General features: G+C 51.5%; 1 protein-coding gene across 4 annotated transcripts; it reads left to right on the top strand.

The window, feature by feature from the left end:
• The first annotated feature begins 2,488 nt into the window (after nucleotides 1-2,488).
• On the top strand, nucleotides 2,489-100,382 carry BICRA (BRD4 interacting chromatin remodeling complex associated protein). Of its 4 annotated transcripts, none has more exons than XM_055369854.1 (15): nucleotides 2,489-2,569; nucleotides 67,562-67,663; nucleotides 70,762-70,807; nucleotides 70,911-70,953; nucleotides 73,045-73,110; nucleotides 76,506-78,464; nucleotides 79,184-79,360; nucleotides 91,293-91,904; nucleotides 92,078-92,258; nucleotides 92,543-92,652; nucleotides 93,625-93,686; nucleotides 95,812-95,960; nucleotides 96,143-96,237; nucleotides 96,485-96,587; nucleotides 98,440-100,382. In XM_055369854.1, exons 3-15 carry the CDS (start codon nucleotides 70,767-70,769, stop codon nucleotides 99,525-99,527), a joined length of 4,686 nt encoding a protein of 1,561 aa, XP_055225829.1. In that variant the 5' UTR covers nucleotides 2,489-2,569; nucleotides 67,562-67,663; nucleotides 70,762-70,766; the 3' UTR covers nucleotides 99,528-100,382. The 4 variants fall into 4 exon arrangements, with proteins under 4 accessions (XP_055225829.1, XP_055225830.1, XP_055225832.1 ...); XM_055369855.2 differs by lacking the exon at nucleotides 2,489-2,569 and adding an exon at nucleotides 3,161-3,451; XM_055369857.2 differs by lacking the exons at nucleotides 2,489-2,569; nucleotides 79,184-79,360 and adding an exon at nucleotides 3,161-3,451.
• The last annotated feature ends 9,893 nt before the right edge of the window (nucleotides 100,383-110,275 follow it).

Here is a 110,275-nt window from a genome sequence, read left to right on the forward strand (position 1 = left end):
CCTGGGCCATGGAGGCTTTTCTTTTCTTTTATTGCATGATGCCTAGGTTTGGAGTACGAATGAGCCCGTCACCCAGATACTGAGCATAGTACCTGAAAGTTAGTTTTGTTTTGTCTTTTTTTTTTTTTTTTTTTGAGACAGAGTCTCACTCTGTCGCCAGGCTGGAGTGCAATGGCATGGTCTCGGCTCACTGCAACCTCTGTGTCCCGGGTTCAAGCGATTCTCCCACTTCAGCCTCCCAAGTAGCTGGGACTACAGGCATGTGCCACCATGCCTGGCTAAGTTTTGTATTTTTAGTAGAGACAGGGTTTCACTATGTTGGCGAGGCTGGTCTTGAACTCCTGATCTCGTGTTCCTCCTGCCTCGGCCTCCCAAAGGGCTGGGATTACAGGCATGAACCACCATGCCTGCCCCCGAAAGTTAGTTTTTCAACATTTGTCTCCCATCCTTACCTCCCCACTCTGGTAGTCCCCAGTGTTTATCCGTCCCATCTTCATGTCCATGCATACCCAATGTTTAGCTCCCACTTATAAGTGAGAAGATGAGGTATTTGGTTATCTGTTCCTGTGTCAATTTGCTTAGGATAATGACCTCCAGCTGCATCTGTGTTGCTGCAAAGGACATTATTTCATTATTTATTTATTTATTTATTTATTTTTGAGACAGAGTCTTGCTCTGTTGCCCAGCCTGGAGTGCAATGGCGCTATCTCGGCTCACTGCAACCTGCGCCTCCCAGGCTCAAGTAATTCCCCTGCCTCAGCCTCCCGAGTAGCTGGGACTACAGGTGCCCGCCACCATACCCAGATAATTTTTGTATTTTCAGTAGAGATGGGGTTTCCTTTTGCTGGCCAGGCTGGTCTCGAACTCCTGACCTCAAGTGATCCACCTGCCTCGGCCTCCCAAAGTGCTGGAATTACAGGTGTGAGCCACCGCACCAGGCTTCATTCTTTTTTATGACTGCATAGTATTCCATGGTGTACATTTATCACATTTTCTTTATCCAATCCACTGTTGATGGGCACCTGAGTTGATTCCATGTCTTTGCTATTGTAAATAGTGTTGCGGTGAACACCACTGTATTAAGTTATAGATCTATCATGCTTTTATGTTTGGGACATTGCATAAGGTATTCACTTGTGGAACTGATAACTTCCTTTTTACTTACTAATGATAACGGCCAGCATTTATATGGCACTTCCTCTCAGGTGCAGCTCTCCCTAGCTCATTCTTCCTCATGACCCTATGAAATGAGGCCTATTATTATCAGTATGTTAAAGATGAGGACACACAGAGGTGAGGTAATTTGTCCACTGTCACACAGCAAGAAAGTGGCAAAGGCAGGATATGAACCAGGGGCTGACTGGTTTCAGTCAGGGCCCTTACCCTCTGTGGTCTCTCACAGTTAATTTCTTCTTCTTCTTCTTTTTTTTTTTTTTTTGAGACAGGGTCTTGCTGTCTCCCAGACTGGAGTGCAGTGGCATGACTATGGGGAACTACAACCTCGACTTCCTGGACTCAAGCGATCCTCCTGCCTCAGCCTCCCAAGTAGCTGGGAATACAAGCACACACCACCATGCTGGGCTAATTTTTGTTTGGACAGGGTCTCGCTATGTTGCCCAGGCTGGATAAATTATTATTATTATTATTATTTTTGAGACAGAGTTTCCCTCTTGTCGCCCAGGCTGGAGTGCAATGGTGTGACCTCGGCTCACTGCAACCTCTGCCTTCTGGGTTCAAGCGATTCTCCTGCCTCAGCCTCTCAAGCAGCTGGGATTAGAGGCGTGCACCACCACACCCAGCTAAGTTTTGTATTATTAGTAGAGAAGGGGTTTCACCATGTTGGCCAGGCTGGTCTCGAACTCCTGACCTCAGGTGATCTACCCTCCTCGGCCTCCCAAAGTGTTGGGATTACAGGTGTGAGCCACCGCGCCTGGCCGATAAATTATATAAAAAAAATACGTTGAAGTAAATATTATGGGTAGTACCGCCAAGATACTAGAACACATGTTAAGGCTTAAAAAAACAGAGGCCGGGCACTTTGGGAGGCCGAGAATAGCTTGAACCCAGGGGACGGAGGTTGCGGTGAGCCTAGATCGTGCCACTGCACTCCAGCCTGGGCGAAAGAGCGAAACTCCGTCTCAAAACAAAACAAAATATAACACAACAACAAAATCACAATCTGTCTCGATTACTCATTTATTCAACCCGCATTCACCTGCCGTGTGCACGAGCTTTTCTAGGGCACTGGGGAGGCAGAAGGGACTAAAACAAAGTATAAATCTCCCTGTGCTGCAAGCCTCGGGAGGGCAGGGCCGGGGGCTCTGTGTCCCCACTGGGCCCCCAGCACTGCGCAGCGCACACAGTGGGCGCTCACCAAGCGCTCGCTAAGGGCAACGCGTGAATCCGTGTCCCGCCAGCAGGGCGTTTACGGCCTGGTGGGGCGGAAACGGACCCGACACCACCGCGGCGTCCTGGGGCTTCTGGGAATCCCATCAGCGCGGCCAGAGCGGCCGGGGACAGGCTCCGAGGCAGGCCCGGCGCCGCCGTGGCTCGACGGAGACCAGCTAGGGTGAGTGATCGAGCCACGCCTGGGGTCCCGGCCTGTCACCCCGAAGTCCCCGCCGCCTTCCACCCTGTCAGGCTCCAACTCCGGGCTCCGGCGCGGTCCCACCTCCGGGAGGAACTCCCCTCCATCCCCTCCATTTCCTTCATCCTCGACTCCCGCTATCTTTTCGAACCTGCGGCGCTCCCCCTGGACGCGTCCTCCCGCCGGACGACCGTCCTCCGCCTGGGGGGACGCGCCCAGGACGCACGGCGCCCCCTCCCCAGCCGGACCGGCGGTCTGGGAGCGCGGATCCCTTCAGCTCCCCCGCGCCCCAGCACCCGGATCACGGCTCGAGGCAGTCGACAAACTACACCCGAGCTCGAGCAGGCGCGCCCCTGAACCCCCGGGACTGGGGCTGGGGGCGGGGGCGGCGCCGGCGCGGAGGGCCCAGTCCCCGGACGTCCGCAGCCTCCCATTGGCTCCAGGGCCCGCCGCTCGGCCTGGCGGGGCCGGGGCTGGTCCGCCCGGACGCGGGGCGGGGATTCCTGAAGCCCCTCCTCCGGCGAGGGCGGAGGGAAGAGGAGGAGGAGGAGGAGGAAGAGGAGGGGGGGCGGAACACAAAACCTGAGAGGTTTTTTTTTTTTTTTCCGTTTGCATTTAATTAAAAAAAAAATTTTTTTTTTTTTGCATACCCGAGGGGCGCTCCCCGGAACGGGCGCGGGCCCGGGGCGCGCGGGCCTGGGCGCGGGGCGGCGGCAGGGGCCCGGCAGCGGCTGTCGAGCGGCCGCCATGCGATCAGGCAGTGCGCTGACCGGCCCGGCCGGCCGGCCCCTTCTGGGTCCTCCCTTTGCAGCCCGTGCGGGGCCGTCTCGGAGACCCCGCGCCGACGGCTGCTCAAACATCAGGGTGAGTTTCTCACAATGTAGCAATTTCTCTTTAAATCTCTTAACTCTCTCTACCTGCGAGTCGGGGCTGTGACAGGGCGCAAAAGCGAGGGGGGAGTGGGGGTTGGCGGCGAGGGTGTGTGTGGGGGGAGCCGGAGCCGGGGCCGAACCCACCCCCGCGACACTCACACACTCAGCCCCCCAGCCGGGGCGCAGCGCCCGCTGCCTCCTTTTTTTTTTTTTTTTTTTTTTTTCTGCTCGGCGCCCACCGCCACCGGCACCCCCAGCCCCGCGTCTCTTCCACCACCGCCGCCGCCCCGATCCTACGGGGACCCCCCCCAACCGGCTTCCCTGCCCAGACCCGGCGCCCAGTGCCTCCCCGGCCCTCCCGCCGGCTGCCGGGGATACAATGGAGCGGCGGAGAGAGGAGACCTAACGTTCCACGGGGGGAGGGGCGCGGAGACCCCTTCCCCGGCCCGGCCCCCTCCCCTCGCCCCGCTCCCCGCCTTTCGGGGAAGGCGAAGGCCACCGGGCAGCGGGCGGTGATCTCCCGGCCGGAGGCGGAGAGCCTGCATCTCCCCGCCTCGCTCGGCCCCTGCGCCCCCTCCCCAAATCCCTCCCGTGGGTGTCGCGGACAGTGGGGGGCCCTGGAAAGCTGGGGAGGGATGGATGGGGAAGGAGGCCACCGGGGCTCCCCCCTCCGCACCGCCCCTAAACAATGAAAGGAGTTGACTTGACCCCCAGCCCCCGGCAGTAGAGGGAGGTGACCCCCTCCCCCACCCCCGGCTGAGGCTCATCCCGGAGGGGGCCGTTACGGGGGTGGGGGGGTGAGCGCCTCCTGTCACTTCCCGAGGTTCGGGGCGGCCCCCCATCTCCTCCCCTTCGGCCTGGGAACGGGAGGCACCAGGCCCGGCCGGGGCACCGCGCTCGGGTGGTGACCTTTAGACAAAGGCAGCCCTTTCCCCGGGGTGAGCCCGGACGAGCTGGGCCCGCGGCCTCCCCGGGCCCCTGCGGAGGGCAGCCAGGCCGCGGGCACCCGGAGGGAGGGATGGAGGAGGAGGGAGGAGGGATGGAGCCATCTGGTTTTCCCATCCCCGGCTGCCCGTCGTCTGCTTCCCCGACTCCTGTCACGGGCGGCCGCGGGGAGACGAGGGACCAGGGGCTGCTTGGGCCTTGGTGCGCGGCCAGCCGGGAGGACCGGGCAAGGAGCCGCGGGAGGGCTAGGCTCGGGCTCGGGCGCCGGCGGTGATTGGGAGGCACTGCGGCTTCTTCCTCTCCGCGCCCCTTTGTTTTGCTTTGTGGTTCTGAGCAGCTGAACTTCCCGGGAGGTGGGGTCAGAGGCCGCGGTGTCAGCTCTCCCGGGGAGGCCCAGGTGACAGGTCCTAGCTCTCTGGTGTCCCCATCCTGGTGGGCTGCAGTCTGTGCCCAGGCCCATGTCCTGACCATCGTCCCCTTTTGTCACCCCCCCCCCACACACACACCTACCTACCCACCCCATAGTATAATACAGATCTAGGGGTGCCTTTCTCTTACACCTCTTTACGGAGGGCACTTGAAAGGGAAACTAGAAACATCCAAGGCATCAAGGCCTGAGATTCATGATAAGCTCTCTGTGCTTTTAACCTCTCCCAGCACCTGGGGTGGGTGTGGGGGGCTTTGTCAACTCTGACCTGCCCTGGGTCATGAGAAAACGGGGGGACAACTCAGGAAGCACCCCCTTCCCATGCACTGGTAGGACTTTTGGGACATGTTGACCTCCCTTGCCTTCCCTCATAGCTCCCCGCTCAAGATGGAAATATTAATAACAATATCAAACTAGGGAGCTTTATTCCGCTGCTGCTAAGTACATTACACGCTGGCCACAGCCCAAGGAGGAAATAGAGACGGGACAGACATTATTCCCGTTTTCCAGACAGGTTCATGGAGGCTCAGAGAGGTTAAGAAGCTTGCCTAGGGTCACACAGCCCTGGGTCACACAGCCCCAATTTGTAACCTCCTGGAGTTTTTCCAGCTTAGCTCAAAACTGTTAAGCTCTTCTTCTGTCCCACCCTTTGGCACTTTGTCCCCCTGACTTCAGTGGACCTGGTTCGGAAATGTAGATAATATTTAGAGGAAGCAGCCAGATTTTTTTTTTCCCTGGGAGCTGGTTTTGAGAAGGGGTAAGATGCACCTCGAAGTTGGGCTGAGGGCAGGATCATTTCACTTGTGGCTGGAATGGAGAATTGCCTGCAGGAACTGAGAACTGAAGGTGTGTGAGGAGTGGGGGAGGGGGAGCCCCAGGCCTGGCCAGTGATGGGCTCGGGGTACCTGGGAGCTGGCCCCACTGTCATCTTCTCCCTTCTCTACCTGAGCGGGGGACTTGGCCCCATTTGCTGCTACTCAGCCCTGAAGTAGAGAAGAGAGAAGCTGAACTGTTTGGGACTGTTGATGTCTGGTTGTTCCTATGCCCTGTGACCCGCTGTCGCTTTGCCACACCGTGGCCCTTTGATGCGGCTAGCGGAGAACTTTCTTGCCTGTTCTCCTTGGCATGATCCACTCTGTAACCTTAGGCAGGTCATTTAACTGCTGGTCCTGTTTTCTCATCTGCAAGTGGGGGTAATTATAGTTCCTTTAAGTGACCTGGAGGTGGGTAAAAGTATTATCCAAACGTGTCATTCATATTTATCATTCAGCAGGCCGGGTATGCAGTGTGGGCACAGGGGAGGAATGTCAACTGGTGACATTTACTTTTTTTTTTTTTTTTTTTGAGACAGAGTCTCGCTGTGTTGCCCAGGCTGGAGTGCAATGGCCTGATCTTGGTTCACTGCAACCTCTGCCTCCCAGGTTCAAGCGATTGTCCTGCCTCAGCGTCCCGAGTAGCTGGGATTACAGGCACCCACCACCACACCTGGCTAAATTTTGTATATTTAGTAAAGACGGGATTTCACCATGTTGGCCAGGCTGGTCTTGAGGTCCTGACCTCAGGTAATCTGACTGGCATTTAAATTTAAGGCCGGGTGCCATGGCTCACACCTGTAACCCCAACACTTGGGGAGACCGAGGCTGGAGGATTGCTTGAGCCCTGGATTTTAAGACCAGCCTAGGCAACACGGTGAGACCCTGTGTCTACAAAAAATGAAAAAATTAGTTGGGCATGGTGGCACTCGCCTGTGGTCCTAGCTACTTGGGGGTGCTGAGGTGGGAGGATTGCTTGAGCCTAGGAGTTTGAAGCTGGGGTGAGCCATGATTGTGCCACTGCTCTCAAGCCTGGGCAAGAGTGAGACCCTGTCTCAAAAAAAAAAAAATAAATAAATAAAATAAAAAATGTAAAGGTGAGTAGCAGAAGACCTTTGCCCCAGAAGAATTCCCTGTGGTCTGGGAAGGCCAACTGCAAACGAACAATTCCCCTTCAGTGACACCCACCCTCTGAGCGCTTTGGGGACTAGGCCCCTACCCCTTCAGCACTTTACCCATGCGGAATACATGCTTAGCTGTAGGGGCTGGGGGGCTGAGGGAGAGGGGCTGGGGGGCTGACGGAGAGGGGCTGGGCCCAGCTTACCCGGTATAGGAGGTAATACAGGTGATCTTGCCATTTTACAGATGGGGAAACTGAGGCCAGGGGAAGCATGTTCCACGGCCGAGCTGGGACTCCAAGCCAGACGGCAGAGACTAGTGGTGGGGATTCCGTATTTGTCAACAGAACTGGGGAGATGGTGCTTCATGGGGTCTGATCCCAGGAGCTTTAAGGGACCCCTTATCCCCGCAGCCACTGTCCCCTCCTTTAAGTGCAGTTATTTCCCTCGGTGAGATGACAGGCATAAGTAATAAGAATTCTCGGGGGAGGTGGGCAGGAGGAGAGGGGCTGTGGGGACACCCAGATCTCTCAAGATTGAGTGCTGGCTGAATGTAGGAACTGATCTTTTTGGGGGGCTGGTGGGAGAAGTCCGAGTGAGGCCCTAGAGGGTCTCCCGGCTGACTTCCTTCCCAGAGGCCTCTGGCCCTTCCCTAACCTTCCTTCAGGAGGTGGGGTGTGCCCCAGGCTGTGGAAGGGCCAGGGGATCAGCACCCAGAGGCCTATGAAGGGGGAGTTCCTGGGGGTGTATAGGGCTCCCCAGGTTCCCGTGGGCCACCTTGTAGCCCAGGTCTAGCCAGCAGCCCAGTTCCCCCGCCAGCTCTCAACCCCCACCCGCCAGGCTGCCTTGACTCCAGGTCTCAAGAATGCAGAAGGCTGCTGGTAGGGGAAGTTAATTGGAAACAGGAAAACATGGCATTCCTTTCCAGGCCGCCTGGGCTTGGAAGGCAGAGGGGCTGCCATTTCCCTCTCCCGCCCTGCAGGGGAGAGGGGTGGGGAGTATGGTTATCTTGCCCTGGTCATATTTGAGCTTTCTTCCCCCACCAGGCACCCTCACTTAGTAGAAACAAGAGCAGTCACCCATGCCGTGTCCACGATGACAACTGCTGCCTGCTCCCCCAGCAGAAGAATTGCTCCCTCCTTACTCACCCCTTCATATCCCTCTGGTTTTTTGTCCCCTGTCTTGTCTGAGCTAGCTCTCTGGTAGGATGCACCTTATACCACACTAGAGACGCATGGGGAGCGTTTGGTTGAGGGGTCCCCAGGGAGTGTCTCCTGGTTCCGTCCCTCGCATTCTCCTCCGCCTGGAGTACCACCAGTAGAGTTTTGTCCCAGTTGACTGAAGCTTTTGTGTCTCAGTGACACGCAAGTTTCCCCAGTGGAGAGGGAGAGTTTTCTAAGGCATTTCTAGTTTGGTGACAATTAGTTTTGTGTATGAGTGTATGTATTCATTGGGGGGAGGGGGAAAGGAGTGTTGGCAAAAGCAGAGAAGGCCTTTGTTTCTTTAATTGTTCCCAATTAAACTTCCTGAGGGCCTACTGTGTGACAGGGCCCTGGGGATCAGTTAAGACCTTGGGACACAGTCCAGGAGGAGGAGAGAGAACGGTTGGATTAGCCGCTGTGGGGTTTCATTCATTCTGTCTGGGTGGTCTGAGACATCATCTTTTTCTCTGTCTGCCTTTTGTTCCTTTTGTTCTAAGTGATACACACACGGGGCAAATTCAGAACACTGAAGATGATGTCTCTCCCTCTAACCTCTCCAGAATCCCTGGTCCCCTAGCTCTCTTCCCCAGCGACAGCACCTCCATTCTGATGTTCTGTGCATGTACTTTTATATATGGATGTTATGTGTTTAAAACTATTCAGGCCGGGCATGGTGGCTCACGCCTGTAATCCCAGCACTTTGGGAGGCTGAAGTGGGCAGATCACCTGCGGTCAGGAGTTCAAGACCAGCCTGGCCAACATGGTGAAACCCCATCTCTCCTAAAAATACAAAAATTAGCTGGGCATGGTGGTGCATGGCTGTAATCCCAGCTACTCAGGAGCCTGAGGCAGGGGAATTGCTTGAACGCAGGAGGCGGAAGTTGCGGTGAGCCGAGATTGCGGCAGCACTGCACTCCACTCCAGCCTGGGCGACACAGCGAGACTCTGTCTAAAACAAACAAGCAGACAAACAAAAAACTATTCCTCTTACACAGATGGTAGTCTGGTCTATCCATTGCTTTTTTTCCGCACTTCATCTCCCTGGGAGACCCTACCAATGTAGGTCTTTCTCTATCTTTTTCTTGGCTGCATGGTATTCCTCTGTGTGGGTGAATCCTCCTTTACTGTTATGGACGTGGAGGTGTTTCCAAACGTTTCTGTGTGAAGCGTGGGAAGGCATACGTCCGCACATGTTACAGGGAAATGAGTACGCCTGTGGGATGGACTCCTGGAAGTGGGATTGCTAGATCAAGGGCCAGTGATTTGTCTTTTGGTAGCTCTTATGGAGCACCTTTGATGTTGCACGTTGCATCTTTTTTTATTTTTCTGAGACCGAATCTTGCTGTGTCACCCAGGCTGGAGTGCAGTGGCGCCATCACTTTTCACTGCAGCATTATCCTTCCTGGGCTCAAGTGAGCCTCGCATCTCAGCCTCCCCGGTAGCTGGGACTACAGGTGCACGCCGCCACGCCCAGGGAGTTTTAATATTTTTGGTAAAGACGAGGTCTCACTGTGTTGCCCAGGCTGGTCTTGAATTCCTGTTCAAGCACTCCTCCCGCCTTGGCCTCCCAATGTGCTGGGATTACAGGCGTGAGCCACCGTGCCCGGCCCCTCATGCTGCACCTTGAACAAAGTTGTTCTCTTTCTCTCCTGTTCAATGTGATCCCACCTGTCGCCCAGGCAGCGTCTCCAGGCTGCACGTGTCTTTGCCTCGGGTGACCTCCTTGCGTCTGATGACCTCCTTGCCTCTTCCTCCTGCTTATGGCCTGCGTCATGTGCTTGCCACCTGGTGTGGAGGTCAGGAGCGTGGGCTCTGGGCCCTGCCTGTTGGTTCTAATCCCAGTTCTGCTATTTGCTGGCTGAATGGCTGTGGACAGGGGGCTTGCTTGGGGCCTTGGTTTTCCCCTCTATTAAGTGGGTTCATATCAGTACCTACTTGGTAAGGCTCTTGTGAGGGTCCCCAAACACCCATAAAGTGCCAAGGTAGCCTTGTCAGTCAGTGTCGGTGTCACCTGTCATTCTTAGGCAGTTTATTTCTCCTGGGGACTGTGACCCCCTTAATTGGCAGGCGTTGGATGGAATGCTGGCTTCTCTGCTTAATTGCAGTGTGACCCTGGGCAAGCAATTCCTTTGCATGGCCTCAGTTTCCTTGTCTATAAAATGGGCCCATGATGCCTCCCTTGTAGGGTCTGCTGTGAGGCTGAACGAAGCAATGTTCTGCCAAGCTGGGCAGGCAGTCGCTTTCAGGAACTAGCAAATGATGCTGCTGTTGTTTTCACTATGATTACTGTTCTCCTGCGGGACTCATGCTGACTCCTCCGCTCTGAAAGGTCCCCATTGTCTTCCTGAAAGGCACACGAGGAACAATGTTGGCATTCTAAACTGCATGGCAGCAGAGGGCACGCAGCAGGCTGCTCTGGCATGAGGCACACAGGGCTTCCCTGTACCGTGCCTCAGTTTCCCCAACTGGAAGAGTGGGCATGAGAGGAAACCCACCTCAGGCATGCTTAGTGTTCAGCACAGTGCCTGGGGTATAGCAAGTGCCCAAAAAATGTGAGTGGCTGTGATTGGAATAATTATTATTAAGTAGCAGAGTCTCCCATAGGATTAGATACCCAAGTCGCTATGGCCTTTCCCCCAAACCCTAGGCAATCAGTGTTGGCATTTTAAATGGAAGGCACAGGGCTGGCATTGGTGGCTCATGCCTGTAATCCCAGCACTTTGGGAGGCCAAGGCAGACGGATCACCTGAGGTCAGGAGTTCGAGACCAGCCTGGCCAACATGGTGAAGCCCTGTCTCTACTAAAAATACAAAAAAATTAGCCAGGCGTGGTGGCGCACGCTTGTAATCCCAGCTACTCAGGAGGCTGAGGCATGAGAATCGCTTGAAACTGGGAGGCGGAGGTTGCAGTGAGCTGAGATCGCACCGTTGCACTCCAGCCAGGGCGACAGAGCAAGACTCTGTCTCAAAAAAAAAAAAAGGAAGACAATGCCCAAATACCCACTGGGCCACAATTTCCTCTTCTGTAACAGAGCTTCCCCGCTTTGGGTGTTGTGAAGCTTCAATGAGTGAAGACTTGGGAAGCTTTTTAGGATAGGACCTGGCTCTCAGGAATGCTCAGTGAAGCTTCACTTTGATTCTTATTATTTTTTATTTTTATTAATTTTTTTTTTTTGAGACAAGAGTCTCTCTCTGCGCCCAGGCTGGAGTACAGTGGTGTGATCTCGGCTCACTGCAACCTCTACCTTGCGGGTTCAAGTGATTCTTATGTCTCAGCCTCCCGAGTAGCTATGGCTGCAGATGTGGGCCACGACACCCAGCTAATTTTGTATTTTTTGTAGAGCTGGTGTTTGGCCATGTTGGCCAGGCTAGTCTCGAACTCCTGGACTCAAGCAAGCCACCCGCCTCAGCTTCCCAAAGTGCTGGGATTACAAACATGAGCCACCATACCAGGCCTATTATTTTTAAATATTTTATTTTATTTTATAGAGACAAGGTCTTGCTATATTGCTCAGGCTGGTCTCCAACTTCTGGGCTAAACAGTCCTCTGACTTTGGCCTCCCAAAGTCCTGGGATTATAGGCATGAGCAACTGCACCTGGCCGTCTTTGCTTATTATTATTTTGTTTTCTTTTTTCTTTTTTTTTTTGCCATCTAGACTCGGCTTGGCAGATGTATTTATTGTTATTTTAACTTATATTTTTTATTTTTTTGAGACAGGCTCTCACTGTGTCACCCAGACTGGAGTGTAGTGGCGCCATATCAGCTCACTGCAACCTCCACCTCCCAGGCTCCAGCAATTCTCGTGCCTCAGTCTCCCGAGTAGCTGGAATTACAGGCGCCTGCCACCACACACAGCTAATTGTTGTATTTTTAGTAGAGAAGGGGTTTCACCATGTTGGCCAGGCTGGTCTCGAACTCCTGAACTCAGATGGTCTGCCCACCTAGGCCCCCCAAAGTGCTGGGATTACAAGCATGAGCCATGCACCCGGCCTTTTTAACTTTTTGTTAAGGAAATTTTAAAGCACTCACCGAGAGTTGAGAAAATAGCACAACCACCCCTGTGTAACCATCACCAGCTTCTGCAAAAATTTTCTGCTGATCTGATCTTTTTTTTTGGCCATTACCTACTGTGCACATATATTTTTTCTTTTTTGCCAAGGTATTTTAAAGCAAATTCCAGATATCATATCATTTCCATTGTATTATTATTGTTATTAATGGTGGTGTTATTTCTGGGATCCAGAATTTGTTTCAGCACCTCCAGAGTCTGTCCTGTTCTATGAAGAAAGTGGCATTAGGCCCATTTCATAGGTTGGGAAACTGAGGCAGCAGGGAGTGGGCTTTGATCAGGTTGTCCTTTTTCTGTGATCCCCTTTTTGGGACTGTGGTGAATTCCCTGTCTTGGCCACACCAAGCCTCAAACCCTGTGGGTTGTTTCTGATTACACAGGTTTGGGGGTCACACCTGGGTGCATGCAGTGTGGGGTACAGGTTCTGTTACTCTGTGCAGAAATCGTCCTCATAAAGGAAGAGTTGAAGTGGGGCTGGCAGCAGGGGATGGACCCCTAGGATGACCCTGGAGGTGACGGGCAACTGGGTCAGCTGTGTGGGTTAAAGTCCTGTTTCTGCTCCTTCTAACCCTGTGACTTGGTGGCAAGCTATTTCCCTCCTTTAGTCCAGGTTAGAGAACTGGAAGTACAGGAGAGATAATAAATACTTATTTGGATGACCTTATTGTTAAATAAGGTCTAGCATGGAAAAGATGTTTTGCAAGCGCCTGGCTCAGAGTAAACAGTCACTATTGTTAGTGTTGTTATTGCTTCTGTGTATACTCTTGAGGTTGGGGACAAAAATGCTGTTTCTAGGATTGCAGAGGAAGGGTTGATGCCCCTGGACCCCCCAGCCCGGCCCCGCTACCTTCATTCCCTTGCCATGCCCACCCTGTCCCTCTGCACTCTCCCTTTGAAGTGCTTGCCTGTTTAGGGGGCTGCCAACTTCAGCGTGGCCCCTCTCAGCCTCTTATGTCCTCTGTGTGCCAGCCTGGTAACCTTGGGAACGGAGTGAGCGGGAATATCTGTCTGAGGCTGTGAGACCCTTGCTAAAGACCCTTGGGGTCCTTGAGGGAGCGCCTGGTGGCCTCTGCTGCCTGGAGGCAGAGGATGGCCCAGTGTCCAGGGACATCTGCAGGTGAAGCTCCCCGGAGCCACCTTTCCAGAGGCTGGATGCCAACTCTTGTCCACTGTGTGAGGCTGGGCGGGCAGATGTCCACAGCGCCTGCCTCACAGGGTGGCTGTGACAGTTAGCTGGACTATAACCTCCATCACCTGGCATGCATAGTGTCTCATTGACCTCAGACACTTGGCACCCAGCCTGGGTGCGGGAGTTCTCCCTGGGAGAAGTCTGAGCTCACAGCTTAGCAAGCCCTTGCTATACTGGCGGAATTTCTCTCCCTAGAATGTGCGTGGTGATCTCCTACTTTTGTGTGTATACTTACCCTTTCATGGACAGTGTATATATATATATATATATATACACATTTTTTTTCCCAACCCCTTTTTTTTTCTTTTTTTTTTGTGTGTGTGTTTGAGATGGGGTCTTGCTGTTTCGCTCTGTCGCCTAGGCCGGAGTGCAGTGGCACTATCTCGGCTCATTGCAACCTCTGCCTCCCGGGTTCAAGACATTCTCCCTGCCTCAGCCTTCCGAGTAGCTGGGATTATAGGCGCCCGCCACCACGCCCGGTTAGTTTTTGTATTTTTAGTAGAGATGAGGTTTCACCATGTTGGCCAGGCTGGTCTCGAACTCCTGACCTCAGGTGATCTGCCTGCTTCGGCCTCCCGAAGTGCTGGGATTACAGGTATGAGCCACTGGTCCCAGCCTCTCCCAATTCTTTTTCATTGAAGTGTAATTCGTATACAGTAAAATCCGCAGAGGGGCCAGGCACGGTGGCTCACACCTGTAATCCCAGCACTTTTTGGGAGGGCGAGGTGGGAGGATCACTTGAGGCCGGGAGTCCGAGACCAGCCTAGGCAGCACAATAAGACCCTATCTCTCCAAAAAACAAATAAAGACCTTAGCCAGTTGTGGTGGCCCCTGCCTGGAGCTAATCTGGAGGCTGAGGTAGGAGAATTGCTTGAGTCCAGGAGGCTGAGGCTGCAGAGAGCCATTCATTAAAATGCACATAGCTTAAGCATGCCTTTCCATGAGTCCTAACCCCTATCAAGATACAGCACATTCTCATCACTGCCAGAAAGTTGCCCTTTGCCCCTTCCTGGTCAGTACCTGCTCCCAGAAGCAGTCACTGGCTTGCCTTGTCATTGTGGGTCAGCCTTGCCTCTTATAGAATTTCACAGAGGGGGAGTCCTGCCCTGTGGAGTCCGTTGGGTTGCGCATCTTCAGCTCAGCATGATCCTTTTGAGATGCAGGGATGTTGGTGTGTGTGTATCGGGGGTGTCTTCCTTTAAGAAATTCTTTCCCGTGAGTATTTATTCAAGCCTGGCTTTCTCATGAGGCTCCAAACTGCAGAAGATGAGAAGGGAGGGCTGTTTCCTGTGTTCTCAGCTCCTGGTGTGCAGTAGGTGCTCTGTAGATGCTTGTTGAATGAATGGATGGGTGGATGACAGGCATGTCCCAGGGATGGAGAAAGGGGAGCAGAGACCCTGTCTTTGGAGTTCCTGTGTGTTTCTCAAAAAGTGTCCCACTGGCCAGGGTGCAGTGGCTCACACCTCTAATCCCAGCACTTTGGGAGGTCAGGGCAGGTGGATCACCTGAGGTCGGGAGTTTGAGACCAGCTTGGGCAACATGGTGAAACCCCGTCTCTACAAAAAAATACAAAAAGTAGCCGAGCATGGTGGTGCATGCTTGTAGTCCCAGCAACTTGGGAGGCTGAGAGGTGGGAGGATCACTTGAGCCCAGAAGGTCGAGGCTCCAGTTAGCTGTGATCATACCACTGCACTTTAGCTTGGGCGACAGAGTGAGACTGTCTCAAAAAAAAAAAAAAAAAAAAAAAAACGAGAACAAAACCCACCTGCTTCCAAATGACCAGGGATGCTTGTGAAAAATGACCATCCCTGGGCTCCACGCAGACCAAACTCCTGGGAATCCGGATGAGTGGCATCCAGGAAACAGCATTTTCATCAAGCCCTGTCTCTGAGCAGTTCTTTTGCACAGGTAGCCCAGCCCTAAATCCTAGGCCTCTTCCGGCAGCAGCAGAGCTCCCCAGCAGGCCTGTCATCCTGTCAAGGCGGCCATGGGTCTTGGAGCCCCACTCGATCTCTGTCTACGGTCATTGCTTGTCCTGACCCTGGCTGCCTCCCTGGTGCCTCTGTGTGAGCCTGGAGTCCTGTACTCACTCCCTAAGTGCTGTTCAAAGAGGGAATGAATGGGAACCTGGGAGGTAGGTCAGGATTGTTGACCTCCCCACTGCTCAGCGGGGAAACCGAGGCTCCATGAGTTCTGGTGTTTCTCCTGCAGTTCACCTGGGAGTGGAAGCCAGACAGGATATTTCCTGGGCTAAGCAGCCATCAGTTGTAAGATGCGGCTTCCTTTTCAGAGACAAAAGTGTGAAAAATGCGCATCTTGGAGTTGATAAAACTCAGGAAAAGTCCTGTCTCACCCTGCAGTTTGCCCGCTGTCTCAAGGCTGTTTTGTGCAGGGTTGTCTTTTTCTGTTAAATTTCTGTCTCGTTAGCCAAAGGAACAAAATCCCCTGATGTCTGCCCAGTGCTTTGTACCTTCTCAAGCATGTCCCCTTCCATGGTCCTGCTTTTGTATTTAATTTTTTTTTTTTTTTTTTTTAAATTCGAGATGGAATTTTGCTCTGTCGCCCAGGCTGGAGTGCAATAGTGCGATCTTGGCTCACTGCAACCTCTACCTCCCAGGTTCAAGCAATTCTCCTGCCTTGGCTTCTCAAGTAGCTGGTGTTACAGGCGTGCACCACCACGCCCAGCTAATTTTTGTACTTTATTTATTTATTTTTTTGAGATGAAGTCTCACTCTGTTGCCTAAGCTGGAGTGCAGTGGTGCGATTTTGGCCCACTGCAACCTCTACTTCCCGGGTTCAAGCAGTTCTCCTGCCTCAGCCTCCCGAGTAGCTGGGACTACAGGTCTGCACCACCATGCCCAGCTAATTTTTGTATTTTTAGTAGAGACAGGTTTCACTATGTTGGCCAGGCTGGTCTCGAACTCCTCACCTCGTGATCTGCCCGCCATGGCCTCCCAAAGTGCTGGAATTACAGGTGTGAGCCACCACTCCCGGCCATACTTTTTTAGTAGAGATGGGGTTTCGCCGCCATGTTGGCCAGGCTAGTCTCGAACTCCTGACCTCAGGTGATCCTCTCGCCTTGGCCTCCCAGAGTGCTGGGATTACAGGCATGAGCCACCATGCCTGAGTGTAACTTGGTTTCTAACAAAAGTCTGCTTAAAAATATGTAGGAGTGGGCCGGGCGTGGTAGCTCACACCTGTAATCCCAGCACTTTGGGAGGCCAAGGCGAGAGGATCACCTGAGGTCAGGAGTTCGAGACCATCCTGGCTAATGCGATGAAACCCTGTCTCTACTAAAAATACAAAAAATTAGCTGGACATAGTGGCGGGCGCCTGTAGTCCAAGCTACTCGGGAGACTGAGGCAGGAGAATGGTGTGAACCCGGGAGGCGGAGCTTGCAGTGAGCCGAGATTGTGCCACTGCACTCCATCCTGGGTGACAGAGTGAGACTCCGTCTCAAAAAAAAAAAAAAAAAAAAAAATTTTTGGAGTGGGCCGGGTGCGGTGGCTCATGCCTGTAATCCTAGCACTTTGGGAGGCCAAGGTGGGTGGATCACGAGGTCAGGAGTTCAAGAACAGCCTGGGCAACATGGTCAAGCCCCATCTCTACTAAAAATACAAAAATTAGCTGGGCATGGTGGCAGGCACCTGTAATCCTAGCTACTCAGGAGGCTGAGGCAGAGAATTGTTTGAGCCCAGGAGGCGGAGGTTGCAATGAGCCGAGATAGTGCCACTGCACTCCAGCCTGGGTGACAGAATGAGAGGCCATCTCAAAAAAAAAAAAGTGTGTGTGTGTGTACTCTCATATATTAGACATTACATAATACATAATAGAAATATAAAACTATACATTATAATATATAAAAATATATACTCCTATTTATAAAATTCCCTTTTATTTTCATTCCCCTCCCCGTCAGCGACCTCCTGTGCTGGAGTGAATTGCTTGCTTTGTGTGATGGATTTTTGCTTTACAGAAGGGATACTGCTTCTGTTTCTCCTCCTGCTGCTTTTCCTCCCAGTGCTGTGTTTAGAGGGTTGCCTTGTTGGTTACCTGTCCCTCCCTGCTGCTCCTCCCTGCTGTGCGCTCCATGGGCTGCAGGTAGTACAGTTCACTTCAAATCCTCATGAGGGTCAGACCCCCAGGTGTTCACCATCTCCCTGTCACAGAGGCACAGAGGTAAAATGACTTCCCAAGGTCACACAGGGAGCTGCTGCCTGAGCTGGGATTTTTGTCCTCCTGGTTAATTCAGACTCACACTCAGGCTTCCTACTGCTTGGGCTGTGGCCCATGTTCTCACCTCCAGCACAAATAGCCGGTGCTGTGCCTTCAGGGACTGGGGAGGGCGATGAGGCAGGAACACACCCATTCCCCTGCAAAGCCAGATCAGTGTCTGAGGATTGTCAGCTGAGCCTGGGGAGGTCAGGCGGGGAGGCATCAGGGTAGGCTTCCTGGAGGAGGGAGCTTCTAGGGCAGGCTTTGGGGCTTGGGGGTAGGGTAAGAAAAACAGGGAATCTAGCATGATCCAAGGTCATTGCCCTGAGCAGCTGGGTGGAAGGAAGTGTTCTTTCTCTCTCTCTCTTTTTTTTTTTTTTTGAGACTGAGACCGAGTTTAGTTCTTGTTGCCCAGGCTGGAGTGCAGTGGCGCGATCTTGGCTCACCGCAACCTCTGCCTTCAGCGTTCAAGAGATTCTCGTGCCTCAGCTCCCCGAGGAGCTGGGATTACAGGCATGCACCACCGCGCCCGGCTAATTTTGTATTTTTAGTAGAGTCGGGGTTTCTCCATGTTGGCCAGGCTGGTCTTGAACTCCCGACCTCAGATGATCCGCCCACCTCTGCCTCCCAAAGTGCTGGGATTACAGGCGTGAGCCAACATGCCCGGCCGACTGTGACTCCCTAGTGCCCTCAGGTAAAACCCCTTCAGCTCCGTACAAAGTCTTTCTGATCTGGCCTGGCTTATCTCCTACCCTTTTCATCTTGCCTTTCACTCACCAAGCTGGTTCCCACCTCCCCACCTTGGCCTGCACTGTACTCTGCCCAGAGTCATCTTCCCCTGCTACAAGCATACCCCAGAGAGCAGGCAGGTTAGGTTCTAGACAGTGCAGTAAAGTGAGTATCACAATAGAGCGAGCCACACACGTTTTTTGATTCTCCAGTGGATACAAAAGTTATGTTTATACGATACTGCAATCTGTTAAGTGTGCAATAACATCATGTCTAAAAAAACCAGTGTACATACCTTAATTAAAAATTGCTTTATTGCTAAAATATGCTGATACTGACATGAAGTGAGCTTGTGACTGGGAAAATGATGCAGATAGACTCACTGGACAAAGGGTTGCCAGAAACCTTCAGTTCGTAAAAAAATGCTGTGTCTTTGAAGTGTAGTAACAAGTTATGCCTGTACCTCCCACCGCCACGCCCTGACTTTTTTTTTTTTCTTTGGGAGACAGGGTCTCATTCTGTCGCCCAGGCTGGAATGCAGTGGTGTGATCATACTCACTCCTGTCTTGACCTCCCAGGCTCAAGCGTTCCTCCAACCTCAGCTACCCGAGTAGTTGGGACCGCAGGCATGTGCCACCACACCTGGCTGATTTTTTAAGTTTTTGCAGAGATGAGGTTTCACTATGTTGCCCAGGCTGGCCTTGAACTCCCGGGCTCAAGTGGTCCTCCTGACTCAGCCTCCCACAGTGCTGGGATTACAGACATGAGCCACTGCACCTGGCTTTTTTTTTTTTTTTTTTGAGACAGTCTCACTCTGTTGCCCAGGGTGAAGTGCAGTGACGTGATCTCGGCTCACTGCAACCTCCACCTCCTGGGTTCCCCCGTCGCGCCCCGTCGGTGAGTGCTCCCAGCACCGCAGCTGTCGCCTCCCGACCCCCGCCCAAGCCTGCCCTGGTTCCTCATGCCTGACCCCGCTCCCTGCCACCCTGTCCCCAGTCTGTAACGGTCTCCAACTCTTTTGGGGCCACATCTCACAGGTCTCTGCTTAAATGCTCCCTCCTCGGGGAAGCCCTCTTTGACTCTCTCGTCCAATTTCCTTCACTTCACTGAGCTTATTTCCATGTTAGGTGACATCCCCAGGGTCTGACAAGGACTGAATAAACCCCTAACTGATACTGAATGATTGAGGGGCCAGGTGACCTTTACACAGCTCGTGAGGAGATTGGGTTGGGTTTGGATTGGGTTTTTGAGTTTCTGAGCTGAGTTGGAGGCTTAGGAGAGAAAAAGAAAGAAGGCGAGGGGAGGTTCTGGAAGAGCCTGGAGGAGGTGGTACTGGGTTGGGCTCAGAAGTGAAGTTTGCTCACAGTTTGCGAAGTGGAGAGGGTGTGAAGGCAGAGGTTGTGTGTACAATTGGGAAAGCGTTCAGGAGGCCAGCATGGATGGGCTGAGAGACACAGGAGGAGAGGGAGGCCGTGGGGCTGTGTGGGGGCCGGGGGCACGGGGAGCTGGTAGTTAGGGAGAGCTCTAGCAGCTGCCTTGCTCGACGTGGAGAGGCGCCTTTTGTTTCTTGGCCCCTGGGTCTTATGAGCAAATGGTGGTTCTTAATTTGGGGTAAGAGGGAGCTCCAGTCCTTTTAGGAATCTGCTCAGAGGCCGCAGACTTTTCCCCAGAGAAACACACACTTGACTCTGTATCCCAAAGTTTGGCAAAGGGTTTCAGGAGGGGAGGGGAGCCAGTTAAGAGCTGTTCACGGATCGCGATGGCAGTAACCATGATAATCACAGCCAGCACTTATCTTGGCTCGCCCCAGCTCGGTTCTGGTCTAGGCCACTTACAAGCATCAGCTCCTTCACTCACAGAAGGACTGGAGGAGGTAGGTGCAGGGAGCACCCCGATTTTACACGAGTAAACTGAGGCACAGAGCGATTAAGTGACTTGCCCAGAGCCCGACAGCTGCTAAGTGGCAGAGCCCCCACTCTCTTCCCTGGATGGTCTGCTTCCTGGATGGAGCGTGTTTCTGTTTTGTTTTGTTTTGGAGACAGAGTGAGACTCTGTCTCCCAGGCTGGAGTGCAATAGTGTGATCTTGGCTTGCTGCAGCCCCGACCTCTCGATCTCCCAGGCTCAAGCAATCTTCCTTCCTCAGCCGCCCGAGTAGCTGGGACTACAGCCGTGTGCCACCATGCCCCGCTAATTTTTTGGTTTTTTTTTTTTTTTTTTTTTAGAGACAGGGTCTTGCCATGTTGCCCAGGCTGGTCTTGAACTCCTGGGCTCAGGTGATCTGCCTGCCTTGGCCTCCCAAAGCAGTGAGATTACAGGCATGAACTACCACGTCCAGCTGCATCCTGGGTTTTTTTTTTTTTTTTTTTTTTTCCTGAGACAGAGTCTCGCTCGGTCACCCAGGCTGGAGTGCAATGGCGCGATCTCAGCTCACTGCAACGTCCACCCCCCGGGTTCAAGCAACTCTCCTGCCTTAGCCTCTGGAATAGCTGGGATTACAGGCGCCCACCACCACACCCAGCTAATTTTTGTATTTTTAGTAGAGATGGGGTTTCACCATGTCGGTCAGGCTCGTCTTGAACTCCTGTCCTCAAGTGATCCGCCCGTCTTGGCCTCCCAGAGTGCTGGCATTACAGGCGTGAGCCACCGTGCTTGGTCCACCCTGGGTTTTTATTCATCAAGCCTCGCTGCCCCCTTGGTACAGGGGCCAAGACCACAGCTGGGAAGCTCCTTTCCTCTTGCCCCGAGAGCCAACCTGGGTTGCTGCTGAGCCATTGCAGGCTGAGGCACAGCCTCTCTTTCTCCTTTTACCCTTCCTGATGTCTTCTTTAACATAATCATGGCCACCTCAGCTTCTTTCAGAGAGCAATATGTTCCTGAGCTAGAGAGCATGGGTGACCAGCTGGAGTCAGGATTTGGGGGATGTGGTGTAGGTCTAGAGCCAACTGTGGCACTGGAACAAGGCCCCTACCTTGTTCAGCCTCAGTTTCCCTAATCAGCTAGAGAGGCCTACTTCCTCCTTGGAGGTTAAATAGATGACATTCATAGGTCAACAGAAATGCTGCATTTATGGCAGTAACTGACCTTGTAGGTGTTTCAAAATTCAGGCTGTTTCAGACCAGAGTGCACACAGGATGATGTGGGACACCCCCAGCAAGGCAGGCAGCTCCCCGTCAGCACATATGCTAGCACTTCTGCAAAGATTTCTGCAGCAAATATATCTGCTGCTGTTGATACTAAGAGGGAGATCTAAGGACAGCCATTGCAGTTCCGTTTTGCCCCACAATGAGCCAGGAAAAAAGAAAAGGATGGCTTTAGAGATTTTTGGAGGTTGGAATTGCAGATTAGGGGGCCACAGAGCTAAAATGCCTACCGAGTAGGATGAGTGGGTTTTTTGTTTGTTTGTTTTGTTTTGTTTTGTTTTTTGAGACAGAGTCTTGCTCTGTTGCCCAGGCTGGAGTGCAGTGGCACGATCTCGGCTCACTGCAACCTCCACCTCCCGGGTTCAAGCGATTCTTCTGCCTCAGCCTCCCAAGTAGCTGGGATTACAGGCGCATGCCACTATGTCTGGCTAATTTCTGTATTTTTAGTAGAGACCGGATTTCTTCATGTTGGCCAGGCTGGTCTCGAACTCCTGACCTCGTGATCCACTCATGTCAGCTCCTCGAAGTGGTGGGATTACAGGTGTGAGCCACCGTGCACGGCCAGGGTGTGCGGTTTAATTGAGATGATATGTTGTGGAGTGACTGGCACATAACAAGGACTTTGTCATTGCTGGTTGCTATTACTATTGACTGTTGTTGCTATTATTATTACTAACCCCTCTTCGGTCTGTATGGGCTGGTGCAGACACATTGGGCTGTGATGCAGATCCACAGTTTTCTAGACTTGCACACCAGTTCCTGGGGGATCCTGTTACCACGTGAGTTCTGAGTCAGCTGGTGCAGACACTTTGCATTTCTAACTCCCAGGTGAGGCTGCTGTGGTCGGGGGCCTGCCCTCTGAGTAGTAAGGTGTCCAGTGGTTTTCCAGGCGTTTCTGAGTTACTTTCAAGGATTCTGCAAATGGAGGGGAGGCATTGGATGCCAGGGTCAAAACAAGATTCCTTAGCTCTTAGCTTTGGGGTTTGCCAATTTGCAGCCAGGTCTGTGTTAATCATTACATATGGAAAAAAGTCATATAACACGATGAAAGTCTTTGCACCATATCCTCTTCTTTCCTTTTCCAAAGGTGACCTCTGTGGGGAGTTTGGGGCTCATGGTCTCTCTCTGTTGTCCAGGCTGGAGTGCAGTGGCATGATCATAGTTCATTGCAGTCTCAACATCCTGGGTTCAGGTGATCCTTCCACCTCAGCCTCCTGAGTAGCTGGGGCTACAGGCACATGCCACCACACCCAGCTAATTTTTGTATTTTTTTTTGTAGACACAGGGTTTTGCCATGTTGCCCAGGCTGGTCTCAAACTCCTGGGCTCAAGTGATCCTCCTGCCTCGGCCTCCCAAAGTACTGGGATTACAGGTGTGAGCCACCACACCTGGCCTTAATCATTTTTAAATGTGCAGTTCAGTAGTGTTAAATGTACTTTTATTGTGTAACAGATCTCCAGAGCTTTTTCATCTTGCCCAACTGAAACTTTATTTATTTATTTTTTTGAGACGCAGTCTTGCTGTGTTGCCCAGGCTGGAGTGCAGTGGCACAATCTCAGCTCACTGCAAGCTCCGCTTCCCAGGTTCAAACCATTCTCCTGCCTCAGCCTCCCAAGTAGCTGAGACTACAGGTGCCCACCACCACGCCTGGCTAATTTTTTTTGTATTTTTAGTAGAGACGGGGTTTCACCGTGTTAGCCAGGATAGTCTCAATCTCCTGACCTCATGATCCACCCGCCTCGGCCTCCCAAAGTGCTGGGATTACAGGCGTGAGCCACCACACCCGGCGTCCAACTGAAACTTTATACGCATTCAACAACTCCCCCCATCCCCAGTCCCTAGTAGCCTCCATTCAACATTCTGTCTCTATGAATTTGACTTTAAGTGCCAAATTTAAGTGGCTCCTGTAGTATTTGTCATACTGTCACTGGCTTATTTCACTTATTGTATTGTCCTGAAGGCTTATTCGTGGTGTGGCGTGTGACAGGATTTCTCTCCTCTTTAAGGTTGAATAATATTCCGTTGCATGAATAGACCACATTTTGCCTATCCATTTATCTGTCGATGAACACATGAGTTGCTTACTCCTCTTGGCTATTGCGAATAATGCTGCTTTGAACATGAGTGTGCAAATATCTATTTTTTTTTTGTGGTTTTTTTTGAGACGGAGTCTCGCTCTGTCGCCCAGGCTGGAGTACAGTGGTGCGATCTCGACTCACTGCAACCCCTGCCTCGCAGGTTCAAGTGATTCCTCTGCCTCAGCTTCCTGAGTAGCTGGGATTACAGGCACCCACCACCACACCCAGCTAATTTTTGTTATTTTTAATAGAGATGGGGTTTCGCCATGTTGGCCAGCCTGGTTTCTAACTCCTGACCTCAGGTGATCCACCCGCTGTGGCCTCTTCTCAAAATGCTGGGATTACAGGCATGAGCCACGGCGCCCGGCCACCCATTTTAGCTATTTTTAAGTGTATAATTCGGTGGCATTAAGTACTTTAATATTGTGTAACTGTCACCATTATCCATTATCAGAACCTGTTCATCATTCCAAATAGAAACTCTGTACCTATTAAAGAGTAACTCTCTCTCCTCCCTTCCCTCAACACCTCCTAACCTCTATTCTACTCTCTATATATTGGCCAATTCTTTTTTTTTTTTTTGAGACGGAGTCTCGCTCTGTCACCCAGGCTGGAGTGCAGTGGCGCAATCTCGGCTCACTGCAAGCTCCACCTCCTGGGTTCATGCCATTCTCCTGCCTCAGCCTCCTGAGTAGCTGGGACTACAGGCGCCCGCCACCACGCCTGGCTAAATTTTTTTTTTTTTTTTTTTTTTTTAGTAGAGACGGGGTTTCACTTTGTTAGCCAGGATGTTCTCCATCTCCTGACCTCGTGATCCGCCCGCTTCGGCCTCCCGAAGTGCTGGGATTACAGGTGTGAGCCACTGCGCCCGGCCTATATTGGCCAACTGTAGGTACCTCATGTCAATGGAATCATCCAGTATTTGTCCTTTTGTGTTGATTTCACTTTACATGTCTTCATGGTTCATCCCTGTTGTAGCATGTATCAGAATTCTTTTCTTCTTTTGTGGCTAAGTCATCTTCCATTGGATGGATAGACCACATTTGGTTTACCTATTCTGCCATCGATGGACACTTGGGTCATGTCCCCTTTTTGCTATTGTGAACGATGCTGCTGTGAACATAGGCTCTAAGTATCTGTTTGATTTTTTGCCTTCAGTTTGTTAGGGTTTATATCTAGGAGTGGAATTGCTGGGTTGTATGGTAATGATCTGTTCTAACTTTTGGAGGAGCAGTGGCTACATCATTTCACATTTCCACCTGCAGTGCACGTGGTTCCAGTTTCTCCACATCCTTGCCAACACTTGTTGTAGTCTTTTATTTTTTTTCCCCACACGAAGTTTTCAAAATCTGGTGTGTATTTTACACTCACAGCACATCTCAGTTGGGACTCGACATATTTCAAGTGCTCAAATGTCACGTGAAGCCGCTCATAGTGGAAAGCACAAGTTTAGTTGATTTATGTTTTTGGGGTTTTTTTTGAGACAGAGTCTGACTCTTTTGCCCATTCTGGAGTGCAGTCATCAAGGCTTACTGTAACCTTGAACTCCTGGGTTCAAGCGATTCTTTCACTTCAGCCTCCTGATAGCTGGGACTACAGATGTGCACCACCCCATCTGGCTAATTTTTTATTTTATTTTATTTTTTTGAGACTGAGTCATACTCTGTCACCCAGGCCGGAGTGCAGTGGCACAATCTTGGCTCACTGCAACCTCCGCCTCCTGGGTTCAAGCAATGCTCCTGCCTCAGCCTTCTCAGTAGCTGGGATTACAGGCGCACGCCACCACACCCGGCTAATTTTTGTATTTTTAGTAAAGACAGGGTTTCACCATATTGGTTAGGCTGGTCTCGAACTCCTGACCTCAGGTGATCTGCCCTCCTCAGCCTTCCAAAGATCTGGGATTATAGGCATGAGCCACCACATCCAGCCTAATTTTAAAAATTTTTTGTAGAGGCAGGAACTCACTATGTTGCCCAGGTTGGTCTCAAATTCCTGGCCTCAAGTGATCTTTTTGCCTTGGCCTCCCAAAGTTCCGGGATTACAGATGTGAGCCACCGCACTCGGCCGATTTATGTTTATTATAATTATTGGTATGGCTGGAGGGCAGTGGTATGATCCCGGCTCATGGCAGCCTCTGCCTCTTGGGTTCAAGCAATTCTCCTGACTCAGCCTCCCAAGTAGCTGGGACTACAGGTGCACGCTACCACGCCTGGCTAATTTTTGTATGCTTAGTAGAGACGGGGTTTCGCCATATTGGCCAGGCTGGTCTCAAAGTCGTGACCTCAGGTGATCCACCCGCTTCACCCTCCCAAAGTGCTGGGATTAGAGGCATGAGCTACTGCGCCCGGCCTTTCCCTGCTTCTTTTAAATGGAATATTTTAGTGTTCCATTTTATCTCCGCTTTTAGCCTGGTAGCGCTACCTCTTTATTGCTCTAGAGTTTCCATTCTCTGTCTTTGACTAGGACTTTGGCTTTGAATCTGAGTGAGATGGGAGCCATGGGAGGGCTTTGAGCTGGGGAGTGACCCGACCTGACATTTTTATATCCATACCTTGGGTTGCTTATGCAAGAGTGTTTCCACCGGCCAGATTCCTGGAAAAGGAATTGCTGAGGCAAAAGGGAGCGAGCATTTAGACTTTGGTGGCCCCGCCAAGTTGCATTCCAGAAAGGCTTCACCATTTTCACTGCTGGCAAACAGCAGCCGGAGCTTTTGAGTGGCTGTTCCATGCCAGGCCTGTGCCGGACTCTGGGGACCTTGGCAGGAGTCAGCCCAGGGCTGGCTGCTTCCTAATTCTCAGTCCTCGAGTCCTACCTCCGATCTCAAGAAAAGGTGAGGATTTCAGAGGGGCCATAAAAAGGAGAAGCAAGAGATGATTGTGGGTGGCTGAAGGCAGCCTGGCACATCCCAGGTGATGGGAGAGCTGGCTGCATCCGATGGTCCCACCGCAGGGAGCGTGACCAGGAGGTGGAGTGTATTGGACTGGGAACCACACGTGTGGGCTCCCATCACTGTGTGCCATGTTGGGGTGCAGTTGAGGGGTCAAATAATAGTACCTCCCTCATGGGACTTGTTTGGGAGGATTCAGTGAGAGAGCAGAGAGCACACAGTCAGAACTTAAGGATCCGGGTTGTCATTTGACCAAATGATCAGCACGGTGGGAGGGGACCACCTTCAGGCACAGGCCCACCCAGCCTAGGGAAAGGTGTGACTCAAGTTTTGGACAGTGTTTAAGGCCTGTGTCGGAAGAACTTGGGCCCGGATCCCCAGCTGTCTCCTTCTCAGGCAAGTTCTCCTCTGTTAGACGAGGTTAAATGACAGCAGAGTCTGCCTCCCGAAGTGGTGCAAGGGTTCGGCTCAGTGAGATGATAGCACCAAAGAGTTCAGTATCCGTCCTGGACCACAGTAAGGGTTGATAAAGCTTAGCGGCTCTTATTAATATTGCTGTCATTTTGTTGCTGTCATTAATTTTATTCGATTGTATTTCTTTTTTTTTTTTTTTTTTGAGACAGTCTCACTCTGTCACCCAGGCCGGAGTGTGGTGGTGCAATCTCAGCTCACTGCAGCCTCCACCTCTAAGATTTAAGCAGTTTTCCTGCCTCAGCCTCCAAGTAGCTGGGATTATAGGTGCCCGCCACCACGCCCGACTAATTTTTTTATTTTTAGTAGAGACGGAGTTTCACCATGTTGGTCAGGCTGGTCTCAAACTCCTGACCTCAAGTGATCCGCCTGCCTTGGCCTCCCAAAGTGCTAGGATCACAGACCTAAGCCACCATGCCCCGGCCTATTTTTCCAAGATGGGATCTCCCTATGTTTTCCAGGCTGGTCTTGAACTCTGGGCTCCAGTATTCCTCCCTTCAGCCTCCCAAAGTATTGTAATTACAGGCGTGAGCCACCTTGCCTGGCCAGTCATTATTTTAAATTTAAGGCCTAATAGGCAACAGCCAGACCCTTAGTCTTCCTCTAGGACTAAAGCCCCAGAGGTGTGGGGCAGTTGCTCAGGGTCAGGAAATAATAGAGTAGAGATTGGAAGCCAGGTTCCTCTGACCCAGGGTTTCCCCATTTCTGGAGAGCTTCCAGGTTTAGGGAGCAAAGTCTTTTCTCCTGTTATAATGGACAGTGAACAAGACATGATATGAAAACACCACCAATGGTATTAATCATGCTAGTGGTACCTCACCTGTAGTGAGTCATCGGGTGACAAGCCCTGACCTGAAGCCAGGCTATTTATAACCCGTCTTTATTGAGCTCAATCTGAATATTCATATGTTTAGCTCAGAAATATTAAGAATGGATTGCTGGGTGTCTCAGAACCCGCCGAGGGGCGTTCTGTGCATTCACCCTGTCCCCTTCCAAAGCCTGAAAAACCCCTCATTTCAGAACACGTCTCACACCAGAGGTTTCCACTAAAAGATCGTGGAGCCATGTGAATGTAAATTCCGTTTCCCCCTCTTCATACATCCCAGGCTGCATACTGCACACACCGTTTGGCATCTCCCAGCCCTGTGTTTTATTGTATTTACCACTCAGCTCTCCAGTCCTTGCCAGACGAGTGAGAATGAGCAGTGGCGTCAGGCCTTGACGGGCTCTGCAGGGTGGGCGGGAGGAGTGGGCAGTGCGGCTTCTGGAACCCATTCTCTGAAGGCTCAGAGCCCGGAGCCCAGAGCGAGGCCATGGCTGGGATGAGGGAGGAAGGGGGAATGGCATCATGGACTAACTCGGGCCTGCCCTCGACATGGGATCTGCCTTGTGGGACCAGGAGGAGGCCATGTTGGCTGTGCCCACTTTGGTGGGAACCAGGAAGGAGGCCGAGCCTTGAAAGTGGCCAGGTAGAGGAAGGAATTCAGAAAGAGTGCGCCAGAAGGGGTTTCACTCACTTTCTCTCCCCCTTGATCACTGGCACGCTGTCTGCAGCCTGTACCACTTTGCGAAACTCACTAGGTTGTCGAGCGACACCTCAGACTTAATGTGTTCAACACCATGCTCCTGATACGGTTCTCCTCCCCAGGAAAAAACCCATAAAAACCAAAACAAACAAACAAAGCCTGCTTCTCTCCATCTCAGTAAACGGCACCATCTCAGTAAATGGCAGCTCCGAGCTCCCAACCACCTGGGCCAGATACTTTGGTGCCATCCTCAACTCTCTTCTCTCTCTCTTTTGAAATTAAATTTTTTTTTTTTTTTTTGAGACAGAGTCTCGCTCTGTCACCCAGGCTGGAGTGCAGTGGTGCGATCTCGGCTCACTGCAAGCTCCGCCTCCCGGGTTTACGCCATTCTCCTCCCTCAGCCTCCTGAGTAGCTGGGACTACAGGCACCCGCCACCATGCCTGGTTAATTTTTTGTATTTTTAGTAGAGACGGGGTTTCACCGTGTTAGCCAAGATGGTCTCGATCTCCTGACCTCGTTATCCGCCCGCCTCGGCCTCCCAAAGTGCTGGGATTACAGGCGTGAGCCACTGCTCCTGGCCACATACGTAAAGCTTTTAGAATAATGCCTGATACATCAAAAGCAACATAAATGTTAGCTGCTGTTATTATAATTTTATTGTGGTACAATATACATAACATAAAATTGAACCATTTTTAAGTATACAATTTGGTGGCACTAAGTACCTTCATAATGTTGTACAATCATCACTACTGTCCATTTCTAGGATTTTTTTTTTTTTTTTTTTTGAGACCGGGTCTGGCTCTGTCGCCCAGGCTGGAGTGCGGTGGCTGGATCTCGGCTCACTGCAACCTCCGCCTCCTGGGCTCAAGTGATCCTCCCACCTCACTCTATCAAGTAGGTGGGACTACAGGAGCGTGCCACCACACTTGGCTAATTTTTTTTTTTACTTTTTGTAGAGACAGGGTCTCACTATGTTGCCCAGGCTGGTCTTGAACTCCTGGGCTCAAGCTATCCACCTGCCTTGGCCTCCCAAAGTGCTGGGATTACAGGCATGAGCCACCTCACCTGTTTCTATTTCTAGGATTTTTTTCAAACAGAAGCTCGGTACCTGTTGAACAATAACTCTCCATTCTCCCTGTTCCCCAGCCCCTGCAAAACTCTTCTGCTTTCTGTCTCATTGAATTCCCTACTCTAGGCACGTCATCTAAGTGGAATCGTGATATTTGTCCCTTTGTGTCTGGTTTATTTTATTTAACACAGTAAAGGCTCATACATGCTATAGCACATATCAGAATTCATCCCTTTCTAAGGCTGGGTAATACTCCATTGTGCAGATATACCACAGTTTGTTTACCCACTTTTCTGCTGAAATGGATAAACTTGGATTGTTTCCACCTTTTAACTACAAGTTGAGCATCCCCTAATCTAAAAATCCAAAATGCCCCAAAATCTGAAACTTTTTGATCACCAGCATGAAGCCTTTGCTTTCTGATGGTTCAGTGTACACAAACTTTTTCATGCGCAAAATTATTAAAATTATTTTATAATATTACCTTCAGACTATGTGTATAAAGTGTATATGAAACATAAATGAATTTTATGTTTATACTCAGTTCCCATCCCCAAGACAGCTCATTATGTATATGCAAATATTTCAAAACTCCTACAAAATCTGAAACCTGGAGCACTTCTGGTCCCAATTATTTCAGGTTAAGGGATGCTCAACCTGTATTATTATTTTGAGACAGAGCGTTGCTCTGTTGCCCAGTCTGGAGTGCAGTGGTATAATCATAGCTCACTGCATCCTTGACCTCCTGGGCTCAAGTGATCCTTCCTCCTCAGCCTCCTGAGGATCTGGGACTACAGGCATGTGCCACCATGCCCAGCTGATCTTTAAAATTTTTGGTAGATTTGGGATCTTGCTTTGTTGCCCAGGCTGGTCTCCAACTCTTGAGCTCAAGTGATCCTCCTGCCTGGGCCTCCCAAAGTGGTACTGGGATTACAGATGTGATCTACTGCGCCCAGCCTGTATTACTAATATTATTGAGATGGAGTCTCTGTCACCCAGGCTGGAGTTCAGTGGTGTGATCTCAGCTCAGTGCAACCTCTGCCTCCCAGGTTCTAGTGATTCTCCTGCCTCCACCACCTGAGTGGCTAGGATTATAGGCGTGCACCACCACACCCAGCTAATTTTTCTATTTTTAGTAGAGATGGTATTTCACCATGTTGGCCAGGCTGGGCTTGAATTCCTGACCTCAGGTGATCCTCCCATCTTGGCCTCACAAAGTGCTGGGATTACAGGCATGAGCCACTGCACCCAGCCTGTATTACTGTATTTAATATGCAACCTGGCTTCTGAATTTCTCCCTGTAACCTCACCTCCCACTGAGTCCTCTTCGTTCACTCACTTCAGCCACACCAACCTCTTCCTTCAAGGCAGGCATGAGTCTTACCCCAGGGCCTTTGAACTTGTTGTTCTCCTGCGGTGGGGCCTTCCTTCCCCTCCTTAGTCAAGCCTGCTCTTATCACCCTGTTTAAAATTGCAACTCCCTTGCACGTCTCTCTCACTGCTTATTCTTCATAGCACTTCATTTTTGACATGCCATCTATTTTACATTGATTTTATTTTATTTTATTTTTATTTATTTATTTATTTATTTATTTATTTATTTATTTATTTTTGGGAGGGAGTCTCGCTCTGTCGCCCAGGCTGGAGTGCAGTGGTGCAGTCTCGGCTCACTGAAAGCTTCACCTCCCGGGTTCACGCCATCCTCCTGCCTTAGCCTCCCAAGCAGCTGGGACTACAGGTGCCCACCACCACACCCGGCTAATTTTTTGTATTTTTAGTAGAGACAGGGTTTCACCGTGTTAGCCAGGATGGTCTCAGTCTCTTGACCTTGTGATCCGCCTACCTCAGCCTCCCAAAGTGCTGGGATTACAGGCGTGAGCCACTGCGCCCGGCCTATTTTTATTTTTTGAGACAGAGTCTTGCTCTGTTGCTCAGGCTGGAGTGCATTGGTGCAATCTCAGCTCACTACAACCTCTGCCTGCTGGGTTCAAGTGATTCTCCTGCCTCAGCCTCCTGAGTAGCTGGGATTACAGGCACGTGCCACCATGCCTGGCTAATTTTTGTATTTTTAGTAGGGACGGAGTTTCACCGTATTGGTCAGGCTGGCCTTGAACTCCTGACCTCAGGTGATCCACCCACCTTGGCCTCCCAAAGTAATGGGATTACAAGCATGAGCCACTGTGCCTTGCCTTGATTTTATATATAGCCATATTTTGTAATATTTATAAGTAGTTTTATTTATTTTTTCATAAATTTTTTTTTGTACAGATAGGGTCTCAAGATGTGGTCCAGGCTGGTCTCAGACTCCTGGGCTTAAGCGATCCTCCTACTTTGGCCTCCCAAAAGTGTTGGGATTATAGGCATGAGCCACAGTGCCAGCCATAAGTATTTCTAATATTTGTAAAATAACTTTTACATAGATATCATTTGTATTTTAATATAAATATAAATCATAAATATGTAACTTTTGTATTCAGTGGCTATAAATCATATACATGTAAATTAAATATTTAATATGTTATATTATTGTTCTTTCCTGTCTTCACCCTTACTGTCCTCAGGAATGTGAGCCCTAAGCTCAGGAATATCTTTGTTTTCTACATCACTGTCCCTCAGCATCTAGAGCAGAGCCCACACGTAGCATGTACCTCTGTCCTTCACTGCTGAGTATGTGAATATTTATTGAATGAGGAACTTTGGACGATTTGAGTGAACCAAAGGAAAGAGCATTGGGAGCGGAGGGGTGGGAAGAATTAGGAACATCTCCAAAAAACGCCCAGAGGCTTGAAAGCTGGGGCCAGTCTGGCTTTAGGTGAGTGCGAGGGCTCCGAGGATAGGCTGGCTGAGTAGGCGGGGGAGTGCTTGGGGGCCAGACCATGCCTGCAGTCCAGCTCTGTCACTGCTTCCTGGGTGACCTCGAGTCAGTGACCTGCCCTCTCTGATCCTCACGGCCTCATCTGTAAAAAGGGAAAAAAGTGTCTGTAGGTTCATTGATTCAACAACTATCGATTGCCTACTTTCCATGTACCAGGCACTGTGGCAGGTGTGGTGGGCATCGTTCCTGCCCCCATTGGGTTTCAGTTCTAGACTCCCACTTCCAGGGGCTGACGTGTGAATTAAGCACTGAAACACCTGGCAGGCCCATAGTGAATGGCAGTTCTCATCGTCAGGGTAGCTGCCGTAGTCCTCAGTTATCCTCATCTGCAAGATGGGGATAAAGAATCTACTATGCAGGGTTGTCCTGAAAAGATGATTAAAGGGCTCAGCCCAGTTCCTCATTTATGGGCATGGGGGTTTATAAGCCACTCACCACTAGACAATGTTACATTCAAGATTAATTTGTTTCCTGATTTGTGTGTGCTGCTTTCAGAAGAATTTAGCTCCATGAGGGTTTTCTTAAGGCCTGGGGCCTAGTAGGTGCAGCACTAAATATTTGTTGAATGAATGAATCAAAGTTTTTTGTTGTCCACTTGGAAAGCAATTTCCACCAGTCAGCATTTTGGGAAGGTGAATTGTACAGGGGTGTTGTCTTGGAGGGGCTGGGTCAGGGTGGCATGGGAGCAAGAGAAGCGCTGGAGCCGGGAAGTCCCTTCCCAGGAATTCTGTGGAATCAATAGCTTGGTTGCTTGAAAGCAAAAATATATGCTTGTAGATTATTATTTCATTTTATTTTTGTTTTTGTTGTTTTAAAGATGGGGGGTCTCACCATGTTGCCCAGGCTGGTCTTGAACTCCTGACCTTAGGTGATCCGCCTCGGCCTCCCAAAGTGTTGGGATTACAGGCGTGAGCCACCACGCCTGGTCAGGATTATTATTTCTTTCTTTTTTTTTTTTTTTTGAGACGGAGTCTCACTCTGTCACCCAGGCTGGAGTGAAGTGTCACAATCTCGGCTCACTGCAACCTCCGCCTCCCGGGTTCAAGAGATTCTCCTGCCTCAGCTTCCCAAGTAGCTGGGCCTATAAGCATGCACCACTACGCCCAGCTAATTTTTTATTTTTTCTAGAGATGGGGTTTCACTATGTTGGCCAGGCTGGTCTCGAACTCCTGACCTCAGGTGATCCACCCGCCTTGGCCTCCCAGAGTGCTGGGATTACAGGAGTGAGCCACCGTGCCCGGCCAGGATTATTATTTCATAAAAGAATTGCTGGCTGGGTGCAGTGGCTCACTCTTGTAATCCCAGCACTTTAGGAGGCCGAGGCGGGAGGATCACCAGCTCAAGAGATTGAGACCATCCTGGCCAACATGGTGAAACCCCGTCTCTACTAAAAATACAAAAATTAGCTGGGCGTGGTGGTACGCACCTGTAGTCCCAGCTACTCAGGAGGCTGAGGCAGGAGAATCGCTTGAACCTGGGAGGTAGAGGTTGCAGTGAGCTGAGATCGCACCACTGCACTCCAGCCTGGTGACAGAGTGAGATTCAGTCTCAAAAAATATATATATTGCTTAGGAACACCTTGGGTTTTTCTCTCCTCCCTGCTTAATATTAGTCCTAAATCTCACTTGATCAATGTAGCCTCCTAAGGGACCACAAAGCCCAGGTCAGGGCCCCCACTGAGCCTTTCCCTTAACCCCTCCAGTGTGGATTTCTCTGTGTGTGTGTGTGTGTGTGAGAGTGTGTGTGTATGTTTTTATGGATGTGTAAAGGTTTCTACATCTTGGGTTTTGTTTTTTGAAGTATAAAGGTGTCTGTGCTTCTGAAGTCAGCACTTTACATCACTTAGGAAATTCTGCACACCCAGCATATTGTGGTTTCTACGTCTTCTTGTTGGGCTCATTTTTGGCTTGGGGTGGGGGTGGGCGGTGTGGTGGGGGGAACATGAAGCCGAGCTGGCCGCCCTCCTCCCCTTGTGCATGCTGAAGGGAGGGAACCGGGGTGAACGGGGGCCCACGTGAATCACGTGGGGGACCCAGGCAGTGCAGCCAAGACTGGAGGCTGGGCCTGGTTCTGCCTGTTGATGAGACTTCTGTGTTTGGGAGTTGGGGGGTGGCCCATGGGGCCTGTGCTGAGGGAGGATGCTCTGAGTGAATTTGCTGCCTGGGAAATGCAGGTTGGAGTTAAGAGTTGAGGTAAGGGTGTTGGGGTCGGCCGCCTGGTGACTTTATTTTCTCTTGCTTAACTTTTTAAAACAGTTTTGTTGAGACACATAATTCACATATCATAAAATCCAGCCATGTAAAGTGTACAATGCAGTGGTTTTTAGTATCTCCACAGAGTTGTGCAACGGTCATCTCTGTCTAGTTTGAGAACATTTTTTCTCACACTAAAAGGAAACCTCATACCCACTATGAAGCCACTCCCCATCCCCTGCTCCTCCCAGCCCCAGCAGCCTTTATTTCGCTTCCTGTCTCCATGGATTTGCCTGTTGTGGGTAATTCACATAAACATGATCGTACACTAGCCAATCTTTTTATGTCTGGTGTCTTTCTCTCTGCGTCATGTTTTCCAGGTCCACCCCTGCTGCGGCGATGCCTCATTCCTTTTTATGGCTGAATAATATTCCACTGGATGGAGGGACCAGATTTTGTTGATCCATTCATCCGTGGATGGACATTGGGTCCATTCCCCTTTGGCTGTTACAGAAGCTGCTTGGTGGCTGTTTCTTTAGCCAGGTGGAAGGTGGCATTTCCAGCCTCTCTCTGCCCGGGGCTGCTCTTCCACTGTGCTCTCTCGGCACCCACGGGTCTCTTCCTCCCTCCTCCCTCTTTTCCTCTCTTCCCTCCTCCTCCAGCTCTTTCTTTGTGTATCTCCCCCTCCCCCAGCCTCAGCCAAGAGAGAGTGAGTCTGGAAGTAATTTCCAGGGAGCCCGGGGTAGGCCCTGAGGCAGCTCTGCTCCCCCTTCAGGGAGGCCTCAGCCTGCCCTGAACACTGGCCCCAGGGGAGGGACAGAAGGGACAGCCTGCTGCTTCTTCAGCTCCTGGGAAGGCGTAGGGAGAGGGCCAAGCCTGGGAAACAGCTTTTCTCTGGGCTTTAAAAATTGTGTGCATTTATTTGATTTTTTTTGGAATAGGGAACACATGCTCAAGTATAAAACTCAGATGGTACCAAGGATTTCTAGTGACAAGTCTCCTCCCTCCCCCAGCTCCCAGCCACCTATACCCACGTCCTCTTCCCAGAGGCAACATGGTTAGGATTTTTGGGCCTCCTTTCAAAGAGATGTTCTGTGCATGTGTTAAGCATCTCTGTCACTCGGTCTCTCTGTTTCTCTCTCTCTCTCTCTCTCTCACACTCACACACACTTTTTAAGGCAGGTTTGTTTTGTTTTGTTTTGTTTTTGAGATGGAGTCTCGCTCTGTTGCCCAGGCTGGAGTGCAGTGGTGCAATCTTGGCTCACTGCAACCCCCACTCCCTGGTTCAAGTGATTCTCCTGCCTCAGCCTCCCAAGTAGCTGGGATTACAGGTGGCCGCCACCATGCCCGGCTAGTATTTGTATTTTCAGTAGAAACGGGGTTTCACCATGTTGGCCAGGCTGGTCTCGAACTCCTGAGCTCAAGTGACCTGCTTGCCCTGGCCTCCCAAAGTTCTGGGATTATAGGCGGGAGCCACCATGCCCTGCCAACAGCAGGTTACATTAATACCATTCTGGCCTTTGTTTTTCCTTTTCAAAAATGTTTTAATGTTTTTGAGACAGGGTCTCACTCTGTTTCCCAGACTGGAGTGCAGTGGTGTGATCACAGCTCACTACAACCTCCACCTCCTGGGCTCAAGTGATCCTCCCATCTCAGCCTCCTGAGTAGCTGGGACTACAGGTGTGCAGCACCATACCTGACTAATTTTTTTTCATATTTTTTGTAGAGATGAGGTTTCATCATGTTGCCCAGGCTGGCCTTGAACTCCTGACCTCAAGCAGTCCACCCCTCTCTGCCTCCCAAAGTGCTGCGATTATAAGCGTGAGCCATGATGCCTGGCACCCCACCCTGCATTTTTTTTTTTTTTTTTTTTTTTTTTTTTTGAGACGGAGTCTCGCTCTGTCTCCCAGGCTGGAGTCCAGTGGTGCGATCTTGGCTTACTGCAAGCTCCACCTCCCGGGTTGACGCCATTCTTCTGCCTCAGCCTCCCGAGTAGCTGGGACTACAGGCGCCCACTACCACACACCCGGCTAATTTTTTTGTATTTTTAGTAGAGACGGGGTTTCACCGTGTTAGCTAGGATGGTCTCGATCTCCTGACCTCGTGATCGCCCGTCTTGGCCTCCCAAAGTGCTGGGATTACAGGCGTGAGCCACCGCGGCCAGCCAATTTTTTTTTTTTTTTTTTTTTTTTTTTTTAAGAGACAGGGTTTCTCTGTGTCGCCCTGGTTGGAGTACAGTGGCACCATCATGACTCATTGCAACCTTGACCTCCTGGGCTCAAGGAATCCTCCTGCCTTCAGTCTCCTAAGTCACTGGGACTACAGGTGTGCACCACCACGCCCACCTAATTTAAAATTTTTTTTGTAGAGATGGGGTCTAGCTATGATGCCCAGGCTGGTCTCAAATTCCTGGTCTCAGGCAACCCTCCCACCTGGGCCTCCCAAAGTGTTGAGATTACAGGCGTGAGCCACCATGCCCAGCCTGCTGTTCTTTCTAACAACATATCAAGAGGCTCTAATTTACCAGGCTCAGTCTCTTTCACAGTGGCATGGTATTCCACTGGAAGGCCCTAACCCCTTGGGCCAGTCCTGCTTTGCCGGACACCTAGGTTAGCTTCACTCTGTCATAAGGCTACATTATTGAGCATCTCTGTGATTCACATCCAAAAATGAGAGTAACATTTATCCCTTTGTTAACTTATTTGACAGTAATTTACTGAGCTCCTATTGTATTGTATACCTGGCAGTTTTGGGAGTGGGGATGTGACATGAACAAGTCGAAGATCCCTGGCTGGGCACAATGGCTCACGCCTGTCATCCCAGCACACTGGGAGGCTGAGGCAGGCAGATCACTTGAGGACAGGAGTTCGAGACCGGCCTGGCCAATGTGGCAAAAATCTGTCTCTACTAAAAATAGAAAAATCAGCCAGGCATGATGGTGTGTGCCTGTAATCCCAGCTACTCGGGAGGCTGAGGCAGGAGAATCACTTGAACCTGGGAGGCGGAGGTTGCAGTGAGCCGAGATCATGCCACTGCACTCCAGTGTGGGAGACAGAGCAAGACTGTCTCAAAAAAAAAAAAAAAAAAAATCCCTGCCTCTGGGGAGCTGACCTGCCGGTGGAGGATACTCAAAGTTGGGCTCATCAGACTGTACTGAGTGCTGTGGAAGAAAACAGAGGGAATGGGGGCGGAGAGGGCTGATGGTGTGGGTGGTCATTGTAACCGGCCCTTGCTGAAAAGGTGACATTTGAACAAAGACCTGAAGGAGGCGAGGGAGCAAGCCCCATCAGTGTGAAGCCCTGTCAGGGTTCCTAGCTGCAAGAACAGCAGGTGCAAAGGTCCTGAGGCAGGGATTTGAAAACACTTGCCCAGTGGCACAGCCAGTAAGTGGTGGAGCTGGGGTTTGAACTGGGTAGTCTGGAGTCAGAGTCAGATTTTTTTTTTTTTTTTTTTTTTGAGACAGAGTCTCACTCTGTCACCCAGGCTGGAGTGCAGTGACATGATCTTGGCTCACTGCAACATCCGCCTCCCGGGTTCAAGCGATTCTCCTGCCTCAGCCTCCTGTGTAAGCTGGGACTACAGGCACCCACCACCACCATGCCTGGCTAATTTTTTTTTTTTGTATTTTTAGTAGAGACCGGGTTTCACTGTGTTAGCCAGGATGGTCTCGGTCTCCTGAGCTTGTGATCTGCCTGCCTCGGCCTCCCAAAGTGCTGGGATTACAGACATCAGCCACCGCACCTGGCCAGTTTTTTTTTTTGTTTGTTTGTTTTTAGTAAACTTTACTTAGGTATAATTTATGTACAGTGTGACACACCCATTTAAAAAGTATCATTGGATGCAATTTGATAAATGTGTACCATTATTAACCATCATCACGATCAGGATACAGAATGTTTCTGTTACCCCAAAAGGATCAATAATGCCCTTTTGTAATCAATCCTCCCTACCCCCTGGCTCAGGCAATACAAAAATCTCTGCTTTCTGTAACTCTAGATTCAACTTGTCTTTTCTAATCAGCACATTCAGGGAGTGTGTGATGCCTCCAGCTTTTCTCTTAGAATCTCACCTCTGGTCCTAGCTACTTGGGAGGCTGAGACGGGACAGTCGCTTGAGCCCAGCAGTTAGAGCTATGATCATGCCACTGCACTCCAGCCTGGGTGACAGACCGACACCCCATTTCAAAAAATATAAAATGAAATAAAAATTCAGCTATTCAGGGCAGGGTCTTTTGTGGTTTCATAGGAATTTTAGGATTTTTTTTCTATTCCTGTGAACAATGCCATTGGAATTTTGATAGTGATTACATTGAATCTATAGACCAATTTGAGTAATATATATATATTTTTTCCTTGCAATATTAAGTATTCCAATCCATGAACATGGGATATCTTTCCATTTATTTGTATCTTCTATAATTTCTTGCATCCATGTGTCATAGTTGTCAGTGTTCAGATCTTTCACTTCCTTGGTTAAATTTAATGTAATCTTTTTGATGCTATTGTAAATGCGATTGTTTCTTAAGTCCTTTTTTGGATAGGTTCATTGTTAGTGTGTAGAAACACAACTGATTCTTCCATGTTGATTTTGCAACTTTCTGCAATTTCAATTTGTCTGTTCTAGAGTTTGACATAAATAGAATCACACAGCATGTACTCTTTTGTATCAGGCTTCTGTTGCTCAGCATAGTGATTTTGAAATTCATCTATGTTATGTGTACCAGTAGTTCATTCCTTCTTTTGCTGGCAATATGCCATTATGCAGATATAATTTTTTCATCCATTCACCTGCTGATGGACCTTTGGGTTATTTCCAGTGTTTGGCTGCCATAGATGATGCTGCTTGAACATGCCTGTACGAGTCTTTGTGTGGACCTATGCTATCATTTCTCTTGGGCAAATACCTAGAAGTGGATTAGTAGGGTCAGATGATAAGGGTATGTTTAATTTTGTTAGAAACTGCCCAGCTGGGCGCAGTGGCTCACACCTGTAGTCCCAGCACTTTGGGATACTGAGGCGAGAGGACTGCTTGTGCCCAGGAGTTTGAGATCAGCCTGGGAACATGGCAAAACCCAGTCTACCAAAAATACAAAAAAATTAGCCAAGCATGGTGGCACGCACCTGTAGTCCCAGCTACTTGGGAAGCTGAGGCAGGAGGACCTCTTGAGCCCTGGAGGTGGAGGTTGCAGTGAGCCAAGATCGTGCTACTGCACTCCAGCCTGGGTGACAAAGTGAGACCCTGTCTCAAAAAGAAAAGAAAAAAGAAAAATAAAAAAGAAAGAAAGTGCCAAATATTTTTCAAAGCAGTTGTTTACCACCAGCAATGGATAAGCATTCCAGTTGCCCCACATCCTTCCCACCACTTACCATCATCAGTCTTTATAATGTCAGACGTTCTAACGGGTATGTAGTAATATCTCATTATGGTTGTAGTTTTAATTTCCCTGATGACTAAAGATGCTGAACATTGCATTGATTTATGGGCTGTTTGCATACCTTCTTTTGCTCATTTTAAATTGGATCGTTTGTTGTCTCTTTTGAGACGGAGTCTCGCTCCAGGCTGGAGTGCAGTGGTGCAATCTTGGCTCACTGCAACCTCTGCCTCCTGGGTTCAAGCGATTCTCCTGCCTCAGCCTTCTGAGTAGCTGAGATTACAGGCGCCCTCCATCATGCCCGGCTAATTTTTGTATTTTTTGTAAAGACAAGGTTTCGCCATGTTGGCCGAGCTGGTCTCGAACTCCTGACCTCAAGTGATCTGCCCACCTCAGCCTTCCAAAGTGCTGGGATTACAGGCATGAACCACTGTGCCTGGTCTGGAATTCTTTTAAACAGCCCTTTTTCTGGATGCTAAAAATTGACCTACAAAAGTAACTCTGTAACCAACCCAAATACATCTGGGGCCCTGGTGTGCTACCCCTGACTGACAAAGTGAAGGCTTTGAATGTGGCTCTTTCTGCATCCTAGCGGCTCAGTCCAGGCCCTGGAGGGGCATCTGTCACCTGGGACACTGGCAGCGTCCCTGGCATCCAGCCATGACCATCCCTTCTCACGGCGGGGCTGCTCACGGTGCTGTCCCTGGGGTCCCTGGCATTAGGCTGTGATGAGGTACTGGGGACACCAGCCTCCCACTGGGTGGCTGTGGACAGAAGAGCTCAGCAGAAGCCACACTGTCTGACTTTGAGCAGCCTATAGGTTAGCTGAGAAAACAAGGCATACATTTTCATGGTTTTGCTTTTCTCGTGGTGGCCCTAACAATTTACATCGGTTGTTTGCCATATCGGGCTCTGGACTCACGAAATCCTGAAATGGCCCCGGAAGCATGGGCAATGCTGAGAATATTTAAGCGTCCAGAGCCCCACCAGAACCCAGGCTGGCTGCGAGACTACCACATGCGTGTTCAGCCGGAACACCACTGACCTGGGGGGGTTAATTCTGTTCCGATGTCCATTTTGTAGACCTAGAAACTGAGGAACAGAGAGGGAAGTAACTTGCTTCAGGTTGCACAGCCAGGAGGCACAGAGCATGATATAGAGAGACCTTTACCTACATTCACCAACCTTTCATTTATTTCTTTATTTTTTGAGACAGAATCTTGCTCTCTTGCCCAGGCTGGAGTGCTGTGGGGGGATCATGGCTCACTGCAGCCTCTACCTGCTGGGCTCAAGGGATCCTCCCACCTCAATCTCCCAAGTGGCTAGGACTACAGGTGTGCCCATGATGCCCAGCTAATTATTTCTTCTTCTTTTTTTTTTTTGCAGAGACTTAGGTGCCCAGGTTGGTCTCAAACTCTTAGCGCTTAGCCTCAAGTGATTCTCCTGCCTCAGGCTCTCACGGCATTGGGATTACAGGTGTGAGCCACTGCACCTGGCCCAGATTCACCAACTTTTAATATTTTGCCACATTTCCTTTCTTTTATTTTCTTTGCTTTTCCTTTTCTTTTCTTTCTTTCTCTCTCTCCTTCCTTGCTTCCTCCCTCCCTCCCTTTCTCCCTCCCTCCCTCCTTCCCCTCCCCTTTCCCTACCCCTTCCCCTTCCCCTACCCCTTTACCTTCCTTTTTTTTCTTTCTGATGGAATCTCACTCTGTCACTCAGGCTGGAGTGCAGTGGCACACTCTCAGCTCACTGCAACCTCTGCCTCTTGGGTTCAAGCAACCCTCCTGCCTCAGCCTCCAGAGCAGCTGGGATTACAGGCGCCCGCCACTATGCCCAGATAAGTTTTGTATTTTTAGTAGAGATGAGGTTTTGCTATGTTGGCCAGGCTGGTCTCAAACTCCTGGCCTCAAGTGATCCGCCTGCCTTGGCCTCCCAAAGTGCTGGGATTCCAGGCGTGAGCCACCGCGCCCGGATTTCATTCCATGTGCTTTTATTTCTACAGGCCAGTAGAGCAAAAGGTTTTCTGTCTGCAGGTCTCGGTTTACTCTTAAGGAAAATGAACCAGTTTCACCTGAACTCTACACACACACACTTCCTCTTTCTCTCTCTGTCCTGTGTTTCTCCTAAACGATTTGAGAGTAGGAATGACACGAATGTGCATTTCCAAAGAACCATTCTCTTATGTAACCACAGGACAGTTATCAAACGCACCTTGTTGAACATTGATTGATACAACACCATTAATGCAGCCACTCTCCGTATTCTGGCTCTGTCAGTTCTACTAACGTCCCTCAGAGCCGTATCCTCCCCACCCCGATGTAGGATGAGATTTGGAATCACACCAGTTGCATTTACTTGTCTGGTCTCTTTCAGTCCCTTCATTCTGGAGGGTTTCCTCAGCCTTTCTTTGTGTTTCATGACGTTGACATTTTAGAAGGGTCCAGGCCAGTTACTGTGTAGAACGTCTCTCATTTTCGGTTTTTTGGATGTTTCCTCTCAGTGAGATCCAGGCTACGCATCACTGGTTGGAATTTCCAGAGCCTGTGTTCTTAACCACCCTGAGGTTCTGCCTTTGAAAGGGACATTCTGGTTCCTTTCTAAAGGGCTGGTCATCATCTTGTCCTTGTTCTGGCAGGTGGTGCGTTCAGCTGGACAACCCGCTGCATTCATAATAGTGGGGTCATATAATTTCAAGAAAAGGTTAAAGAAAAATGGTCTGTTAACATGAAAAGGTCATAGAGGATCATTAGAAGGAGCAAAAGAGGAAAGGGGAGGGAGCAAAAAAGAAACTGGAATATACAAAGTTCCAAAAACGCAGATAACACAAAAGTAGCTTGTAATCCTGTCACTCCTGGGGTAGAGCAAGTATGTTAATGTTTGGGCATATTTCCTTCTGATCTTCCTTCTGATTGGCTCTTCCTCGTGCCCTCAGGCATTCAGTTTGCACAGTTGACAGGAGAGACATATTTTGAGAGCTGAAGACTGAGATTCCAGGTGCAGTGGCTTACGCCTGTAATCCCAGCACTTCGGGAGGCTGAGGCAGGCAGATTGCTTGAGGCCAGGAGTTCAAGACCAGCCTGGGCAACAGAGTGAGACCCCGCCTCTACAAAAAATAAAAAAAGTTAGCCAGGCGTGGTGGCACGCGCCTGTAGGCCCAGCTATACTGGAGGCCAAAGCAGGAGGATCTCTTGAGCCCAGGAAGTTGAGGCTGCAGTGAGCCATGATTGTGCCACTGCACTGTAGCCTGGTTGACAGAGTGAGACCCTGTCTCCAAAAAAAGAAAAAAGTAGAAAGAAAAAAGAAAACTCAGGGCAGGGGGGCGTCAGCCAGGGAGGTGCATTTTGGGATCTGGCAGGGGGTGGAGGAGGGGTACGTCCAGCATGTGGAATGCTCTGCCTACTGAGGGCTTGTGTCCCCAGACCTGGGATTTCTGCCTCACAGTGTGGACACCAGGGTCCTCAGGGGAGCAGAGATGGGTCCCTGCTGGAAACTTCACTATGTCTCCAGAGTGCCTGCAAAACTCCAGAAATCACCAGCCTCTGGTGAGTTTGGAGTGGAGGCTTTTAATCAAGTCCAAGGGATCAGCTCAGCCCGACACACACACACGCACACAGACACATGCGCGTGCGCACACACACACGGCTGAAACACCATGCTTAAGAACATTTCTCCCATGTGTTTTACTTTTTGAGCCTTAGCCCGGGGATTTGAGAATAACAGGTATTCCTGAGAGTACTTCCCGAGCACATCCTGGGAGCTCAGGTCACGCACCTCACCCATATTAATTCGTTTAATCCTCCTGACAGTCCCTTGAAGGTGAGACTGTTACTATCAGAAGTGGAAACTGAGACACAGCGAGGTGAAGTAACTCAAGGATTCCTACAGAAAAGTGTAAAATATGCTCATTTCATCCAGCAATTATAAAGTAACACTCTCACACACAGTTATTCCTTTTTTTTTAACAGCTTTATTGAGATATAATTCACATACCATACAGTTCACCCATGTAAATCGTTCACCACAGTTTATAGTGTGTTTGCAGAGTTATAACCATCACCATGATCTATTATAGAACATTTTCCTCACCTCAAAAAGAAACTCTGCATCCCTTAGCCATCATCCCCACTCCTTCTCCCCTCCCAGCCTCCAGCAACCACAAATCTACTTTCTGGCTCTGTGAATTTGCCTATTTTGGACATTTCGTGGAAACAGACTCTTACACGACGTGGCCTTTTGTGCCTGGCTTCTTTCACTCAGCGTGATGTTGTCAAGGTCCCTCCGTGTGTGTCAGTGTCTCATCCCTTTTCATGGCTCAGTAATACTCCATTGTATGGATAGGCCACATTTTGTTTATCCGTTCAGTTGGTGGACATTGGAGGTTTTTTTTTTCCAGTTTGCACTGTTCTGAATGATGCCGTATGAATGTTCGTATGCAGGCTTTTGTGTGGACACTTGTTTCCATTTCTCCTGGTTTCTATGTGGGAGTGGAATTGCTGGGTCACAGGGTAACTGTGTGTTAACCTACTGAGACCAGCCAGACTCTTCCACGGCAGCGGCACCCTTGTATATCGCCCAGCAATGCATGAGGGCTCTGATTTCTCTATCATTTTGATGATTCATCCATTATCCTGTTGATAGGATCTGGGTTGTTTCAGTTTAGGGGTGCTGTGAACATTCTAGAATGTGTTTTGCGGTCTGCCTCTGCCCCGCTATGCATAAAGTTGGGATTCCATAGACAGTAGGTCCTGTTAGGTAACAGGTAAAAATGATCTGTGGGCTCCTCTCTCTCCTTGTGTGTGGCCCACGTTGCATGTTCTTGTAGAATCCTCCTTTCCGGGTGAGGATTGGAAGCCATGATTGCCTGCCTCTGTTGCTGGTTTTAGTCTTTAACCCTTGCTCTGTGGACTTGAGAAACGTGCTTTTCCACGGTGCCTGTGACCAAGATGTCCGCATCGTTAGTGAGGACCCTGCCATGTCCTTGACCACACTGCAAGGGGATCCTGTCCACGATGGGGGGTGTCCTGTTGGGCTTGAGTGTCTAGATATGGAGACCGTAGTTCGCGGGGGGAGAGGGGGGCGTTTGGCATATTTGCCCTGGCATTTGGGGTTGTTTATTGGGGGTGGGAGTGCTCCTGGCATTTCCTGGGCGGGAACTACTGGTGTAGACCTACTGGATTAACTTGCTCCTGGGTCGGTGTGCAGGATAGGGGGAGGGTGCATCAGTCTTTGTGGAGCGTCTGCCTTCTCTCCGTCTCCCTGTTTTCCTGTTCCCGTCTCCCCGTCCCTCTCTCTGTCTCTCTGAACTGCTCGTTCCCTCCTTGCCTTCTGTGCCGATGCCCAATTGAACTGCCCATCCCTATAGATTGGGCGTCTCTGAGCCCGCAGTGGCTGCCTGAGCGGTAACCCACCCCTGTGCCCTTTCACCTCCTCTCCCGCCTCCAGCTGACCAATCCCTGGGGTTTCTGGTCGGCCTGTGGATGTGTCCCGGTCAGGCCTAGGTCAGGCGCCTGACAGCGTCACCTGTGGCCACTGAGAATCATCCTCCTTCAGGATTCCCAGTCAGTCAATATTTACACAAAGCGAACAAAAAGAAACCTGGAGCTCACCACTCCTGGGGGAGCCAGGCAGGAGCTAAGATAAGTCCCATTTATGGCCTGTCAGATAGCGATCGGCACCTGCAGGAAAGCAAGCAGGAGAGAGACTGGGGGAGGGCTTGTGACTACAGATGGCCCTGGTGACACTCGAGAAAAGGAAGGGCGTGGCTGGGAGTGGTGACTCATGCCTGTAATCCCAGCACTTTGGGAGGCTGAGGTGGTGGATCACCTGAGGTCAGGAGTTTTTTTTTTTTGGAGACAGAGTCTTGCTCTGCCGCCCAGGCTGATCTTGGCTCACTGCAGCCTCTGCCTCCTGAGCTCAAGTGAGCCCTGGGCTCTCCTCCCTCAGCCCCCTAAGTAGCTGGGACTACAGGGGTGCACCACCACGCTGGGCTAATTTTTTTTTTTTTTTGAGGCGGAGTCTCACTTTGTTTCCCAGGCTGGAGTGCAGTGGCACGATCTTGGCTCACTGCAAGCTCCGCCTCCTGGGTTCACGCCATTCTCCTGCCTCAGCCTCCCAAGTAGCTGGGACTACAGGCACCCGCCACCACACCTGGCTAATTTTTTGTATTTTTAGTACAGACGGGGTTTCACCATGTTAGCTAGGATGGTCTCGATCTCCTCACCTTGTGATCTGCCTGCCTTGGCATCCCAAAGTGCTGGGATTACAGGCGTGAGCCACTGCACCCAGCCTAATTTTTGTATTTTTAGTAGAAATGGGGATTCTCCATGTTGGCCAGGCTGGTCTTGAGCTCCTGACCTCAAGTGATCCACCTGCCTTGGCCTCCCAAAGTGCTCGGATTACAGGCATGAGCCACTGTGCCTGGCCTGTACGTTATTAATATTATTGTTAATCTTTTCATTTATTTGTGAGCGCTGTTATATGCCCTCTGTATCTTTTGTGAGGATTAATTTAGTTAAAAGTTGATCTCATAATATATAAGTCAACATAATCAGAAATTCAAACAGGAACGTATTGACAAGCAAAGGAATGTTACTGTCTCTGCCTCGAAGATCTTGTGTCCTGCCTGGAGACACTTCACTTCCCCACTCACCTGCCACTGTCTGCTCAGTGTCAATGTATTGATTACCTGTCCAACAGAATCTATTTTATCTCTGAGGTTAGGGAATTAGTAGAAATTGATATCCTACTAATGGAATAGAACAGAGAGTCCAGAAGGAGAACCAGGCACATTAAGACATGGTATGAGGTCGATGTGGCCAATGGTCAGATTTGTGGGGAAACAAGGGACTCATAATAAATAGAGGTAGGGATCAAAAGTAAAAAGGTCATCCACAGGTGGAAGGAGATGAAATCAGATCCCTGCCTTACACTGTACAGCAAAACCAACCCCAAGATGATTGAGTACTCAAAGTCAAATATAAACTTGGAAGCTGCTTAGACTTTGGGGTAGGGACAGATTCTGAAATGAGATTTAGGTTAGTGTAAAAGTAATTAGATTTTTTGCCATTAAGTGCAAAAGTAATTGCAGTTTTTGCCATTACTATTTTTTTTTTTGAGACAGAGTCTCTGTCGCCCGAGCTGGAGTACAGTGGCACAATATCAGCTCACTGCCACCTCTACCTCCAGGGCTCAAATGATTATCCTGCCTCAGCTTCCTGAGTAGCTGGGATTACAGGTGCATGCCACCATGCCTGGCTAATTTTTTTTTTTGTTTTTTTTTTGTTTTTTGTTTTTTGAGGTGGAGTCTTGCTCTGTCACCTAGGATGGAGTGCAGTGGTGCAATCTCGGCTCACTGCAACCCTCCACCACCCAGGGTCAAGTGATTTTCCTGCCTCAGCCTTCCGAGTAGCTGGGATTACAGGCACTTGCCACCACCCCGGCTAATTTTTTGTATTTTTCATAGAGACAGGGTTTCACTATGTTGGCCAGACTAGTCTCAAACTCCTGACCTCATGATCCTCCCGCCTTGGCCTCCCAAATTACAGGGCTGAGCCATGGCACCTGGCCAATTTTCGTATTCTTAGTAGAGACGGGATTTCACCATGTTGACTAGGCTGGTCTCGAACTCCTGACCTCAAGTGATTCTCCCACCTTAGCTTCCCAAAGTGCTGGGATTAGAGGCGTGAGCCACCGTGCCCGGCCGGTTTTTGCCATTACTTTTAATGGCAAAAGGTGCAATGATTTTTGCACCAACCCAATATAAAAGGTGTTGCTCTGAGAGGGAGGTGTGGAGTTCTTGCCCATAGCTGCCACTTCAGTATTTCTCCTTCTCTGAGGCTCTGGGCAGCCCTCCCTGCTGTGCCCTGGGTTGGGGTTGTCTCTTCTCTTAATAAGGTGATCAGTAGCTTTGGGACCAGCAGAATGCATTAGAGGGAAATGGGCTTCACTGAAGAGGGCAGTGGATGAGAGGAAGGAGCATGTGTGAGGGCTTGTGTGCACCACACATCCTGACACCATCCGCCCAGCCCGCACAGCCTGACACCATCTGCCCGGTCCACCCATCTTGACACCATCCGCCTGGCCGGCCCGGCCTTCTCAAATGCTGGAGGGCTCTCGGCTCTGCTGTTCCCTTACACTCCTTGGCCAATCCATCTGCAAACCCTCTTGCTCTGCTATTATGTCCAGAATTTGACTGCGCCTTGTCCCCTCCGCTGTCACCATGTCTCCTGCCTGGACCATTACCGTCGCCCCCTCTCTGTGCTTCCGTCATCACCTTCTGCAGTCTGTTCTCCACTCCGCAGCCAGAAGGAACCTGTGAACACCCAAGTCAGGTCATGTCCCTGCCCTGTCCGGAGCCCTCCCTCAGCCCTGGGCCCACCTGGAATAAAAGCTAAAGTCCTCGCCCTCGTTGTCTGTCTGACCTCACCTCTCCTGCGTGCCTACTCATGCTCACGCCCTCATCACTGCTCGTGGTCCCTGAGGCACCCACGTGATTCTGCCTCAGGACCATTGCATGTCCTCCTCCTTCTGCCTGGAGCCCGCTCTCCTGGGGTGGCCACATTGCTGCTCCCCTTACCTCCTGCACATCCTGTATGTACCCCAGCCCTCCCCAACCCATTCTTGGCATCCTTGCCCTCATCTTCTCCTCGGGACGCTGTCTCTTGGTTCAGGGTCTGACTCCTGCCGGTAGAACGTGAGCTCTGGGAGAGCAGGGATGACTTCCTCACTCCCAGCACCATCGCGAAAGCGTTTGACTTCTCTTTGTGGAGCAGTAGGGATCAGTAGGGAGCCCTAAGAAGGGGAACAGCACGATCTTAAATAAAATAGGTCGCTCTGGCCACCAAGTGGGGAACTGAGTTTAGAAGTGGGAGGTCAGTTAGAAGTCCCTGCCACCCTCCAGGCAATGAGCACGAGAGGGTTGGGCAGACAATGCTGGTTCCAAGACCTAGAGAAGGGTGGGCTGGAGTTATTTAAGAGACAGGAGGAATGGTGGCATCTTGGAGCCAACCAGCGTTGGCTGATTCCCACAGATGGCGCCACTCCTGGCTGTGATGCGGCTGCAAACCCACGGCTTGCCCGGGACCTGCTCTGAGACAGGAACGTTTGAACCGCACCAGGTCAGCATCTGAAGGTGTTTGCTGTAAGACCCAGTCCTGTGACTCTGCCAGCCCAAACCCTTGCCAGGTCCTGGGCAGATGTCGGCCTGCTGTCACTTCTCTGGACTCTAAGGCTTTTTTGCCTGTGTGGCATGTGAGAAAAATAGGGGAGTGATTAGGAAGGCTCATGCAGAATCCGGGTAAAAAACTGTTTCAGGTATGGAAAGGTGGAGGGGAGGAAGGTCATCTGGAGTATTTTTTTTGAGACAAGGTCACCCAGGCTGGAGTGCAATGGTGTGACCATGGCTCACTGCAGCCTCGACCTCCCAGGCTCAAGCAATCCTCCTACCTCAGCCTCCTGAGTAGTTGCAATCAGAGGCATGTGCCATCACACCCAGCAATTTTTAAAAAAATTTTTTAGAGAACAGGGTCTCACTATGCTGCCCAGGCTGGTCTCAAACTCCTGGGCCCAAGTGATCCTGCTCTCTTGGCTCCCAAAGTGCTGGGATTACAGGTGTGAGCCACTGTGCCTGGCGTGTCCAGACTCTGTATAGACATCAGCAGTCAGGCAGTGTGGCATCTTGGAAAGCAGCCAAGGCTTTGGTGTCCAAGAAACCCAGGTTCTAATCTCATTGCTTCCTCTTACTACTCGTGGCTTTTTAGCTTGTGTGCATTCGGCTGCAAGTAACAGTTGACTTGACCACTGATGGCTTAAATACTCTCTTATTTTTTTCAACAAATATTTCTAAATTTAGTTTTTGAGATGGCTAATTCACAAAGCTGAAAAAGCAAAAATTATTTTGAAAACTATGCAGTGGAACACCTCCTATTCCTGTTCCGATCTGCCAGGTCCCTTCATAGTTAGTCATTGTGTTTAGTGTCATATACACCCTTCCTGAAGTTCTTTAGGCATTGAAAAGCATTCAGAATATGTATCATGTCTCCTTCACCCTTTTCTTAAGCAGATGGTAACGTTTTACACACACCATTCTACATTTTACTTTTCCATGTAGCAGTAGTCTGGGCGATCTTTCCCTATCAGTACACAAAGAACGTCCTCATTTTTTTTTTTTTCTGAGACAGGGTCTCGTGCCGTCCGCCAGGCTGGAGTGCAGTGGCACGTTCTCAGCTCACTGCAACCTGCACCCTCACTGGCTCAAGCGATCCTCCGACCTCAGACTCCAGAGTAGCTGGGATTACAGGTGCTCACCACCACACCTGGCTAATTTTTGTATTTTAGTAGAGATGGGGTTTCATCATGTTGGCCAGGCTGGTCTCAAACTCCTGACCTCAAGTGATCCACCTGCCTCAGTCTCCCAAAGTGCTGGGATTATAGGCATGAGCCACTGTGCCTGGCCTCATTCAATTTTTTTTTTTTCCAAGGACATCTTTACTGACATATTCACATACCATAAAATCCACCCATCTAAAGTGTTCCAATTCAGTGGTTTTCAGTATATTCACAGAGTTGTGCAGACATCACCACAATCCATTTTAGAACATTTTCATCATCTCAAAAAGAAACCGTACTCATGAGCAGCCGCTTTGAATTTCTCCCTCCCCGCAGTCCTTAGCAACCACGCATCTACTTTCGGTGTCTCTGGGTTTGCCTATTCTGGACATTTTGCATAAATGGAATCATGGAATATATGGCCTTTGTGCCTGGCTCCCTTCACTTGGTGTCATGCGTTCCAGGTTCATGCATGTTGGAGCGTGTGCCAGTGTTCCTTCCTTCTTATGGCGGAGTAATAGTCTGTGATATGGATACACCACATCTATTTATCTGTTCATCCACGGATGGGCATTTGGGTTCTACCTTTTGCTTCTTGCAAGTAAAGGTGCTGCGGATGTTCACAGGCCAGCCTTTGTTTTGTTTTGTTTTTTTGAAATGGAGTTTCGCTCTTGTTGCCCAGGCTGGAGTACAGTAGCGCAATCTCAGCTCACTGCAACCTGTGCCTCCCAGGTTCAAGTGACTCTCCTGCCTCAGCCTCCCGAGTAGCTGGGATTACAAGCGTGAGCCACAGCACCCAGCCTTGGGCCAGTTTTTGTGTGGACATATGTTTTCGTCTCTCTTGGGTCTATAAGTAGGAGTGGAATTGCTGGGTCACGTGGCAACTCTATGTTTAACTTTTGGAGGAACTGCCAGGCGGGTTTCCACAGCAGCTGCAACCTTTTACAGTCCTACCGATAGTGAGTGAGCATTCGTGTTCCACCACACCCTCACGAACACTTGCCCTTGTCTGTCTCTTTGATTTGAGCTATCCTAATGGATGCGAAATGGTATCCTGTGGTTCTGATGTGCACTTCCCTGGTGGCTACTGATGTTGAGTATCTTGTCATGGCCATTTGTATACCTCTTTCTTTTTTGTACAGCTGCATACTATTCCCCTGTTTAGAGAAACTGTAGTTGATTTAACCCGTTTACTACTGCAATAGTCCTGCCCAAGAAAAAAAAAAAATCAACCTGTTTACTACTGATGGCCAGTGGGTTGTTCCCAGTATCTTGCTATTATTATTATTATTTTTTTTTTTTTTTGAGACGGAGTCTCGTTCTGTCACCCAGGCTGGAGTGCAGTGGCACGATCTCAGCTCACTGCAAGCTTTGCCTCCCGGTTTCACACCATTCTCCTGCCTCAGCCTCCCGAGTAGCTGGGACTACAGACACCTGCTACCGTCTTGCTATTATTAATAGAAACATAACTGTAAGGCCAGGGCATGGTGGCTTATGCCTGTAATCCCAGCACTTTGGGAGGCTGAGGTGGGAAGATTACTTGAGCCCAGGAATTCAAGACCAGCCTGGGCAACATAGCAAGACTCCATCTCTATGAAAAAAAAAAAATCACAAAACAACACACCTGTAAAAGCCCCTAACTGTATAATTTTGGTCGTGTCAATGGTACCTGCAGGATATGTTCCCATAAGTGAAGTAGCCAGGCAGAGGGTGAATGCATCTTGATGTTGGTGGGTATTGTCATGTGCAGGGGGTCCTCATTATTCCAAGATATCATATTTGCAGATTCATCTAATCGCCAACGCTTACTCATAACCCCAAAATCAATAACGCACGATGCTTTTCCCATCATTTATGGACACTCACAGAATAGCAAAAAATTTGAGTCACCTGGTGCACACAACTCCAGCTGCAGTCAAGCAACGCCACACCCTGCTTTCTTATTCTCTTACTATAAACAAGTGTCCTTTTTGTGGTCTAGTTAGTGCCATGTTTTCTATATTTTTGTGCTTTGTGATTTTGCTGTTTAAAATGTCCCCAGTTTGGCCGGGCGTGGTGGCTCTCGCCTGTAATCCCAGCACTTTGGGAGGCCGAAGCAGGTGGATCACCTGAGATCAGGAGTTCGAGACCAGCCTGGCCAACATGGCGAAACCCTGGGTCTACTAAAAATACAAAATTAGCCGGGCGTGGTGGTGCATGCCTGTAGTTCCAGTTACTTGGGAGGTTGAGGCAGGAGATTCGCTTGAACCTGGGAGGTGGAGGTTGCAGTGAGCCGAGATCACACCACTGTACTGCAGCCTGGGCAACAAGAGCAAAACTCCGTCTCAAAAAAAAAAAAAAAAAAAAAATTAGTAAAATGTCCCCGGTTTAGGACAGGTGCAGTGGCTCATGCCTGTAATCCCAGCACTTTGGGAGGCTGAGGCGGGTGAATCACCTGAGGTCAGGAGTTCGAGACCAGCCTGGCCAACACGGTGAAACCCCATCTCTACTAAAAATACAAAAAAAAATGAGCTGGGCGTGGTGGCGGGCACCTGTAATCCCAGCTACTCGGGAGGCTGAGGCAGGAGAATCCCTTGAACCTGGGAGGCGGAGGTTGCAGTGAGCCGAGATCGCTGCACTGCACTCCAGTCTGGGTGACAGAGCGAGACTCCATCTCAAAAAAAAAAAAAAAAAAAGTCCCCAGTTTAGTGCTGAAGTGCTGTCTAATGTCTCTAAGCTCAAGAAAGCTATAATGTGAGGCTGGGCATGGTAGCTCACGCCTGTAACCCCAGCACTTTGGGAGGCCAAGGTGGGAGAATCGCTTGAACCCAGGAGGTCGAGACCAGCCTGGGGAACATGGTGAGATCCTGTCTCGACACACACACACACACACACACACACACACACACACACACACACACACTCTCTCTCTCTATCTCTCTCTCTCTCTCTCTCTCTCTCTCTCTCTGAATAAATAAATAAGTAAATTTTAGAATTAGCCAAGCATGATGGCGCACACCTAGGAGGACCACATGAGCCTGGAAGGCCAAGGCTGCCGTGAGTTCTTTTCATACCACTGCACCACAGCCTGGGCAACAGTGAGACCCTGTCTCAAAAAAACAACGAGAAGGCTGTGACGTGCCTTTCAGAGAAAATACACGTATTAGAGAAACTGCATTCAGGCACAAGTTAGGGTGCTGCTGACGTGAGGCTCAGTGTTAATGAATCAAAACTATACATTAAATAAGGTGTCTTTAAACAGAAACACACATAAGCCAAGGTTATATATTGGTTGGTGAAAGCATTGTGGCCAGAGGCTTTCAGGAACCTAACTTTGTATTTCCCCCAGGAGACATGGTTAATGTCTAAGTATTTGCTAATCCAATGTTCACAGTCACTTTTTAGATTCTGTAATATATAGAACACAGCCACCTGGAATAACGATCAATTGCACAGGGGTTTTTTTTCTACATGCTAGGGGTGCTTTACTGGGTTCTAATTTATGTGCAGTAAAATGCACAAAACTGAAGTGCGCAGCTTGATGAGTTCTGACAAATACTACCTGTGTAAGCATCACTCAGCTCTAGCTAGAGAACACGCCCATCATCTGAGCAGGCTCCCTTATAGCCTTTCCCAGTCATTCCTGCATCCCTCCCTTGAAGCGGCCACACGTCTGATATTTTTCCCCCACTATAAATCAGTTCTGGATATTGTAGATTTGTTTTTTTTTTTTTTTTAAGATGGAGACTTGCTCTGTCGCCCAGGCTGGAGTGCAGCGCGGCGATCTCGGCTCACTGCAACCTCCACCTCCTGGGTTCAAGAAATTCTCCTGCCTCAGCCTCCCGAGTAGCTGGGACTACAGGTGCCCACCACCACGCCCAGCTAATTTTTTGTATTTTTAGTAGAGACAGAGTTTCACCGTGTTAGCCAGGATGGTCTCGATCTCCCAACCTAGTGATCCGCCTGCCTTGGCCTCCCAAAGTGCTGGGATTACAGGCGTGAGCCACTGCGCCCGGCCTATGTTCTAGATCTTTACACAAATGGACTCACACAGTGTGTAGACTTTTGTGCCAGGCTTCCTTTGCTCAGCATGATCCATTTAAGACTCATTTGTATTGTTGCTGTAGAAGTCCTTCATTCCCTTTTACTGCCAAACTGTATTCTGTCGTGTGGATGTAACAGTGTATTCATTTACCTGTTGATGGCTGTCTGTGCCATTTACAGTTAGGGGCTTTTATGAATAAGGCTGCTGTGAAATTTTTTTTTTTTTTTTGAGACGGAGTCTTGCTCTGTCGCCCAGGCTGGAGTGCAGTGGCATGATTTCGGCTCACTGCAAGCTCCGCCTCCCAGGTTCATGGCATTCTCCTGCCTCAGCCTCCCAAGTAGCTGGGACTACAGGTACCCACCACCACTCCCGGCTAATATTTTGTATTTTTAGTAAAGACGGAGTTTCACTGTGTTAGCCAGGATGGTCTCGATCTCCTGACCTCATGATCCGCCCGCCTCGGCCTCCCAAAGTGCTGGGATTACAGGCATGAGCCACCATGCCCGGCTGCTGTGAAAATTTTTGTACAGGTGCTTTTGTGGACATACTTTTCACCTCCCTTGAGTAAATACCTTGGCGTGACATTGTTGGGTCATAGAGTTGGTATATATTTAACTTTACTTAATCCAGGCTTTAATTCTCTTCTGGGACAAGATGTCTAGGAGAAGGCCATTCCAGGGATGTTTGGCAGCTGAGGATTGTCAGGCCAGTAGGTCAGTGTCCCTCTTATACTCTCTCTCTCTCGTTTTTTTTTTCCCTGAGTCTGTTTTGCTAGGGAACCTCTGATTCTCTTGACCTTCCCCTCAGGAATGCATAATGGCTGCTGCAGCACCAGTCATTGTCATTATATTCACAGCAGTCTTTCAAGCAAAAAGAAGGAGAGGGAGCAAACAGTCTTCCCAAGACAAGATTCTGCCTTTTTAGCCAAATGTGAAAACTTTCCCATATCCATTCTGAGCTGCAAGGGAGTCTGAGGAAGAAAGTTTCTGGCCAAGGAGCAGGGGTCTGCACTCACTATGGTCTGTCCTCTGTTGACCAGGATGTTGGGGCTGGAAGTGTTTATCAGACCCTGGGCAACTTCTAAATTAGCCTTCCTGAGCCTCAGAGAAGACTCGGTGGGACCACTTGGTCAGGGGCCTGGACCTTGACCAGGAACTGGTGGCTTGTGTTTGATATAAGAACAAGAACCCCAGAAGGAAAACTAAAGAGACAGAAGCTTCTAGGCCAGGCGTGGTGGCTCATGCCTGTAATCCCAACACTTTGGGAGGCTGAGGCGGGCAGATGACTTGAGGTCAGGAGTTCGCCAGACGTGGTGGCGAGTGCCTATAATCCCAGTTACTCCTGAGGCTAAGGCGGGAGGATTGCTTGAACCGGGGAGGCAGAGTTTGCAGTGAGCTGAAATCATGCCACTGCGCTCCAGCCTGGGTGACAGAATGAGACTTCATCTCAAAAAAAAAAAAAAAAAAAAGCAGCAGCAGCTTCTAGAACAGTGGTTCGCAGAGTGTGGTCTGTGCCAGCAGCATCAGCATCACCTGGGAACTCATTAGAAATGCAGAGTCTCAGGCCGCACCGGGACCTGCTGATTCCCAGATTCTCAAATCTGTATTAGGAACCAGTGGTCTACAAACCCGTGTGCACGTCTTGGGGAACGTTTGTTTTCCCCTTTGCTTCCCTTAGCTGCATTTTTCCCCCTGAATTCGAAGCCTGCTTCGTTGCCTGATGACGTGTGAGTCCCTGTGTCCGGTGAACATAATCATTTCTTTTGTATTTCCGTCACCCACCCCGAATGCCTGTACTTTACCCTCTCCCAGGGTTTTTCCTGTTTCTCATAAGCCAGCATTGAGAAAAATCCAAACCCTTTTGAGATACCTGGTTTTCTTGGCAAGCCTGCAGCTTTATAGCTGTATTTAGAACAGCGTCAAATGGTGAAAAGGGAAAAGAGAAGACGCACAAAACATTTCTAGTTTGTAACTACCTGTATAAAATAGGCTTTTAAGAGCTAGACATCAGTCGCTTTATGAGCAGTCTAAGCTTTATGGGGCCCACTTTATTTGGTTAAACTAATTCAATGATTTTAGAGCTCTAAAGGTCACTAAAAATAAAGATGGTGTAGATTTTAATTGCTCTTCAAATTGCTCTTTCTCTGTCTTTCCCAACAGGGGTGGAGGTGGGTGAAGAATCAACATTTTTTCCCCTGTTTTCCTTTTCTAGCTTTAAAATAGACACATCATGCAAGTGGCTACATATCCAGGGCCCAGCCAGCTCTTACGGGGCTTTTTCATGCAATTGAAAATGGTGCTTTGTCTGAGAGGGCATGACTCTGTGGTGTGTCCTTTGTATGAATTGGGAAAGGGGACTCCTTTCTCCATGTGGATGCCACCCTTCTCTGGGGCTCATAGGTGTGAGCAGAACGTGGACTGGATTTGATGCCCCACTTGCCCCTTTGTCTGGATTCCTTTGTGCAGTGAACAACCTGTGCAGCTGTACATGGTGGTGCATACACACACACACACACACACACACACACGTTCTCTTCTCTTCTCTCTTTCTTTTTCTTTTTTGAGACAGGGTCTCCCTCTGTCACCCAGGCTGTGGTGCAGTGGCATGATCTTGGCTCACCACAGCCTCAGCCTCCCAGGCTCAAGCAATCCTCACACCTCAGCTTCCCAAGTAGCTGGGACCACAGGTGCACACTAGTATACCTGGCTAATTTGTAAAATTTTTTGTAGAGGTGGGGTCTCACTGTGTTGCCCAGGCTACATATATATCTTCTATACTCTGTACGTATTATATGCGTCTCTGTCTTAGAAACTTACATGTACATTAGTTTCCCATTGTTGCTGTAACAAATACCACAGATGCAGGATCTTAAAACAGAAAACTATTCTCGTATAGTTCCAGAGGCCCTAAGTCCAAAATCACGGTGTTAGCAGGGCCACTGGGGTTGTCAGAGCTGTGCTGCCTCAGGAGGCTCTAGGGAAGAGCCTAGAGCCTTCTTCTCCTGGTCCAGCCCCCGGAGCTCTAGGTGGTCCTTGGCTCGTAGCCACGTGACATTAAGCTTTGCCTCCTCCTTCACGTGGCCTTCTGCTCTTCTGTGACTTCTCCTTTGCTGTTAAGAGGACATTTATCATAGGATTTTGAGCCCACCCAGATAATCCAGGACAGTCTCATCTCAACATTGTTAATCTAATTATGTCTACAAAGACCCTTTTTTCCAAATAAGGATGGCCACATCCACAGGTTCTGGGATGTTTACATATTTTTTGTGGTGGGAGCCACCATTCAACTCACTACAAAGGCCTTGGAAATACATCCTAAGAGCTTAACTTCTAGGCGTCATAGCATGTTAAGTCCACGTACCAGGTGAACACATCACCTCATTTGTCTGTCTGACCAAGGTTCACGGGAATGACTCATTCGAGGCATTTCAGGACAACTAAAGGGATAGAGGACCTGGCCGGGTGACTGGCAGAGGTGGGGAACCTGTTGTAGTACACCCCTGCTGTGGGGGGTGAGGGAGAGATGGCCAGGCTGGCATCATCATGTAGTTCCCACGGGCTTAGGAGTCTCAGCTGGGTTCAAATCCTGGCTCTTGGGTGACCTTGGGCAAGTACCCAACCCTTTTTGGCCTCAGTCTCCTCATTTATGTAATGGGCATGAGGATAATGGCATCTGCCTTATAGTGTTGCTGTGAGAATGAAATGAAGTAAGATGAAGCACTTTGCCAGGCGTGGTGGCTCACGCCTCTAATCCCAGCACTTTGGGAGGCCGAGGCGGGCAGATCACGAGGTCAAGAGATTGAGACTATCCTGGCTAACACAGTGAAACCCCGTCTCTACTAAAAATACAAAAACAAAAAATTAGCTGGGCGTGGTTGTGGCGCCTGTAGTCCCAGCTACTCGGGAGGCTGAGGCTGGAGAATGGCGTGAACCCGGGAGGCAGAGCTTGCAGTGAGCTGAAATCACGCCACTGCACACCAGCCTGGGTGACTGAGCGAGACTCCGTCTCAAAAAAAAAAACAACAAAAAAAAACGAAGCACTTAGTAAGCATTCAGCAACCTTGGCTGGGGTGACGAAGATGATGAAGTCGGAGGTGGCCGTAGCCAAGGGCTCATGGGACAGAATCTGACCCATCAAATGCCCAGACTCCCAAACACCAGGGCTCATAGCCACGTGGCCCAGGCAGAGGTTGGACTCGTAGTTGGGGCAGGTCCAGTCGGTGGCCAGTGAGGAAGGGGGTTCGCGGGGAGGAGCAGAGGCCAGAGGGAGCCGGGCCGGGGAGAAGGGCTTTCTATGGTTGTTTACACATGGCATCTCGGTGCCCAGTGTGGGGCAGGCATATAGGAGGAGCTGAGGCTGCTTGGGCAACATTTATTTACCAATCGGTAGGTCAGCTTTTGAGTATTTTAATGGCAGGAGCAGCCAGATGTGAATAAGCCAAATGTGAACCCAGGCTGGGTGATGAGAGAAATACATTTACTACATTTGGGCCAGAATAGTGGTCATGGACAGGAGGGCACTGACTGGAGAGATTTGGGAGATGGGATGGATAAAACTTGGATGAGTCAGATGTGGGGTCAAACTTGGTTCCTAAGTCCCCAGAGAGAGCTGTATCAGTGAGCTGTCGCTACATAACACACAGCCCTGGCTGGGCACAGTGGCTCATGTCTGTAATCCCAGCACTTTGGGAGGTCAAGATGGGAGGATCGCTTGAGCCCAGGCATTTGAGACCTGCCTGGGCAACATAGTGGGACCCCGTCTCTGCAAAGAATTAACCAGGTGTGGTGGCGTGCGCCTGTAGTCCCAGCTCTTCAGGAAACTAAAGTGGGAGGATCCCTGGAGCCCAGGAAGTCAAGGCTGCAGTGAGCTGTGATTACACCACTGCAGTCCATCCTGGGCAACAGAGCGAGACCCTGTCTCAGAAAATCAAAATAATAATAAACAGAAAAAAGAAAACCATGATCCCAACGGTTAGAATTTGGACTGGGCGTAGCTAGGTGCTTCTGGCCTGGGCTGGGTGTCTGTAGTCAGCTGTTGGGCAGCTGGTGACTCTGCGTCTAGGGCTTGGCTGGCTGTTAGCTGGGGTGATGGGGTGATGGGCACGTGGCTCTCATCCTCTTGCAGGCCAGCCTGGGCTTCTTCACCTGGCAGCTGGGCAAAGAGTGGAAGTGTGCCAGGCTCAGAATCACACACCATCGGCCAGGCTCCTTGGCTCATGCCTGTAATCCCAGCACTTTGGGAGGCCAAGGCGGGCAGATCACGAGGTCAGGAGTTCAAGACCAGCCTGACCAACATGGTGAAACCCCGTCTCTACTAAAAATACAAAAATTAGCCGGGTGTGGTGGCACGCACCTGTAATCCCAGCTACTCAGGAGGCTGAGGCAGGAGAATCTCTTGAACCCGGGAGGTGGAGGTTGCAGTGAGCCGAGATCATGCCACTGCACTCCAGCCTGGGCAACAAGAGCAAGACTCCATCTCAAAAAAAGAATCACACACCATCACTTTCACCACATTCTGTTGGCCAAAGCAAGTCAAGAAGCCAGCCCAGGGTCAAGGGCTGAAGTCATAGACCCCACTTCTTAATAGGAGGAGCTGCAAAGAGTGTGGGACGAGGGAGGAGAATTTCTGGCCACTTTGCAATCAACCACAGTGGCCTTTGTTTCAGATCCCCTTTCCACCAGCCCTCTCACATTTTGTTTGACCTCTCTTCTTAATCAGTGACCCACAAAGAACAGCCCTTGACCCATGTGAGAGGCCTTGCCATGGGTTGCAAAGAAAATCCAGAAATGGGAGCTCTTTTTGCGTCAGGTTGTATTTGTCTGCAAATAATGGGAAACCACATAGTGGCTTAAACCATAAGGATTAACAAGTTTGGAGGCGGGCAGCCCATGAAGAGTTATGAAGAGTACAGTCAGGCCGGCGCGATGGCTCACGCCTGAAATCCCAGCACTTTGGGAGGCTGAGGCGGGTGGATGACTAGAGGTCAGGAGTTCAAGACCAGCCTGGCTAACGTGGTGAACCCTGTCTCTACTAAAAATACAAAAATTAGCCGGGTGTGGTGGCGCGTGCCTCTAATCCCAGCTACTCAGGAGGCTGAGGCAGGAGTCACTTGAACCTGGGAGGCGGAGGTTGCAGTGAGTCAAGATTGCGCCACTGCACTCCAGCCTGGGCGACAGAGCGAGACTCCATCTCAAAAGAAAAAAAAGGACATGGTCTTTTTGTCAGCTCCCATCAACCATCCTCTGCTGGTGGGCTTTTCAGCCTCAGGTTTGTTGTCTCATGGTTGCAAAATGGCTGCCACAGCTCTAGTCATCTCAACTGTATTCAAAACTGGAAGCAGGAGCAAAAGACTGTCTTTCTGGAGAAACTCTGTCTTTGTATTCTGGAAGAAAAACTTTCCCTGCAAGTCTCACTGAGCAGAACCTGTCTGTACACTTCGGTTTTTACTATTTGCAGAACTGTGGTTACTCTAACTGCAAGAAAGGCTGGGAAAGTGAGTGTCTGATAAAGGAGATAGGAATGCCTCTGGCTTAGTTCAATTATTTTAAGGCTATTTTGACCACAACTCACAGTCCAAAATATGTTTCTTTGTGTCGCAGCACACACACACACACACACACACACACACACACACACACACATTATTGAAACCAATTTCTCAAATACTCACTCTTACCATGTACGATACACGTTAATGTCTTCCATTCCATTCCATTCCATGCATTTTAATTATTTAAAGCAGTTCCTGGTCACAACCTGCTAATTTGATTTCACAACCTTCAAAGGCATGACCCATAGTTTGAGAAAGACTGGCCTAGAACAGTCTTTGTTTACATCTTAGCGTTGGCAAGTGTTAACCCTGCACAGAGTCAGGCTTCTGCGAGTGGAGGAGGAGAGGTGGGGAAATGGTGTTTTGAAAAGCAACAGATAGACTTTGCCACATCATTTGCACTTCTTATCAGCAAATGATATCGTTCTGGAGACTTTGTATTACTGGCAGGCAACCTGAGGTTACTCCAATTTATATTGGGAAATTAAAATTCGCCTGTTTGTGGAGCTTAGCTGGCCCTTTTAATTCCGTATCCTGCTAGCAGCCTGGCTTCTGCACAGCTCCTGATGACAGCGCAAAACTCCGATTGCATTACAAGTGGAGGAGGAATTCACACAATTTTCTGGAAGGACACTGTGTCATTGTTGCGTCATGGCTGTTCTCTGGAGCTGGTTGTGGTTTTCAGGCCCGGCCTTTCCTGCTTTTTATAGTGTGGTGGTGAAGAGTGAGGTCTTCAGAATCACAGGGTCTGGGTTCAAATTCTGGTCCCATGGTGAGATCTGGGGCAAGTGTCCTGACCACCTCCAAGTCTCCTTTTCCTGTAAGATGTGCATCAGCAGTGCTTCCGTGGGGATGGGGAGGGATCGGTGGGTATGGAGTAAGCACAGGGGCTGGTACCCGGAAGCACTCAGGCAATGTGGGCTCTTCAGGGTGTGCCAGGCAGCTTCAGCTGCGTGATGCCGCAGTGACGAGTGGGCCCGGGTCGCAGTGGTCCTTGGTGGCAGAGGCTGGCTTCTCGCTCGTGTGTGTGCCCGTGGGGGGTTGGCTGTGGCTCTGGCCACATGTCCGCCCTGTTCTGGAACTCAGGGGAACTATGTGATGGCTCTTGAAGCTTCTGCTCTGAACAGACACAGTGCGCCCACTCCATCTCATGGAAGGAGAATCTTTCCGTAGGAGCAGGCCCACTGGGTGGGGGGCAGCGGGCAGATGGTTAAAAAGCCAGTGTGCCACACCAGGGCTTATCTCCAGGGTGCTGGTGACAATTTTGGGTCCGCAACCCTGCATACTAGTTTTCAACCCCCACCCCCCCGCCCCCCCACCCTGCAACCTCAGTCACTGTTTCAAAAGTTTCTGAGTGTGGGGGGTAGGGGAGAGGTCTCCAGCACCCTCCCTGGCTGAGAACCACCGGCTGTGCTCCCCAGGCCAGGGATGGGGTCTGCTTCTGCCCTTTTGCTGTCCTCAGCACCCCCCACCAGACACACAGTAGGTGCCTACTAAATGTACATTTCAGCAGGTTGCCTCTTGAATAAATGAAAGGATTTGTTTAATTTCCTCTGCAAATTCATTAATTCATCCCACAGATATTTATTGAGCTCCTACTGTATGCCACATAATGTGCCAGCCCCAGGGATCTTGCAGGGGACAAAACAAGCAAAAGTTCCTGTCCTGGGGGACATTTCGGTAGAGGAGACACACAGTAAACAACCAAACTATCAGACGGATGTATGATATTTGATGTTAAAGTTTTGGTTTTGTTTTTTTTGGGATGGGGTCTCGCTGTCTTGCCCAGGCTGGAGTGCAGTGGCACGATCACAGCTCACTGCAGCCTTGAACTCCTGGGTTCAAGCAATTCTCCTGCCTCAGTCTCCTGAGTAACTGGGATTACTGGTGTGCAACACCATGTCTGGCTGGTTGTTTTGTTTTTTTTTTAATCTTCATGTGTGTCTTGAAAGGCTTCCCCTGCCTGCTGGGTTGAGAGCAGCAAGACACCTAGCTGGCCTGGTGAGGGTGCACACAGTGCAGGTGCTGCAGCGCCCCCAAAACTGCTCTTTTCCACTGCGTTTATCTCATCTGGAAAATGGGGGTAATACCAGGGTGTTTGGAAGGATTCAAAGAACCCTGGTACCTGGCTGAAGCAGGAGATCTGTTAACCCTTCCAGATACACACACAGGCCATGTGCGGCAAACAGCACCAAAGTGGGGCCGGGGACTTCTGTCCAGCCTCACTGGGCTGTGGCCCAAAAGCTCTGGGAGTCGCCCCATTAGATAGCATCAACAGTGGCAATTAAAATGATCACAACTAGCGTACACACTGCTTACAAAGTACTTTAGGACATGGATTAGAGGTGTTCCTATGTAACAGTCCCATGGAGGACGTAGTGTTATCCTCCCCAAACGGAGGCACAGAGGGGATAAGTAACTTGTCTTAGGGTACACGGCTGGGAACGGGAAGTGGCAGCCCAGGGATGGGAGCCTTAGAATCAGTCAAGGTGCACTTGATTCCTGCTGTGAGCATGCGCAGGCAGTAACCCCAGCCCCTCGCCCAATTTCTTTTTTTCTTTTTCTTCTTTTTTTTTTTTTTTTTTTTTTTTTGAGCTCTGTCATCCAGGCTGGAGTGCAGTGGCGCAATCTCAGCTTACTGCAGCCTCTGCCTCCTGGGTTCAAGCAATTCTCCTGCCTCAGCCTGTGGAGTAACTGGGATTACAGGCATGTGCCACCACACCCAGCTGTTTTGTATTTTAGTAGAGACAAGGTTTCGCCATGTTGACCAGGCTGGTCTTGAACTCCTGACCTCAGTTGATCCTCCCACCCCGGCCTCCCAAAGTGCTGGCATTACAGGTGTGAGCCACCACGCCCGGCCTTCTTTTCTTTTTGAAATGGAGTCTCACTCTGTCGCCCAGGCTGGAGTGTGGTGGTGCAATCTTGGTTCACTGCAGCCTTGGCCTCTGTAGCTCAAGTGATTCTCCCACCTCAGCCTCCCGAGTAGATTGGATCACAGGTGCCCACCACCACCCCCTGGCTAATTTTAAAATTTTTTGTAGAGATGAGATCTTGCTGTGTTGCCCAGGCTGGTTCTCCAACTCCTGAGTTTAAGCCATCCTCCTGCCTCAGCTTCCCTGCCTTGGCTGGGATTACAGGTGTGAGCTAACCATGCCTCCCTCCTTTTTACTTCTTTGAAGTAAAATTTTCCTATGTTGAAACACACAAATCCGAGCTGTTAAATTTTGAACACTCACATAACCACACCTTGGTCACAACACGGACTGTTTCCCTCTCCCCAGGAAGTTCCCGTTCATGTCTTTTTTTTTTTTTTTTTTTTTTTGAGATGGAGTCTCGCTCTGTCGCCCAGGCTGGAGTGCAGTGGCGCGATCTCGGCTCACTGCAAGCTCCGCCTCCCGGGTTCACGCCATTCTCCTGCCTCAGCCTCCCGAGTAGCTGGGACTACAGGCGCCCACCACCACGCCGGGCTAATTTTTTGTATTTTTAGTAGAGATGGGGTTTCACCATTCACACAATGGTCTCGATCTCCTGACCTTGTGATCCGCCCGCCTTGGCCTCCCAAAGTGCTGGGATTACAGGCGTGAGCCACAGCGCCTGGCCCCATTCGTGTCTTTAATGTTGTCATTGGAATGAAAGCACATGAATACAAAATCCTCAGAGACAGCTCTGCAGCCTCCACTTTGAAATTCACCCTCGGGACTGGCTTGCAGAAGCCTCACGGGAGCTGCATCCCCTCCTGTCTCTAATTCTGCTGGTAGGTAGGTCGTGCACAGAGCTTGGGCCACACCTACCAGAGCCAGGGAGGAGGCATGAACAGACGTGAACCCTTCATCTTGGGAGCTCGTGCACACCTTCAGGCCAGGCAGGAACAGGGCACCCGCATTCCAGAGGAAAAGAATCCTGTGTTCCAGGGTCTTGCGACATCTGCTTTCTAGATCTTTCTGGGATCGGGACCTGAGAGGAAGAGAGAAAGCCACTCGCCACTCCTGTTCCTTCCTCCTCCTTCCATGCCAGTCCCTTTATCTCCTTTTCCAATCCGAAGCATCCCAGGCATTCATAAAATGATAACAGAGACGCACACCCCCGTCACCCAGCCCCGCGATAGTGCCTGAACATTCTGCTGTATTTGTTTCAGATCCTACGAGAGAAGTAGCAGGAGAGGGTCGCCTGTCGGGTAGTGGTGAAGGGCGAGGCCTTTGCAGTGAGCCTGCCTGGGCTGAAATCCCAGCCTGGGTGGGGTGCAGTGGCTCATGCCTGTAATCCCAGCACTTTGGGAGGCCAAGGGGGCACAGATCACCTGAGGTCAGGAGTTCAGACCAGCCTGGCTGACATAGTGAAACTCTGTCTTTACTAAAAATATAAAAAATTAGCTGGGCGTGGTGGTGCATGCCTGTAATCCCAGCTACTCCGGAGGCTGAGGTAGGAGAATCGCTTGAACCTGGGAAGCGGAGGTTGCAGTGAGCCGAGATCGCGTCATTGCACTCCAGTCTGGGCAACAAGAGCAAAAAAAAAAAAAAAAATTTCCCAGCCTGACCCGTTACCAGCTACAGGATTTCGGCCAGATGAGTAACCTCGCTGAGCCTATTTCCTCATCTACTGAGTAGGGATCACAGAAGCACCTGCCTTTCGGGATTTAGGGAAGGCAAATGAGTTGTACGTGTGGAGTACCTAAACCAGCACCCAGCACATAGCGGGCCCGCAGTCAGTGTGGTTTATCATTGTCATAGTCGGTCCTTGTTCTTCACAGATCCCGTATTTGCGAATTCACCTACTTGCGAACATTGGTAACCCCAAAACGGTGCTGATCATTTGCAGAAGTGGGTAGAGTGGCCAAAAAAATTGAGCTGCCTGACATGCAGGTTCCCAGCTGAGGTGGGGCCTGATGTCTTGTTTCAGCTCAGATTGCAAAGCAGTGTCGTTTTTGCAATCTGTTTAGTGCCACATTTTTCACATCTTTGTGAGTCTTTTTTTTTTTTTTTTGAGACGGAGTCTAGCTCTGTCACCAAGGCTGAAGTGCAAGTGGTGCGATCTCGGCTCACTGCAAGCTCCGCCTCCTGTGTTCAAGTGATTCTCGTGCCTCAGTCTCCTGAGTAGGCACGACTACAGGCACCCGCCACCAGGCCTGGCCAATTTTTTCTATTTTTAGTAGAGACTAAAGGGTTTTGCCGTGTTGGCCAGGCTGGTCTCGAACTCCTGGCCTCAAGTGATTTGCCCACCTCAGCATCCCAGAGTGCCAGGATACAGGCATGAGCCACCGCGCCCCGCTGTCTTTGTGCTTCTTATTGGTGATTTCTCTGTTTAAAATGGCTCCTAGGCCAGGCGCAGTGGCTCACTCCTGTAATCCCAACATTCTGGGAGGCCGAGGTGGGTGGATCACTTGAAGTCAGGAATTTGAGACCAGCCTGGCCAATATGGTGAAACCTTGTCTCTACTTAGCCGGGTATAGTGGCAGGTGCCTTATCCCAGCTACTCGGGAGGCTGAGGCAGGAAAATCACTTGAACCTGGGAGACGGAGGTTGCAGTGAGCCGAGATCGCATCACTGCACTCCAGCCTGGGTGACAGAGCAAGACTCAAAAAAATAAATAAATAAATAAATAAATAAAATAAAATAAAATGGCTACAAGCAGGGTGCAGAAATCTAGTGTTCCTAAGGGCAGTGAGGCTGTGATGGGCCTTCTGGAGAAAATACCTGTGTTAGAGAAGCTTCCTTCAGGTGGGAGTTACAGTCCTGTTAGCCATGAGTTCAATGTGAATGAATCAACAACATAGATTAAATAAGATGGCTTCAAACAGAAACGCATATAAGTCAAGGTGATGTATCAATTGATGGGTGAAAATACAGTGGCCAGAAGCTGGCAAGAACCTAGCCTTGTATTTTCCCCAGGAGCGGCGGCTCAGCGTTCACGGTGACTTTCTAGAACCTCACTACTGCAAATAGCAAGAATTGGCTGTATTTTGTTATACTGAAGTGCCAGTAAATGACATAGTATAATGTTATATGCTATAGTGTATGTGCTACATATATGTAGTATATATATGGGATAATAGTATGTATAGTGTGGTTTTGTTCTATTTAAATTATTCTTATTTTTATTTTTATTTTATTTTTTTTGAGATGGAGTCTCACTCTGTCGCCCAGGCTGGAGTGCAGTGGCACGATCTTGGCTTGCTGCAAGCTCCGCCTCCCGGGTTCATGCCATTCTCCTGCCTCAGCCTCCCGAGTAGCTGGGACTACAGGCGCCCGCCACCGTGCCCGGCTAATTTTTTGTATTTTTAGTAGAGACCAGGTTTCACCGGGTTAGCCAGGATGGTCTCGATCTCCTGACCTCGCGATCCGCCTGTCTCGGCCTCCCAAAGTGCTGGGATTACAGGGGTGAGCCACCGCGCCTGGCCACATTTTTTTATTTTTGAGACAGGGTCTCACTGTCGCCCAGGCTGGAGTGTAATGCCACTATCCTAGCTCACAGCATCCTTGACCTCCTGGGCTCAAGCGATCCTCCTGCCTCAGCCTCTCAAGTAACTGGAACTACAGGCAAGCGACCATGCCCAGCCAAAAAACTTTCTTTTTGTAGAGACAAGATCTCCCTGTGTTGCCTAGCCACGCTGGTCTCGAACTCCTGAGCTCCAGTGATCCTCCTGCCTCAGCCTCTCAAAGTGCTGAATTTACAGGCGTGAGCCACCGCGCCAGCCATTTTGTGTGATTCTAAATTTTTTAAACTTCCCTTGTATGTTGCCTTTTCAGCCTCCCGTCTCTCTTCCATCCCCCTCCTTTGTCCATCCCTCTCCCACCTACATCCCATAGCTCTGTCTGTCTCTGATCACGTCTTTTTCCTTTTCGCTGACTTTCTCACTCACTGTCTGTCTCTCATTTTCTCCACAGCTGGCCCCCAAGAGGACCCTTTCCAAGTCCCCAGCTGGGGGCCCCGCGTAGACCTGGAGTGGACACGCCCCTCCTTCCCTTCATGATTCGTTTGTAGCGCAGGTAACCAGCGAAGCATCCCTGTTCATTCCTGGAGGGGCAACCGTCCCTCATTCCACCTCCCCAGCACCACCTTGGCCCCTGGATGAGGAAGGAGCATTCCTTCCTGGAAGAGCCTGGCTAAGCAATATCTCTGGCTCTTTCTTCTCCCACCTGGGCCCCCTGGGTCATCTGGGCCATCACCCTGCCTCTGCATTAGCTGCAAGCAAAATCTTTCTCTCTGCCCCTTTCCCCTTTTCTCCACATTGTTTGCAGACCATGCCTTTGCATGCCTTCTGTGAGCGGGTTAGGGAGGGAAGAGGCTCATAGGTCATGGACCTGGTGACACGGGGAGGAAGCCTGGTGGGGTTGGGATGTGGAGCAGGTGGTGAGAGTACGTCCTCACCACTTCTAAGGCAGCGAGAGCCCGGGAGGCGCCTCCCTGGGGACACTCCCCACAGCCAGCCCCTGAGAGGTAGAGTAATTGGCATGTGGGGCTCTGGAGATGCATGTGTCTCTGTGCTGCAGGGAGGGTGATTCGTGAACCCTGGAAAAGTATGTGTCACATTTCTTACCCACATGCATGTTTTGGCGTGAAACATGCGTGTGTCATCAGATTTTTCACAACTTGATTCAGCAAATACACCCCAGCCCACTGTGGGAGGTCCCTGGCCAGGGCTCTTCATAATGTCACTGAGCACTGGGGATGGAGGACTTGGGGGTGGCACTGAGGAGGCCCCTGTTAGGGGAGTTCAGAGTATGCTGTCAGGGTGAGGGGCTGTGAACCAGCTGAGGGTGCATGTGAGATTTTATATGTGGGGTTTTTGGGTGGGAATGGTGACCCGTGGCAGTTGTCACATCGTCAGTGAGGTTTGGGACCCCCTACCCCAACAAAAAAAGAGGGTAGGGGAACTCCACGGTCCTGAGCTGTAAATTCCCACCATTCAGGGATCAGGTCTTCTTTTCCATTGTGTATTGTGTGTGTCATTGGGAGGAGATGGGGGCAGAGGGTGCAGGAAGTAATGAAGGGATGAGTGGCTGGAAGGATGGGTCTGTGTGGGTATTTGGCAGAAGGGAAGGAGGGGTGTTTGGATGGAAGCTTGGAAGGATAGAGAGATGGGTAGGTAGATGGATGGAAGGATGGAGGGATGGGTAGGTAGATGGGTAGAAGGATGGAGGGATGGGTGGGTAGATGGGTAGAAGGATGGAGGGATGGGTGGGTAGATGGATGGAAGGATGGAGGGATGGGCAAGTAGATGGAAGGATGGAGGGATGGGTAGCTAGATGGATGGAGGGATGGGCAAGTAGATGGAAGGATGGAGGGATGGGTAGCTAGATGGATGGAGGGATGAGTAGGTGGATGGATGGAAGGATGGGAGGGATGGGTAGGTAGATGAGTGGAAGGATGGAGGGATGGGTAGGTAGATGGATGGAGAGATGGGTAAGTAGATGGGTGGAAGGATGGAGGGATGGGTGGGTAGATGGATGGAAGGATGGAGGGGTGGGTGGGTAGATGGGTAGAAAGATGGAGGGATTGATAGGTAGATGTATGGAAGGATGGAGGGATGGGTGGGTAGACGGATGGAAGGATGGAGGGATGGGTGGATGGATGGAGGGATGGGTAGGTAGATGGATGGAAGGATGGAGGATGGGTAGGTAGATGGATGGAAGGATGGAGGATGGGTAGGTAGATGGGTGGAAGGATGGAGGGATGGGTGGGTAGATGGATGGAAGGATGGAGGGATGGGTAAGTAGACGGATAGGTGAAGGATGGGTAGGTGGATGGAAGGATGGAGGGATGGGTAAGTAGATGGATAGATGATGGGTAGGTAGATGGATGGAAGGATGGAGGATGGGTAGGTAGATGGATGGAAGGATGGAGGATGGGTAGGTAGATGGATGGAAGGATGGAGGATGGGTAAGTAGATGGGTGGAAGGATGGAGGGATGGGTAGGTAGGTGGATGGAAAGATGGAGGGAGGAAGAGACTGATGGCTAGAGGGAGGAAAGAGGAAGCTTTGGAGGGAGGGTTGGCTAGTTAAATGTTTCTGAGGGCTGGTTGGGTTGGCTAGTTAAATGTTTCTGAGGGCTGGTTGGATGTTTGGAGAAATGTTTGGAAAGATGAAGTGGATGGATGGATGGATGGATGGATGGAGGCAGGGAAGGGAGGGATGTTTTGGAGGGTTGGAGGAATATTTGGAGGGGTGTTTGAGGGGAGGGAAGGCTAGATGGATGGGAGGGTGGATGGGTAAATAAATACAGAGAACATCTGCTTCCCCTGGTGTCAGATGGGACTAACGATCCCTTCCCTATGGGGGTGGAACAAGCTAACATTGCTGAAGTGCTCAGACAGTGCCTGGCACCTAGCGAGCACTCGACAGATGTTAGCCATCCTCATCCTCATCATTCAGACCATAGGGCTCAGCCTTGCCCCGGTGGCTTCTCTGACTCAGAGCGCCCCTCCTCATGAGCCCCTCTCCCTTGCTTCTGCCTCAGTTTCCCCACCACCCTCCCCTTCCTTGGGAACACATTGCAGACATCTTCAAGGGTCACCCAGAGCCTTGAGCCACAAAGCCCTTCTTGTCTACACTGGCTCCCTCACTCCTTCACCCATTTATATGTAGGACAGACCCCCACCACACGCCTCATGTCTGGGGAGGCAGGACAGCAGGGTGGTGAAGAGCAGGGCTCAGGAGCCAGGCTTCCTAGGTTCCAGGCCTGGCTCTGCTGCCTGCTTGCTGGGAGACGGAGGATGACCCTCCCGGTGCCTCCAGTTCTCATCTGCAAAGTACGGGCCGTGGGACCTCTCCTGGGATACCCTGAGGATTAGCTTAGTGTGTGTGAGGCATGGTCAGGACTCACTTAGTCTCGGTTGATATCATCATTATCATCATCAGGTGCTGGGAGAGTTGGAGTGGGAGGAAAAGGACCCTGTCCCTGGTCAGGGGTTTCTGGCTGGGAGGGCACCTGGGAGGTATTCCTTGTCCCCATCTATCCCCATGGACTCAAGGGAACAGAAACTCTGACCCCCTCCAGGGGGCTCCCCTGAAGGGAGGGGGCCAGGCAAGCTGCCAAAATCTAACCTTGTCTCCCTCGCCCTCTTCCTGACCCCACCCCATCCAGTGGCGATGGATGATGAGGATGGGAGATGCTTACTAGACGTGATTTGGTGAGTAACGGGCTCCCCACCCCCTGCCTCTGTCTCAACCCCCTCCCTTCCCTCCCCTCCCCAGCTCCTTACCTCCTCAGCGTCTCTTCCTCTTCTCTTCCAGTGACCCACAGGCCCTCAATGACTTCTTGCATGGATCCGAGAAGGTAAGCATGGGCGCAGGGAGAGGCATTCCCTGCGTGGGGGGCTGTCTAATTGGGAGTGAGGGACAGGGAGAGACATGTCCCTTTGATGAGGTAGCCATCTGCCTTGTGGCTTCTAACGCCAGGCACTGGAGTTACGGCCGTGAGCAAAACTCATGGTAATCCCCTGTCCTCCTGCCATGGACACCTCCTTGGGAAACAAAGAAACCAGTCACTAATAAAGGTAATGGTGAAAAGGACCATGTAGAGTATGATAAAAAATAATAATGTCATTTGCACAATGAAAGAGGTTTAAAAGAAAATAAATGGGTCCCAGGGGCTCCTTTAGATAGTGTGATCAGAAAGGGTCACACGAGAGAGGTAACATTGAAGGTGAGACCCGAAGGATCACAGGGAGGTAGGTGGCCAGGCCCGGTGCTCCTGGCAGAGGGAAGAGCAAGTTCAAAGGTGGGAGAGAGCTTGGCATGGTTGAGGAACAGGAAGGAGGCTGATGGGGCCAAACTGAAGGGAAAACTAGTAGGAGGTGAGACTGTAGTAGGTAAAAGTCACCAGGTTATATAGGCCTGGAAGCCCGATAGAGGAGTTGTTATTTTTATTCTGAATGTGACAGGCAGCTCTGATGGGCCCTTAAACACGAGAATGCCATATTTGATTTGCTTCCCAGAGAACGGAACAAAATGGGGAAAAGTAGAAGTCTGTTGAGCTCTGAGCAGCTGTATTAGTATCTATGGCTGTGTAACAGATTATCCCAGCATGCAGTGCCTTCAACAATTGTTAGAGCTCTTGCAGTGTCTGAGGGTCAGGAATCTGGGAGCAGGTTAGCTGGGTGGTTCAGGCTCAGGGACTCTTATGAGGTTGCAGTCAAGCTGTAGGCTGGGGCTGCAGTCATCCAAAGGTTTGATTGGGGCTGGCAGATGTGCTTCCACCAGGACTCATTCCTGTGGCTGTTGGCAGGAGGCCTCAGTTCCTCACCACGGGGGCCTCTCCATAGTGCTGCTTGAGTGTCTTCACAGCATGGCAGCTGGCTTCCCCCAAAACGAGTGATCCGAGAGAGGACACAGGAGGAACCCGCAGTGCCCTTAATGACCCAGTCTCCAAAGTCCCACACCCTTCCTCCCATCACACTGTATTCACTAGAAGATAATCAGTCAGTCCGGCCAGCACTCAGAGGGAGGGGAATTGAGCTCCACCTCTTGAAAGGAGAGGTTTCAAATAATTTATAGAGCAGAGGCATGAGCAATGGGATGATGGCAGCCTGGGCCATGGTGCAGGCAGTGGGGGAGGCATGTGGCACTGGATTTGGGATCTATCTGGGAGGTGGCATCAACTAGACTTGCTGGTGGACTCGATGTTGAGGGGGAGAGAGTGTCCACCATGGCTCCTGGATTTTGGCTTGAGCAACTGAGTGGATTCTGGTGCCATTTTCTGAAGTTGGGAATTTGGGGAAGATTCCAGAAGTCCAGGTGGTGCTGGTGGATGTACAAGTTGGGGTTCTGGAGAAATGTCCAGATGGAACAAGAAATTAGGGAAGCCCGAGCCATGGACATACATTCACTGGGCACATACGTGGATGCCAGGGCCTGTTCTGGGCACTAAGGATGGTGCTAAGCATCTGAGAATGCCCTGCCCTTCCAGAGGTGGCACCGCATGGCTTGTCAGGTGCCCGGATGGTAGGTGTGCCAGGCACTCAGGCTGCGTTGGGAAAGGAGTACTTAGTGAGAAGGCACAGGAGCTGTTGGACCACGAGTGACCACTCCTGAAGGCTGTGCTACTGGAGAGACTGGGGGGCAGTGGCAGGGCGCAGCTTGGGCAGAGGCGTGAAGGCAGGATTCCGGAATTCGAGGCAGTCACGGCAGGATCGCTTCGCAGGCCAGGCTCGGGGACTCAGTGCTGGGGATGCCTTGGGTTTTAGGCAGGCACCCAAGCCCCTGCCTTTGGGGCCTCTTTTCGGAGGCGAGAGTTTCCCATACCCCCAGCCCTCTCCCATCCCAACCCTTGTCTTTTTGTCCTGAGTGACCCTAAATTGGTTTCTGCTCCAGAGCATGGGCCTGCCCTGCTGACTTTTGACCTTGGATGGGGCGGGTCTTGTTGCAGCTTGACAGTGATGACCTCCTGGATAATCCCGGGGAGGCCCAAAGTGCCTTCTATGAAGGTCCTGGGGTAAGTGCCGTGGCTCCCGATCATTGCCTGAGCTGTTGGGGCTGCCAGCGGGAGGAGGGCCCTGAAGCCAAGAGGGGAGGCTTGGGCTCATCTCCTGAGGGCTGTTGACAGGAGGAGGGCGGGGGTGGGCCACCCAGGGTGGCTGGACCACCCTGGCGGTGCAGGAGGGAGCAGAGCTGGGTAACCCTGTCGGGGGCCAACATGGACAAGGCTGACTATGCCTTGCAGACCCCTTGGGGAAGAGGTGAGGGTCCCCGAGGCCTTGGGGCCCTGGGGCGGCTCATGCAGAGTGGTTCTGGGGAGCTGAAGAGGATGTGGGTTGTGGGGTTCACAGGGGCACTCCTGGAGAGCAGAGGGCTGGGGGAGGCCTGGGGTCCTGCCCAACTCAGCCATGGCAGGGTGTGACCTAGGGGAGGGGCCTCCTCACCTGCAGACTTCAGTCTTCACCTGGGCAGTGAATATGGGTGCTGAGAAAAGCCCAGAGTGGCCAATGCAGAGGACGTTTATTGAGCACCTACTGTGTGCCTGACTATGCCGGTCCCATGACTAAGTGCCAGTTGTCCACACCACGGTGGCCACCTCCTTCCTCCTTCTCCCTCTTCTGTTGCTGCTTTCCCCCCTTCACCTTTTCCTCCCCCCACCTTCCTTCGGCCTCCCCCCTCCCCGCCTCCCCTTCCTCATTGCCCCTCCTCACCCTCCCCGCCTTCCCTCTTCATCATCAGAACACGCATTCACCAAACACTTATTATACGACCAGCCCTTCCTTGTCATCTTCATTTAGTTCTTACAGCTATAATATCATATTCCAAATAGCTTATCTTTCATAATATAAATGATGAGGAAATGCAGTAATTATATAACGTTGGTCTATTTACAGGCCCAGTAACAGTGGTGATCCTGTTACTATTTTGTGATCACACTTCTTACCACGACCATCATTTTTGTATACCCTAAGATCCCCATTCAGGTTCTAAACACTCTCCACACGTGACATCAGTGAATTTTCACAGGCATCCCAGGAGGCAGGTTGGTTGTGACCATCTGGCAGTTAAGAGCTCAGGGGGTTACAGTGGCCTGCCTGGTCCTCAGTCGGTTGGAGGCTGAGCCAGAGCCCTGTCTGCCTGCCACTCCCCGCCACTGACCAGTGGTTGACCCAGGCAGTCCCCTCGTCTGTGAAATGAGGAAGGGAGCAGCACCTGCCTCATGGGACTGTCACCAACAACAGCATGGAGAATCACAATAATAATGACAGTGATGATGATAGATGCTTCTCGAGCACCTGCCAGGGGCCGGGTGCTACCGTGAACCCTCCATGTGGATTTACTGAGAATCTTGGAAGCTGCAGATTTTGATGGGTTATCTGGTCAGTATTGGTGGAGATGGAAATCTGTATCATAAGTATTGTTTGTGGGGCTTTCCACACATATGCCTGCAGATATTTTTCCATGCGTGTCCTGGGTTGCAGTCCAGGATAGCATGAAAAGCACTTAAAAAGCATTGAGGCTGGGCACAGTGGCTCACGCCTGTAATCCCAGCACTTTGGGAGGCCAAGGTGGGTGGATCACCTGAGGTCGGGAGTTCGAGACCAGCCTGACCAACATGGAGAAACCCTGTCTCTACCAAAAATACAAAATTAGCCGGGCATGGTGGCACATGCCTGTAATCCCGGCTGCTTGGGAGGCTAAGGCAGGAGAATTGCTTGAACCCGTGGGCGGAGATTGTGGTGAGCCAGGATCACACCATTGCACTCCAGCCTGGGCAACAAGAGTGGAAACTCCGTCTCAAAAAAAAACCCAAAGAAACAAAAAGCATTGAACTCACAGTGCGGTTGGCACAGAAGTTCACAAATGGGAGCCACTGCTGATGTGAGCTTTACTCCACCAGAACTACGACTGCTTGTCAGAAACCTTTAGGGCCAGGTGTGTTTCAGAATTTCGAATTTCTCCAATTCTGGAAAAGTGGTGCCGTATGTGTGGTGTGTGTCATGTCACACGCTTGCCTTCCGGCAGCCAAACTTGGGATGCCACATCATGTGGATAAATGGATCCCACCTAAAGTGCCATGTCGGTTCTGGTCAGGTTTTGCTGCCAACAGAGCTATGAAAACAGTCTCAGTTCTTAGAGCTTTTTGGGTTTTGTAATTACAGATAAGTGTTGTGGGCCTATGTCACTATTTAAACAATAGTTGCTTGTTTTTTTTTTATTTTTGTTTTGTTTTGTTTTGAGATGGAGTCTCACTCTGTCACCCAGGCTGGAGTGCAGTGGTAGGATCTCAGCTCGTTACAGCCTCCACCTCCCAGGTTCAAGCCATTCTCCTGCCTCAGCCTCCCGAGTAGCTGGGACTGCAGGCACGTGCTATCACGCCCGGCTAATTTTCGTATTTTTAGTAGAGACGGTGTTTCACCACGTTGCTCAGGCAGGTCTCAAACTCCTAGGCTCAAGTGATCCGCCTGCCGCTGCCTCCCAAAGTGCTGGAATTACAGGTGTGAGCCACCGTGCCTAGCCTTTATTTTTGTTTTTTGGGCGTCAGCTGGTAGAGATTGGGGGACAGCACCCCCGCGGGCTTGGGCTGGATGGGCATGGGCGTGCGATGCAGGATCACGTTGGGCGCCGGGACCAGTGGTGACAAGCTGAGGCTCGGGGCCACCACCAGCGGCTTTCCCGAGGGTGCCCCGCTGGGTGTTACTCTTGTCACTTAGGCTGGAGTACAGTGACACAATCATAGCTCACCGTAGCCTGGAACTCCTGGGCTTAAGAGATCCTCTCACCTCAGGCTCCCAAAGTGCTAAGATTACAGGCGTGAGTCACTGTGGCCTTGAACAGTAGTTTTTTTTATTACATTTTACTGATGGGTACAGATGAAGAAACTGAGGTCAGATCAAGCACGCCCTAGGTTACACAGCCAAGCCTTGGCAGAGCTGGGATTTGATCCCGGGTCCAGCCACTTGGAGGTGGAATGTTCTTTTTTCTTTTCTTTTCTTTTCTTTTTTCTTCTCAAAGTCTTACCCTGTCACTGAGACTGGAGTGTAGTGAAGTGCTCGTAGCTCCACTCTGCAGCCTCAAACTCCTGGGCTCGAGTGATCCTCTCACCTCAGCCTCCCAAGTAGCTAAGACCACAGGCACATGCTGCCACCCCTGGCTAATTTTTCTTTTTTAAAATTTTTTTCTCACTGCGTTGCCCAGGCTGGTCTCAAACTCTTCGGCTCAAGCCATCCATCCTCCTACCTCAGCCTCCCAAAGTGCTGAGATTACAAGCGTGAGCCACCATGCCAGGCGGGAATGTTCTTTCTTGAACGTGGCTGCCCTGTCACCTCAGCATTCTTTGCGGCAGCTGTGGCCTGAGCGTAGCCCCTTGCTAACCTCAGCTCTTTCCTTCCCACCTTTCCTGGCCTGCAGCTCCATGTGCAAGAAGCTTCCGGCAACCACCTGAACCCAGAGCCCAACCAGCCGGCCCCCAGTGTGGACCTAGACTTCCTGGAAGATGACATCCTGGGCTCTCCTGCGACAGGGGGCGGCGGCGGGGGCAGTGGGGGCGCTGACCAGCCCTGTGACATCCTCCAGCAGAGCCTCCAAGAGGCCAACATCACGGAGCAGACGCTGGAGGCCGAGGCTGAGCTGGACCTGGGTCCCTTCCAGCTGCCCACCCTGCAGCCTGCGGATGGCGGGGCAGGCCCGACGGGCGCTGGAGGGGCGGCGGCCGTGGCTGCGGGGCCCCAAGCCCTCTTCCCAGGCAGCACCGACCTGCTGGGGCTGCAGGGCCCGCCCACCGTGCTGACCCACCAGGCCCTGGTGCCGCCCCAGGACGTGGTCAACAAGGCCCTGAGTGTCCAGCCCTTCCTGCAGCCTGTGGGCCTGGGCAATGTGACACTGCAGCCCATCCCGGGCCTCCAAGGCCTGCCCAATGGCAGCCCTGGGGGTGCCACGGCGGCCACGCTGGGCCTGGCGCCCATCCAGGTGGTGGGCCAGCCCGTCATGGCGCTCAATACGCCCACCTCCCAGCTCCTGGCCAAGCAGGTGCCCGTCAGCGGCTACCTGGCCTCGGCGGCTGGCCCCTCGGAACCCGTGACGCTGGCGTCGGCCGGTGTCTCGCCACAGGGGGCTGGCCTGGTCATCCAGAAGAACCTCTCGGCCGCTGTGGCCACCACGCTCAATGGGAACTCTGTGTTCGGAGGCGCGGGGGCCGCCTCGGCTCCCACCGGGGCGCCCTCGGGACAGCCGCTGGCGGTGGCCCCAGGCCTCGGCTCGTCGCCACTGGTCCCGGCGCCCAACGTGATCCTGCATCGCACACCCACGCCCATCCAGCCCAAGCCCGCTGGGGTGCTGCCGCCCAAGCTCTACCAGCTGACGCCCAAGCCGTTCGCGCCCGCGGGCGCCACGCTCACCATCCAGGGCGAGCCGGGGGCGCTCCCGCAGCAGCCCAAGGCCCCGCAGAACCTGACGTTCATGGCGGCGGGGAAGGCGGGCCAGAACGTGGTGCTGTCGGGCTTCCCCGCGCCTACGCTGCAAGCGAACGTCTTCAAGCAGCCACCGGCCACCACCACCGGAGCGGCCCCGCCGCAGCCCCCCGGGGCCCTGAGCAAACCCATGAGCGTCCACCTCCTGAACCAAGGCAGCAGCATCGTCATCCCCGCCCAGCACATGCTGCCGGGCCAGAACCAGTTCCTACTGCCTGGCGCCCCGGCGGTCCAGCTCCCGCAGCAGCTCTCAGCCCTGCCGGCCAACGTGGGCGGGCAGATCCTGGCGGCCGCTGCCCCCCACACAGGTGGACAGCTCATCGCGAACCCCATCCTCACCAACCAGAACCTGGCGGGCCCACTGAGCCTGGGCCCCGTGTTGGCCCCCCACTCCGGGGCCCACAGCGCGCACATCCTCTCCGCCGCTCCCATCCAGGTGGGCCAGCCTGCGCTCTTCCAGATGCCCGTGTCGCTGGCGGCGGGCAGCCTGCCCACGCAGAGCCAGCCAGCGCCCGCCGGGCCGGCCGCCACCACTGTCCTCCAGGGGGTCACCCTGCCCCCCAGCGCCGTGGCCATGCTCAACACCCCCGACGGCCTGGTGCAGCCAGCCACCCCTGCCGCTGCCACCGGGGAGGCCGCGCCTGTCCTCACGGTGCAGCCTGCCCCCCAGGCGCCCCCCGCGGTCAGCACACCTCTGCCCCTGGGCCTCCAGCAGCCGCAGGCGCAGCAGCCCCCCCCGCAGGCCCCCACCCCACAGGCCGCCGCCCCGCCTCAGGCCACCACCCCCCAGCCCAGCCCTGGCCTGGCGTCTAGCCCGGAGAAGATCGTCCTGGGGCAGCCGCCCTCTGCCACCCCCACGGCCATCCTCACTCAGGACTCCCTGCAGATGTTCCTGCCCCAGGTAAGCAGGGCGGGGCAAGGGAGCAGGTACCAGAGGAGGCGGGTTTGGGAGGAAGAGGGGCCCTGGGGCGAGGCGCCAAGACCCAAAAGTGGATGCCACTGTGGCAGCTGGGGGGGAAGGTCTCAGTCATGGCACAGGTAGCCCCTAAGAGGAGGCCCGAAGGGTGAGGGCCCTGGCTGAACTGGCAGGAAGATGGATTGGCAGGTTGGCTGACTGACAGACGAGGGGCAGGACAACTGTTAGGCAGTGAGAGGGACTGGCGGACAGACAGACAAAGAGAGGGACCAGCGAACAGACAGAAGGGTAGGCACTGGCTGGGCTGCTGACAGATGGAGAGGAGAGGGACCGGCAGGGAGAGGGACTACCCGACGGACAGAGAAGGGCAGGCACTGGCTGGCCTGCTGACAGACAAGGAGAGGAATCTCAGAGAGAAAGTGGACGTGACAGGGACAGAGGGACAGGCAGGTGGGGCAGGAGAGAGGCAGGGCAACGTGGAGCTGGCAGAGGGGCCAATGGGAGCTCAGAATGGAGCAGGCTGCCTGGGTTTCGGCCTCTGTGCCTGGCACCCTGCCTGCCAGGCTGCCCACTACCCCATTCTCTGGAACCCTGGGAGCGTCAATAGGGGCAGGGGTCTCGGGTGGGGAGGTCGAGGGCCTGTGGGGGCGGCTTTCTGATCCTGTGCGGCGGCTTTCTGATCCTGTGCGGGCTGCCCGTTGCAGGAGAGGAGCCAGCAGCCCCTCTCCGCAGAGGGCCCCCACCTCTCCGTGCCTGCCTCGGTCATAGTCAGCGCCCCGCCTCCCGCCCAAGACCCAGCCCCAGCCACCCCCGTCGCCAAAGGAGCTGGCCTCGGCCCTCAGGCCCCCGACAGCCAGGCTTCCCCGGCTCCGGCCCCCCAGGTAGAGGGACCCCAGCAGCCTGTGTCCGCAGCACAGACCCAGCCTTGCCCCTCCTGCCCGCTCTCCCGCTCCTCGCTCTCCGCCCTGCCTGCGTCTCTGTTCTGCTGACTTGGAACACAGAGCTCTCCTTCACCCCCTAAGTGTCTCCTAGTGATCATGGATGCCTGAGACCAGGGCCGGCCCTGGGGGAGCCCATGCGCTGCAGGAATGCAAGACACACACGGAAGGAAATCTGTTCTTTCCTAAAATTATAATTTTCAAATCTGAATAAGTAATACATTCAGATAATTCACATTTCAAACGGTACAAAAAGATGCATAGTGGAAAGCCTCCGTCTCCTGAACCGTGGCCTCCTGTTGTCCTCCCAAGGTGGTTTCTTGCATTTGTCATCTGGATAGGGAAACAGAATCAAATATGGATTCTTTTCCTGCAATTTTTACAAAAAGGGTAGCATCTTCTGCCTGCAGTATTGCATCTTTTATTATTTAAAAATTGATCTTGGAGACCATTCTTCATTCTCTCTCTCTTTTTTTTTTTTTTTTTTGAAATGGAGTCTCACTCTATCACCCAGGCTGGAGTGCAGTGGCGCGATCTTGGCTCACTGCAACCTCCGCCTCCCATGTTTAAGTGATTCTCCAGCCTCCACCTCCCGAGTAGCTGGGGTTACAGGTGCCCGCCACCATGCTGGGCTAATTTTTGTATTTTTAATAGAGACGGGGTTTCACCATGTTGCTCAGGCTGGTCTTGAACTCCAGACCTCAAGTGATCCGCCTGCCTCAGCCTCCCAAAGTGCTGAGATTACATGTGTAGGCCACTGTGCCTGGCCCCATTCTTCATTCTCTTGTATGACTGCGTAGTATTCCACTGTGTGGGTGTGCGGATATTTATTTAGCCAGTCTAAATTGTTGTTAGGTTTTTAGGTCACTTCTGATCTCTAGCTATTATGAACAAGGCTGCAAAGAATGCCTTTGTATGTATGTCGTTTTGTAGGCTAAGTTCTTCAAAAGGAATTTGCTGGCTCTAAAGGCATATGCATTTTTATCTCTGACAGACATTGCCAAATTGCCGCCTGTGGAGTGTAAATTAGTTTAACCTTTATCAGCAATATGTGGTTGTGCCTTTTTCCCCCCGCCCCCCACAACCTCACCAGTATGTTGAACTTGGCCAGTCTAGATAGGTGAAAAATAGTATCTTGTTTTGTTTTCATTTGCATTTCTTTTATTGTGAATGAGGTCAGGCAGATTTTCATAAGAGTAAGAGCCATTTGTACTTTCTGTTCTATGAAACTGCTCATAGCCTTTGCCATTGTAAAATCTGGGTTGCTGTCATTTTGCTATAGATTTGTAGAAACTCTTTACATATTAGGAAAATTAGCCTTTTGTCTTAAAGTAATAACCATTATGCCTATGAGTCATAACATAACAGGTTAGGGAGGGCTACGTTCTTTTTTTTTTTTTTTTTTTTGAGATGGAGTCTCGCTCTGTCGCCCAGGCTGGAGTGCGGTGGCGCGATCTCGGCTCACTGCAAGCTCCGCCTCCCGGGTTCACGCCATTCTCCTGCCTCAGCCTTCCGAGTAGCTGGGACTACAGGCGCCCGCCACCACGCCGGGCTAATTTTTTGTATTTTTAGTAGAGACGGGGTTTCACCATGTTAGCCAGGATGGTCTCGATCTCCTGACCTCGTGATCCACCCGCCTCAGCCTCCCAAAGTGCTGGGATTATAGGTGTGAGCCACCGCACCTGGCCTACCTTCTTATTCTAGAGCAGTGAATGTGGTACTCATTCAAAAAAGACCAGTGGATAGGTAGGAAGAGGAGAGTGTGACAGTGACAAGGGCAGGATGGCAGAAGTCAGCACGGGCTTTGACCTTGAACAGTTTCACTTGCACGCTCTCCCACTTACCATTTAACCTTCAGCAACCGTTTTTCATTCCATCAGCAGGTGCCTAGGCAGGCTGAGGGAGCACTTAGGTGGAGTAAACGAGTTACTATATGCTTAGCACAAAGTAAGCACTTGATAAATGTTTGCTTTTATTGTTATTATTATTATCTTGAGGGGGACAGAGCCCCACTCTGTCGCCTAGGCTGCAGTGCAGTGGCAAGATCTTGGCTCGCTGCAATCTCCACCTCCTGGGTTCAAGTGATTCTCCTGCCTCAGCTTCTGGGTAGCTGGGATTACAGGTGCCTGCCACCACGTTTGGCTAATTTTCGTATTTTTAGTAGAGATAGGGTATCACCATGTTGGCCAAGCTGGTCTCAAACGCCTGACCTCAGGTGAACCACCTGCCTCGGCCTCCCAAATTGCTGGGATTTACAGGCGCCCGCCACCATGCCTGGCTAATTTCTGTATTTTTAGTAGAGAGATGGGGTTTCGCCATGTTGGCCAGGCTGGTCTCAAACTCCTGACCTCAGGTGATCCACCCGCCTCAGCCTTCCAGAGTGCTGGGATGACAGGTGTGAGACACCGCGCCCGGCCTAGCACTCTCTCATTTAAACCTCACAACCTCCACCAGGTAGGTGGTAGCATCTCATTTTGCAGGTGAGGAAACAGAGGCACAGGGAGAATAATTAGCTTGCCCAAGGTTGCACAGCTGGCAAATGGTAGGGCCTGGATTAAAAACCGTGGGGGCTTATTGCTGGAAACACCTGAAGTCTTGAGAAAGCCAGACCTGGGTGTGAATCCAGCTCTGCTTAGTGGGGCTCTGTGAGGCATGGATTTTGCATCTAAAATGGGAATAAGGCCAGTGACCTGACATGATGGCACTGCACAGAGCCAGCGCTCAGTGAACAGACACTTACTGTTAGCAGTTGCAGTAATGATGCTGTAGCTGAACTTATTTTTTTGGAAACAGGGTCTGGTTCTGTCGCCCAGGCTGGAGTACACTGGTGCAATATTGACTCCTACAACCTCTGCCTCCCATGCTTAAGTGATCCTCCCACCTCAGCCTCCGAAGTAGCTGGGACTACAGGCATGTGCCACCACGCACAGCTAATTTTTTTTTTTTTTTTTTTTGTATTTTGTTTTGTGGGGGAGATATGGGGTCTCACTATGCAGCCCAGGCTGGTCTCGAACTCCTAGGCTTAGTAATCCTCCCACCTTGGCTTCTCACAGGGCTGGGATTATGGCGGTGAGCCACTGTGCCTGGCCATGTGGATGACCTTTGAGAAGGAAGCTTAATGCGCACAGGCAGGTGTGCTCACGAGCTGATTCTTAGTCACACACAGAGGCTCGGAGGCACAAGGTAGGGCCCTCCGCAGTAGCAGTATCTGCAGCAGTGCCCAGCATGACAGAAGGTGGTCAGTGAATGTTTGTTGGGTGAGCAAATGGATGGACAGATGGATGGCTGAATAGACGGACGGATGGATGGCATGGGTGGGTGTGTGACTGGGTGATTGGCCAAGTGTCCCCTGGTGGGGACAGAATCATCCAGATTGAGAACCGCTATCCTGTGGATATGCAGGAATGCACGGAATAGCAGTTCCCAATCTGGGTGATTCTTACTGTTTGTAAGAATAGTGGTTCCCTTACTGTCCAAACTCCAACCCCTGCACTCGGAAGGAACTCTGTGCTCTCTGTACCCAGATGGATTTGGCAGCCTCTGTGTGTGTGTGTGTGTGTATGCGCGTGCGCGCGCGCATGCGTACATTTTCCGTTTGTGTTAACACAAACAGAAATGCAAAGACTGTGTTCTGCATCTGGCTTTGCTTATTTAGCAACGCATCTTGGAGCACTGGCTTTCAGACCTTTTTTTTTCCTTGACCCACCACCCGGGATAAGAATTCATTTTTTTTTTTCTCTGTCACCCAGGCTGGAGTGCAGTGGCACGATCTTGGCTAACTGCAACCTTCACCTCCCAGGTTCCTGCCTCAGCCTCCCGAGTAGCTGGGACTACAGGCTCATGCCACTGCATCCAGCTAATATTTGTATTTTTAGTAGAGACAGGTTTTCTCCATGTTGGCCAGGCTGGTCTTGAACTCCTTACCTCAGGTGATCTGTCTGCCTTGGCCTCCCAAAGTCCTGGGATTACAGGCATGAGCCACCATGCCCGGCACAAGAATTTCATTTTATGTCACCACCCAGGACATGCATACATATATGTATTTGTATATATACACATATCACTGAAACAAAAGTTTCATGAAATATTACCTATATTACAATGTGTGATACACATCAATATTTTCTATTTTGTTTCCATTGTTTTTTCTGGGGTTAGCGGGGAGGCATGGAGTCTCCCTCTGCTGCCCAGGCTGGAGTGTAGTGGCACTATCTCGGCTCACTGCAACCTCCACCTCCCAGGTTCAAGCGATTCTCCTGCCTCAGCTTCCCAAGTAGCTGGGATTACAGGAGTGCCCCACCATGCCAAGCTGATTTTTGTATTTTTAGTTGAGACAAGGTTTCACCATGTTGCCGAGGGTGGTCTCGAACTCCTGACCTCAGGTGATCTGCCCACCTTGGCCTCCCAAAGTGCTGAGATTACAGGCGTGAGCCACCGCGCCCAGCCTCTACTGTTCTTTTTAAGTGCTGGTTCCAACTCCCTAAGATGACTTGAGCCATTACCAATGGTTACTATGTGTAGGGGTGTGTTTTTATTTTTGGGGTTTTTTTTTGCAAGCTACCATCTGGGAAGATTGCTGTGATGTGGGAGTTAGGAAATAGGACTTGGCCACTTACAGGCCCTGTGACCTTCAGCAGGCTGCTTGCCTGTCTGTTGTACCACGGTGTCCTTGCCTGCAGAATCAGAATGATAGGAACAGCGGCTACTTTGTAGAGCTGTGAGGGTTAAATAAACTAATATCTGTAAATTAATAGATGTATATTAACATTAAAATGTTTTAGAACAGAGTTGGGCATATTGAAAGAGCTATGAAGGGAAAGAAGCCAGGCAAACTTTCTTTTTGCTTATTTGATTTTTATTCATTTATTTGTTTATTTTTCTGGGCAACTTTCTATAAAGAGGCAATAGTAAACGTTTCAGGCTTTTGCAGGCCATATGGTCTCTGTTATTATAGCACAAAAGCAGCCACAGACCGTATGTAAATGAATGAACACGGGAGTGTTCTAATAAAACTTTATTTAAGGACAGTGAAATTGGAATTTCATGTAATTTTTGCAAGTCACGAAATAGTATTCTTATGATTTTTTTCTTCAACTGTTTAAAAATGTAAAAACTATTCTTGGCTTATGGGCTATAGTTTGCCTCTTTCTTTTGATGTCTTTATTGTGTTTTGTGATATGGACATACCATGATTTCTTTATTCAGTCCCCTCTTCAGGAATACTTCAGGTGGTTTATTTGTCATTGTTAACAAACAAAACTCCTATAAGATATTCTTGGCTGAGCGTGGTGGCTCACACCTGTAGTCTCAGCACTTTGGGAGGCCGAGGCGGGCAATCACCTGAGGTCAGGAGTGTGAGACCAGCCTGGCCAACATGGGGAAACCCCATCTCTGCCAAAAATACAAAAATGAGCCAGGCGTGATGGCGGGCACCTGTAATCCCAGCTATGCTACTTGGGAGGCTGAGGCAGGGGAATCCCTTGAACCTGGGAGGCGGAGATTGTAGTGAGCCTAGAGAGGGTTGCAGTGAGCTGAGATCGTGCCACTACACTCTAGCCTAGGCAGCAGAGTGAGACTCTGCCTCAAAAAAAAAAAAAAAAATTATTGCACCCGTGCTTTGCACACAGGTATGAAAGTACTTGTAGGGTAAATTTCTAGAAATAGAATTGCCAGACGCAGATGATAAGCTTTCCAGCCATTTTGTGGAAAGTGCTAAACCTTTTTGAAAAGGTTCATGCCAGTGATGGCTTCACTTGGTCCTGCAGCTTTACCGACACACGAGATTAGCAGCTGGCCTGTTCTTTGCCAGGCTGGAAAGTGACACACCCCCTGTGCTTTTCTCTAATTGTGTGTGAAGTTGAGCATCTTCCGCCTCCACATGGGGCTCTCAAAATCTCTTGGAAGCTGGGCGCGGTGGCTTATGCCTGTAGTCCCAGCTACTCAGGAGGGAGGCTGAGGCAGGAGGATCACTTGAGCCCAGGAGTTTGAGGTCAGCCTGAGCAACATAGCGAGATCTCATTTCTGAAGAAAGAAAGAAATGGAAGGAAGAGAAGGAGGGAATCTCTTGGTGAACAATCCACTCATATGTTAGTTTTTTTGCTTTGGGAAGCTAAGATGGGGGATCACTTGAGGCTAGCAGTTGAAGACCAAATAATAATAATAATTTTGTGCTCATTTAGAGAATGTAGAAAATACAGAAAAGAACAAAGAAGAAAAATAAGTCACATGTAATACCACTGTGTGCAAGCAGTTGGTAAAAAAAATTTTTTTCTGGCCAGGCACAGTGGCTCACGCCTGTAATCCCAACATTTTGGGAAGCCGAGTTGGGTGGATCACGAGGTCAAGATATCGAGACCATCCTGGCCAACATGGTGAAACCCCGTCTCTACTAAAAATACAAAAATTAGCTGGGCATGGTGGTGTGCGCCTGTAATCCCAGCTACTCAGGAGGCTGAGGCAGGAGAATTGCTTGAACCCGGGAGGCGGAGGTTGCAGTGAGCGAGCCGAGATTGAGCCACTGCATTCCAGCCTGGGTGACAGAGCAAGACTCCATCTCAAAAAAAAAAAAAATTTTTTTTTGTTTTGTTTTATTTTTTGTTTTTGAGACAGAGTCTCTCTCTCTCTCTCGCCCAGGCTGGAGTGCAGTGGCGCAATCTCGGCTCACGGCAACCTCTGTCTCTGGGATTGGAGCAATTCTCCTACCTCAGCCTCCCAAGTAACTTGGATTTACAGGCACATGCCACCATGCCCGGCTAATTTTTGTATTTTTAGAGAGACGAGGTTTCACCATGTTGGCCAGGCTGGTCTTGGACTCCTGACCTCAAGTGATCCACCCGCCTCGGCCTCCCAAAGTGCTGGGATTACAGGTGTGAGCCACTATGCCAGGCCTAGCTTTGTTTTTTCTAAGATAAATATTGTAGAAGAAGTAATATTTTGGTATGAAGTTTCTGTTTAACCCCCCGACCCCAATTTTATTTAAAACATTTTTTAAATAAGTCATTTTATTCACATGGTATGATCATCAAAAAGTTTTTTTTTTCTTTTTTTTCTTTTTTTCCAGAGACAGGGTCTTGCTCTGTTGCCCAGGCTGGTCTTGAACTCCTGGGCTCAAGCAGTCCTCCTGCCTTGGCCTCCGAGAGTGCTGGGATTACAGGCATGAGCCACTGAGCCTGGCCTAATTTATTTTTATTTATTTTTTCTGAGACTGAGTCTCTCTCTGTCGCCCAGGCTGGAGTGCAGTGGCAAGATCTTGGCTCACTGCAAGCTATGCCTGCTGGGTTCAAGCAGTTCTCCCTGCCTCAGCCTCTGGAGTAGCTGGGAATACAGGTGCACACCATCCCGCCCGGCTAATTTCTGTATTTTTAGTAGAGACAGGGTTTCGCCATGTTGGCCAGGCTGGTCTTGAACTCCTGACCTCAGGTGATCCGCCTGCTTGGCCTCCCAAAGTACTGGGATTATAGGTGTGAGCCACCACGCCTGGCCACCTGGCCTAATTTTTGTATCCCTTTCCAGTTCTTCGTGTATATACAACCTAGTGCAAATATGGTTTACGTTTCTCTCCCATTTGTACCCAAAAGGGAGCTCATTATGTACTTACTGTGGCAGCAACAGAGAGTTTGCTTGTTTTCTGTTAGAGTCTTGAAGTATTCCTTTGTACAGAAGAGCCACAGTTCATTTCCCCAGGAAATGCCGTATTGATGCACTTTAGACCATATCCAGATTTTGGCGTTCTACACGAAGCTGCAGGAAACAACTTGTTCACCTGTTTTGTTTTTGTTTTTGTTTTTGAGACAGAGTTTCGCTCTTTTTGCCCAGGCTGGAGTGCAGTGGCGTGATACTGGCTCACTGCAACCTCCGCCTCCCAGGTTCAAGCAATTCTCCTGCCTCAGCCTCCCTAGTAGCTGGGATTACAGGTGCACGCCACCATGCCCAGCTAATTTTTGTATTTTTAATAGAGACAGGGTTTCACCATGTTGGCCAGGCTGGTCTCAAACTCCTGACCTCAGGTGATTCACCCGCCTCAGCCTCCCAAAGTGCTGGGATTACAGGTGTGAGCCACCGCGCCCGGCCTACTTGTTCACCTGTTATTTCCCATGTGTGCAGGTCTGTTTACTTCCTGGAAGCCTGTTTGCTGGACTAAAGCAAATGTGCATTTATAACTTGGATAGCTACTGCTGAATTGCGTTCCTCTTGAGTTGTAGCAAATTGTGCCAGTTGAGACCCCTAAGGGCAGTATATACAAGCATCTTTACTAGACATAGGCTTTATTCCTAACGCGATGGGTGGTAAATGGTACCCTAGGGTGAAAAATAGTGCCCTGGGGTGCGTTTTGCTGTGCATTTCTCTTATCACAAGTGAGGTTGAGTAGCTCTGAAAATACTTAAGCCTTTTGTCTTTCCTTTTCTGTGCACTGTCTGATCATATCCTTTGCCCCTTTTTCACCAGTTGTAATTCTTAGTGATTTCTAGAGTCTCTCTATATATGAGAGAGATGAACTTTGTATTTGGAGTTGCAACTGTTTTCCCCAGTAAGTTATTTGGCATGTGACTTAATTTGTGGATTGTGTGTGTGTGTGTGCGCACTTTTGATGAGAATGAAATTAAATTTTTTAAATTTTTTGGTATCTTTAAGCTTTTTATGTTTAAATGACTTCAAACACATAAAAAGTTTCAGAATTAGTACAGAGAGCTCATAGGAGTTCTTTACTCCTCAACTAGATGTATTAGTTATCTATTGCTATGCAGGAAATTACCCTCAAAACTTAGCAGCTTCAAACAGCAAGTATTCACGTGTCTCACACTGTTTCTAAGCATCAGGAATCTAAAAGCAGCTTAGCTAGGAGGTTCTAGCTCTGGATCTCCCATGAAGTTGTGGTCATCTGAAGGTCCCACCGATCTGGAGAACCTGCTCCCACGCTCACTTGTGTGGCTATTAGCAGGAGGCCTCAATTGCTTCCTCAGTGGGCCTCTCCAAAGGGCGGCACATGACACACAGCGGTTGGCTTCCCGCAAAGTGAGTGACCCAATAGAAACAGACAGAATGCTCAGGATGGAAGCCGCAGGCTTTTTATAACTAATCTTGGAAGTGTCATATAATCACTTCTGCCAAATTCTATTGGCCACAAAGACCAGCATATAGGAGGGGACTGAACACAAGGAGGTGAGGATTGTTGGTGGCTGCCTCCCACGTCTACCCATTGTCAGCCTTTTGCTACATCTCCCTTGACCTTAGCATTCTCATTCTGTGTACACTTTTTTCTGAATCAGTTGAGAGTAAGTTGCAACCATTATACCTGTTTGCCCCTTAATATTTTATTTTATTTATTTATGTATTTATTTATTTTTGAGTCTGAGTCTCCGTCGCCTAGTCTGGAGTGCAGTGGTACAATGTTGGCTCACTGTAGCCTCTGCCTCCCAGGTTCAAGCGATTCTCTTGCCTCAGCCTCCTGAGTAGCTGGGATTACAGGCACACACCACACCCTGCTAATTTTTGTGTTTTTAGTACAGATGGGGTTTCACCATGTTGACTAGGCTGGTCTCAAACTCCTGGGCTCAAGCGATCCACCTGCCTTGGCCTCCCAAAGTGCTGGGATTGCAAGCGTGAGCCACCGCGGCCAGCCTACCCCTTAATATTTTAGTATAATATTTCAGCCTTGGAGAACAAGGACATTCTCTTACTTAACCATCACACTGCAAAGAAATAAAGCAGACAGCATTGACATGATACTGTTGTCATATCCACTATCCATAATCCAACTTTACCAGGTGCCCAGGGATCCTGTAATGTTGTATTATTCTCCTATTTCATGTAGCATTGGAGTGCCGCTGCGTGTGGGCCACCTCCCTGAGCCCTTGGAACCTATTGAGTAGGCCAGTTCTCTTTTCTCCGACTCAGTGACGCACCTGCCATTGGCCATTTGAGTCATTTCTCGTTTTCCTCTATTGTAAATACTCCCAAAGTGGGCAACCCCATAGCAAGTACTTGAATATTCTTTTTTTTTTTTTTGAGACGGAGTTTCACTCTTGTGCCCAGGCTGGAGTGCAGTGGCGCGATCTCATTTCACTACAACCTCCGCCTCCTGGGTTCAAGCAATTCTCCAGCCTCAGTCTCCTGAGTAACTGGGATTACAGGTGCATGCCACCATGCCCGGCTAATTATTTTTGTATTTTTAGTAGAGACAGGGTTTCATCATATTGATTAGGCTGGTCTCGAACTCCTGACCTCTGGTTATCTGCCCGCCTCAGCCTCCCAAAGTGCTGGGATTACAGGCGTGAGCCACCATGCCCGGCCGAATATTCTTCATCACAGATTCCTGGAGGGGAATTTCCAGGTCAAAGTCGTGACCCTTTCAAAGTCCCCAGACCAAGCTGCCTTCCAGGAGGCAGTCCCGCCAGCCGTACACAGCGCCGAGGACTGAGCCTCTCATCTCTTCTTAGAGGTGGCAAACCTTCTGAAGACTGATTGATTGATTGGTTTGGTTTGGTTCTTTAACTGTCAGAAGTTACTCAGGGCCCAGCTTGGAAGGGATGCTGGAAGGGCCCTGGGACTTAGAGGCCAAAGCTGGTGGTGAATCTGATGTCATGCCGAGAGGCCCGGCTCTGGAGTGTGGTGGTGCTGGCTGTCCTCGGGCAGATCTCCTGAGCCCTCTGAGCCTGAACTCAGTCAGCTTTGAGAAACGGCTCAGAAGTCACTGAGCAGTGTAAAGGCCTCAGTTCCGCCTTCACCAGCCTGGAGAGTCTGGACCAGTTTTGGAGCCTTGGCCTCAGTTTCTTATCTGTGAAATGGGTCCAGTGTTACCACTGCCCTCAGGGCTAGGGAGAGATCACATAAATGGATGCGGGAGGCCGGCCATTCGTGTTAGATCAGCATGAGCTGTTACTAGGATGCAGATTCTGTGACAGCAAGTGTCACGGTGCCAGCCCAGTGTTGGGTGCACAGCTGGTGCCCACTGGTTACACAGTGGCTGCTCTGGTTATGATTCTTTGGGAGGAGGGTCCAGAAGGGCAAGGCGCTCCGTCTGAGACATGCTTTAGGCGAGGTGGCTGTGTGCGTGTGACACAACTAGCACCAGATCGCGTGTGCTTGCAGACACAGGCTTCATCAGAGTCTGGTATGTCGTGCACACGCACGCACGCTTGTACCTGCAAGCTCACGTGGCGCCCAGGTAGGCCTGCAGCCATGGACACACAGGCACACAGAGGCAGGTGCCCAGGACACTTAGAAGGGGGTCCAGGCCTTCCCATGCCCGCATCCAGAGGTCCACACGTGGCTGTGAACCCAGGCCTGTCCCTGTGTGGCCATCCGTATTCTCGGCAGCCCCCGTGCCATGGCCATCAACCCCGAGCCATGGTACACAGCATCATGCTGGTGTCTCTTTGCCTTGACTTGGCTGGATGGGCTGGTGGGGGCTGGCGGCTGGGACGCTGCCCTGCCTGCCCTTCTTCCCCGCTGCTGTGCTCGCCGCCCGGCCCTCCTGCCTCCTGCTGGGCAGCGGGTGTGGTGCCCCTGCTGCCACCGCCACCACTGCCTCTGCTTCCTCCGCTGCTGCCACCCCAACCCTGCAGGGCTCGCCTTTGTCTGGGGAACTGCGAGGGGTGGGGGGAATGGGGCAGAAGGGGGGTTGAGATTGGAGGCCAGAGAAATGTGGAGGAGCTGGGGTGGGGGACAGAGGTCGAGGGCAGGTGGAGGGGGTGCCATGGGGAATGAGAGGCGAGGGAGGGAAGGGCAGCCGTGGTGGGCTCCTCTCTCAGGATGGGTGTGGGCTAGGAAGGGGGCTTCTGGTGGGGATGGCTGGGGACCCCAGTGTCTTGGGGCAACAGGAGCTATGGTTGGTTCTGACCCCCGCCCCTCCCCTCTCCCTCCCTCCCCTGCCCAGATCCCGGCAGCGGCTCCGCTGAAGGGCCCAGGCCCCTCTTCGTCCCCGTCACTACCTCACCAGGCCCCTCTGGGGGACAGCCCCCATCTGCCCTCCCCACACCCCACCCGGCCCCCTTCCCGCCCACCCTCCCGGCCACAGAGTGTGTCCCGCCCTCCCTCAGAGCCAGCCTTGCACCCTTGCCCCCCACCCCAGGCCCCCCCAACTCTGCCTGGCATCTTTGTCATCCAAAACCAGTTAGGCGTTCCCCCGCCTGCCAGCAACCCAGCCCCTACTGCCCCAGGCCCGCCCCAGCCGCCTCTCCGCCCCGCATCCCAGCCGCCTGAGGGACCGCTGCCCCCAGCCCCCCACCTCCCTCCATCCTCCACCTCCTCCGCTGTGGCCTCCTCCTCTGAGACGTCCTCCAGGTTGCCAGCCCCTACGCCATCTGACTTCCAGCTCCAGTTCCCACCCAGCCAGGGGCCCCAGAAGTCCCCCACTCCCCCTCCAACCCTCCACCTGGTCCCCGAGCCGGCAGCACCCCCCCCACCGCCTCCTCGGACCTTCCAGATGGTGACCACCCCCTTCCCAGCGCTGCCCCAGCCGAAGGCTCTTCTCGAGAGATTTCACCAGGTAACGGGAGGCAGGGACTGCCCACCCCATCAGCCCCATCCCATCCCACCCCCTCAGTCTGATGGGAGCCCCTCCGCCTTACGGCTCTGTGATCCTCCCCAGCCCTGCTGCGTCTGGACACCCCTACACCTAGCCTGTGTTCCCCACCCCTCATCCACCTGTCCCCTCCTCAGGTGCCGTCCGGGATCATCCTCCAGAACAAGGCTGGGGGGGCCCCTGCCGCCCCACAGACCTCCACTGGCCTGGGGCCCCTCACCAGCCCCGCTGCTTCTGTGCTGGTCAGTGGGCAGGCCCCATCTGGGACCCCCACAGCCCCCAGCCATGCCCCCGCCCCGGCACCCATGGCCACCACAGGTAGGGGAGAGGTCGCCTACGTGCCCAGGGAGACGGGGCCTGAAGATGGGTGGGCGGGGCTGAGCAGGGAGAACGGGCTGGGGCAGGGCTGTGGGACTCAGCACAGGGCATCAGCCAGAACTCAAGGGACCCAGGAAGGCCAGAGGTGGCAGGGCTGGCCCCAGATTTGAAGGGCCGGAGGGCCAGGAGGAGAGTGGTGGGGTACAGGGTGGGGCTCCCGTTTGAGGAGGGGGCCTTCATGCAGTGACCGCAGGCCCTGTCTCCCCCACCCCGCCCACCCCCAGGCCTCCCTCCTCTGCTTCCAGCCGAGAACAAGGCTTTTGCCAGCAATCTCCCGACCCTGAATGTGGCCAAGGCCGCTTCCTCCGGGCCAGGGAAGCCCTCCGGGCTGCAGGTAAGGGGCCCTCAGAGCAGGGGTCAGGACAGGACCAGGAGTCTTCGGAAACTGGGAACTGGGGCTGGCAGGGGCAGGGAGACACAGGAAGACGCGGACAGGATGAAGCTGGGACCGTCAGGCAGCTGAGACACCATGAACAGCCGTGCAGGGACAGGAAGGGCAGAATGACACCCAGACAGGCAGCCAGAGATGAGGGAGAAACACGGAGATGGTGGGACGGAGACGGCACCAAGACTACTGGCAACGGTGTGAGGGACTATGACTGGGGAAAGAGCAGGTGATATGGACACAGGACGGGAAGGACAGGGCTGAGATGACAAGATGTGAGCTCAGGACAGGAAAGGCGGGTTTAGATGAGACCGGAGACGGAGCAGATCAGGGACCGAGAATGAAAGGGTGAGAGGGTGGGGACAGCTGAGGCCGAGGCCACCTGTAGATGTAAGACGTGGGGGAGACAGAAGACAAGGAGAGAAGCAGGTGGGAGGACCAGGACCCAAGAGGCCGGGAGAAGCTCAGAGATGGAGATGCCAGAACGAAGGCCAGACGCTGAGGACAAGAGGGGAAGCCAGGAAGGGAGGTGGGGGGGCGAGACGACAGGAGCCACATTGGGAGAGAGACTGTGCAAGGCAGGGGCACTGGGTGCTGGGTGGTGATGTGGGAAGCAGGCATCCGGCAGAGGAGGGAGGTCACACAGAGGCAGCCCTGGGCGAGGGGACAGAGGGAACCCAGGCAGAGGACGCCCAGGGCTCCAGCCTGCCTGTCACCCTCTCCGTCCACTCCCTAGCCCAGCCCAGGTCTTCCCCTGGGGTTCATTGTGATGGGCGGGGGATCCTGCAGCTGGGGCCAGGCCCCCACCTGGGTGAGACACTGGTCCCCTGTCCCGTCTTTATCCTAGGCTGGAGGGGAAGCGGGTTGGGGGAGGGAAGGCTTCTGGAGGCAAAGGCCTCTCACTCGCCTTTCTTCTCCCAGTATGAGAGCAAACTGAGTGGCCTGAAGAAGCCCCCCACGCTTCAGCCCAGCAAGGAAGCCTGGTGAGTCCACACCCCATCCTTGCATGCCTGCCCTGTACCTTCCAGAGACCTGGGGGAGCATGGGGCCACCCTCCAGAAGCAGAGTTGGGCAGGCCCAAGTGCCAAGCCCAGCTCCACCTCTTGGTAGCAATGTAGTTCCCTCATAGACCCTCAGTTTCCCCCTCTGGAAAATGGGGTGGTAATGGGGGTGACCAGAGAGTGGTGGAGGGAGGGTGGGCTGTGGCTCCGCCAGGCTGGTGCTCAGGAGGGCGGCAGTTTGGTCCATCCTGGTTGTTGCTGTGCCCTCCACGTCTCCCACACGGCTGGGCAGCGTCGGTGCTGAGCCCCACTGGGTGGGGGAAGTGATGGGTGGGGGAAGTGAGTGGGTGGACATGGCTGTTGGGAGGATGATGGGGGGGTGTTTGGGGATGGATGGATGGGGGGAGTCTGGGCGGATGGATGGGTAAATGCTGGATGCCTGCCTGCCCTCTCTCCTGCCCTCCTTCCACCACCAGGGTTTTTTGTTTTGTTTTGGGGGGGTTCTTTGAGCCAGAGTCTCACTCTGTCACCTAGGCTAGAGTGCAATGGCACAATATTGGCTCACTGCAACCTCCGCCTCCCCCGTTCATGTGATTCTCCTGCCCCAGCCTCCCAAGTAGCTGTGACCACATGCGTCCGCCACCATGCTCGGCTAATTTTTGTATTTTTAGTAGAGATGGAGTTTCACCATGTTGGCCTCAAGTGATCCACCTGCCTCGGCCTCCCAAGGTGCTGGGATTACAGGTGTGAGCCACCACGCCCAGCCCACCATGAGTGTTTTTAAAAAACATATAAGTCCAGGGGGCGGAGGTTGCAGTGAGCTGAGATCATGCCATTGCACTTCAGCCCAGGCGACAGAGCAAGACTGCATCCCCTCACCCCCAAAAAAAAAAAACATTTTTTTATATATATTGTGGAGACAAGGTCTTACTATGTTGCCCAGGCTGGTTGGTTTTGTTTTGTTTTTGGAGACGAAGTCTCATTCTGTCACCCAGGCTGGAGTGCAGTGGTACAATCTCAGCTCACTGCAACCTCTGCCTCCTGGGTTTAAGTGATTCTCCTACCTCAGTCTCCCGAGTAGCTGGGATTACTGGTGCATGCCACCACACCTGCCTAATTTTTGTATTTTTAGTAGAGACGGGGTTTCATTATGTTGGCCAGTCTGGTCTTGAACTTCTGGCCTCAGGTGATCCACCCATCTCAGCCTCCCAAAGTGCTGGGAGTACAAGTGTGAGGCCACCATGCCCGGCCTAGGTTGGTCTGAAACTCCTAGTCTCAAGTGATCCTCCCACCTCAGTCTCCTGAGTAGCTGGGACTACAGGCACGTGCCACCACGCTAGGCTAATTTTTAAATAATTTTTGTAGAGACAGGGTCTTGCTGTGTTGCCCAGGCTGGTCTTGAACTCCTGGGCTCAGACAATCCTTCTGCCTCGGCCCCGCAAAGCGCTGGGATTGCAGGCGTGAGCCTCTGTCCTTGGCCTAGGAGTGTGAATTAAGTCCCCACTCAGTGCCCAGGCCTGAGCCCCATGTTGGGAACACAGGAGTAAGTGACACAAAGTCCCTGCCCCCACAGTGCAGAGAGGCTGCTGGTTTTTAGCCAAGGGTGGAGTTGGGCCTGACTGGTGGGGGAGACAGTCACACGGCCAACAGACAAAACCCACTGTAACATGGGCTACAAAAGCGGCCCGTGAGAAGACAGGATCCAGCCTCCCTCCCTTCTTCCCGAAAGCTGCACTTTGGAGGAGGCACGGTGGAGCCACACTGGCCCCAGGTGGCAGGAGGCAGAATAGCAGCTTCCAGGCTCTGGCCTCACTCCCGCTCTGCTCTTCCTCCCTTACGTGCTTTGGAGAGGAGTGACTTCACTTCCTCGACCTCACCTTCCCCTTCTGTAAAATGGGGATAGCGATAGCACTGCTTTGGTCGGCCCCAGGGACTCAGTGAGATGGAACAAGCACGTTCAGTACATGCGAACACCACTGCCCAAGTATTCCCCTTCCCGCTGTTGTGTTCAGTTGCGGCCTGGGGCTGAGGGTTCAGGGACTTCCCCTGGCCCTCACCCGTCCCCCCACCCTCCGCCGTGTGTGGTCTCTCCCCTTTCCACCCGCAGTTTCCTGGAGCATTTGCACAAACACCAGGGCTCCGTCCTGCACCCCGACTACAAGACGGCCTTCCCCTCCTTTGAGGACGCCCTGCATCGCCTCCTGCCCTACCATGTCTACCAGGGCGCCCTCCCCTCCCCCAATGACTACCACAAAGGTGAGGCCTCCCCAGGACACGGCCCTATATGTCCCAGGGGACCCCAGCCCGTGGGGCGGGGCGTCGCCAGTGTGGAGCCGCAGGTGCACGGTGCCCTATGCTGACCCTGCCCCGCCCTCCTTCCTGCGCATCCGCGGCCGCCCCCAACATCTCCGCCCTTGCCTCTCTTCCCTTCCTCGCAGTGGACGAGGAGTTTGAGACGGTCTCCACGCAGCTGCTGAAACGCACCCAGGCCATGCTCAATAAATATCGGCTCCTGCTCCTGGAGGAGTCCCGGGTAGGGTCAGAGTCGCCTTCCTTGCCTCTGGGCCCCTCCCCGCTGGGACACTGCCCCTTTCCCTCACCCGCTCTGGGCAAGGTGGAGCCTCCCGCCCCTCCTAGCCCCGGGAGGGAGGTTGGGAGGGAGGCGGGAGCTCCCATCACAAGGAGGACAGTTTGGACCTTGCACGCATCGTCCCCGTCGCTCGCGCCCCTTCCCCCTTCTTGCTGGTTCACTCGCACGTCTTCTTTTCCCCCCACCCCAGAGGGTGAGCCCCTCAGCGGAGATGGTAATGATCGACCGAATGTTCATTCAGGAGGAGAAGACCACCCTTGCCTTGGATAAACAGCTGGCCAAGGAGAAGCCGGGTGAGAGCGGGGAGTGAGAGGGGAGGGGAGGGAGAGGTGCCCCCACCCCACCTGGACAGAAGAGTTAGATTCAGGGTGGGGAGTGGGTGTGTGGCCCTACCTCACTCCACCACTAGGCGGTGCCCCAGCCCCACCTTCCTGCTGGCAGCTGTGCCTCCCCTGACCTCCCGCCTCTCAGACCAGATAGCCCACATCCATCTTCCTCCATCCCTGTGTGTCCCTTTCACCCCCACCACTCTGGGATGGGGGGAATATTCTGCCACCCCCGTGGGACAGAAAACAGAGCAGGCGCCTAGGTTGCAAAATATATAAGGTAACGCCCACTCTTGGGTGCCAGTCCTTTGCTTGGGGACCCTGAGAGTGAGCACCTCCTTAAGTGTTGCACCTTAGGCGGCTCGCTGGCCTCACTCTAGTCTGCTGTCTGCAGGAAACGGTACAGGCAGATCCCAGCTGCCAGAGTTTCCAGAATATTCCCTTAGCCTTTGCCCACATTCCAACTCCAGGGCTTCCCTGGATAAAAGCATGGTCCCTGCTTTGTGCTGCCAGGCCCAGGCTTTTCACCTCGAGCTCTGGACCTTAATTTTGAAGAAGTAGTCATTGGTACTTAAATGAGTGCAAAGGGGTGGCCATAGTGAAGGAGGGGCCAGGAGCGAGTCTGAAGTCTCTAGGGTAGGAGAGGAAGAGTAGTTCCGTGGTTAGGGGCTTGATGCTGGAGTCTTGGTTTAAATCCTGGCTCTGCCACTTACTAACTGTGTGACCTTGGGCAAGTTACTTACCTTCTCTGTGTCTCTGTATTCTCATTTTGTAAAGTGGGGGTTATGATGATCAGCTTACAATCTCTTATCTGACACCCTTGGGGCCTGATATGTTCTGGAATCTTTTTGCTTTTAGAAAGGCAATGAGCTATCTCAATGCTGTCTTCTGATTTACCCCCAGTGGGTTTGGGGAAGCACTGTGTGATCAAACACACTAGTATTTCTGGAGTGAAATCGATGGGTGTCCAGAGTAGTTGAGATAAATCATGACCATAAATAACCTCATGTAGCCGGGTGTGGTGGCTCACACCTGTAATCCCAGCACTTTGGGAGGCTGAGGCGGGCGATCACCTGTGGTCAGGAGTGCGAGACCAGCCTGGGCAACGTGGCGAAACCCTGTCTCTACTAAAAATACAAAAATTAGCCAGGTGTGGTGTCTGGCACCTATAATCGCAGCTACTTGGGAGGCTGAGGCAGGAGACTCGCTTGAACCCAGGAGGCGGAGGTTGCAGTGAGGTGAGATGGCGCCACTGCACTCCAGCCTGGGCAACAGATTGAGACTGTCTCAAAAAAACAAACAAACAAACAAACAAAAACCTCATGTCATTTCAGACCAGATTTTGAAATTAGATACCTCCTTAGCCCCATTTTTAAAAAGTTATGTATATAATTAGAGCAGTGCTGTCCAATAGAACTTCATATTTTATTTGTTTGTTTGTTTGTTTGTAGAGACAGGGGTCTCACTACTGTGCCCAGGCAGGTCTCAAACTCCTGGGCTCAAGCGATCCCCCTCCCTTGGCCTCCCAAAGTGCTGGGATTACAGGCATGAGCCTTGTTTTGTATTCTCTTAATTTACTTATGTCTGAATGAGCCCCACCTGGCTCGTGGCGCTGTGCCAGGCACAGTGGTTTTAGAGTTGGGGGAATTTGGGCCTTGCTGAAGAGGGTCTCACCCAGCCTATCCTGAGGATTGGAGGGTCCAGGGTGCAGTCTGGTGCCTGGCAGGTAGTAGGTGCTCACTGCACACAGCTCCTCCCAGCTCGGTCGGGGGGGGGCCTCATCCTAACCCCGCGGGTTTTCTTTGCCCCGATTCTGCAGACGAGTACGTGTCTTCCTCCCGCTCGCTCGGCCTCCCCATCGCAGCCTCTTCCGAGGGTCATCGGCTTCCCGGCCACGGCCCCCCGTCGTCTTCAGCTCCCGGGGCCTCCACCCAGCCCCCTCCACACCTGCCCACCAAGCTTGTGATCCGGCACGGCGGGGCAGGCGGCTCCCCTTCGGTCACCTGGGCCCGGGCGTCCTCCTCCTTGTCCTCCTCTTCCTCCTCCTCCTCTGCCGCCTCCTCCTTGGACGCCGACGAGGACGGCCCCATGCCCTCCCGCAACCGCCCGCCCATCAAGACCTACGAGGCCCGGAGCCGCATCGGGCTCAAGCTCAAGATCAAGCAGGAAGCCGGGCTCAGCAAGGTCGTGCACAACACGGCCCTGGACCCCGTGCACCAGCCCCCGCCACCCCCCGCTGCCCTCAAGGTGGCCGAGCCCCCGCCACGGCCGCCGCCACCACCGCCGCCCACGGGCCAGATGAACGGCACGGTGGACCACCCGCCGCCTGCCGCCCCCGAGCGCAAGCCCCTGGGCACCGCCCCGCACTGCCCGCGCCTGCCACTGCGCAAGACCTACCGCGAGAACGTGGGGGGCCCTGGCGCGCCGGAGGGGATGCCCGCGGGCAGGGCACGGGGAGGCAGCCCGGCGCCGCTGCCCGCCAAAGTGGACGAGGCCACCAGCGGGCTCATCCGCGAGCTGGCGGCCGTGGAGGACGAGCTGTACCAGCGTATGCTGAAGGGCGCCCCGCCAGAGCCCGCAGCCAGCGCCGCCCAAGGCACCGGGGACCCCGACTGGGAGGCGCCCGGGCTGCCCCCTGCCAAGCGGCGCAAGTCCGAGTCGCCCGACGTGGACCAGGCCAGCTTCTCCAGCGACAGCCCGCAGGATGACACGCTCACCGAGCACCTGCAGAGCGCCATCGACAGCATCCTGAACCTGCAGCAGGCCCCCGGCCGGACGCCCGCGCCCTCGTACCCCCATGCTGCCCCGGCCGGCACCCCCGCATCCCCGCCGCCCCTGCACAGGCCCGAGGCCTACCCACCCTCCAGTCACAACGGTGGCCTTGGCGCCAGGACGTTGACCAGATAACACCGGGCCGCCTCCCCTTCCCCGTCCCCTCCTCCCGAAGACGCCGGGACAGCCGGGTGTCCGCCCTCAGCCTCCTGGGGACTCGAGCCGGGGATCCCCTGACGGTTTTTCTTGCCTAAGTTATTTGAGTCACAAAGGCCTCCTTCCCTGCCGCCTGCTTCAGCTGGGTTGCTGGGGGGTGGGCGTGGATTTAGGGGAGGGGGCTGTGATGTAAAACGTCTCCCCTGCCAAAGGAGGGGCAAAGTGCTGTGTCAGTTCCTGTTTCTTCCCATTTCCTGGCACACACTGCCCCTCTGTCCGGGGGACACGCGCGTGTGTTTGCCAGGGATGGGGCCACCGGGTTGATGCCAACGCTCCGGGTGCCTGTCTTGTCTGTGTGGCTTCTCAGATGGTGGAGGGTGCTGGGAGCTGGCAGGGTCCTTCCAGACAGTCTCAGCCTCTTCCCGCCGCCCCCAACAGGCTGTCAAACAAAACCGGAGAGGGGGTGGGGGAGCCAGCCTCCCAGCGTGCTGTGCCCGCAGGCACCCGTGTGACATCCGCACATCCAGCTCCGTGACCTGTGTGTGTGTACAAGTGAGTGAGAGATTTCGAACGCCCACCCCTCGACTTTGAAATCTGAGCAAAACAAGAAACTGGGGTCTTCCTCTCCCCCGAACCTCTCCCCAGCTAGTCTTCCCTCTGTTCTTCCTGCCTCCAGCCGCCCGCGCCAGATTTTGAAATCTCGGAGACAAAACTAGTACTGTAAGATAAATTTTTTTGTACTGTATTTATTGTGTATAACGATTTTTTTAAAGGAGAATTCTGTACATTTAGAACTCTTGTAAATTAAAAACCGATCCTTTTTTTAAAACTGTACTCATGCCCACTTGGCCCATTGCTTTTGGGTTTGTGAGGGTGGGGGAGTGTTTGGATCTGGGATTGTGAGGCCTTATTCCGCATGCATTTGTTGAGCACCTGCTGAGTACCAGGCCCCGTTCTAGGCTCAGGGGGTTCAACATGAACAAGGCAGACAAGAGTCCCTGCTAAGCCAGTAAGCTGACTTGTTAGTGGGGAAGGCGGGTGGTAAACAGCTAAGCCAGATCAAGCCAGTTCTTCTTATTTCTGGTAAGGTTCTATAATCTCTGCATACACTCTGAGAATTAGTGAATACTGAGCCATTGCCCCCAGGGAGACAGGGTTAGGTTTCTAAGGGCCTCTGATCACCACAGTTCAGTCAATACATCACCTTAGTTTACATGTGTTGCTATTTAAAAACACTTCTTTATGTATTTTTGAGACGGGCTTACTCTGTCACCCAGGCTGGAGTGCAGTGGCATGATCGTGGCTCACTGCAGCCTTGATCTCCCAGGCTCAAGTGATCCTCCCACCTCAGCCTCCCGAGTAGCTGGGATTATAGGCGCACCACCACGCTTAGCTATTTTTTTTTTTTAATCTTTCTGTAGCAATGGGATCTCACTATGTTGCCCAAGCTGGTCTGGAACTCCACGGCTCGAGTGATCCTCTGGCCTTGGCCTCTCAAAGTGCTGGGAATACAGACGTGAGCCACCACGCCCAGCCCTAAAGATACCTTATTTCATTTATATTGTTGATTTCATTCACATCGAAGTCATGCCAACAGCATTATAACTGGAACCTGGAGCAAGCTTATTTCACACATATATTTTATCTTTTCTCCAAAGGCACATCACAGCTTCTTGGCGCTTTAAGGTCACTAGACCGCACTTCAGCTGTACGCTTGGGCCCATTTTAAACAATGAGTCACCAACAAAAAGCACAAAAATGTGAAAAGCGTGGGACTAGATAAACCAAGAAAAGGACGCGTGTTTATGGTACGAGAGCCAAAACGAGGGCAGAATGTCGCCTTATTCAACCTCAGCTGGGAACGTCTGTGTTGGGCAACTTGATATTTTGCTGCCCTGTGTGTGTTGAGAGTCTTGACTTGGGGGTTACAAAGAAGTTTTGATGAGCAGATAAATGCACAAATATGGCATTTGCAAATAGTGAGGGTCCACTGTAAATGTGTACAGTGTCAGATGCCCATATAAAGAAGACTCAGGCCAGGCACGGCGGCTCACACCTGTAATCCCAGCACTTTGGGAGGCCAAATCGAGCGGGTCACCTGAGGTCAGGAGTTCGAGACCTGCCTGGCCAACATAGTGAAACCCCGTCTCTACTTATAAAAAATATATATATATATACAAAAATTAGCTGGCATGGTGGCACACGCCTGTAGTCCCAGCTTCTTGGGAGGCTGAGGCAGGAGAATCGCCTGAACCCAGGAGATAGAGGTTGCAGTGAGACGAGACTGACACTCCAGCCTGGGCAACAGAGTGAGACTCTATCCCCCCACCAACAAAAAAAAAGAAGAAAAAAAATCATGCTAGGTGTATTAGTCCCCTCAAGCTGCTATAACAAAATGCCCCAAATAGGGCAGCTTAAAACAACAGATATTTATTCTCCCACAGCCCTAGAGGCTTGAAGTCTGAAAACAAGGTGGCATCAGGGCCATGCCCACTCCAGAGGTGCTAGGGAAGGATCCTTCCTTGTCTCTGCCAGTTTCTGGTGGCCCCAGGTTCTCCTTGGCTTGTGGCTGAATCAGTCCAATCTCCGGCTGACTTCCCACTGTATCTCTTCTCTTCTAAGGGCATCAGTCATATTGGAGTTTTGCCCATCCTACCAGTATGCCCTTGTCATAACTTAATCATATCTGCAAAGATCCTGATTCCTTTTTTTTTTTCTTCTTCTAGCTTTCTTTTCTTTTTCTTTTTCTTTTTTTGAGACGGAAGTCTTGCTCTGTCACCCAGGCTGGAGTGCAGTGGCACAGTCTCGGCTCACTGCAATCTCTGCCTCCAGGGTTTAAGTGATTCTCCTGCCTCAGCCTCCCGAGAGACTGGGACTACAAGCATGTGCCACCACGCCCAGCTGATTTTTTGTATTTTTAGTAGAGACGGAGTTTCACTGTGTTAGCCAGGATGGTCTCGATCTCCTGATCGCATGATCCACCTGCCTCAGCCTCCCAAAGTGCTGGTATTACAGGCGTGAGCCACCGCGCCCAGCCCTTCTAGCTTTCTTCAGATCAGAGACCCTGATTCCAAATAAAATTACATTCACAGGCACTAGGGTTAGGACATCAGCATATATTTTGAGAGGACAGAACAACTCAATCCGTAATGCAGGGTAAGGAGGTGGGTGTCACAAGTGAGTGACAATTATCTGGGCTGGTGGTGTTGGGGGTAAGAGAATTTACCAAGACAGTGGTAGGTTTAAAAAAAAAAAAAAAGCAGATTTATGGGCTCACACCTGTAATCCCAACTCTTTGGGAGGTGGGCGGATCACTTGAGGTCAGGAGTTCAAGACCAGCCTGACTAACATAGTGAAACCCCATCTCTACTAAAAATACAAAAATTGGCTAGGCGCAGTGGCTCACGCCTGTAATCCCAGCACTTTGGGAGGCTGAGGTGGGTAAATGACCTGAGGTCAGTAGCTTGAGACCAGCCTGGCCAACTTGGCAAAACCCTGCCTCTACTAAAAAATACAAAAATTAGCCAGGTGTGGCGGCGGGCACCTGTAATGCCAGCTACTCAGGAGGCTGAGGCAGGAGAATCACTTGAACCCAGGAGGCAGAGGTTGCAGTGAGTTGAGATCGCGTCATTGCACTCCAGCCTGGGTAACAAGAGTGAAACTCCATCAAAAAAGAAATAATAAATAAATAAAAATACAAAATTAGCGGGGTGTGGTGATGCACACCTGTAGTCTCAGCTACTTGGGAACTGGGAGGATCACTTCAGCCCAGGAGGCAGAGGTTACAGTGAGCCAAGACTGAACCACTGCACTCCAGCCTGGGCAACAGAGTGAGACTCCATCAAAAAAAAAAAAGGCAGATTTATGAAATAAAGTAGGAAAATATATTGCAAAGTTGCAATGGGCAACACAGCCAGGGAGAAGCTGACTGCAAGGAAACAAAGGCTTGCTGGGGGTTGTATAGGATGGAGTTGGTTTTTTCGTTTGTTTTCTAGATAGAGTCTCGCTCTGTCACCCAGGCTGGAGTGCAGTGGCATGATCTCAGCTCACTGCAACCTCCGCGTCTCGGGTTCAAGAAATTCTCCTGCCTCAGCCTCCTGAGTAGCTGGGATTACAGGCACCCATCACCATGCCCAGCTAATTTTTGTATTTTTAGTCGAGACGGGGTTTCACCATGTTGGCCAGGCTGGTCTCGAACTCCTGACCTCAAGTGATCCGTCTGCCTCTGCCTCCCAAAGTGCTGGGATTACAGGTGTGAGCCACCACGCCCGGCATATAGGAGAGAGTTCATGTTGTGTGCTGAAGAGGGCTTTGTGCAGTACTGATAATGCCAGGGTTACAGTGAGCTCACTTGCAGGTGTCTGGTGATACTTGGGTGCAGGAAGATTGAGTTATTTGTATAGGAGGGCTATGTCCTGGACAGTAAAGAAAGGCAGACCTGTAACTTAGCTGCTTTATCTTTTTGCTTTCCTGCATTCTCAGCAGCCTGACTCTCCCTAATTAGGACTCCGCAAGTGGGCAAGACAGCTGTCAGGCCCTAGTATGCCTTTGTGTGAACTAGAAAAGGGCACCCCTCTCTCCTGGGCCCAGAATTTGAAGAGCAGAGCATGAGCTGGGCTCCAGTCCCCTCTCACCCATTCAGTGAGTGCCTTGTGCAGTGAAAAACCTGCCCAACTGCACATCAGGGCCCTTGGGATCAGGTGGGAAGGGAAAGATTCTTTGAGGAGGTGATATGTGAGCAGAGACATGCAGGAAAAGAGGGAGGAAGCCACAGGAGAGCTCTCAGGGAAGAGCATCCAAGGCAGAGGGAACCGCCAGTGCAAAGGCCCTGTGGCAGGAGCCTGCCTGGAAGTGTCGAGGAACAGCGAAAAAGCCAATGCAGCTGCACCCCATAAGTGATGGGGAGAGGTCTGGAGGTGAGGTCCGAGGGGGAACAAAGGGCACCTCATCGTGCGGGACCGTGTCCTCCATGGGGATGATTTCGCTGTTACACTGAGACGGGAGCTTCAGGAGGGCCCTGAGCGAACTTAGGTTCCCCAGCACCCTCTGGTGGCTGTTTGGGGGAATAGACGAGGGGTAAGGGTGGAAACCAAGCACAGCGAGGAGGCAACTGCTGTGAGTCCAGGTGGGTGGTGGTGGCGGCTGGACCGGGGTGATGCACCCTGTTTCTCTGCAGGCCCCTGGAAGTGTTTTGTTTGTTTATTTTTTGGTTGTTTTTAAGACACAGGGTCTCGGCCCAGCACAGTGGCTTGCTCCTGTAATGCCAGCACTTTGGGAGGCAGAGGCAGGTGGATCACCTAAGGTCAGAAGTTCGAGACTAGCCTGGCCAAAATGTCGAAATCCGGTCTTTACAAAAAAAAAAAAAAAAAATTAGCTGGGTGTGGTGGTGTGCGTCTGTGATCCCAACTACTGGGGAGGCTGAGATGAGAGGATTGCTTGAGCCCAGGAGATGGAGGTTGCAGTGAGTTGAGATTGCACCACTGCTTGCACTTCAGCCTGGGCGATACAGCCAGACCTTGTCTTAAAGAGAGAGAGAGAGAGAGACAGAGAGAGAGAGAGAGAGAGAGAGAGAGAGAGAGAGAGAGAGAAGGTCTCACTGGGTCACCCAGGCTGGAGTGCAGTGGTGCAATCACAGCTCACTAAAGCCTCGAACTCCTGGGCTCAAAGGATCCTCCTGGCACAGCCTTCTGAGTAGGTGCATACCACCTCACCTGGCTAATTTTTATTATTTTATTTTTATTTTTTGTAGAGACAGGGGTCTCACTGGCCTATAGCAGTCCTCCCGCATCAGCCTCCCAAAGTGGTGGGATTACAGGCATGAGCCATGGCAATGGGCCCCCTGGGGTTGTATGTGGGTGGGAAATTGATATCTGGGGTCTCAGAGGGATGGACCATCCCCTTTCCTAGCTCTAGAACTACTCCCTCCACGTGTGAAATAAAGCACTATAGGAAAATAGCTGTTTCTTTTAAAAAAAAAAAATTTTGGCTGGGCGGGGTGGCTCATGCCTGTAATCCCAGCACTTTGGGAGGCCGAGGCAGGCAGATCACGAGGTCAGGAGATCGAGACCATCCTAGCTAACACGGTGAAACCCCGTTTCTACTAAAAATACAAAAAAATTAGCCGGGCGTAGTGACTGGTGTCTGTAGTCCCAGCTACTCAGGAGGCTGAGGCAGGAGAATGGTGTGAACCCGGGAGGCGGAGCTTGCAGTGAGCTGAGATCCCACCACTGCACTCCAGCCTAGGTGACAGAGTGAGACTCCGTCTCAAAAAATAAATAAATAAATAATAAATAAATAGATAATTTTTTTTTGAGATGGAGTCTCGCTCTGTCGCCCAGGCTGGAGTGCAGTGGCACAATGTTGGCTCACTGCAACCTCCGCCTCCTGAGTTCAAGCCATTCTCCTGCCTCAGCCTCCCAAGTAGCTGGAATTACAGGCATGCGCCACCACGCCTGGCTAATTTTTTTGTACTTTTGGTAGAGACAGGGTTTCACCATATTGCCCAGGCTGGTCTTAAACTCCTGGGCTCAAGCGATCCACCCTCCTCGGCCTCCCAAAGTTCTGGGATTACAAGTGTGAGCCACTGTGCCCAGCCTAAATGGCTGTTTCTTAACATCCTTGGATCACAAAACTCTCGGAGAGACTCTCCTGAAAGACCCCTCCTGATTACTCACAAGGACTCGTCCACAATTTCCACGGGCTCCGGGACTCGGTTCTGCAAGGCTGACTGCCTGCAGGCGAGCGGAAGAACAGAAGAGCAGTGACTAACCTTTACTAAACAGGGAACCGCATGGGTTAGCATATCTGGTCCTCACAGCAGCCCCAGCGTGGGAACTAATAGGCCCAGCTTGCAGGTGAGGAAACTGAGGCCCCAAAGATGTAGTACATGGCAGACTGGGCTGTGAGCCAACCTGCCTCAATGCATTCATTAGAGAGAGCTGGCTGTGGGGCCAGTGAGCGATGAGTGTATACAATCGCTGAAAATATCCACAACTGGGCTGGGTGCGGTGGCTCATGCCTGTAATCCTAGCACTTTGGGAGGCCAAGGCGGGTGAATTGCCTGAGCTCAGGAGTTCAAGACCAGCCTGGGCAACATGGTGAAACCCCGGCTCTACTAAAAAACACAAAAAATTAGCCAGGCTTGTTGGTAGGCACCTGTGGTCCCAGCTACTGGGGAGGCTGAGGCATGAGAATCGCTTGAACCTGGGAGGCAGAGGTTGCAGGGAGCTGAGATCGCACCACTGCACTCCAGCCTGGGAAAGAGTGTGAGACTCTGTTTCCAAAAAAAAAAAAAAAAAGAAAAAAAAAATCCACAACTGCAAACCGATGAACGCATCAGTGATTCCTCTGGGTGGCGGGGACCCAGGTGCTGCTGATGACGCTGTGCTTTGCTGCTAACATTTGTGGTTGACAGAAACTCTGAATTTTAGTGAAAACTCCAGCTGTCTTTTTCCTCCCACATCTAAGTTCACAGATCCTCCGGAATTTTTTTTTTTTTTGAGACGGAGTCTCACTCTGTCGCCCAGGCTGGAGTGCAGTGGCGCGATCTCGGCTCACTGCAAGCTCCGCCTCCCGGGTTCACACCATTCTCCTGCCTCAGCCCCCAGAGTAGCTGGGACTATAGGCGCCCGCCACCACGCCTGGCTAATTTTTTTGTATTTTTAGTAGAGACGGGGGTTTCACCGTGTTAGCCAGGATGGTCTCGATCTCCTGATCTTGTGATCCGCCCGCCTCGGCCTCCCAAAGTGCTGAGATTACGGGTGTGAGCCACCGTGCCCAGCCGATCCTCCAGAATGTTTTGCAACAGGTTGAGAAGCCTTGGGGTAGAAGTGAAACAAGACTCTCCCATCAGACAACTCTGGCTCAACTCCGAGTTCTTCCACACCTTGGCAGGCCAAACTCTACTTTCTTTTTTTTTTGAGACAGGGTCTTCTTCTTTCACCCAGGCTGGAATGCAGTGGCGCGATCACAGCTCACTGCAACCTCAGCCTCCTAGGCTCCAGTAATCCTCCCACCTCAGCCTCCCGAGTAGCTGGGACCACAGGTGTGCACCACCACACTCGGCTAATTTTTAGATTTTTTTTATCTTGCAGAGATGGGGTCTCACTATGTTGCCCAGGCTGGTCTTGAACTCCTAACCTCAAGCAATCCCCTGCCCCAGCCTCCCAAAGTGCTGGGATTACAGGCATGAGCCACTGCACCCAGCTCTGAGACTTTACTTCCTTGTATTTCAACTTTCCCACCTGAGACATAGCAATAATAATAATAATAACAATAATAACAGGACTTGCCCTCCTGGGGGAAGGGAGATAATTTAGGTGATGCTTTTGGAACAGGGCCTGTCTCCTAGCAGTAACAACATTAACGTAAGTTATCATTAAGCTCCAGACCTTTTATATATTATATATAAAATAGTAATATTATAGTAACATGTTATTGGCTGGGCCTGCTGGTGCATGCCTGTAATCCCAGCCACTCGGGAGGCTGAGGCACGAGAATTGCTTGAGCCCGGGAGGCAGAGGTTGCAGTGAGCCAAGATCGCGCCACTGCACTCCAGCCTGGGTGACAGAGCAAGAGTCTACCTCCAAAAAAAATAGAAAAAATAAATAAAAATAAATAATATGTTATAATTATATTACAATAATATAATATATAATATCAGTTTTATTGAGATATAATTCAGAAGCCATGCAATTCACCCATTTAAAGCATACAATTCAGTTGGGCATGGTGGCTCATGCCTATAATCCCAGCAATTTGGGAAGCTGAGGTGGGTAAATCACTTGACGTCAGAAGTTCGAGACCAGCCAGGCCAACATGGTGAAACCCCTTGTCTGCTAAAAACACAAAATTAGGCCGGGCGCAGTGGCTCATGCCTATAATCCCAGCACTTTGGGAGGCCGAGGCGGGCAGATCACGAGGTCGGGAGATCGAGACCATCCTGGCTAACATGGTGAAACCCTGTCTGTACTAAAAATACAAAAAATTAGCCGGGAATGGTGGTGGGCGCCTGTAATCCCAGCTACTCGGGAGGCTGGGGCAGGAGAATGGCGTGAACCCGGGAGGTGGAGCTTGCAGTGAGCCGAGATCGTGCCACTGCACTCCAGCCTGTGCGACAGAGCGAGACTCTGACTCAAAAAAACAAAACAAAACAAAAATTAGCCAAGTGTGGTGGCATGCACCTGTAATCCCAGCTACTGGGGAGATTGAGGGAGAATAGTTTGAACCCAGGAGGCGGAGGTTGCAGTGAGCTGAGATCGTGCCACTGCACTCCAGCCTGGGCGATAGAGTAAGACTGTCTCAAAAACAAAAACAAAAACCCCAAAACTCCTGTTTCTTGGAGATATGATGAGGGTTCGATGAGCTAATACATGCATGCAAAGAGCTCAGAGCGGTGCCTGCACATAGGAATGGCTCAGTCAACATTAGGGATTGTTTCTACAAATGTTTACTGAGCCCCTGCAGGGAGTTGGGCATTGTGCAAAGCCCTCACGGGGCTCATGTTCTCAGGGCAAAGACAGTCCCTTGGGCAGAGAAATGTGGAATATGCAGAGTGGTTGGGAGGGCTGTGGAGAAAAATAGGGCAGTGATAAGAGGCAGAGAGTGGGTTCTACCTTAGCCAGGGTGATCCTGGAGGACTTCTCTGAGGAGGTGACATTTGAGCAGGGACCTGAAGGAGGGGAGAGAGTAAGGCATTCAGATCCCTATGGGGAAAGTACTCCATGGAGAGGAGTCAGCAAGTGCAAAGGCCTGAACTTGGAGGGTTGGGGGTGTGTCTGAGGAATGGTGAGGAGGCCACGGTGGTTGGAGCCGCCTGAGGAAGGGGGACAGGGGAGATGTAGGTGGATCATGCTAGGCTTTGTGGGCCTTGGTGTGGACTTTGGCTTTTACTCTGAGAGAGAGGAGAGCCAGGGAGGGTTGTCAGCCGAGAAGTTTCATCAACTCCCTTAAGTTTTAATATTAATATTATATTTATTTATTTATTTGTGATGGATTCTCACTCTGTCACCCAGGCTGGAGTGCAGTGGCGTGATCTTGGCTCACTGCAACCTCTGCCTCCTGGGTTCCAGTGATTCTGGAACTTGGGAGCCTCAGCCTCCCAAGTAGCTAGGACTACAGGTGCGTGCCTGCATCCAGCTAATTTTTGTTTATTTATTTATTTTTGAGATGGAGTCTTGCGCTGTCCCCAGGCTGGAGTGCAGTGGCGCAATCACTGCCAGCTCTGCCTCCCCTGTGTTTAAGTGATTCTCCTGCCTCAGCTTCCCAAGTAGCTGGGACTACAGGCGCCCGCCACCACGCCCAGCTAATTTTTTTGTATTTTTAGTAGAGATGGGTTTGCACTATGTTGGCCAGGCTGGTCTTGAACTCCTGACCTCAAGTGATCCACCCGCCTCGGCCTCCCAAAGTGCTGGGATTACAGGCGTGAGCCACCGCGCCCGGTCCTATTATTTTTTTTAGAGGTGAGGTCTCGCTCTGTCACCCAGGCTGGAGTGCAGTGGCACAATCATAGCTCACTGCAGCCTTGACCTCCTGGGTTCAAGCTATCCTCCCACCTCAGCTTTCCAAGTTGCTGGGATTACAGGTGTGCACCCCTGTGCCTGGCTAAATTATTTTATTATTTATTATTATTTTTAATAGACATGGGGTCTCGCTATGTTGCCCAGGCTGGTCTTGGACTCCTGGCTTCAAGCAATCTTCCCACCTTGGCCTTCCAAAGTGTTAGGGTT

This window comes from Gorilla gorilla, chromosome 20, assembly GCF_029281585.2.
Source record: "Gorilla gorilla gorilla isolate KB3781 chromosome 20, NHGRI_mGorGor1-v2.1_pri, whole genome shotgun sequence".
NCBI lineage: Eukaryota > Metazoa > Chordata > Mammalia > Primates > Hominidae > Gorilla > Gorilla gorilla.

Coding starts and splice junctions, on each gene's coding strand:
- BICRA (XM_055369854.1), top strand. CDS start 70,767: ATGGATGATGAGGATGGGAGATGCTTACTAGACGTGATTTG. Junction 78,465..79,183: donor TGCAGATGTTCCTGCCCCAG/GTAAGCAGGGCG, acceptor TGCCCGTTGCAG/GAGAGGAGCCAGCAGCCCCT. Junction 96,238..96,484: donor TGCTCCTGGAGGAGTCCCGG/GTAGGGTCAGAG, acceptor CCCCCACCCCAG/AGGGTGAGCCCCTCAGCGGA.